Source organism: Tetrao urogallus (assembly GCF_951394365.1).
Source record: "Tetrao urogallus genome assembly, chromosome: 1".
NCBI lineage: Eukaryota > Metazoa > Chordata > Aves > Galliformes > Phasianidae > Tetrao > Tetrao urogallus.
The window spans coordinates 168,320,664-168,464,842 of NC_136813.1; the positions used below are offsets into that span (position 1 = coordinate 168,320,664).

Genomic DNA, 144,179 nt, shown 5'->3' on the forward strand with positions numbered 1-144,179 from the left:
TGACTGGGAAGGACTGGGCGGCCTTCAGAATCTGCTGTGAAAAGATGATGAAAGCCAGCCAAAAAGCTGCAGGATAGATATCCCCAACATAATTACATAGCGTACTCATAAATTAAACTTATCTCAGAGATCATAAAAAGTGTGCTTAGTTCACAATTTTCAAGATAAATTATTTCGGCTGTTTAATTTATTTTTTGTTATTTCAGATTAATTTAAGCAAGGGTTTTCAGCTGAGGAGCATGCACTCTCAAACAAAAGCAAAACATTACCAAGCTGGTTCCAAAGGAGATTTAATGTTTTCCATCTTATAAAGGCACAGCGCTAAAAATGTTTATTTTTTAATACTCTGTTGCCCGTAATGTAACAAACACAACTATGGTATTTCAAAGTTTATTGCTCTGGGTAGGATTGGATAAAAGAACATATGTTTCTAGCAGGGTCTCTTCAGACCTATAAATGTAATGTTGCTTTGCTCATTCAGAGCAGAGAGATTCAACTGTATAACCCTTTCAGTTTACTACAGAAGCTTCACTACAGAAACTTTTACTGCAGAAGCACACCTTTATCCATGGGGGCACTTGTTTTGTTTCTATAATGCTAATAATGTCTTCCTTCTTTCTTGGAATATTTAAATATGATTATTATAGTTGGCTGGCACATCCTTTGAATGCCAAAGTCTTCTCAGCCTTCTTAAAAATTCTGCATTGGGTATTATTCATTTAGTTTTTAATTATTAGCATTTATATCTGTTTTTATATCTTTTGCATATCACTCAGCTTTTCAAAGAGAGCATTCCCATGCTGCTGGTCTGAAGAGCTTCTGTTTGAAGGTATTGGCAGCCCGGGGAATCCTCCCATATGCCGTCTGTAGCCAATCCGAAGGGCTGACAACTGGGTTCTGCCAGTGTATATTACTGATACTATTTTGGAGACATTATCTGTGACCTTAATGAGCTCAAAAAGATACATTTTTTTAGTGTCTTTGTAAATACTTATGCTTGCTTTCATTCCTGAATTTTTTTCCTACTCATAAGCACTTCATTTTCTTATACATATTTATTCATTAAAGCCTGATGCTCTAGTCACCTGTCACCTCTGAATGAACTCAAGGCTGTTGTAATGGACTTGGCTGGGAATCTCCTGTAGAGGCTGCTAGAGAGATAAAAGTGCAATTATCAGTATTATCTGGGTAGTGTACATAAAAAATGTATTTGGTGACATCTAGAACATTTTTCAGATGAATTACTTGGTATTTCCACTAGTCTTTTCCACAGTTTTTAAGTACTTGGATAAGTCATTTAATCTGTAGTTTAAATAGCACGCAAACAATTCTGTGAGTTTCTCCCCATCTTTAGGATCAAAATTAAATTGCATTAAAAAAAGTCTTAATGCTATAAACCTATGAACTGTTAAATTTCCAAAGGTAATATCTCTTATGAATCTTTATGTCCACTCCTCTTGCTTACACTCTCATCTTTTGCTCTCACATTTATCGTCTTTCTAAAGATTCTGATCATATTGTACATGTTCATAGCATGTGTATTTAACATTTAGCAATATTAAAATTTACTGATATATATCTCAATACATAACTATAAATAGCTACCATTTTCGTAGAAATACTTCAGATTGCAGATCTTGATAATTAATCTAGAGATATTTGCAGTGTTGAAGCAAAATTGTATTAGATATCAGAGATAGAGATATTTAAGTTGGGGTAAGTAAGGGAAACTTTTTTTCTAAAACTTAAATCCTTGTATAAAACCAAAGTTTGCACTGTATTACAAATCAAATTATCTGATCTTCAGTTAGGTTTCTCTAAGGTTTCCTGTGCATTTTTTATTTTCTATTGAAATTTTCATCTTGATTTACATTTTTCCTATGATTAGGTCATTATGCTGTTTTCTCTCCTTCGGATTATCTGATAGTTAGGCTTGGCCTACTCTGCAGCCTTAATATAATGAAGAATAAAAAGTGAACCAACACAATTTCTTTCAAAATCAGTCTGCCTGCATTCCACTTTACCCAAAACTTCTGTTTGCTTCACAGTTTCCTCTAGCCCTTATATCCTCTAGCTCTTGGGTATCTTTATATCATGCCATCATCTGCAGAATAGAGAAACCCTTTCTGTTTGCTAGATGTTTTGTTCTAGATTTGCTATTTCACTTGAAAAGTTGGATGAATTGTCTGATGTATAATACAAGGCAAGCCTCTGCATGGGTGTTAGTTCAGAGCATAACGAACTGTGATTTGCCCACCTGTATACCAAATACTCTTGTGAACTGAACATATTTTGCCTTGTCCCACTGATCCTGTCTGCACACTTCCCAGTTCCTCTTCATAACGAGATACATTCAAAACTGAAGAGTGCATGACTTTTAAAAATATTACTGTCTTGTCTGGTGGAAAATTTTTGTCCAGCTACAATTAATGACTGAACTTACAGAATAGCATGCTGCGTTTTGTTTCTTGCTTTCTTATAGCTTTTTTATCTAATGACACAGTGTTCTGTGGGACAGAACAGTACTTTGTGATTTCAGAAATGTTTGTGGGTGTTATTGGCTGCTAGAGTTGCTATGCTTGCATGAGTTGCAAAAGCCCCACGGTGCAGTAGGTGCAGTATGGGGCAGAATGATTAGACTTACATTTGGTGAAGTTTCACCTGTTTCCTGAGCATAAGCTGAACACACTTCAAAAATCACAGCTCTGTTGGCAGCGGGGGTTTTATTTTGGGGATTGTCACTAAGGACAGCTGTAGCAGTAGTATTTTCATGTAGTCTTCCCCTTTTTATTAATTGCTATGTTTTGCTTTTTTTTTTTTTTTTTTTTTTTTTTTTTAATAAAAATTAAACCTGGAAAGACTAAACATCAGCCATAGCCAATCCTTGGTGTATTCCTTTGTACTCATCAGCAATGGAAACATCTTTAGAAATGCCTGTAATATCAAAAGTTAAAAGCTCTGCATTATGTTTCGGGTATCTCAGATGGTTTCACATTGCTTAGAAGCTAATGGGGTGCTGTGAACATATGATCCACTTGCTGGATTGCAATGAAAGCTGGCTAATGAAATGGTACAGAAATTCACTTTCTGCATCTTGGTCCACCAAGTGCGATTTTTTTCTCCACAACAGGTAGTTCTTCTGCTTTTCTTTGTAGGTCATGGAGATAGTTTTTCAAACAAAACGTTTCAAAACTCAGATATTAATATCATTACTTTCATTATTATTTTTACCGCCCTACAACATTTCAATATCAATTTGAAATGTTTAGCCTTGAGACAGGTGGCAATATGTAGAATCTTAAAGGAGACAAAAAATGAAGTCTATGTACTAAGTTTCTAAAAGCTGAAAACAGTTTAGAATAGTTTTGGATACAAGTGGCAATTGTCACTTGGCTGCTTTCAGTGGATGTAATGCTAAAAAGGAGAGAAATGTTGAAGAGTTTTTCACAGATCACAGAATCACAGAATTTAGTCCTTGAAGTTGTAGGATGTGGTGCCAAATGAGATTATACAGCAATAAGTATGAGCATGCACAAGTATTATACCATATATTATCTCTGTTGCACACAGGCATTTGGATATTGTAGGAGACACCAATGTGTACTTCAAATCTGTACAGTGGTTTTCTAAAGGGGAGAAATGGTACCTACAGAAACACATAGTACTTCCAGATTTCCACTCTGATGTTTCCAGTTCCTTGAGGACAATGATAGACAGAAAGATGGGGAGAGAAAAATAGCAGTCAGAAGAGAATTTGAAGGTTATTGGTATATTGAAGTTTTACAGAGCATTGGAGTTCTGGATACTCTAACATGAAAAAGGTTTTAGGAAGAGATTTGGTGCAAAGCTGGTAGAAAAATGAAGGACAGCAACAGGCAGAGTACAGAAAATGCCCCTCTAAAATGAACTATTTCAGAAACACCGTTTACTGTGCCTAGTCAACTTACTAGTGCTTTGAAAATCTGAAGCATGTGATGCACACCATCAAGTAGAGGATTTCTTAAATTACAGTTGTATGCTAATTAATCATTTTAGGCAGTGGTTTGTCTGAAGCAGTAAATGATCCTAGTCTTTTTGTCTTAGTAAGAAAAAAACCTTACCACTAAAATGTTGGGGACTGTTAGTCACTAGTGCAGCTATCACCACTTTTCTAAACCTTGAATAGAAATGAATTCAATAAAAAGAGACATAATGACAGATTTATAAAAGTAACGTTCCTTTACATAATGGATTTTCCATTCTAATGTTTCTGTACTATAATCCTTTAAAATTATGCAAAAAATTTATTATTTAAGTGATAGTAAAGAATTCATTAAAAGATTAATAGTTCTGGTTTACCAATTCGCTTACCAGGTCACTTAATTATTTAGTTCATTAATTCTGTAAATGTCAGACTTACCGTGAACTTTAGTGATTTGCATAACTAAGGTTATAGTTCTGTGAGCAATTGTCATTTAACAACTTCAAACAAGAATTTGGCATTATTCCTCCATTTCAAATGAAATGAAGTTTATTTGTCTACTTTTATATATGGGTAGATAGAAAACCAATCTAGCAAATTGATGTATCAGTTCTAGAAATGACTATTTAAAAGGCTTTGGAGTGGGCAGCTGGAAGAAATATTTTTTTTCCGAAGCATCAGTAAGACTTCAAATTAAAGTGTATGATAGGGACTTCTTTTAGAAGGCACATTTCCCACTGAAGGAAAGAAATCACTAACTGAAAGAAATACAAATCTTCTAAAGTTTCTTTTCTTTCCCCTTTTTTAATTAAAAATTATTGCACATTGAAATAGTGAGATACTCATTCATTGTATTTTTCAAAAAGATCCTAGTGCAGAGCTGACATTTCAGATGAAATGAACATTTACACTAGAATGTGATACCGAAACCAGTTACTTACACACATAGAATTACGTGTATACACATCTATATATTCATGTTCACAAACACACCTTGAGGAATACAATAAATACTTGCAAGAACACTGGAATTAATCCAAGTGGCCATTAGCTGTGATTTAATCTTCGTTAGTAGCCATCAATGCAAGACACTGTACAGTATGGCATGATGAACCTTCCTTTTACATAGGTGAAGTTTGCCATTCACTTGGTAAGCTTGAGTGGAGAACATCAATAGCTGGTCATTATGCACCATGTAAAATAATTTGATGCCCTATGATGCATACAGGCTAAGTAAGGCCATCTTAAATAATTTTTATTATGGAATGATTTCTTCCATTACAGATTCTATGCACTGTAAAATAGTACGGAGCTGTGACAGTCACAAGCCGGTGTGTACCATGTATCTTGCTGCAGAGAACAGTTCAATGTGAAAATGAATCCTTTCTGGTAGGCTAAACTCATGGCTATCTGTGTTAGTGGCATCTGGTCTCACATGTGAATCAGCCTGAGTTCTAGTGAATACACACCAAGCAAGCACAGGTTTCTAGGGGGCAATGCATAGTTTCTTCAGAGCCAGACTTGCAGCCCCTGAGATAAGATCCATTAAATACAGTGACTTGTGTAATTAAGAGTCACGGTATTGGGTCCTTCAAGTTTTACTTTTGTATTTTTGACTGCACAAATCTCGTGACAGCTTCCCTGACATAAACTCTTAGATTTTGGTAAACAAAGTGCAAGGCTTATCTGTAAGATGACGTGAAAGTCAGTAAGGCATGAAGTGCTCTTATACAAATCTGACTCCTCCGGATTTGTGGAGTAAATAGAATAGTGGTGAATTCTAGTGGTAATAGTGGAAGGAGAGTAAATCAGTGTTACATATACAAAAGGATATATGGAGGTATAAAAAAGTAACCTCTATAGACAAGAATCGTTGGGTATTTTCACCTAAAACATTTGCATGTACTAGATATTTCTCCCTGGAATAAATTGTTACTTTTGCATTGTCAGAAACTTGGGGAGAAATGCTGTGAGTTTTTTTATGGTGTTAGGAAACAGCTCAAAAGCTATTCTACAAAGAAACACAGTGGAAGTTTTGTGAATTAATCAGCTACTATGTGATTTCCTGGGATTGTCTCTGTGTGTTTGTGGACAGGGAGGTAGCATCTGTGCTGATATCAGCAGCTCTGAGACACAAATAGACCACAGAAGTCCTATGTCCCTTAAAAAGTATTTTGTGTTAAAACGAGACCTTTAAGGAGAAATGATTGAACAGGAAAACAGAATGAATCAGCAGTGTCATTTGATGAGAACTACCAGAGAGCTGGCTCTGAATAGGACCCAGAGTTTGTAAACATTCAAGAATATTTGCTGACAAAATGGAGTGACCCTCAATAAATGATAGATATCTTACAATCTGATCTCGTTTTACTTACAGCTTTGCTGGTAGCATGCAATAGTTAATAAAATATTTTATGAGATTTTGGGGAGAACACTAACCCAATCATACTAAAAAAATTCAAAAGTTTTTAAGAAGAGTTTAAAAATTCTGTAACCAAATTAGTTTTGAATGAGCTGCCGTATTTTTTAGTGTAATCAGTGCTTTTATTTCTTAATTGAATGTTTGATTAAAAAAAAAAAAAAAAGCAAAACAACAACAAAAATTCCAACTAAACAGATTAATAAAGACAAACATTTGTGCCATTAATTTTTGGAAATGAGAGGGTCACAGCCAACCTTAAGTCAGAGCATAACAAATCTGAAGATCTCATACTAATTGATCACAACAGCAGACTGTAAAAGTCACTATAAAATCTGTGTATGACACCACCAGTGTGGTCTTTCCTTAGTTTCTGATGCTTCAGTTCTTCTGTGTTATACCTGTGTTAGTGAGATTCTTCATGGTTCACACAAATAGTAATGAAACAGGTGAATAGGACAGAGATTACTAATGTCTGAATAACATTAGAACTGCTTCCTTTTCCTGGTTCCTTTACTGTCAGCCAGAAGGCAAAGCAGAAAGACAGACTGATAGCAACCTCCCTGGTTCTGGTGAGAGGCAACAAGTCAGGTGGCCTCACCCTATAAAAATTACTGGCTGATAATCACCAGATAAGCTAATTGCGCCGTAGTGCCTCAATTATGTTTTGTGCTTTGATGTTTTCCTACATGCTTGGACAATGACATGAATGCTGTGAACCAGAGTCAGGATGGCAGAGTACAATACCTAATCCTGCGCAGCTCAAAGTGGGTGTTGTGCCACTCTGTTGTTAACAAACATTACATTTCTGACCTTAAGCACATAAGAACAGCAAAACTGTACTTCTAAAAACCTGTACTGTGTGATATACTGGTTTTGAACATGGATGACTGAAGTGATACTGCACGAATCAAGGACAGAAATAGTTCAGGCAAAGTTTGCAAGGCAGTTCCCTTGTTGCTTGCAGCTGCAGCTGGTTTGGGTTGGAGGCCGCAGCTGGAAATGAAGTGTGGCTGGATGCGGCTTCTAAATATCGGGCCAGAACCCCAGCTGCTGTGTACTGGCACAGCTCCACTGAAGTAGTAATGTTGGTTTATACCAGTTAGGCTCTTGCTCAGTGGCTTTTCTGATGTGCTAACTTGGTGTTATTGGCATTTGTTTTTATTGCTTTTCTGATCTAGATAAGATAATCCTGATTTCATAGAAAGACATTAGCCTTCTCAAAGCAGGAGATATTTGTATGTGTGCCGTTATCAGAATAAAAAGAAAGCTGAAAAAACTAAAATGCTAGTTAAAAATGAGGAAAAAGCTCACAGAATCACTTTATGTTGTAAAATAAAGTAGAGTTTGGAATAAGTGAAATGTCACTTGCAGGGTGTATTTGGAAATACAATGCCTTTTGGAGCTGATGGACATCAGTGTATCATCAGCTTTGTATTACTGAAAAATTTTAGGGCTTCCTAATAACTGTTAATAGCCAATGTGTATGTATTTGTTGCTACCTTCTGGTCAGTAGAGTATTACACAAATGTGCTTCCATCCATCAGATGTATCTCCTCTGTTGCTGTGATGTTAGTTGTATCTACCTGGACATCCTGATTCTAATAGCACTTTGAAATTTGAAGATTTAATAATGCTTGTCAATTGTGCAGCGCATATAAACTTCAAAGTTATAAGTTAAGAACTGAATCCATTTACATCTTTACAAGTGCCTGTACATTAAGTGTTTACCTATATTGTGTGACAGGAGAATGAACTAGATGTAAAATCTCGTGTATTTTATGTTGTTGATGCAAAAACTTTTAAAAGATATATTTTTTTTTAACCACAAAAACTAAATCTTAAAGCAAAAATACTCCTTCTGAAGAACCGGAGAGATCTGACATACTCAGTTATATTTTGAATTATAAAGATTTAGCACTACAAAATAACAATAGGATTAATATTCAACCTGTGAGTGTTCAGACTATTTCTCAGATAAAATGACAAAAACAAATGTGAAAGTTCTACAAAAAAAACCAACATCCAAGGCAGTGAAAGTCTAAGTACAGGGGACATATTCTGCAGTATCTATTCCCCATCCTTCTATGGTTTAATCAAATACCATGTTAAAAACTCTGATTCTGTAAGACCTTTTACTAGCTTGCTCTGATGTTTCTCTTGTCAAGGGCTAACTAATAGTTTTAGCTCTCCAAAGAACAACATAACAAAGATAAGGCAAATGCCAGGAAATGTATTCATTAAATAGTCAAGAGAATGCCAAGGACAAGCTCACTGTATAATGTGTTAGGAGAACATCAATATTTGAGAAAAGGAAGATGCTGCTTTGGTATAACATATTTGTGAAAACTGGAATAAGCATGTTTTAAGCAAGGCTTCTCTTTAATTATTGTCTGAGTTTCACATAAAGTCTGCTTCATCAACTGGATAAATATTTGACTGCTGTTCAGTAAATTGCATTAGTTTACTTTAACTGTATGCTCAGCCTTATTCAGGCATCCTACATTAGGCAATGTAGTGTGTAATGCATCTCTGCAGGTGACCAGAGCTATTCTCTGTATGAGGTAAATTAAAACTCATATTTTAAAAATTAAACATTCTTGCACTTCATGATTTCAATATTTAATTATAACCTGTGTCAGGGCCTAATCTCTGACTGAGTCAGGCATGAAATTAATCAAAAACGAGGCAAAAGCTTAGCAATTCCACTGCACTGTAAAAATAATTCTTTTTTCCTTTCTTTTTTTTCATCAATTGTGATCATTACAGCTGTTTTATGAGAAAGATGGTAGTGATCAGGTAGTTAGGGCAACAGTTAGAAGGCAAGTAAGTTGCTAAAATTGTAATTTTTGTTGGTTGCCTTGAAGAAAACTGACAGAACAGTTTACTCCTGAGATGTGAATGCACAGAGCACACTGTAGCATGACAGACGTGATTGGAAAATAAAATAAATCTTTGACTCTAAATCTATTTCAGGAAGAACATTAAAAAAATTAACAAAGAACAACAAAGCTTCATCGTTCTTATAGAAGTTGCATCAGATTACTAATATGGTAGATTATTTTATGTGCAGTTAAGTATATTGTAGCTATACAGAATGCAACTATATTTTACTTTGCAAATACCTCTGCAAATTAATTTGCTATAATTTAACCATACCTGGTAATATTTTTTTGATGAGTAGAAGGAGCTGGTAAAGAGAAGTGATGAGTTTCTTTTTCATTGTGGAGAATGAAACCTTATAACATGTATTTTTTAAACTTAGGAAAACTGAAAAACTTGAAACTGAAGGAAAAGTTGGGCTTCTGAAAGGGGCTAAAAATTCTTCACAAAGTTCAAGCTTCTTTGTGCAAAGTCACAAGACTGTTCTCTGGTGTTACATGGGGGGGGGGGGGGGGGGGGAAGCAGTTCAGCCAGGTATGGTTTATTTTGATGAATTTGTATAGATTTTGTGGTTTCAGCACTTCCTGAAACATATCATAAAAACAGGATGTGCAGATGCAGCCAACAATAGTGGAAAAATTCCCAAGCAGGCTCCTAAAAGTTGATTTAACTACGTTACACAGGAGGATATAAAGAATATAAATATGTTGAACATACAGTTCAACATATTTATATAGATGGTAACTTTCTCCTAGCTTGGCAAATAACTGACTGTCTTGTGAAGGCACTCAGGTGACAGGACCTACAATTACTTTATTTAGCTCAGCCCTATATTCTGCTCAAGCAGCAGCTGCTGTTGTGGTTTTAGGGTAACCATATGCAACCTCCCATGTTTCACCTATTGGAAAACCATTCATACTGCCAATGAGTTGCTGAAAATCAGGAGGAAAAAAAAAAAGATTTACTGTTCCTGGAAGAAACAGGAAGGCAGTAGCTGCGAACTATCTTAACTACAAACTTGTTTATTTGGGAGAAGAAGTATTTTGAGCAGTTATAAGTCTTTACGTTTTTTTTCTTTCTTTTTCTTTTTTTTTACTCCAACGAGTTTATGCATACAAGCTTCCTGTCCATTATGTTCCTTTGCAGGGGTTGCCTTTCATGACAGTTCCAAAACCATCAACTTAGTTTCACTTTATTTATTTTTCAGGATTATCCCTTGGCTCTGAACTTCATTAGTAGGAATATTTTGTACCTAGTTGCAACAGTCTGAAAATCAGCTATCAAGCCGCCTGTAAGGGAACTATTATGTCATGGCCTGAACTGATGATCGAGCACCTGGTGAAGGGGATGCCTGGCCCAGGGAGCCAGGTAGGAGCAGTTCATTTGTGCTTCACACCTGACCACAATCATAGAATCATAGAATGACCAGGGGTGGAAGGGACCTCAAGGATCATCAAGCTCCAGCTCCCCCTGCCATTTGATACTAGACCAGGCTCCCCAGGGTCCCATCCAATCTGGCCCTGAACACCTCTAGGGATGGGGCATCCACAACCTCTCTGGGCAGCCTGTTCCAGCACCTCACCACTCTCTCTGTGAAGAACTTTGAAAGAGTGGACCCAGGGTTCACCACTCCCTGGGCTCATTTAAGGGCTAGTGGCTGACTGGAGAGTGTCCCTTGGATGAAGGTTACTTTCTGAGTAGGAGTGGTAGTAGCAGGTGACTATTTTTTCCCTATATATGATTATTGACTTTTCTGGTGATACTTTGCCTGGTACTGCACAGAATTTCTCAGAAGCAATTTCCCTGCTTCTAAGGACCAATACTGTGACAGTGCTAAGAAACTAGAAACATACCTAGCTTCAGCTAGCCAGACTGGTGTTTGCAGAAACATGCGGCTTGTGTATGCGGCTCCCTTTCTTATGGTAGGAGAAAGGTTTGGACCCAGATTTCACCAAAGAGAGAAGATATTTCTCCAATATCTTGTATGAACATACCTGTTTAGTACCAGCCTGATGTTTAAGTGAAATCAAATAAGTTATTCTGTGTAAAATAATGAATTTTGCTGTTTGTTTTTAACTTTAGATTTGACTTGATGTATTCAACAGTTGCTGTAAGAATGTTCTCTGGCATTTGCTAAGCCTTACGAGGCTGCATATGTTAAACATTATTTTTATCTATTTTTCTCATTTTAAATGATATAGAATCATTGCATTCCAAATGACAGTTGCTTTGTTTATAGAATATAATTAATGAAAGCTAGGATATTGTTATAAGTATTTATTGTTACACAGTAAAAGAAGATGAAATGTAACCACTTTCCTTTAATGCAATTCAGAAAGGCTTTTCTTAGCAGCCAGAGGATTATTCGGTGTAACACCCTATTTACTGGGAAACTTCAATAATTTCCCAATATTTTCATTTCTAATAATGGCATAAAACAATTACAGTTTTAGGAGTTCTATAGCCCTTACTGCTCTAGAGGTTTTCTAAATATTTTCATTATCTGATAGAAAATGGCTTTATGCTCAGTATACCGTACAAATCTGACCATGAAGTTACTTACTAGGGTAAGTGGAAGGTGTTGGTCTGTGCTTTTATTGCCCTATTTATGGAGTGATTGCTAAACCCAACAGTACCTTATAACCTCATGAATAAATCATGGAATCAGTCACTGTATTTATAAAAACGTCTAATACTTCTTTCCAGTTTCCAGCATTTGAACATCTTTGGGTGACTGAAATATACAATTACTAAATGGCAAGCAAATAAAGTTATTGAAGCTGGCTTTTGTGGCTCAAAATGCTCACAAGGGCTTCACTGAATTAAAGCACTCTTAATTTCAAAGCTAATTCGTCTATATTTACATGTATGCACTTTTTCATATTTTTGTGCTTGCCTGGTTAGGAAGGAGTTTACGCTTCTTTTTGAATGTAGCGATTGCCTTGCACTGAGAGGCAAAAATCTCAGCTTTGGAGAGGTGCCACAGTGCTGTACCTTTACCTAACCCTCCACTCTGTATGGTCGTGAGATCTGGAAGTGTACAAGCAGAGCAGGCAGCTCTTTAGGCAGACTGTTGGAGTATTTTCACAAAGGGGCAATGATAGCACTGCTGACTGCATGCCTGGCCTGCTGCACGCCAGTTCTGCTGTGGCCATAGAGGAGGGGAAAAACAAAAATAAAATGATAGAATATCCTAAGTTGGAGGGGGCCCACAAGTGCTATCAAGTTCAACTCCTGGCTCCACACAGGACTATTTGAGAGTGTTGTTCAAATAAATGCACAACAGGTCACCAGGTTCCATCCTGTGCTGTGGCATTAGGAGATGGGAGCCTGAAGGACAGAAGTATGGATGTTCCAAAGGAATACTGAACAGAGCTCACGTTCCTCTCATTCCATCGGACCTTCAACCTGGCTTTACCAGAAGCTAGAGAGAACAGTCGGATTTTCCTCCTAACATGCAAAGGCAGACTTAAACCCATGACGTACATGTTGAGAAATCTAACGTTGCTGCCAGGGCTTGAAAGCTTTCTCGTGCTTTCCTTGACTCTTAAATTGATATTGCCACCCATTTCCTATTGTGTGGTTGAATACTGAAAGAAAATGACTACAGCAACAAATCTCATTAGCTGTCATACAAATATAATGCTGCATTAATATTCCATAGACCCACGTGCTTGCTTTAAGATGCATTTTGGGGCTTTTATTTAAACATCTGCCATCCCTGCTGATGACTTTGTTAGTGCCTTCTAGACAGCTGTGGAGATGTTGACAGTATCTCAGTTTAAAAAAACAAGGTGGTAATGCTCTCCTAACCTTTTGTGCTATCTCTACCTAAAAGTCAGCCCTTTATTGCTCGGTGGCCCCGGAATTCCACTGAACCTGGAACTGTTAGTCTGCTCTGCAGGTGGTTGGAAGATACTGTAAGTGGTGGTGTTGATATTTGTCCTCAGGCACTCTGGATCCTGAAGTATCACAAAGCTATGACAGAGTTACTCCTCCTATTCACAACTCACCTACTGGGAAAGTGAGAGCCACCATCACTGCTGGCCCTTTGACACCAAAATATGGAGAATATACACAACTGGGCCAAAATCCTATTAAATCTTTGGTATGTAATGGTAAAAAGCTGGTTTAATTTACTGAAAGTAAGTGAAAAATCTTGTAACAGGAATTGTGACTCTGTTGTTTTCACTGCAAAAGATTCTGGCTGGTGAAATTTTTCTTGTATCCATGTGTGGTATCAGTTTGGCTGTAAATACTCCAGTTCTGCAAATAGGGAAATGATAAAGTATTTTTCAGTGCAGTAAAAAGAAAGTTTACATGATTTACCTTGAAGGAAGTGTAAACATTTCCATGCAAATTTGGTCAGCCTGGGACTCTCATGGAAAGGATATGAGAACATTCATTCTTTGAATGCTGAAGATATCTAACCTAACAAAATGTAGATTCAGTGCTTCTGACAGGCATAGCTGCTCCTTAGAGATCTCAGGAACAGTTTTTCTCTATGTTTGACTTGCCAAGTAGAATTCCTTAACCTTCTCCTGCACTTGCTTCGTTGTTTCACACTGGTTCTGATCATATTTTGAATTGTTTTGTCTTCTGTACTATTTTGTTGTACACTTCAGGCGCCTGAGAATAAGTCAGCAAGACCCATCTTTTAATATCTGAAAGGCTGTCCTCACGTATATGTACATATAAAGTGCTAGGATTAGATAGATAGATCACTTAAACTTGGACTTTCATATAACAACAGTTTTTTGTGCACTTCTGATACATTTTCAGTCCTTTTCAGATCTGACCTTCTGTCTTTGGGCACACTAACACAAAGGAAAACAGATAGAAATTCAACCAGGACTTTTTTTTTTTTTTCATTCCTCTCCCCCCCTCCCCTAAACTCTAGCATAGAAACCGCACACTCTAATATTAAGTCTAATGACTCATTAGTTTTGGAAATATTAGTAGCACTCACACTCCATGCTTTGGTGATGCTTCAGTGATATTTTTGGTTTTGTAAGCATTTTTAAATAGCTCCTGATACATAAAAATCAAATGCAATCAAAATGTGGATGGTTTAAAACTTATACAAAGACAGCTCACTTTTTATGCACTATTAACTTATCAAAATATCAAGAAAGTATAAAAAGCTCTTCTCAAGTAACTAGTATGCTGTACATAGGTTGCTCCAAAAGTAATGCTTCCTATTTATTTCCATGGAAAGTACAACAGATACAAAGAGCACAATAATGCTGTTTGATAGAACAAATTCTAGCTGCAAAACACTCTTTTTCAACATAGTCACCAACATTAATTGATTCATGAGATGAGGTGATCAAGGTATTCTTTATTTCATAGTGTGACAGCAATGTGTGGCCATCTGGAATGTGACTTGTCTTTCACGTGGCAGTTGCCTCTGCTGAAACGTACCACCACCACCTCACTGTGTTCACATCCACTGTTTGGTCTCCAGAAAAGTTCAGGAAGTGTTGATGAATGTCACGGGATGCCATTTTTTTCCCCATGGAGGAATTCAGTGACGCACATTTGCTTCGTATGCACTTCCATGCTAAACATCATTTTGCCAGACTGCCCCTCTGCTGCCATCTCCTGCACAGCGACAAAGTGTAATGGAATACTGGTGGGAAAGTTCAGCCATACTATCAACATCTGGCTCTGATGTTATGGGCTGACATAATAGCATAGGAAGCATTACTTTTGGAGCAGCTCTTGTAGAAATATAATTTTCCATATAAATGAGGAAAGCAAACTTATTGGTAGTCTTAAGCATTTTCTCAGTTAACTGGAAATCTATTTCAATTTAGATAATGTCAGTTGCTTTTCAATATTTCGTTACCGTCAGGAGGGCAGAAACAATATGAGGGGTAAATAGATTTTTCTCAGTGCTCTTCAATATTACTGTTTTTCACATTATCTGAAATATCTATCAAGAAAAAGAAAAGATGATTCAGAAATCAAGAATGGTTTACACTGCATTTATCTTGAAAGAACGAACAACTAGGTGACTAAATGAAATAAACATATATCTTTGTTACTAGCTTTTTCCTATGCTAGTGTCCCCATGATGTGGTGAGCCTATTACTATTTTTTTTTTAATCTGATCCCCACTTGTATTGATAATGTTAGTGAAAAGATATTAAAATGATGGAACTTAACAACTAAACAAGTCTCCAGTTCAGATTTAAAGCATGTTGTCAAAATAACACAAGTGAAATCCCAGAGGCAATAAACAGAACACATGAGTTTAGGGACAGTTTTAGTCAGAGAGACATAAGATTGCAATCTTTTAGGGGAAGGGTTGATTTTTTTTTCATGGAGGTATCACCCATAGTCAGGTTATCTTCAGTGAATCTGACTATTCTCCTCTGTATGTTAGTATAGTTCTCTGCAATTGGATTAGGCCATGAGAATTCCTCTCAACTTGTCTGATGTTTCCAAACATCTTGAATCTTTGATGAAGTAGGATGAGTCCTTCCCAAGCAAAAACTTTTAGTGGGAAAAACACCAAGACCAGAGAAATCCAGACATACAGTAGTCTTACTGAAGATTAAGGCTTAAAGTCAAAGAAAATGTTTAGGTAGAATGGCAGGATTCTCTCACATATCTGCATTCCCACTCCAGCATAGATAACCATAAGTAAGAGATGGAAAGGAATAAGGAGAATTTGTGGAAGACCCAGCTGTGATGAAGCTGTGACTTTTGACTTCTATTGATGTAGCATAGAGGAGAAAATAGATAAGTAGTATGATGTTAGATAAAGAAATTGGGCTCTTGCCCTGTAATACCTTGTTGCATCCTGAGAAAGAACTTTGATCCTAAATGTTCATACAATTCGGGTAGTAAAGAAATCCTTAATAGCACAATGATTATCACAACTTTTGCAAGACATTTAGCAGTTTAGCTGAAGCCAAGTTTTAGATTGCTGGCAAAGGATGCATGAACAAAAACACAATTCTTCACCTACCACATCCAGCTTCAATCATTGCTGTTTGTTATCGAATAATATGCAGAAAGGGAAGCAAAATTGCAGAAATTCATGGCCAAATAAAAAGATATCAGTAGTGCCATATTGGAAAATGCCAGTGAACTGCCGGTTTTCGCACCATACAAATTAGATTTCAAGGAGAATGTGCTTACGTATTTTCTGGCTTAAAACCAACCACCAACCCTCTACAGGCAGTTCTCTTGCACTGGAAATTCAGTGGAGAAATATGGAATATTGTAAAAACAATACAGTCATGCAGAGATACAAGAAAATGATAGGAAACACATAACACAAAAATCAAACTCATTTTTATCTTTAACACATCTCAGCAAGTTCTCAGAAGCCAAAATATAGTTACATTTGCCATTTTTAATGAAGAAAATATTGAAGCTATCACATTATTTCTGATCAGATAATCTGGCAAGAAAAAAGATAAGCTGTCATTCTAAATTTGTGGATAATTTGTATTTCAAACTTGTTTTAAAAAGCAAATACCTTTCTGTACAGAGTTAATATATATTGCCTGTATTTAAACTCTTCAACATTAGTCTTTTTTTTTTTTTTTCCTGAGTTTAAAACTTTTTCTCTAATTTGTACTTAATAGAATGCCAAAATTATGGCTATTTTCCTTGTGTCTTGTTACTCCACCTTGTTCCCAAAATTTATAATTCACATTCATGTTGAGCAGAAAAACCTAAAAAAATATGCATATATGTGACTAATATAGAATCATAGAATGATTTGGGTTGGAAGGGACCTTTAAGATCACCTAGTTCCAACCTCCCTGCAATAGGCAGGGACACCTTCCTCTGGACTAGCTTGCTCAACGTCCCATCCAGCCTGGTCTTGAATGCTCCCAGGGAGGGAATATCCACATCCTCACTGGGCAGCCTGTTCCAGTGTCTCACCACCTCACAGTAAAGAATTTCTTCCTAATATCTAATCTAAATCTACTCTCTCATAAAATCATAGTCCGCAGTTTCCTGCTAGCAGAGACAGAAATCTACAAAATAAGGTTACTGTGAGGTGTGAGCATTTTACCTATTGAGAATGCTCAGTATCTTAAAAGAGAACCTCTTTTACATTACTTTAACTATGGTCTCTTCCAATTAATTTTGATTAATAGTTCTGGGGTATCTACACCAGTTTTGAAGCAGTGTGTGTTTTGCAATGTTAACATGGTAGCACTGCAGTAAACAAGAACCATCAGTATCATTGGATCAGTCCAGGCTGAAAAATGTAAGTTGATATGAAACAATATTTATACCATGCCGTGGTCAATCTTGTTTACCTCAGCATAATTCAGCGAGTATTTATTTGACAGTCTGTAAGTTCTGCTGGGGTTAAAGTACTGGTCTCCTCTTGCTGGACCAGGGGCAGAAGCTTCTGGGGGCTGTGTGGAAGGCACAGTTTGTGGGTGCTTCTGTTCCTGCACGCCTCTGCTGTGGTCCCTCCTTCCCTGCCTCTGCCACAGCCCTGGCAAACACTGCCTGCCCTCCCTGTGTCACTGCTGGCACCGTGTTTTCTGCCTTTTCTTTTCCTCCTGCGAGTCAACAAAGGCAGGCTTAAGGACTGGGCAAAATCTGACTCTACACAGAAGGCATGTAAAGCAGAATTAGGCAGTTCAGTCGGTGGCCTCTAATTGGCTCTATTTATAGGCCAAATAGTAAGCAAGTAACGTGCTGCGGGCAACATTTTGCTGTTGGCTTTGCTTTTTGCTTTTTAATATATACTGGCATGAAGCGCACCAGAAGATCATACAGGCTGCCAAACCGGGAATTACTGATCTAATGGTTATAGCAGAGATTTCAGAAACAGGACATCTGGTGCTCCTTCCTACTATTTTCATCAGCTTTCTGTGTGATCTAAAGTAGATCATTTCCCTCCCCTCCATATTAATTAACTCACTACCTATATGATAAAGATACTAATTCTTACCCATCTCGGCCTAGATATTAGTTATTATTATGCTGTTGCTTCACATGAATGTGAATTGTATAAGTAAGGAGTATTTCATAAATAAAATTATTTGAATGTCTTTCTTTTGTTTTGTGCTATGTCAGTTAGATGCTCTCTTCAAATCTGAACATGGTTGATTGTCTCCTATATCTTAAATGATGCTTCTGTCTGAATTAATCAAAAAGAGTTGTTTCAATGATGATTAGAACTCCTTCATTTGTCTCTAATAGGACCATTTTTAAGATTGGAAAAGCTGTTAGTCCCTCTTTCATGCAATCAAACAACCTTTATCTGCCATTTGGCATCACAAGTAGCAGTTTTCTTTATGCCCAGAATTCACCCAACCTCTTTGGTACAAGAAAATAAATTTTATTCCTTTCCTCTATTTTATTTGCTTCATTTTCACTGAATGAATGGATGGGATATTCTCACAGAACGGAATGTTATAATGCCTGAACTTTATCCCTTGTGTTTCCAAGTGACTGGATCATTTCTTCCGATCTAGTAAAATTAGGCAGTGTACTCAGGTTTTCATAATACCATGACACAGGCTGGCAAATAAACCACAGGATGCTTTTTTTTCTATTTCAAAGTGACAAGATCATCAGAAACTCAGTAAAGAGACTTTGCAAGGGGGTTAAGAATGTTTTTCTGCCTGTTTCTTCATGAAGATAAAAGGAACACCCATTTTTTTTTTTTTTTTCATTTGGCTGTGGGTGGCCAATTATGAAGACCTGTCTTTGGATGAAAGAAATAGGGAGAGTCAGGCACCTACCTACTTCAATCCTCTTGATACAGAGATACTTTGCAATATGTGGAATCTCGGGCCCAGCAAGCTGTTTCCTGGCTGTGTAAATGTCTGCGATTTAGCCAGTGAGCGGGGTGGGGGTGCTGATGCTCTTGTGTCCTGCCCAAATGCCAACACCTGCCCCAATGCTTACCACCTGCCCAAATGCCAACAAAACTCTCAGCTTAAGTCCAAGGCACACGTTCAAACCTCAGAAGTGTTTCTGGAACTTGCAAAAATTGGACACTGTAGCAGAAAACAGCTGGAAAGGGATACGGACTTGGTGTATCTTGATATACAGGGCAGGACCTCTTAAGATGCTGCAATTAGTTTAACTTGAAACAGGAATCTAAAGCTACATTCTCTGCATCTGATGTGGGAATGTCCAAATCACCAGGCTTGTCAAAAAGGAGTTAGAACTTCCTCAGCATTTCCTGTTAAGGCTATTAAAGGCTTTCTTAAATAACTACGTGTGAATTAGGAGTAAGGGTAAGTGGGAAGGTGGGGGGGGGGGGGGGAGGGTGAGAAGGAAGGGAGGACACATCCTCCTGGGACACAGGAAACTTATATTTGTGTACATGTTCCAAAGAATGCTTCATTATTTACTCAAAATTCAGGGCATTTGATAGGTGAAACTTAGAGGTCTTTCTAATAACTGTCAGTTAACTGTACTTAAAGTTCAGAATCTGAGCAGAGGACAAATACATTCTTCTTGTCACTTCAGACCTCTTGCTATTACATTCATGTTTTTGATGGATAATTTCTTTCTGATAACATAAGAGATGAAAAATAAAGTATTTTATATTGCCTACTTCAGCTGCAAATGATTCCTCCCCACTCCCTTCAACAAAGTACAGTCATACAGGTATTGCATAGAGGGGCAGCAGGAGCTGGAAGCTGGTAAACTGATTTAATTCTGATTTAGATTTAGTTCCAGCCCCTTATTGTGGAACTGGCACTCCCAGTGAGTAATCAGGGAAAGATGGTTTACCTTTCAGTTTATACCAGTATGGGTTAGGCTGAGTAAATGCTAGGTGTGCAGGGTATCATCTAATTGTCTAGTTTTCCCTACAGGGGTCTATTCCTGTTAGGCAAATGCTGTGCCAGCCCAGCGATGGCTTGAACCTAACCTAGGTAATAAGTGCACATGAAATTTAGTAGCTCAGCAGAACCCTAAGCTTTTGACAATCAAATGGTTAACCCTTTCACAGATCTGTTTCTTGGGAATTGAATAAATGAGGGTATTGTAATGTAAAGAACATTTGTTGGCTGAAGGCCACCATGAGGGAGATTAGTGGGGGGTATTAAAGATGAAATTATAAAGTCTCAGTGAAAGAGATTCAGTTGAATTCAATGATAAATGACAGTGAAAGGAAGAGAGGGATATTTCTGAGATGAGCTGTATTTCCCTAAAGAAAAATACTTGTGAGATCAGATTTTTAAAGAAGGAGTATTCTTTTTTTATTATTGAAAAGGTTAGATTATATCATTTTTGAGAGCTCTGTTCTAGTGAATGTAATAAAAATTGACATGAAGTGTTTTAAGTTTGTTGATAATTCCATACTATTCTGACCCACTTTATCTGAATATCTTAAAATTCAATTTCACTTGTAGAAGGTATTCTCGTATTATCCTGCTATATAGGCTACAAAAGGCTGGTAAATCCATAGATGTTCACGACCACTCATGCAGAAATGAAATATTTAACTACAAGGGTATCTTGTATTTCAGAAGTTATTTGCTGACACTTCACTCTCTGATCCTTGTAGTCCATACAAAATGATTTGCACATAGGAAATATAAGTAAATGCTTTACAAATTGACTTTTTGAATATTTTGTTACTACTGCTAATAGATTTTATTAAGTGCTTTCTGCTCAGAAATGCTTCAAATGTTGTGCTGTTTTTTTTTATTATCTTTTAAAAGCACATTGCATGTATTAATCCTCTTAAAAGATTCATTTTTTCCCCAACAAAAACAATAAGAGGATAGGGGTGTACATTCTCTTAACAAGACATATGAAAGCTGATGTGTATTAATTATGCTTATTAATTTAACTTTTGTCAAAAGAAAGATTAATTATAATGCTTTTATTATGAGGAGAAAATCCTTCCATATTTTACGTAAGTCTAAACAGGTAGAAGTCACTGATTTTTTTGCTCGGTTTTGAGTGGTTATTAATATAGAAATCTAACTAATCTTCTTCCTTTAACATTTAGAACAAATTACAGTGCACATTTCACCGAGTAAAAATGCAGCCTCATGTCATTCTAAATCACATTAAGAATCAGTTGAAGTTGGGGAGGTGGATGTCGAACTGTCAGATTTTAGAAAGAGTGGAAAAACTTGAGATCAGATTTTCAGCCTACAAATTCAGATGGAAGAATTTAATCAGCCACTTTCCGTGTGCTTCACTGACTATCAGAAGTTCTGTCTGTCACATACAGATGTGAATGTGAATGTCTGATGTGTGTTTCCCAGCTCTACCTAATTGGATAACTACAGAACCGGTATTAGGATAGACAGTTAGTAGTCAGACCTGTAAACTGGTCAACAGCCTAATTTGGAACTGGAAGGTGTTTATTTTCAGTGTACCTTCTACGTCAATAGAATGGTAAAAAATACTAGTACTGAATCAGCCTTTCTGCATTGGATTTTAATATGTGATTTCTGTTAAGGAAAATAGGTTTATGTTGTTTGTTCGAAAGCATGACTTTTTAATTTCCATGTATGTTTATGTATATAGTCTTTATTTCTATTATGTGTGCCCTGTAATGGAAGGAGAGAAGAATGACACTTAACCAATGCTAAGATATTTGTCTTTGACCTACCTCACCCCAAAATACTGTTGTTTTGTTTGAGGTTAGATTTTCATACTTAGCCCTCTCAACCCATAGTATTATTAGCCTCTTTCATAGAGGAAAGTGAGAACATCACAAATTTCACCACTGTAAATGACTTTCTGAGCCAGCCTCAAGCACTGTGCAAAGGCTGTTATGCCATCCAACTTAGCAAACAAACTGTCCTTTATTATGTGTGCAATAGCATTAGCATCACAGACAGTGTTCGTTTTCTTGCTGTTCACCAATACAGGACATGCAGAAAAAAGATTCGTGATTGGAGCAGACACTGTTCAGCGGGATTTGAGCATTGACAGAGCAGGTTGAATAGTAACTCTCTTTTCAAACATTATATTGTAAAATTCCTGTAACATGTCTGGTCAGTGCTGTTGCAAGAAGTCATAGCCTGACTCCACTGGGCACACCGTTTTGCCTCAGTTCAGTTGCTTGCATTTAAATACAGCCTAGGCAGAATGGAAAGGCAATGAGATTTTGAATAATTTGCTGGAGGGCTTAAAATATCTTACTAAAACAAGACGACTATCTAAAAAAAAGATTCTCCTGGGTGGCACATTCATGGCTTCATGACTAATTTGAGATGGCATAATTTTAGAGATACTAAGAAATCCTATGACGAGGACAGAGCTGTCGCATCCTAAGACTTCAACCTACTGTCATAATGTGAGGCTATTAGGACTCTAGAAAGGGCACAATACTTGTCAATTAAATTAAAAGTGCCAGGACGGTTGTCCATGTTGTTGAGTTCCTGAAATGGCAACGTGTCTTGTTTTGTTTCAGACATTACTGAAATCCATACTTTCATCAACTCAGCTTTGGAGCACTGCAGAGTCTCTGCATGGAGATGTAGTTTAAATCAAGTTGTGAGGTGAAGCAGGAGAAACATTTTATATGTTTTCTGGTTCCTTTTCAGTTTTGGGTAGAGTTTAACGTTTGGGATTAAGCTTGAAAACTGCTTATTTGTGAGGAATTTATCTGTCTGTGAGATGCAATGCCAAAAATGGCAATTGGAAGTACATTCAAAGTAAGGGCTTTTCATATGATCAAGAGATCTGGTACTTGGTGTTTTCCAAAGAAGTTCTTTAGTTCTTCAGACTGGCATGCTGCCTTGGTCTGAAATATTCCAAACAGATGAGCTTAAAGGAAACATAGGAATACCAGATTTTTATTTAAGATGTGAAGAAAGCAAATTGTCTTGCGAAACGGCTCTTTGTGATATGATAAAGGACTGAGAGGACTTTTTGTGTGGGTGTGTTTTTTCTCCTTCTCTTTTTTCCTTTTTCCTTTTCCATTCTGTTTCCCTTTTTCTCTTCTCCTACAGGAAGAGGACAATCTGTTATATTAAATGAGTTCTTTATAACTTTATACTCTTTATATACATATATATATATATAGTTCTTTATATTTTGAGGGAAGCACTGATATAATTTTCCGTAATTTTCAAAACAACAAAAAAGAAAGTGGTATCTAAGGTAGCTGAGGCCCCCAAGATACTACATTTAAAATGAATTCATTGAGGGTAGAGGAGCAAGGTGATTTTATGCCCTCACTCCACCTTTAGTTCTCTTAGGTAAGACTCTTACAATTGCATGGCTGCTTTGCTGTGATGTCGCAGTGTGTACTCCCCAGTTCGCACACTCCTTTCCAACACATTGTGCCTACATCTTGAACGTATTCACACATTACTAACTGTAAAACTAAATAAACAAAGAATGAAACTTTTTAGGAATTTACTGGAAATTCAGTTTTCCAGAATCTTAAGTATAATATCACTTGAGTAGTTCGTGCCTTAAACTTGTGATTCTACAGAGTCTGAAATTTTGATGCTGCGGCCTTCTAAAATGCAGCTATATTTAGATGGCAGAATAATAATGATTTAAAATAATATTCAGCAACATTAAAATGATCCTTCTCTGGCAAAAAATAATCTGGGTTTCTTTTGGATTATTACTGTTGTGTTAAGAACAAAATGGGTTGAATATATTCTTTTACTCTATTACCAACCAGCAGCACATAGAAATGCCAGATGGTTTGGTTTTATAGCCAGCAGTTTATGTACATTAAAAAATATTTAATGACACTCTAATCATACTCAAGAGTAGGCTGGATTTAGAAATAATGTCTAAGCCACCAATCACCTGCAAACAATGAATAACTTGAGAAAGAGTGCCAGAAAAAACAAGAGATTGTGTATACGTTCCTGGAATTATGAACAGATTTCTGACTTGATGGAAATTCAAGTAATGTTGAAAGTTGTGGAAAAGAAAGGTGTAGAAGGACCATATATATAATAACCCAGAAACACAGCTATATTAGTAGGGCAGAAATGTTTGAGTTTAGCATGACAAGAAGTGTGAAGAAATTGAGTTGAAATGCAGCTAGATATCGAGATATTGTCTCAATGAAATTTTTCACCTCATGTCTGGAAAAGGTCTTTAGAAAGTTTAAGTAAGAAGAAAATGACACAAATATTACAGTACTTGAGTTACGCTGGACTTGAAGATGACACTTTCATGTCTTCTGAAACCGTTAAGGAACTTGAAATTATGAGTAAGGAATTGAGTGCAGTAAAATAAAGACAGTAGTGTAAGGATATGCATTTGGGATGTAAAAAACCTTGTTTTTATAGTTTTTAATGCACAACCTGTTTACACTCTAATAGAGAGAGCTCATCAGTCCTCATAACTGTTTCATGCTTCCCAAACTAAGAACGTTTTCTTTGCTTGTAATTTTGCCAAGCCTGAAACATCTGTTCTGAAATTTCCCTTGCAGACTGAATTTTTTGGAAAATTTTAGTTCCAGTAGATAAGTTTCTTCCAAGAGCAAGATTAGATTGAAAAATTGGATGACTTATCCTTGGTCACAATGGAAAATGAAAGAATTTAGCTTGCACCTTAGAAATTGTAGCATAGCATCTCAGTCACAATGTAGCTCTTCTTGCAAATCAACATGATATGTACTTTTTATAATTCAGTATGATTTAATAAAATTTGTGTCTCTGGGCAGAAGCACTTGTTGTAGTTCTTGCTTTATGTTAACCCTTCCCCCCCCAGACACAAACATCACAAATACTTCTAATGGGATAGTAACATAAAATGGCAGGAGCATAATTAAGTAGATACCTACCAGCTGTAATATGTTTTGGGTTTTTAGGAGGTGGTAATGTGTAGCATGGTAAAGAAGGAATTGATGTTGTAGATTTTTACTTTGTGTATATTTTGTTGTTATTCTTTGTCATAAATAATAATAATGTATCTTAATTGCAAAAAAAAAAAAAAAAAAAAAAAGTGTTCCAAAAATAGAAACTGTCAAAATACGATAGAAGTGCAGAATTGCTCTTGAAGGTTTGATTCTTCTCAAAAGAAAGTTAGTTACTCCAAGAGATTTCAGTTCAGTTCTCAAAAGAGCCATCTAGAGATTATTGTTAATGGAATTGGAGAGGAGCCTTAACTGAGAGCAGAATTTAGCCCCCTCTATTAGGAAGAAACCTGGATCATGAGCCCAGTTTTGCACATTGGGACCATTTCCATAAAATTCAGAGGGGTTTAGTTCAACATCTACTGTTTAAGATGCACGTAATTCAAATAGCTTTCTGCAGAGAATCTTCAGCGCATTCATCCTTCCACAAAGAGGTTCTCCATAAAAGCTCTTTCTTTCAAGCCTGATAGTTCCCGCACATGAATAACTTTCACCATAGGAACTCACTGAGGCAGCAAACCCTGAACTTAGTGTCTTTTCAGAAATAACAGGCTCTTGGAACAATATTCTCTTAGCTCCCTTCAGAAGCAATTAACTGCTTCAAGTACACCTGGACCTTATTAAGTCTGGGAGAGGCCTTAAAGCTACAGTTCACATTTCACTTCAGTCTGGTAAGAAATCAAATAAAAGAGTGAATTTAAGAAGTCAGGTAATGCTTATTCCATATTTCTGGCAAGCAAAATAATCTATAGAAGGTGCTTGCTTCCTTTGGCAAGAGAAACCCTATTTCCAGCCTAGGAAGCCTTATATTGTATGAATATTTCATTTCCCTTTTATCTGGAGAAATGTACAGTAGGATATTTTAAAGGCTTTTCTGAGTTTCCAGCTGTGTGATCTATGCAGCCACGTAAAGATCTATGGCATCTGGTAGAGATGCCTGCTTTCAGAAATGACATAGGTGTAGCAACGGTCACTGCCTTGTTGTGGATCTCAGATGTCTGATTATGGGACCACAGCATCAACCTTTTAAGTAATAATGATACTTGATGACACACATTAATTAAAATCACCAAATTAATGACAGCTGTGTCTCTCTAAAGATTCCCCTTTTGGCTTTTAGTCTAATCTCAGCACAAGGATGATTCGGATAAAATCTAATAAAATTATATCATTACTTTTGTTTGGAAAGTGCATGTGCATTCTCTGCTGAAATTTTTGTCCCTCTGTACATACTAATTCACAAAGGAAGGCATTACCTGGATTTGAATTTTCCTTTCCCTGGGGAAAATAAGAAAAGCAAAGAAAATCTTTTAGAGAAATGGAAGAACATCTAAAGCTCCAGCTTTCTTTTAAAAATCGGATAAGACTTTTGGGTGGTCTAAAGCTCTTATGGTCAAAGAGGATGAGAAATAGTAGGAGTACATACATCTCAGCATCTGAATTGAAGAAACAGATTTTATATGCTAATTACACCAATGACAGCCCTGTTACATTTGGTCATGCTCCAGATGGATAAAATCAGAATTGTGAATGAAATTAAACTTCTTGCCATGGTAAAACTGCAGGGACCCCCAGATGAAATCTAATTGGGATCTAGCAGAAAGAGTAAAATACTTATTTCCAGTATGGAAGAGCCAAGACTTAAATGTAAGCATACCACACTTCAGAATGAATGTGACAAATCTATGTGGTGAGCTTCATTATCTAAAAGAGTCTGTGGAGAACATGTCAACACATTCTGGAAGATTGATGAGAATTGAGCAGCATTCTTGTTCCATAGTTTGCCTTGTAACCGGCAAGCAATTGTTTTGCTAGTCGTCTAAAGGCTCCACATAGACAAGGTGATGTTCTGAGAAAAACAATGCGTGTTCAAGCGGCCAAAGGCATAAAAATATGTATGAAATTTGGGTAGATAGTCTTTCAATTGGTATACCCTAATATGTGAATCCTCTCTGAGACAGTGGCTATTCATCTTTAATGTTCTTGAACATATTTTAAATAGGCATAAAGTAAAGGATATTCCCTTAAATTGGCACTTCTCCTGGGACTTGCATGCCTTAGAGCATTTTTAATAACTTCCATTATATGAATGCAATAGAAAACTGCCTATTGTTCTTCCAGTGGTCCAAGAGGATTTACCTTATTAAGAGTATCAGGGCATGACTCTTTCTCTCCAAAAAGCAGCTCCAGCAGGCCAAAAGTAGAAAGTCTATACTGATCATGGCATTATTTATTTCTAGGTAACCTGTCAGACTGGGCAAAGACAAAAGGAAAGTTTACAATATGCACACAAATAAAAACTACAAGAAAATATCCAATTAGCTCAAAATGAGACTTCTGCATTGTGCTTGTTATCAGTAATCCATCCAAGATTAGAAAGGGATCGCTCTAAGTGGTTTCAGCAGAAAAAACTCAGGATAGAACAGAGTCATCTGGGGAATGTTGGTGAGAACGATGACATGGGTCTCAAAGAAAACAGTAGTAAAGTTAGGAGATTATTCTCAGGTCCTGTCTAATAGCTAGAAGTGTGTAATCAGCCTGGTATTAGATGTGTTCCATCCTCAGCTGTTTATTTGGTGTTTTGATAAGTAGCTGTGCACTGTCATAGTGAAAAGATCCTGGAAATAACTGTACACTGACTCTTCAATTCATATCTTCTCAATATCTACTGCACTCTAAATTTAGGAAAAAAAAAATCCATAAATATATTTTGTTTCTTTTTCTGTAGATGTGGTGGTATGAGGATGTGATTGCTGGCAGGGAGCATAGATTGCATGGATCTCTGTAACAGTTTTTTCTTTTTAGGTAAATAATTTGTGAGTCTTATCATAATTGCCTGTTATAAAGTAATGGGAATACAGCATCATACTTAGAAGTAGGACTAGAAAAGAGAAATAGTGTAGGAAAAAATGTTATGTGAATAGTGCAAAAGAAATACGAGAAATGAGAAGAAAAATATTTTAGGGATCTCTAAGTTCATATTGCTACTGCTTTGTGAAAAGTGTATATTTTTGTGGAGTTCTGTATTTTACAATTAAGACAAAGTGAGAGCCATTATGTATTTGGCAATTAACTTTGTCAGTTGTAAATTAACTGCATTTACAACTTTGATGTGAACTGTCCGTTTGGGAGAATTCAACTGCAGTAATTCTTAGAAAGCAGTTACGTAAAAACTTTGTGTTTGGATATAATAAGAAGTATACATTTTCCATGTAATGAAGTACACATTTTCCATGTAATGCATTTCTTTATATATTTGGTTTGCTGGAATCCTTCCCTCATCCATTTCCCTCAGATTAGTTTATTCCTGTTTTTTAAAAGACTTTAGCAGAAGGAGGGAAAGCAGTTTAGATCCTGTCTCTGTGAAAGCTGTTTCATTCAGCAAGAAGTTATCTTCCTTTAGCTTGCATTTTTGTACTCCTGCCAGGAAGGAAAAGGATGTGGTATTAGGCTTTGAAGATTATTGCTTTCATTTTGTCTCCTTCGTGCAATGTTTTTTAGCTATCTTGAAAAATTATATACAAAATAAAAATGTTTTAGCACTTATTCTGGGTATTGGTTTTATATCTAAGAATGCCTAGATAACACTCTTTCAAAACCAATGGGTTTTTCATCAGTTGAAGTTTTAATCCTTCCAGAAGATGCTCTTCAGATAAATCATTAAGTTCTATTACTGAATTTAGATCCACTTACATGAAATTATGTGAAGGCCCATTCACTTCAAATAACTGGCAGGCACCTAACGTTTGCAGGTCAGAATTCAAGTCTTCAAAGACATCGCTGTCGTGCTGTGGGTGTCCAAGGGGTTACCTATAAAGGATGTGTAATACCTTCCTGTAGGTCACAACTATGGTCCTAGTGGTATCAACAAGCCAACTACTTGAAGACTTTACAAATTCATCTTTTTACCCCTACATCTAACCATGTAGATAACTTCAAATTTCCCTTACCCTCTGTAAAGCTTTTAGAATCAGAAGAGGATTTGCATCTGACAATTTAAACAGGGAAACAATCATCAGTGTCCTGCTGGAGATGGACAGTTGTCTACCTGGGAGTGCTGATAGATATCCTTATTGACATTTTTTATTTTTGTGCCATTTCCCTGGTTCTGTGGGTCCTAGTCTCACGAGCCTATTTATTTGGGGTTTCAAGGCAGCAGGAGGCTGTGCACCTATCATGGAGTTCCAGATTCCACTGAGCAGCAGGGTAATTAAGTTCAACATTGCAGCAATTTAATTTGAAGTTTGTTACATGGATGTAGCCTTGTATATGACTAAAGGATACGGAGTGGAATACAGGGATAATAATCAAGAATGTTATGAAATATAGCCCCAACAAATAGTATCAGGAAAATTAGGAGGTCTCAGAATAAAGGAATTAACTTTGTAGTTTATAAATACCGATGAACAGTGGAAAAAATGTGCTTTTGTTTTCGGAAACGAAACAAAAGAGCTAACAATATTCACAGATAAGTAGAAGCATAGCATCCACAGCAACCCCATCTGTCAGAGGTCATTCTGGAGTCACATTTTACAAGTCTCAGGCTTCAAGCCTTCTTTGGTAAGATTTCAACAAATAAAACAAAATCAAACTTCCAAGATTTCTCAGTAACTGTAGCAGCTCTTCATCATTCTAAATCTCTATCGGCATTTCAGAGCTCTTCTGTCACAGTCACCAGAGTGGCAGGAAATTCCTGTACAGAGCTTGTCTTTTCACCCGGCAGTTCCAATTACTTCGGTCCTTGACTGCTGCTTTGACAGCATCGCTCCTGAGTGATCCCGCAGTGTGATAAAAATTAGAAACAACAAAAACAATGCCTGACTTTCGAATAGGTTACTTCTTAAAAAATGTTTCAGTACGTGTCAGTTAATTACCATACTCCATGGTCATCAGCCAGAGTGCATTTCACCATTTGTGTTTCTTTCATCTGTAGTCAGCTGTTTCTTCTTTGATATCTGTAACAATAACTGATACTGCTTCTCTGTGTCTTCACCGCGAGGCAGAGTTGTTTTCCCTTTAGCTGTTATCGAAATTATCCTCTGCTTTAAAATGAGCATAAATGCATTTTTAAAAATAAATAAGAATAGTCAGAAATTCCTGGACATTTTTACAGATGACACTATTGCATTTTAAACCCAAACAACTTCAACTACGTGTTTACAACTAATTCTAATGTGTCGAAAAATGGAAGTAGAAAATAGCAACGCTCCTTTTGGATGAAAACTGTAGTGTTTCATTGCACTTTTGCAATTTATTAACAGTCTGTGTTTTGAGCATAGTCAAATAGTCTGTGTTATTTGAGCCATTCCTTGGGAACAGATTTTACAATAATAACATTTTAAACTGTATTTGTGTCCACTGCGCTCGTAAAGACCAATTTCTAGAAGAGTGAGTAAAACAATGACAGTCCTACTGAATTTTGTGAAGCCTTAACACTGAGTTTCCCATTGTTAAGAATCAAAATGTGTCAGAAATCTACTGACTCAGAATAAAATTGCAGGTTACAATATCACCCTTGGGCTTAATCAAACATGTGGTGTAATATCAAATTTATTGTGTACTTTTGCTTTGAGCTTTGCTGACATTTCAATGCCATCAGCTATAGAAATGTCGAAAAATGTGATTGTCTTTTTCTGCATTTGGATTTGGTGCCACAGTTCACCATGGCTTTAACAAGTTTCATGATATTGTCCATTTTTTAAGCTGATAGAGGCCATTTTAAAGATCATATTTGTGTATATAAAGAATCTCATATCACTAAGGTTATTATCATGAAAAAACTACCAATCTGCTTTTTCACATTACTATATTGCAGATTTTAATGTCTACATTTGATGATTACTGTATTTATGAATGCAAAGATTATATGATGTAATACAATGAATAATTTACTGGATGTTTTTCTCTTCCAGGCACTCACAATTGTTGTATTTTAAACTCCAGATATATTTTGTATTTTAATCAAATAAATAGATAAATCTGTGAGAAATACAGGTATTTGGTGTCATATTGAAGATATGATTTGTTTTTCAAGCTGATATAAAGCTTTCAGGGTAGCTAGGACGTATGCATTATTCCTACATACATGTAATATATATATATATACTGTTTCAGTATGTATATATTAAAAAATGTATAAAATAAAGTAGGGATTTGAAAGCTTGTTTGCTTTCTATTTTAGTTGCATTATTAGAAAACTGCAATTTATCTATATTTGGAACTAGTCTTGAGGTTTATGCTATTCATGTCTTATTTAGACATCTCAAATTTTTGAGGCAATCTTAACAGTACTCAGAAGAATATAATCTTTTTCTGTGTTTGATATAGAAATTAAAAAACAAGCCTCTTATTCAACAACATCCTTCCTTCAAGGATCACAAGGATCCTTCATGAATGCTGGAAATGAATATTTGCACACACTGGTGAGGATAATATTATATCTGTATTTTAAAAGCACAACAGATGAGACTGTAGAAGAACTGGATCCACAGACCAAGGTCTCCAACTACTCCATTTCGAAAGCTCTCTCAGGCCACAGGCTCACATATGATGGTCATGGCAATGGCAACACTCCTATATGGAACAATCCCTGCATGCCCCCACTGCCACTGCAACAGGTGGTAGCAATGGCTTTTGTTGGTGCTGTCTCTCAAGATTTCTTGTGATGAAACCGTTGCCTCTTCTGCTGTCAAATCAGGTTGGTGTTTCTAGTCTTTTTCATAGGAGTTTGCACCATCAAAATTACCTGGTCACCTATGTCCAGACACACTCAAGTCTCGATACTGCTGATGTAGCAGATACCCATCTCATGCAGTATTGCAACTGAAGAATTTTGTTCAACCACAGTGCTGAAGTAGAACTGATGTAAAATGTACTTTACACACTTGCATAGGATCTTGTGTCATAGCTGAGAAAATGCAGAACTCCTGAAAGCCAGCAGTGAAACTTCAGAACTGTTTTTTCTTCATGTTGTGTTGCTGATGTCTTTCAGGAAATCAAAGGCTTTATTTTCGTTTTGGAACTATGAAGTCCATATGAAATGCTACTTATTCAGTGCTGTGTGAATATCAGTGATTACCTTTTAACATAAGTGCAACTCAAAAGACTATTACACTCTGATTAGCGCTTGTTATTATTGTTTGTTTCTCTGCTCCCATTTTTCTGCAGACCCTCATCTGCTGCCTACAGAGAATGCTGGAAACCATATGAAATAGAAATGAGCTTTAAGTGACATTCACACATCCTAACCTGAGCCATTTGTAATTATTTTATAATCTTACAAGAGAAGCATTAACAGCTGATTGAAACTACAAATGCTGCAGGTAACAGCCACAATGATAAGCCACTGAGAGTTTGCTGCTGCAGGTCTGGCTAGGATCCTTCAAATTCTAAGCCATATGTTAAACACAATCTACATATGACTGACTAAATTCTGGACTGCTCTTTGGAAACTCTCCTAAATAAGAGTGACTTTGCACTGAGTATTGAAAGTTATCACATTATCCCAACTTCTGTGCTCAATCTCTGCCTCCATTAAGCAAATAAAGTACATCACTGTGTTAGCTGCTACTGCATACTGTAGTATCCCTTACTTTTCTTTAACCATTCTGTAAAAAAATCAGTTGTCATCTCTGTCTACTTCAATGCGATTTTTGCCAGTCTTATTCCAATTTTATCTATTTATTGCTTCCTCTTGTATTTGGTTTAATAAACATATGTTTATTCCCAGAAGCCTACTGCTACATTCATGAGGCTCAGAGGCCATGTGCAGAGCATTCTAGGTTGGAGGACACCCTTGACATCTGATCTACATGCTGGCTAGCATCAGGGCTCATGGAAGGCTCAGTAAAACTGTTGTGATCCTAACGTGCTTTTGTGTATCTCTTTTCAGAAACCATCCCTTCTGCACCATGTATGAGCCATCACCTCAGCAAGCAGCCCTATACAAGGGCTTTGTCTGTCACAGAACTTCACCACCACAATGACCTCACTGGGGAAATATACTGGAACAAGAAAAAGTGCATCAGAGGAAGGTTTAAAGAGAAAATGAAGCTCTGGGCAAGAAGTGAACATGCAGTGATGTGAGGTAATACCTCAGTATTTGCTACGAGAGCAATCGCTTTCTGACTGGGTCTGAGGGCTGCAAACTAGTGCTGATGTTGGTCTCCAGCTCAGCAACATGCATGGAACATTATCTATCTGTGCAGGCTGCAGTTGATGTCAAAGTTGCACTGAGCCATAATGGTTTTTGGCTACGGGAAAAAGATTGAGAATAAAAGGTTGATATTGCTATGAAAGATATAATTTATGAAATCAACAACTTTAGAGTAACTCAGATATGAGGAAGCCAGACAATTTACTATATAGTGAAATCTTTTGCTTAAAGTGCTTTGATATTTCAGAACTGGAAGGCAAATATGTGATGCTGATTTAAAAAAAATAATTCAAGGAGGATCAAGGAACCTACATGTTCTGGCATGAACTTGGCAAATATGGACAGAATAGAAAAATGGAATTAGCAAACATGTAAATAAATAATATATGTTTTGTAGGGGAAAGCATTGGTCTTTGTAAAGAGGAATCACACATAAAAAATCAAGAATGAATGAAGAGCCAGTGATCAGTTAGAGAAGAGAAATCCAGCTGCCAGTTTTCTTGCAATCCCAAAAGGCTTTTTACAATGTTATTAAATATCTGTTAAACAGACTATGTTGCCATTGAGTAAGAAACAAAGTTCTGAATGGATGAATAATCACTTAAAATTTAAAGGAAAAAAACGTAAGTTCATATAGTCAATTTTCTCAGTTGAGAAGCAACAAGCAGAGATCTACAAAAGTGTGTGCTAAACCTATGATCTTCAACATTGTCATAAATGAGAATGAAGGGTGGATGAAGAGTGAAACAGCAAAGTTTTTTGGTATTATAAAGTCATTCAAGACAAGAGAGATGAGAACCATATGAGAAAAATTGCAGAATATAATGTTTAGTAACAAAGCAATTTAAATGAAAGGTAAATAAATATGGGGAAAAATAATCTCAACTTTAATTATATATAAATTCTAACTTAACAGACGCAGCCTGTCAACCAGGAACGAGATCTTCAAATTATAAATAGTAGATAATTGTAGAGAAACAGTTATACGAATATGTCAGCTCAAAATGGAAAATATTATTACACCTCTCTGTAATTTCACAGTGTGCTCACATCTTGAGCACTGTAGATATTTTTGGCCCACTTTCCCCTCACTCTTTCTCCAAGTCAAAATGATACAGAGAAACTCACAAGGATAATCAAAAGTATGAAGTAGTTTCAGTACAATGTTTAATTAAATAACTTAAGAATCGTAAGGCTAGAAAAAAAAGACAAGAGAAGAGGGATGTTTATGAAAACATCAAGATTATGGAGGATTTAAACGGGGACTGACGGCACCAAACAAGTGGCTCTCAGATGAAGTTAGTATATGGCAAGATCAAAACTAAAAAGAAATAACTCTTTGTGCAATTATGTTACTACAGGACGTGTGTGGTGCTAAAAGTTGATAGAAGCTTAAAAAAGAATTGGAAGAAAAATCCACAAACTACTCAAAAATGCTGTTGAACAGCAAGAATTGCCCAGTTAGTTCTAAACTGCAAGTATCTATGGCCTAGAAGAGTAGACTCAGGAAATAAATGAAATTATTATTATTACCTGAGATCTTCTGAAGGGAAGTAATCTCTTTCCTTCATTTCTGTGTCCACAGTTGTTGCATTTGAGCAAATTCTGTCTTGCTGCATCCTAGGACCTTGCTATTCTGCTATCATTGTTGTGCTTTCCATTGCATTACACCAGTATAATGTGATATATGACTTACACCTATGTAACCAAGCTGATCAACTTGGTTGCCTGAAGCTCAGTCTTATCTGATGATCCACTTTGCACATTGGTTAAGTTTCAACCTCAGCTGGAAGCACTTTTGGCAGAGGGATGAGTGAAAGGTTTATGGAAATTTCAACACCTGATCTGCAGTAAGGGAAAACTCTGTACCAGCTTTGTTGAGGTCACGGAGCACTTTCCAATCTGGATTCAAAAGATGAAAGAAAAAAGATCCCTATTTTTCTACCCTGATATCTTTTCTGAGGAATGTTGGAGCAAGGAGTTTAAATCTAATCAGGCACTTCTTCCTAGACAGTATTTTAACAGCACTGTAACTGCCCTTTGCACTTCCAGCACTGAGCTCTGTTTCCCAGCACACATCGTATTTCACATGGCATATGAATTTCCCTTAAATAAATAACAATAATAAAAAAGACAACACCCAGCTCATGAGAATGGAGAAGGCTAGCAGTGGCAGGAAGGCTTCTGAACTCAGGCGCTACTAGGGTCAGAATTCAGGAATTCTTCTCATTCCTGGTTTTGCATTGAGGTCATCTTGCTCTTTGATGTAGCTTAGAAAATGAAATGAACTATTAACATCTGGATATGTTTCTCTGTTGAATTAGAAACATTTACAAATCCAACACTACATGTAAAACTTAGGATTTCTCATGATACACTGCAACTAGAGATTGTTTCTAGTATATTCTGGACTGGGTGACCAGCGGCCTCCCTTCCTCCTTTTGGCTTGCATTTTACTTCATTACATAATTGTTACATCTTCTTAAAGGTCAGCCAAAGTATAATTATATTTCATTGGAGGTGAGATGTAAACAAATGCTTGATCTTGCCCTGCTAGTTTTCTTAGGTCTTCTGCAGAGCTGGCCTATAATGTGCCAGTATTCATAAAAGGAGATCATATTTTCAAATCTGTATTGTATTATTCATAAATATTTCAAGGTACCTGCGAACCTAGGTTAATAGCTATCGTGTCTCAGGAAACTAAAAAGGCAGCTCTTTTGCACTCACTGAATTCTGTACAATAAAAACATGCTTCTGTGCAACTGGACACATATGAATATTTATTTACAGTGCCCACTTTATTCAGTGCTTCCCCATCCTAGCTTGAAAATAATTAAACTCAGGAATGCAAACAAGGAATTCTTGCAAACCTTGTTTCACTAGATGTAAACTGTAAAGCCAAAATACAAATTATTGAATACTTTGTTTTAAGAACTTAAGCATTTATTCATTGAATTTTTACTTTAAACAGATGCTGTAGATACAGATGTAGCCTTTTTGCATTCACATAGGGCTGATATTATTAGGAATATCCACATGAGAAAAGGTTACAAAGGTGAATTGGCATATATTGTAATTTAGAGTACTTTTTGCTGTAGCTGACTGACAGACGCATTTAGAAAACCAGGTACTTTGATGAGAAGATCAACTGCACGATATTCTCCCAGCATCTTCTCCAGAGTCTCAATGCAAACGAACATAAGCATGCTACGTATGTGTCAAGAGAAATAAACACACATTAAAACAGACATTCATTTTCCTCAAACTCAACTCTGAAACCACATGCAACAAAATACTGGGAAAAGGTAGAACTGCCAACTTTATAGCAACAGTCGTATTTCAGATAAAGAAATGCTTTTATATGAAGTTGTATCCACAGTGTCTAGCATAAAATATTAATAGTACCAGTGATGTCATTTATAAATGGGAAGGAAATGTTCACAAGAGAGAAGCATTTGATTTAAACATTCTACTGTTCAAAAAATACACAGCATTTGTAATTAAAAATGTTCATCTGTTGGCCATTACCAATAAGAATTCTGGTGCTATATGTTCAATGCTTTTATTCAGGTCTATGACCAGAGCTTAACGTAAAGCAGCTTTATATAAAATTGCAAAGTATTCCTGTTGAGCTTGTATACCAATGCATTAAATGACCTTATTCTTAATACTTAATTAACCTAAAATGATCTTCCTGTTTTGTTTTTTTTTTTTCATGCAAGGCTAGCTCTAGTTAAATGTTGTATTCGTTTGTCCTCTTTTCTTAAAATAGCCTGGGAGGAACTGAGCAGCATTGTACTTCCTCTCTATACATGCTGGAGGTCAGGCGGTTTTGTTTCACACAGGGCACCTCTGCTTTACATCGCATCTTTCCTGCACAAGGTCCAGAAGAGGCGGCAAGCAGCTTTTGACAACGTGAACCTTGCTGTCCTCAGTGTGAAAAGGAACCTGGTTGTGGTCAGATGTAGGCAGCAAGCTAGCATTTAGAAAATAGTTCTCAACTAATGGATAAAGTATTTTTAAGCATGCTGGAATGGCTCCACAGCCAAGCTGTTATAAATGAATAGGCCTTTTGTTGGGAGCCTTGATCTCTTCCCTCCTTCCTCCCTTGCTCCCTCCCCCTTCCCCTTTGTCAGGATGAGTCAATATCTTTCTAATTGGGTGTCCTTTCTGGACTTTTTTTCCAGGTTTTAGGCATTAAGAAAGTTCAAATCCTTAAACACATAGCCTTGGTGCCCAGAAACCATTTTTCCTTTAACGGATTTATTGCTTCAAGAGGTATTCATTTCAGAAGGCTCAACAGTATTGTTATGGGTTTTTTTTTTTTTTTTGCTGTGCACAGAAAATGTAAAAGGTGCTCACTTGTACTTCAGTGAAATGGCATTATCATCCCAAGAATGAACAAACTGATTTGTTATGTCCTTAACAAGAAGTCAGTCAACTTCTAAATAGTGTTGTGGGATTGTTCTGAAACTGTGCCCTGGTATGCTTTCTGAAATAACTATCCTGCTGTCGCAGTGGTAGCTCTTATTTTGTCATCACATTTTCACTAACTCTTTGAGGAAAGAGAAAGGGGGTAAAGCAATCTCTGTCAATAATTCTGCCAGTAAGACAGGCCAAAACTGAGGACCAGAGTCAGAAACAAAACTGAAAATCCAGCAATGGTGCCTCCTAATGGAGCCTCCTGACATCCTCGACAGGATGGCTGCCAGGTACATTTGCTAATTTCCCAGATAGTGGGCTGGAAATTATTAACAAAGAATTACTGCTTGGAGTTCGCTGGTGAGAAGCTAGGCTATAGCTTTCCTAGGAAGTAAATCCTACTATCCTTACTTCATAGGCAACAAAAAGAAGGCACACACAGACTGTTTTGCTTGTTGAAGCTATGAAAGTTTTAGAGGAGAATTGAAGTTTCCTACACTATATTAAACAACTAAACAAATAAAAAAAGATAAAGAAAAAATAAAAGAAACAATGGTAGACAGTGCAAGATTCAGAATAAGCTGTGTATTTATGGAAACATGGCTGGGACTCAGAGTTTAGATGCACTGAGACCATATTCACCCTGAGGCTTGAGCAATTTCTAGAGGTTAAAAAAGAAATTCCTCATCACATTAAAATATGATTTTTATACATTTCTTTGTGCAGACTGGAGTATAATGCTTGAATTGTATGAACAACTTAGGCATACAGATAGTCTCTTAAATGGACGAAGTCTGATGTCAGAGGTAATGGAAGAGCAACTTATTGCAAATTAGTGTAAGATCTCATGATACGTAGCAGTATAGGAATTAGAGCACATTTTGTTACTAAGTTTTTGTATGTTTCCCTGGAATACTTGCTGCTGACTGCTCTGCAGGAGAGCAGATGGCTCTAGGAGAGTTTCTGGAGTGATCCAACATGGCAGTTCCTTCCTCCTTCCCTCTCACTGCAAAAGTGTTATGGAGCACCTCTAAGTGAAGGGGCGTGAAAAACAGGGTCCCCCACAACAGTGTTTCTCTGCTTATTTCCTATCTACTTTCTGAAATTCTTTAGGGAGAAAGAATTAGACATCCAACAGTTGTATATAGAAGTACTTGTGTATTTTACTTTCCAGTAGTAGTCCATCTCCAGTTTTTCTTAGGATGCTGTTGAAAAAAATCTGCTGGGTATGTTCAGCAATTTAGATTTCCTTCCTTTTACCCATGCAGATCATTGCTAGTACATATGAAGAAAACTGAAAGGCAGGAAACTGATGGGGCAAATGAGATCTTTCTTTTTCTACCTACTGCTCAGTAAGAAGTAAAAATATTTTCTATTTCTTTTTGATTAGCATTTATGGAAATGACAGATTACCACCGGAAGCAATGTCACCTGCTTCCAATGTAATCTTTGAGACATGCTCCAAAACAGTCTGTCTGACTCTTTAGCATCTTCCCTTCAATTTTTCCTTTGATTCCACTAAATGAAAAGAGGGTTGAATTTCTTGCTGCTCTAGACTGAAGTATGTGAGCTCAGAATAGAACAAAGGAGTATCCTGAGCAGAAGTACCACGATGAGATTGGTACACATTACAGTGGTTTTAATGGTACAGATACCAATGGTACATTGGTACAGATTCTTGGTTTTAATGATTTAGCTGCAGAAGACATTGTCTGTGGGTTTTGGTTTTTTTTTTTGTTTGTTTTGTTTTGTTTTTTTCTGCAAGAGTACCACTGATGCCTTCTTTAAAAATAAAAAAAAAATTAAAAAAACAACACAACAAGCATGGTTATTTTGTGGATAGCAGACTACCACATGGGTTCTCTGAATGATTTGTATCTCCTGGTATTCACTGTCTAAATAAATATAGAGAAGGCTCTCAGCACTGGTGTTTTTACTCGTGACTCACAGCATTAACTAAAAAAAAAAATATTGAAAATCCCCCAATTCCTCAACTCCTATTTCCTCTCCAAGCTCTCATAAGGGTTTTCCAACAGAGCCTCTGTTCTTCTAATTCCATAGTGGCCTACTTCTACAGTATCATTCCTTACTTACTTTATACTTTTGGAGGTATAAATGAAATGAGCCCTTTCTCAGAAGACAGGAGAATTGCAGCCACTTTGAACCTGATTCCAACATGGGCTAGCAGGCCAGCTTAGTAGATGACAGTTGTTACTCATTTACAGTAGCAAAATGAAAATGAATCAGGAATCTTGACTCAAATCACATATATTCTCACTTGAGTCTCAGCCCTCAATTTCCACACAGGTAACTCCCTCGCACAATGATTTCACTTTAGCTCAGCTCTTAGGGAGATGATCGTGTTCCTGATGAATTCTTCATGTGCTTTACCTATACCTGCCCTTCACATGAAACAAGTGGGAGCTCTCACCTGTATATGCATCACAGCATTTCAAAGTTTCATTTACCCAGCAAAATCTGTCTTTTTAATCTTGTCCATTGAATGTTCTTATATTGCTGGCTGATGAGAAAAGTGTGGCTTAGAATATTCTACCAATAAATAACTCCTGTGATTATCAAATGCCTCAACTCCACTTCAGCATTTAATCACCCTCAAAAGCCATAAATTGCCTCATATACTCCTCCACTATGAACACTGTCTCTTAATCAAACTGGACTAATAAGTTTAAGAGACATTACCCACTTATATGTGGATTTTGGTAGGTCACAAGAATAATGAGCCAGATGCACAGGAGTTGTAAAGAACAATAAAAGTGGCAAGTCCTTAACTTAGAGCTCACACAATATGCACAGAGCAAAAAATACAAGGTATTAATAGAAAAGGCTACTAACTGGTTCATGCTCATTTACACATGATGTATTTATTTATTCCAGCATTTAAGTTTTTACGTTATTTTTCATCTGTGTGTTTAAAAAAACCCAACTAATTTAGACCTGTTAACAAGTCTGATTTTCAATACTGTCTGATAAACTATACACTGATACTGACAGTATTTTTACTTGGGAGAAGTATTATATTCCAAATCAGAGCTAAATCCGTTATGTATTAATTCTACAATACTGTGAAGGAGATTTCGTAAAGTGCTGAATTATGCCCTTTTTGGACACCCTTATTTGTGCATCGATGGCTCTATGTATGTCATTTAATCATATTTTTAATAAAAAGTCTCCTGAATATGTGTTTCTACAAGATGCTGTAAGCATTCTTGCTGATGGCTGTCCATAAAAGTCAAGTGTACAAACGTGATCACTGCTCATAAATTGTATTAAGAAACTAAAGTTTTTAACAGCTTGCCTATCCCTAAGCACTAAAACTCAACAATGTGAACTATCATGAGTTACAAGATAAGCAAACCACAGCTGTATGAGGCAGCACAGTGTGTGAGTGTTTGTGTTTTGAGTCATAAAGTTGCAACGAAATTACATTATGGTAGGATCCTCTCAGTTCCTGTTCAAGTCACAAATTCCGGCTGTAATAATCTAAGTATAATGCTGACTTGGTACAGTATTGTATGTGTTAGCAACTGGAAATAAAAATCCGTGGCTTTCTGTATGCTTGGAGGCATAGCCTATGCTTTGTGAAGAAAAGCGAGATATCATAAACTGAACAGTTTTAAATCTTTTCTGATTTTGCTCAGATGGTGACGATTCTACAATTTTTCTGAACTCAATAGAGCCATATCTCCTTTAATTGAGTTATATTCCCAATTTGCCAAATTGCACATGGCATGCAGAAAGCTGATTCTCTTCCAACAGTGGTATTTCATGAGATTGAATGTAGGTTTATAAACAGCCAGAGTATTTTAAGAGGAGAGCAAAGTCTGAAGACTGAATGGAAAAGTGAAGTAGGAAGAACCTTGTCATAAATTAATGAGCCTAAATGTTCTTCATACATTAAAAAATAAATTGTAGTATTGATTAATGCAGTGAGCAGCCCAATTTAATCCCATATTATTGTCACTTCAACCTGAACTTGCAATTTTCACATGTTTCAGCATTTATCTTTGGAACAGTCACCTGTCATGCTTAATGAAACTAAGTGACAATTGTATTTCTTTTAGTACATTAATATAATTAGGGTTTTTTGAAACCAACTTCAGGGTTAAAATAAATCATAGAACTTCATTAACTACTAAGATAAGAAATACAGCTTTCTGCTTTTTTCTTAAATATTGTAAGGTTTGCCTTACTGTTACTTTGTCTCCTTTAATAAATATTGATTAGGATTAAATACTTTATAATATATCTTTTCCCATTCAAGAGTTCTAGGCCTCCACCTTCACAAATGAGGATAAATGTATAATCTCATGGTCTATTGTGGCATATCCTTTACACATACACAATATGAGTATAGATAACTATGGGTGTCTAAATAGAAACTTACACAAACATTAATGTATATGAACAGAAGTCTGCTGCATATTTCTAAGACATCCACCTTATTTTACCAAACAGCACATTTCTTGGCAGAGCATGTTAATATAGTATTTTGCACATTGCTATATCCATGGACCAAGATTCTCATTTTGTTTTCATCACAGAGAGGCAAGAGTCACGGTAATGTTCTCAAGTTCACTCATTTATGTTGAGTAGGGAAGATCCAATGTGTTCTGCTTTATTTTAAGAAGTCTCTGTTGTCACAGGAGATGGTCGCTGGTATTCACCACTTCACGTTCCAGAACAAATGTTATACCGAAAGAGAATTTGAAGTGTTACAAGACATAAGAAGCAGCAGATGTTATGTGAGAGGGTTTGCTGCTGTTTTTTCTTTTGTATCATAAAGGAAAAAATTATGTATCTATGTGTTTCTCCTACCCTTATGTTTTTGTATGTCTAGCTTCAATTTTATAAATGGAGAAATTGATGACCAACAGCACAGATGCTTCCAAAGATTTAGTTTTTGGATACTAATCCCTGTGCATGTTTTTGCAGTATGATTTGCAATAATTTAAAACTTTTTTTTTTTTTTTAATATTTTATTTGTTAGTATATTTGATTCCATTACTACATCAGGCATAAGGAAGCACATATTGAATAGAAGACACATTCCTACATTGAAAAGACTTTCTTTGCTGCACAGTTTTACCATCACTTTAGTCAATGACTAAACCTGGGCTGTGGGATGAAGAGCATCATGCATACATTTCTGAACTAGTGCTATGTTTTGGATCTCCAAGCTGCTGATGAGTAGGAGAGTTCATACTAGTTTGAGTGCTCTGCAACAGAAATTTTTGATGTAAATCATATTTTTTCCCTTAGGAAAATGACACCGTGGTGATGCTACAGTGTTTTGAGAGAACACTTCAAAAACTCTTCTCTAAATTAGCTACGATTTTTTTCAGAACTATTCACAAATGGTAACATGAGGAGGCAAGACATCATCAGACAGTCAGCAGCATTTACTGTTTTGGAGTGCAGGGTCACCACAGGAGGAAACTCCTACTTACAGCCACAGAACAGACTGATGGTGATGGAAAATGGAGGGGGCTGGAAGTCTCATGTCCTTGCTGCCAGTGACAAATAGCTGAGAAAAAAATGGCAGTACTCTTTGTGTGAAAAAATATTCTGTCTTAATTACATTTATGGTTAAAATAATTAGAAGTATATCTTTGACCCTAGAAACAGGTGTGCAAAACTTAAACTAGTCTGTGTAAAGTATTGGATCAAGTTCAGGATAGGTCCAGTACTACTGAATTAAAAAATCCAACATCTTTTTTTCCATTTTACTAAAACAAAATTGGGCAAAAATTGGAGGAATGGATAGATTTCCAGGACTGGAAAACCAGTGACTCTACTTTGCAGTGAAACCAGCAGTGATACAGTGCTGAGGTTGATTCAATTTTACTTGGCTGTAGGAGATGGTTACCAGAACTTTACTTTTATTATAATAAAACATATTGGATGAAAATACAAACAATTTATTGCAGAGATATAAAAGTCACCTTGGAAAACTACAGAATTTATTTAATTTTTTTTCTGATTCTTGACGATCACAGTAATTTGTGAACTGCTGGCATTTGTATCTTGAAACAATCTGAGACAGAACAGCTAGCACGTTAGAAACCTAAAATAACTGAGTACAAACTATCTTACTTTTATTTACAGTCATAAAAGAAAGAAAAAAACAGCTCAGACCTCAAGATAACTGGTTGTATAAGTTTACTACAGCCTGTTTATAGCTTTTATATGTAAAACAATGTTAAATAAAATTATACTTTAACATTATAACTTTTACAGTATTTTCATTAATACTTTAAAATGGTTAAAACAAACCACAGAAAGAAGAAAAGAGAAATGGAGAAATTTGTACATGGCAATAGCCTTCCTCACTATACTAAAATGTAACCATTTATTTTAAAGGAAATCACTAAAATTCCACTGATTTTATGTACATACACACACACACTCTCTCTCTCTCTGATATGTAACAGACATTACACATTGTACCAGGGAGTATAACCACACCCATCATTCAGTGGGTAGGAACATATCTCCATAAGCATGATCTGAAGGTGCTGCATGCGTGGGACTTTTTGATTCTAATCTGAGTTTTCCAATTTTATTATTATTTTAGATGAGATGTTATAATGTTTATCTGTAAGGGCATAAATATTTAATTCTTACATGGTTTTCAGTTTATACTTGCCATTAATTGCCAAAACGCCTATCTGCACACATTTGGAACTAATATCTGCATTAGTATAAAACCCATGAAATACTTCTCAGTACTGCTTACTAAAGTAATACACTGAAAATATTTAAAAGCTATTACTTGTCACTCTGCACCATGGATGCTATCTAGTTCTTGAAAAATGTAGGTAATTTCCTCTTCACTCTTTCTGGTTATTCCAGTTAGTCTACAGAATGAGGTGGGACAAAGCCAAGTCTTCTCTAGATTTTCTTTTGCTTCCTGCGAAAAACCCCCATCCTGTGGGAACAGACACAGAACTGTAGTAGACCTGGACTCAAGATTCCAAGATCTGTAGTACTTTCATTTAGATAACAAGAAACTGAAGCAGAAGACTTTATTTACTTCCCTGCCTTTTTTTTCCATCTTTATTTGCATAGGATGCCAGGATATTCATTTATTGATGCAGAAAAAAAACAATTGTTGATTCAAAAATCATCATATTTTGTGATGTAGAAGAAAGAGCCTTTTCCAATCCAGACTGCTGACTGGGTTAGGAGAAGAACTGTATGTATACTTAGTATTCAAATAAGCACTTGATGCTAAGACCTTAGTCCAGTCACTTACAAGGATGCCAAAATGAGAAATGGAAAGCACGTATTCAGGCAATTAAAAAAAACAGTATTTTGATTATAATTAGCAGATAGGAGAAAAATAGTGGAGAAAGAGATATCGTGAAATATTTTACTTTAAGAAAGCCATAGTTTGAAGAATTTTTGCAAGTGGATTTATTTATTTATCTATTTGTTTGCTTGTTTGTTTGTTTATTGTGAGTTGTAAAGACCAGGGTGAGAAACTACTGTGCACAGCTTTGAGTGAGAAGCATGAGCAAATAATTTCTGCTTGTAAGTAGAGAAACAATTTTTTCTCAAAGATTCCATTGTGCTTTCAGCATTAAGGACTCAAAATATGCAAGTGCATTCTGTTGTTAACATATAGTAGCAGCATGCATGCTGGAGGTTCCAAAGGAGCTTTTATAAATATGCTCCAAATACGCCATTAGGAATAATATGCAATACATAACTAAGACCATTCTGTATTACAGAGCTGTAACACAGATGCACAATATCTTTAATATCTGATCCATAGCATACTGACATCTCCAAAGCAACAACTGTACTGTACTGTGCATTATGAATTCGTATTGAAGGTGCACAAATTTAGCTAAATGTTTAGAGATCTCTGGATGTGATTCCATGATGTCATACAGCAAAGTAGCATACCGTCTTTTGTTTCACTGCATTATTTACTTATATGTAAAATATGCTTGTTCAAATATTTTTCTTTTTAATATAATTGGGAAGGATTGATTAGGTATTCAGTTTATATGGGATTTTTTTTTTTTTTTTTTTTTTTTAAATTCTAGGAATGGTATTTTTGCAAACCTCATTTGATATTGACAGTTAGTTTGGTAGTGCTGAGAAATGATAATGTAAGTTTTATGAATACTCACAATTGTTAAGAATGTGCATAAAATACTAAGGTAGAATAATGCCAGATGAAGATACTGCCCAGCTCGCAGAAGCCTTGCTAACTCGGTTTTCTTTCACCTGTTATAAACAAAGCTTCTGGGACCAGGTCTAATGTAGTTCTGTGTCTATGCCACAGGATGGGGATTTCCCCCAGGAATTAAAAGAAAAGCTGGGGAAGACTTGGCTTCGTCCCACCTTATCCTGTAGACTAACTGGAATAACCAGAAAGAGTGAGGACGAAATTACCTACATCATTTCAAGACTCGGTGTCCATGCTGTTTAGGTAAATTCAGTAAGCTATTCTAAATTTATTAAATCTCTATGTATTCCATGTTCCTACATTTTGTATTTAGTTAGCCACAATTTTTAATCCATATTCACTTAAACTGCTTAACTATCCTATTAACTCAAGAGATGGTGTTGTCCATCGCTTCTCTTTGCGGAGATGATCTGTAACGTCAAAAGAAATTCCAAATAATCTTGAATGCACTGAAGAGTCTGAATAGCCTCTGAAGTGTTTGAAGCGTTCACTTCTGCTGAATTTCAAGTTTCTTCTGAAGAATTAAATAAGTTTTTTATTAAGGTGCAATATTAACTGCAAAGTGAAAAGCTGAGTAACTGAAAAGAATATATGCAAATAAATTATATGTTGCAATCCAACAGATTTAATTTTAATTGAATATTGAATATTTCTTTGTCACTTATTTGTAGGAATGTAATAAATTATAGTTGCCGTTTTGTTGTGATGAAACATCATTTTGCAGGCCTCAATACATGATCTGCTACTTTTTCATGTGAGATCTATTACTTGCCTGAGTGAGCTACTTGCTTGAGCTTGCTAAGCAATAGCTGAAACTACCATAAACCATATCATGTGATGTGCTTCGCCCTAAGTAGGATAAAGCTTGCTGAGCTGCATTCATCTTTCATAGAACTCCTTTGGCTTCACCAAAGTTACATCAGGAATAATTCTTCTCAATATATTTTGTTTCATTTTACAATTTATCAATTTTAATGAAATCTTTGCTATACTATTTCACAGAAAATAGTTCATTATAAATAGGAAATCAGCACAGTGAAGAAGGATGTATCTTGCCTTGCCTTGCCTTGCCTTGCCTTGCCTTCCCTTCCTTTCCCTTTTTTTTAAAATTCATATTTACTTTAACTGTAATTCTAATTGCCAGCTTGAGTCTGAACAAAGCAACCATTAAGCCTCACATTCTTTTTCTCCCCACTGAGAAGTCCATCCCGTGGCAGAGAAACACTAGGCCTGGGCAAGAATCATTTATGGTAGAAAGACTTCTTCCTCCAAATGGCAGAGTGCAGCATTACTGGAGTTAATTGCTTCTCTGCATTTCTTGACTCTATTTCTGATTGTGGAAGGACTTAAATCTGTATGCCTCCAATTTCATTTTGGCATCCTAGTGTTTATTTTTCTCTCTGTGCTCTATGGAGATGGATTTCCTTGGAATAGAAGGGATTGGTTGCCCTGCTATGACCAGCTGATGTTTGAAGTGCTGTCAATCCCACTGTATTTCAGTGGTTGTGTTTTAGGGAGTACAAAACCTAATCTAAAACAATCTGCAGGCAGAATCCAGCTATTTGTGGCTTCTAAAGACATTTTGGAGAAGGGTAATATACAAACTAGGCCATGAAAACCAAGAACCCAACCAGTTCAGGCATGCTAATATCCTTCAAATTGCCCTTCAGTGTGTTTCTTTTCTGCTGAACTTCTTATATTACATATATTCTTGATTTCAATATAAATTAAAATGAATTTTTAAACTTAATTTGAAATGCTGTTATTTTATAACATAGCTTATCTTTAAAACTAACTCTTTTTTTTTATCCCTCTCAACTATAGCAGTCTTTCCATTTTGGTGTTGCCACACTACAACTACTGGCAGAGAGCCTGCCAGTATCCCACTAGTGAAAATAGTTGTGAAGTTTAAAATAATAAACATATGCTAGAAATGCTTTTTACAAAATTGAGAATTATGCTTTTAAGTATAGGAGAAGGATGATTTGAGCTCACAGGTACTAAAGTACTAGCTATCAGTCATGGATTTACTATTTTTGTTCATCTTTCAGAAACCTGAAAGTTACATGGAATGTTAAGGACATAAAATCTTTGCACTTTCCCCTGCTCTTGTTGACAGAAGAAGGGCAACATCTGTATAAGAGTAATCTTAAGGAAATAAAGGTATGGGGAGCAAATCCAGGCAGCTACACCTGTACCGATCCAACTATTCAACAATCGCTCCTCTTTACCATGTAAGCAGTAATATTTCTTTGAAGCTATACACAAACTTTCTGCAGCATTGCTGAGAAAAGTAACTCTGCTAGCCAGAACTTCCTCTTTAAGAAACTGATATTCAAAAAAATTCAGACTGAAATTTTTACTTGGAAAACTAAAGCTAAAATACAGCTTAAGGTTTTAACAATGTAAGTAAAAATATCCTAAAATTTGGAGCAGTTTATTTTGGGATGTAATGGATTTAGTTTAAATAACAACTTGTGTCTTTCTAAAATACTTTCACTTAGTAATGAGCCTTATTTTGGTTGGAGGTGATATCTATTTTATGTCTTGTGTGGAGGTCAGTTTTGTCCTGAAGACATATGACTGTGTTTTGCATTTTGTGCACTTTTAATAGGATTTTGTTTTCCAGAAATGTTCAATAAGGAAAGAAACACAGAGAAGGCTTTTAGAAAACTTTTACCTGACTACAAACCATACTTACTGCATTAAAAATGTTTTGAGCTTACCTTCACATTCACCTCCCAGATCTGCCATTATGATCTTGAAAAGCATACCTGAATTTTCTAATCTAGCAATGAGGTGGTGGAGTCACCGACCCTGGGGGTGTTCAAGGAAAGACTGGATGTTGTGTTGATGGACATGATTTAGTGGGAGTTATTGGTAATAGGTGAACGGTTGGACTGGATGATCTTTTAGGTCTTTTCCAACCTTGGTGATTGATTCTATGATTCTATGAATGAAAGAGTGTAGAGGAATAGTGCAACAACCTGTACCCTGACTCCTGTAGTAAGATCTGTTGCGTCTCATGTTTGTAATATACTTGAGGGGCTGCTGTTAGGCTGCCCACTCCCTCAGAAGTTTTAATAATAGTTAAACTTTAAAAAACAGTATGAAACAATCAGTTTAGATTAGCAGTGTTAGGCTGCCAGGAGTGTGCCATATTGTTGGCTTCTGCCAATGAACTTTGCCTACCTGCGGTATCTCACTAACAGTGACCACATCTGGATCTATCTTTTCACAATCAGTAAAACAACTGTGGTACAAGCAGCACCACAGCTTTTCAATGTAGTTGAATGTGTTGCACAGTATTTTTAATGTTATTTCAGTGAACTGAACTTTTTGCATATTGAATTATCTGAACTTGTTTTATTTGATTTTACTTGGGCTTATTGTACACTGCATCAATGGCAGTACGGCAACATCATCTGAAGATCCAATTCAGCACATTCATTAGGTTGTTTCAATCTCTATATAGGCAGCTACCTTCAGCAGAACCTTTACACAGTGAGTTCATGCCATCATCTTTTTGAAAAAGATAAACTGAACACCAAGACATTCACCATGTGTGTGTTATAGATAAGGTTAAAAAAAAATCAACCATAAAACCTGCATGGTATCTGCTAGATAGACATGTATTATCCAATGAAACATTTTGAAGGCAGGGTGTGGCCGGCTAAGTTGTTGCTCCTCCCACTGTTCTGTGCTGTTTCCCAGTTTCAGAGGGAAAAACACAGGCTTGGACGTTGAGGATGAGTCATAACCGCTCTTCTGCTACTGACTCACTTGTGAGTTTGAGGTAAGTCCTTCTACCTTATGCCTGAAGTGCTCTGCCTTCAGGGCAGCGAGGAGAGAAGCAGCTGTTGTATACTGGTGCTGTGGAAAGTTATGCAATGTCTTCTTAGATGAGAGGTGCAGATATTGATACCCACATTATTATTAAGCAATGCAATATAAGTTTGTGTACACTAAATGGAATTTTTACTTGGCTTCTTCTGGACATAGTGCACTTTTTTTTCCATTATATCATGAAAAAGCTTAAAGAAATATTACATTGTACCAAAGAACATCTTAGTTTACTGAAATACTTAAAAATGATCGTATTTCTCGGCAGAAAATATATAAACCTGAAATAGCATTTCTTATTAGTTGCATCACACTTACCTCTTGCACCAATAGTGACCAATAATAAAGCTGAACAGTGATGGCTTTTGCAATTAGAACAGGCCCTGAAGTGGGTGGTGTCCCAAAGGAAATGGCTCCTACTCAGGTATTTACGCTGTACAGTCAGTATGTGAGCATTGCAGGGAAATGCTCAGCTTTAAGAAGAAAACTCTTAATATCTGACCACATTACTTAGTACTTATGATATCAGAAGCAATAACCATCAGTTCTCTTTTCCCATGTTAGGATGCAGCCAAATTTATAACTTGGCTATTTTTAATTCCCAGTTCCAACTTCCTAGAAGGTACCTGCTTGTCCACTGTGATGGGAGACAGCAGTAAAGCATCTTCACTAAATCATGCTAGAATTTCTATCTTTTAAAGAAATTACAGACTAAAGATGAACATGTAATAAGAGAGGTGTACAGAGCTGCAGTAGGATGTGCAAGATATCTTAATGTACGGGTACATTGGTGCATAGTGGCAACACTCCACAGTGTGGGCAGCAGCAGAGCATAAGCCAACCAAACCAATTGGTGTAATGGGAAAGAAATGTGTTTAGAGAACCACAGGTAAGGCTGCTAGGCAGGTACTAGCGGAAGGAGTGGTTTGCTTTCTGGGTTTCTGCATCTGAAAAATACTTGTCCAGTCCTTCCTCCTCACATACCCGTGCTGTGGGCAGAGGCACACAGGCCAGGACAGGTGTGAGGGGCGGCAGGCCGGGCAGGCAGCAGAGCCCACAGCCCTGACCAGGCTACCGGGCTGCCAGCTTTCTGAGGCGCGACGGGGTGAAGGCAAACAGTAACCACCGCAACGCACAACTTCTGAGGCAGCGGCTGCACCATGAGAAGTGCCTCAGCCAAACCCTACAGCTGCAAGCACTGTCCAGGCATGAAAGCCTTCCTTTCAGGGTGGCGGTTGGTTTTTTTTTTTTTTTTTTTTTCCCCTTTCTCCCTATTTCTGCCTGACGGGTTTCAGCCTCCCGGGGACTTCCCGTGGCGGGAGGCCCGGCTGGGGGCGGGGGGCGGCCCAGCCCGCGGCCCGGCGCTGGCGGGCGGCGGGACACGCACAGCGGCCGCCCCGAGCCGCGCTCGCCGCCAGCCGGAGTGGGATGTTTCATCGTCCGGAAATGATGGCAAAGCAGTGACTGCGGCGGCGGGGGGCGAGTGCGGGTGCGTGAGTGCACGCGTGTGCCCGGGGGAAGGCCCGTGGGGCGCGCGAGGCGGCGGGCGCCGGGGGAGCGGGGACGCGGAGGGGGGCCGGGCTGCGCGGCGGAGCGGGAGGAAATGCGGAGGTAGGGCGCGCCCCTCCGCACCGCATGGGGCCCCGCGCCCTCCGGCTGCCGGGCCGCCGCCGCCGCCCTCCCCCTCGCCCGCGGCCGCCGCCCCCCGGTCCCGCGGGTGTCGCCGCGGGGGGCGGGCGGCGCGCCTGGCCGCGAAGTTGCCGCCGCTTCGTCGCTGTCCCTCCGCAGTCCCGCGCCCCGAGCCGTGAGTTTTCTGCGTAGAACGCGCTAACGAGTCCTTTCGCGTGCTTGTTCCTGCAGGGTGGCGTGTTAGTTCGGCTGGAGGGAGTGCAGACTCTGCGCTACTCGGTGAGAGCTGGCAGATGTCCCAAGTGAAGGAACCTTTTCCTCCAGGGCCTGAAGGGCCAGAGCGGGCTCCGAGTGACGGCGGCGCTTTGATCTCGCTCCCTCGAGGTGAGTCGCTTTAAAGTTTCTCGGTAATTGTTGCGCCTTTTATTTGAATGATGCGTTTACTGACTCGTTCTGTGGGTTTTAACCCCTCGCTGCTCCCCGCTCCTGGCCCCTCTTGGGTGTACCTCTGTAACACTTTTACTACCCCGCCTTTATTGTTTTAGCCAGAAATATTCTATGTAAAAAACGCAAAATGGGAAGAAGTAAAGGATGCACTGATGTCAGCGCTGCTTCTCACTGCTTGAAAAACTGCAGTCACTGAGAGGCAGATGCTGCTCCTTGAAACCGCCTCCTCATTGCTCAGCTTTGGCGTTTGCTTTTTGGAGCTCCTTGCCAAGCTCTTCTTCTCAGCCCTGCAATGAGTTGAGAAGGGCAGTCTTGGGCCAGCATTGCTGCGCAGGTGGGAGGGCACACTCCTGTTTCTCCTCTTAGTTTATGTTGGTGCTGCGCCTAATGCCTGTTCATAGACTGTTCACATGTTTTGTGTTTACTGCTCAACTGTTCTTCAGAAGCGTGTTCATCATAGCGAGAAATTCTTCAAACTGTGTGCAGTTTGCACTTGCACAGAGTATATTGATGCTCTGATCACCTTCATGTAGAGGAGTTTGACAAGGTGTTCTGTAGGTTGTCCTCAAAGCAGGGCAGTGTGTTTGCCTGCTGAGTTCTGGCCTGTGAAGATGAGACTTATTTCTTTTCTTGCATTTACAGCTACTGCTTTGTTTTTCAGAGTTCTGACAGCAGTTTTTTGCCTCTGAAGAACAGACAAATAAGGTTGTTCAAAGGCTGTGACTTTATACATAAGAGGTTAACTTAGCAGAGCCTGGTAACTCGGTTGTGCAACAGCGGATTAAAGATGCAGCCTCTGCTTTTGTAACGTGGAAAATCAATAGCTGTGTGAAATCAAAGTTGAAGACTCATTTGAGAAACCAGAAAGTATCTGCAGCAAAGTTTTTTCTTTTTTTAAAAAAAAAAAAAAAGTCTGGCAGGGAGACATATTAAATTGGCTTATACTTATCTTATTGTTTTGGTTTTGTTGTTTTTTTTTTTTTGTCCTGGAGAATGACTCATAACTTCTAAACAGTAAAAAAAAATAATGAAAGAAGATCAGATACAGAAGATCAGGCGGAACAGAACTCTCAGAATCACGTTTTGGCCAGAAAAGAACAGTATTTGTGATACATGTTTATTTTCCACACTTTTCTCTGTCATGTGATCCAATGGCCACCCTGGTTAAATGCATTGTGTAGGCCATACATCAGAGTAAGGGGAGTTTCAAGCCAGTGAGCGAAGTAGCCTAGAGAACAGTCTTCTTACAGTACCACTTTGAATTGTGTTTTAACTATGAAATAAAGTTGTATATGGTTCAATTTCCATAAGATTTTCAATACCTGCTCTTTCTTCTTATGGAAAGTAAGGAGAAGAGCAGCGGCCTGCACACAGACAAGTTCTGTTCAGAGCCTGAAAGGCACAGCTTCAGCTCAGAGCTGTCAAAGTGAAAGGTTGTAGAGTGACTTTCAGGGATCACTAAGGTACAAAGTAGTGTAATGTGTTGACTCAGGTTTGCTCACTGGCCACACCTTTCAAGGCACATACTCAGTTTTAAGGGACATGCATAGTTCACAGAAAGATAAAGCCTTTTTCATTTTTTTTTACTCAGTTCAGCGTTGAGATGTGCCTTTTAAAAAAAAAAAATTCTAGTGAACTTAGATTTAAGGATAACTGTGGATATTTGTTGCTTTTTTCAAGTCTAATTCTGTTGGGGAAATGGGGGTGGAAAGAGGAAGAGGTGAGTTCATAACATTTCCAGTCTATATTCCAGCATTTCTGTTGTCAGCTTTGCAGTGTGTGGTTACAGGGTTAGGTAGTTGAGATATTCCAGGACTGAAGATCTCAGATAATATATCTGGAACTTTCAACACCCTGCAGCACTTTCTGTACCATCCCACAGGACACACAAAGTATACTGACTACTGTAGAATTTGGGAATAATTGTAAAAGCTGTGGCTGAAATTTTCATTATTTCTGAAAATGGGCTAGAGTTGTAGTAAGTTGAAATAATTACTAATTTACTTGGAATCATCTCCTAATAGATAGCTGATGACTCCTTATATTTACAATGACATCTTTTTGGTTTCTGTCCACCTAGGAATAAAAATTCTTTAATCAGAAAAAAATAATTTACATATAGCAAAGTTTCAAGCACACCCTAATGACCAAGAATTTCTGTTTGATAGCAGCATACTTTAACATGTGTTCTATATTTGTCTATCTGCTGTAGATATCTTGCATCCTGAGAACAAACTTCTGTTTTCTTCTGAAGTTTGGTGACGTGTCATAAAAAAATCCAAATTTCGAGGTGCTCGTTTTGTTTGCTCTCATAAGTATTCAGATGCTGAAACCTAACTGTTCTTTTTCATAAAAGGAAAAGAAACTAACTGAACTGTAAATACTCAGCAAATAACTATGCTACAATGTGGAGGAAACAAACAAAAGAACTTCACTTTGGGTTGAGATTCAGCTTGGCCTACAGAGGTGGCGTTCTCTGACTTTCTCAACTTGAGAGAACGTTCATGCATTGCCTTAAGCAATAGACTCTCTTGTCTTCTCCACTGCCACTGCTCTTTTTCAGTTCATTTTATGATTTAACGCATACATAAATATTTCTGAGAATCTTTGGACTTTGCCCCTCCATACTGTGAGAGATAGTTGATGAAATAGTGCTCTTTTTTGGCAATATCAATATTCGGTTTCAGTCTTTAAACTATTATTTGTGTGAAAAGTGTGCAGCTGAAAGAGGACGACAGATTTAACCTAATTTCTGCAAACACTGGGTTTGTGTTTTGCCACGTCCTTGCAGAAGTGTAAGTGTAGTTGTGAGCTGTTGTTCAAGATTTTGCTCACGTCATCTCTGCTTTTCTGGGCTCCATAGGCCTTAGAATCATAGAATCAAAATATGACTACGTCTACCTGTGTGCAGTACAACGCAGTCAGAATGCATAGTGTCTATATCAGTTTACTTTGACTGTGATCAAGTATTTTCAGCACTGGCAAATGCCAGAATAGTTCAGCATCCCTAAGCAAGGAATTTGATGATTTGTGACCAGCAGCCTTTCTGCTTTAAGGAGAACATTCTGTATATTAGAGGTCACACCATGGTTATTGCTTGGACTATGGGTAGACTTCTTCCATTAAATCCTCTGCATTTGAATAAACCAGAGAGTACAAGAGAGAACTTTCAACAAACATGGAACTATATTTTGGGAATCAAGCCACATTTTAGAAGATGCAACAGTATCATCTATGAAGTATTTGGAACGCTTCTACTTTTGCCCATTATCAACTGACTGAGTAGAATAACATGTCAATTAATATTTAACTTTCTGAATTTACAAACAATCTAAAGAAATGAAGAAAAAAAATGATAATCCCACAAACTATTAGAAATTTCTAATAGCCATTTATACAATGGAAATCATTAGGTTTCTTTATTAGGTGATGGGTGTGTATGGCTGAGTCTAGTAGAAGTACTAAGAGATTCTGTAAGTGGGTGTTCTCTCCTGTGCAAATCACGTCACTGTTGCTGAGTGGAGATGCAGTTATGGTTTGGTGCCTGAAGAAACCATATACAGCAGTATTAGTTCATTCAGAACCTCCATCCAGAAAATCACAAGAACAGTGTTCTCTTCTTCAGCGATGTGATTCAAACCCCTTAGTATTCTGTGTCTTCAACTGTTTTCATGACCAGGAGCACTACAGCGCTAGGTAAGATGAGGTGACAGAAAACTCACTCTGGGAACGTCTTGAAGCAACACCTATAAGTGTCACTGTGACTGTTGCGCTTTACTAGCAATGCCCCAATGTTGAGAGTAATGGATTTTCGTTTTAATGGCTAAGTTATACACACAAATTGCTCAAATCTAGGAAGGGTTTGCCCTATTTGAGTTTCTACTTAATGTGAAGAGAATTTAGAGAATCTGTGTTAATTAGTTGTATAGTTTTCTGTCAGCAGTAAAGCATTTATTAAACGTTACTGACTAAAGTACCTGAAACTTCCAGAGTTGTCTGACTCTAGCTAGTCAAAATAATACACTTCTGCTTTCAGTTTCATGTGCATGCAGTTCCAGTAAAGTGATTCATGTCTACATGGGTGTGATAGACTTGTATTTCACAGAGCTGACTGTTAAGGTCTTGCATCAAATTTGAAATATTTTTGTTCCATCTCATAGGCAAGCTTTATATTGCAGTCATGTTTCTCAAATTCTATTTCAGACCTTCAGAAGTTAGTCTTCACTTTAAAACACTTGATTTTTCTTCCTGTTAAGTAGTATCCAGCAATGACCATGTCTGTGCTAGTGTTTTCGATCAGTAGTGCTGTTTTGAACTGAACACCCTGTTCACCCCTGCTTTGATTTGCTTTCTTGGGGAGTGACCTGGGCTGGATTCCTTTTAAACTAAACAATCTGGAAGATGTACTGTAGGAATGTGCCTGATGCACCCTAGCCAAGAAATGATCTTGAGACTAGAGTACTAGTCTAGAGTGTGTAGGTTGCTCCAAAAGTAATGCCTCCTATTTATTTCTGTGGATTTACAACGAAGACAAAGAATACAGTGACACTAGTTGATACAGAAAAGTCTCAGCTAAAAAATGATGTTTTTCAACATAGTCACCACCATTAGCTCTTTATTTTCACTTGTGATGAACAAGAGCCTGCATGCTGTGCTCCTAAAAGTCTGCATCAGCAGAGGTGACCCACTGTCAGTGTCACCACTGCTGAACCACCACCCACTGCCTCACTGTGCTCACATCCGCTGTTTGGTCTCCATAAATATTCATCAAGCATCAACGAATCTAAATGGACACAATTTTTTCCACATGCAGGAATTCATTGACACACCTTTTCTTCATACACCCTTCCATGTCAGACGCTGCTAAGGAATGTTGATGGGATGGTTCAATCCTTACTGCCATACCACCAACATTTGCCTCAGACATTGTGGGCTGATATAATAAAATAGGAGGCATTACTTTTGGGTCAGCCTTTATGCATCCCAGCAGTGTCATATCTAGGTGTTTAAATAAGCTTTACCTCATGCTTCCATCATTCTTCTGTCCTTATATAGTGATAGTGTTGAGTTCCTGAATGAGTTTCTGCATTCTTCATGGTGGTCAGCTATGCAAGTCCATTCTGCTTGTTCCTGCATCCTTGATGAGAATGATGCACTCAGGTTTCCAGAAGGCTTTCCCAGCAGCTGCTTTTACTTTATTTGGTGCTGCCTCCCATAGTGTTGGTGAACAGAAAATGAATGCCATAACAACAAAGCCTTTAGTTGTGACAGCTGCAGGATTTTTAACTTTTTTTGTCTACCACACCCCTATATCAGTATGTGAACTTTGAACTAGTTTCTGAAGTCAAGTTTGTCATGTTGCAGTTCTAGCAATTTTCATCATTCAGCTTTTTGAAAGAGAGGGCTATATCAGTTTATGGTATTATGTGTCATATAATGAATAGAAATCAGCTGCCTGTGACAGTATGAGGTTATCTGACACACTCAATATGGGAAGTCAATTTCATTTTTTTGCTTGTGGAGGAGTTGGATAGTACATAGTTTCTATGCATGAAGGTATGTTTCTATGTTTAATATCTCAGTCTTGCTGTAGCTGTGTTTGAACTCATTGGGACACATTTCTGTGTGAGCTCTAGAGAGACGGTAGGTGGTTGGAGACAGCTGGAAGGTAAAGATATGAATCAACAAGCACTTAAAGAAGGAGAGGTGGGTATTTGTCAAAGACTGAGGTGTGTCTTTCAAATGCACATCCTTTACCTGTTTTTATTTTGTGTTTTCTGTCAGTTTGCACGCTAATGAAACCAAAACTGAACTTAAAAATCAATATTGCAGTCATTTGCGACTGCAAATACAAAGATTTATTCCATGAAATATGTATGTATTGCTGTGTAGTTCTAGAAAAAAATATAAAAAGATTGTGGTACAGTGAATTACTGTAGCATAAAAAAAATTTATATATGCTTTAATAATTCCAAATAACTCAGAAGTAAGAGTTCACTTTATTCATTTATTTCATGAAACACATTTTTAGATGTGAATCAAGTTTTTAATTTTTATCTTGTCCATAACATAGATATGATTTAGATTGTTAATTGTCCCTTTGGCCTCCATGTTCCTTCTTTTCCTTATTTAAACCTTACATTTGCATTATTCCCTGCACAAGTAGAGTTTGTGCCCATGCTTATGTTCAGGATAAATCACAGAGTGATCTGTGTGGCTATCAAACCCACAGGGCTCTTGGCTAGGAGCTCAGCTCAGGGACTGCTGCTCGCCTAGAGGAGGCATATAGTCATCGGTTACTGATCAGGGGGCTGAATATGTCAGTAGAACCAAGTATCTGGGTAAGAAGCCTGTGTTGCTTTTGTGACATAACCTAGAGTAACTAGGAGTGGTTTTGAGGAGAGATTGGATTTCCAAGCACAGCCAGATGCAGAACATAATGATTCTTTTCCTTCCATTATTTGAACTGTTAGGAAGAGCATCTGGTTTTCTTCTTGGCTGTCAGTTTTGAAGGTTAGTCACCGGAGAGTGGAAGAGTGTACTAGATGAAGCAGAAGCTAACATACCAAATAAATATTACATAAAATTTCTTAAGGCTAAGCTTAATTAAAGCAGAGAAGTGTTACAAATTTATTTGAAAATACAGCGGAAAAATGACATGCTTGACTGTGGCAATATCCAGCCATTAGTACTGGTGGTTGCTGCAGGTTTTATTAACCCTGTTCTGCCACAAGCATGGCACATCCGAGAAAACTAAGGTTTTTATGTGGATTTTTACTGGTCTCATGAATTCATTACCTTTTATAAAGTATCCGTAACTATTCTTACACACCTAAACCAAAAAATAATGACATCAACAAAATACAGACTCAAGATTGTTCTTGAGGCTGTTTTCATGTGTGATCAGTTGTTGATATGTTGTAGCTGCACTTCAAAAGGGATAAGAATAAAAAAAGAGATACTATGATCCCATCATCAGTTGTTTCTTGTAAGGAAATAATAAAGAAATGCCTTTTTACTAAAATTCAGGCCTGGTGCACTTCAGACAGAAAGAACAGTTGGGACACCAGTATTTGTTTATTTTCAGTGTTCTGCACATCAGTTTTTTAGTAGTGAACTTACAAAAAAATAAACACAACTTAAGGCACCATTCTTCTAAATCCCCACCACACCAAGTCTGGCTAGGATTGAAATAGGTTTCTTCACAGCAGTCAGTGCTGTGTTTTGGATTTCTGACTAAAACAGCATTGATAACACACCAGTGGTTTTGCTGTTGCTGAGCTGTGCTTGCCTCTCACTCGGTGAGAGGCTGGGGGTGGGCAAGAGGCTGCCAGCTGGAATAGCTAGACTGAACTGACCATACCATGTACCCTCATGCTCCTCAGCAAGAACTGAGAGATGGTTTTTTGGGGGGGGTGTATCTGTTGCTTGAAAACCCATGGGAGGTGGTGAGCAATTGCCTTTGTATCACTTGCTTCTGCTTTGTTTCTCCTTATCATCATTTATTACTAGTATATTTTGACCCACAGGTTTCCTCCCTTTTACTCTTTCTGCTATCTCCCCCATACCCCACTGGGAAGGGTAGGAGCAGCTGTGTGGTGCTTAGCTCTGACCTACCACATCCCTATGGAAGCATCTGACAGGAGTCTGGCTTCTCTGCTGGGTGATGAAGAAGTGGGAAGTAAAATATCAAATAAATGCTTAATGTCACTGGTGCAATTTTGAAGTTATTGTTAGGAACATTCATGGGGAAGATTTAATACAAATTCAGTAAATCAAAGAATAGTCACTCAATTCATGTTAATTGGTATTCAGTTGCAGTTGTTGTTTTTGTTTCTTAATAGTGCATTTTCTTTCTTGTTAACTAATAATATTGTTTACAAGGTTTTGACTGGCTGTTTGTCATATCCAGCTAGAACAATGGAAGTAAACATGGAAAACACAAGTAAAACCCATAAAGAAAAATATTTATATATATACTGAGCAGAAAACAAGCAGAGGAATGAAAACTAAATTCCTATGAATAATGATGTTTTCCTTGCATTCTGCACTCCTTCAATTTTTGTAGATAAAAATGTAATCTAGAACATCAGCAGCCCCACAAATGCTGATACTAATCTTTCCTTACAGTTGTTTGTTGTTTACTACATCAAATAGTAAGGCATTACAAACATGTATCCTATAAAAGAAAATTGTATACAGCAACTCTCCTGTTTTGTACTACAGCTGCAGGGTAGATATTGTTCTAATCTTAAGTGTTTTTACTGCAGTAAAGTAGATCAAGAGCAAAATCTCTTAAAATAGCTCATTTAAGCTTACTCTGTATGAAAAGGAGATTGTACTGTGCTTGCAGTTCTTTACGCTAGCTCTCTCCAGGACACTACTTATTTTCATTCAGCCTATTGCAGAGCACTTTTCAAACACTTTTGAGAGACATTTGCACCTAATGCCCAACTGCACAGACAAAATTGTTACACTTTAATACAGTCATATTTGTGTCTGATAGATATCTGGGATAAATAATTTGTGACTGAGGCCTGTGAAAGAGCTTCAAGAAAATCTGTGTTTGATTTTGGTTTTGGTTTGGAGAGGATGAGTGTCTAGAAGAAGTTAGGTTATAAAGGGCAGTATGCAAAACTCGTTGAAGTTGATGAATATCTTTCCAATCAGTGAGGTAACTTTGCACCAATCCTGATGAAACTATTCATCTTAGGATGGACTTGAGGAGATACTGACAAGGTATTGAGGAAATGGTGTTATGAGGGAGCACTAAGAGAGAGGAAACATACAGGTAGCAGGGTCAGAATTTTCAGAGGCAGAAAATAATAGAAGAGGAGCAGCAGTGCTTGAAGGCTCATGCTACTATACATATAATATGGCATATATTATTTTGAATGATGTTCAGTGGCTCAGTTTAATAGGGTGAATAACAAAGGCAGAAAGTTAGGATTTAAAGTCAGACTACTGTTGGCTACATAAAGAAACTAACCATAGCAGCTGTAGAAATCAGTGATTTTTCTGCGTCTCAGAACCAGAACAATTGCTTTACTAGTGGATATGAAATCATTACATTGTGATAAATGTTTTATATAGATATATATACATATATACACATATATATATATATAGTTTATAAACAGGTTGAAAAAAAGAGATCTAACAATTTTCAACAGTTGCTCTTTTACTTTAGTTTTACAGCAGGCATTATATCTCATACATGTCTGAAAAGTAGTTCACATTGAAATGATATAAGCTAATATTCTACATGAATATTAACTATTTCATGAATATGAAAGCTGCCACTCACCTTGGCTTGAGAATATAAAGGCCGTCAAAACAAAAATATCTGCTATCTTTTGAAGTAAGCGTAAGAATTTCTTCTCTGGAAACTTCCCTGCATCTTGTGTGTACTTGGAGAGAGAAAACAATTTTTCTTTTCCTTACAGGCTGTTGAATATAATCACTAATTCAAAATCTAATTTTTTAGTGGCACGCTGTTAAAATAAATTTAACTGTAGTCATCATTTTCGTTTCAAAAATATTGATCTTCAATCGTAAGTTGCATTGTAAATAATGGAAAACAGACTTTTGTGGAATTTCTGTAGCTTTTATATGCCAGAGGCAGAGGCACATGCACATGGGCAAGAAGTAATGTTTTTTTGTGTGTGTGACAGATTGAAATTTTTATCTGAAAATATCATGGAATGTAACTGAACATAATCAAACTCAATTGTTGTTGTTACAAAAGATGCTGACTGTTATTTTGTGTGACTAAACAAATGATGACTGAAAGACTTTTTTTTAAGGAGGGAATATTTTCATCTGGTTAGGAAAACAAAAATTGTCTTTATTAGGAGTTATATCTAAGGAAAATATATGAGATGTTAATGAAAGTTGCACGGTATATTCTCTAGTTTTTAACTTTCAAATATAAGATTTGCTCACCCAGAAGAAAAATACCAAAGAAACTAACAAGCTCACATTTCTTTTGCCTTAGAAAAAACTGACCAACAGAATATTGCAGCAGGAGATAAAGACATAAACCAGTCTTCCAGTAACCAACGTATACAGCCAGAGATACAAGAGCAGTCTGTCTGGGGAAATCGCACTGATGGTGACCTCATCAGAAGTAAGTACTTCCAGAACAAATTGCTGCCATTTAGGCTTGCTTTAGTCGTGTAAAGGGGATACTGCCTGTTGACTCCCTTAAATGTGTGTCAAATGCAATTGTTTTGCAACTGTCATGCATGTCTGAGAATTTATTTCCTGGAATGACTTCTGTCAGCATCTCTAAGAAACAATTTGAAATAACATTGTGATGAGTATGGTATAATATATTATATACCTCTACAGGATCAATATTTTAACTCTTAATTATATATTCTTCTGGTAAAATTTGTATCATTTAGTAGGCATGTGAACTGCAGTATGCAGCTGTGCTCAGTCTCGTCACCTCAGATTTCTCAGGTTATGGAGGTATACCATACTGAAAGCAGTTTCTTCCAGTTACGCTGAATCAGATGTAATTTTATAAAAAATATTTGAATCTTCAGGTAGCTAGTCCTCTCAAAAGTTGAAGAATGTGGCACAACTAGGTTTTAAACCTAAAGTGTTATAGATTGGAGTTTTTAGGTGTTTTAGGGGTTTTTTTTTCAGTTTTTTTTTTTTTGTATAAGCCCACATTCCTAGTTTATGTCTTAGGTGCTTTGAATCATAAAAAGTGTAAGATTATTCCCATTTTTGTCTTTCCAGGATCATGTGTTGTCCAAAAGATCATCTACAATTGTACTCTCCTGGGGAGAAAGTATTTTAGTTACCAGAGCTAATGCGACTTTAAAATTCTGTGAATTCTTGAATCTGGATGTTGAAGGGAGAGGCAGCATGAAAAATTCTTCTTAATTGTAGGGTGTATTCAGGAAGCAAATGGGCTGAAAGCAGAGTGGTGCTCCAGATCCCAGTCTGAGATCGTTGTTTGACCACATGCTTCGCTCTTTCTTTACACTGCTCATACACTCCACTATTCAGTCAGATAAATTCATAGTTTTTGAGCCCATTGTTGCAATTGTTCATTTTCTGTGGAATTACAGAGTTTATTTTTCTCTTTATGTGATTGGCTTCTCATAATTTATAAAATATTTCTTCATGGGCAATAAAAAATTGTTTTATATGATTTTGGAGTTTCCTTAATCCCTAAGGATTATTAATTTAGGCCCAGTACAAGCAATTGGCTGGTGCTTTTGTTGAGGATGTGGGAAGACAGGTATGGAGTTCACTCGTTTTGGAGTGTTCTTATTCTAATTCCCCATTTCTTAGTCCCAGACCTCTGGGAAAGCAAATTTATCTGGTAGTGATTTAACAGCGTGCCTGAACTATGGAAGGAAGGAAGAATCAAGGACAGTAGTATGGCAGTGTTGTGTTTCCTCTGATCTCTTTGATGCAAGGGTGCGTATTGGCTGCACCAAGGAACTGCATACATTTTTCAGTGTATGGTAAAATTTGCAGCAGATTTTGCAAGTCTCTGGTAGTGAAAAAAGTGTGAAGTGGCTTGATGGTTAGGTGCAGCTGTATGACTCTGGGATGGGAATTTAAAAAAAAAAAATAGAAAAGCTAGATACATGGTAAAATTCAGAGGTATTTTTTTGTTCTGTGCATAAATGTGCCCTTCTTGGAGTTCTTCCTGGTTCCTCTTTGTTGAAAGCAAATTTAGGTGAAAGCTGGAAGTTTCTGTAACTCTTTGTCTTGATCATTGTTTAATATACTAGTGGCTTTATTATGAGTTTGAGTAGCTGTTGTGACACACTACTTTCTGTTTCAAGTTTGATTTTTTTTTTTTTAACCCTTTGTTGTTCCTATCAGCAAACAAGGTCTTCTAGAAGGAAGGAAGAATTGAAAATGAAGAAATTAATGCAGCTTTTTTTTTAATTTTTACTTTTTTGTGTGTGTCTATGAGTAGAGAAGTCAAAATTGAGGAACAGTCTAAGACTGAATGACAGATATCTCTTGTAGCATGCAGGAGGTCTACAAAATAAACTGTATGGTAACTAAAATTAGAACAACAGAAGTAGGAGAGAGAGAAGTTGGTTTATCACTTAAACACTTAATTTTAAATAACTGGCAGTGTAGCTCAGAGTCACTTTCATTTGACCAAATCTGTTGTCTCACTGGACTAAATTTTGTGGAATATCACATATTGAAAGAAACTTGAGGTTAGGAATAAACAGTGTTTTGGCATTCAAAACTGTTTTAAAACTGTTCCTTTAAGCTGCTTTAGACAGGACACACTTCAGTTTTCTCAAGGATTAAGCAACTATTTGCTACTATCCTAGGGATTTTCTTTCTTTTTTTTCCCATACACATTGTTTTCCTGCCCCACAGCTGATACTTAATCCATTAGTGTTAGTTAGTTTTCACTTCATAAATGGTTCCAGCATTTATTTTCCAAAGTTCTCCTTGTTTGCAGCTGTTTTATCCTGCTGTTATATGGAAGTAGATTAATCAGTCAGTTTTACTGGCACACCAACAATGAAGTCCAGTGTTAGAGACTCTGTAATGACTTCATTATGTATGATTTCTTATTTGCACTTGTAAACTCAGTTTACCAGGCAACATCAATAAGCTGAAATACTGCACTCATTTTCCACACGAAGATACTTTCAGTTCACCTTTACTTCACAGTCCCTTTCTCAAGCCACTTTTAAAAAAGTTTCTAGATTATGAGACTTCCCCCAAATTACCCCTTCCATAACCTGCTTTGGAGCATCCCTTATCCTCAGAATGAAAACTATCATAATATTCTGGTCAAATGGCTGATCTTGGGAAAGTATTATGTATTTATTTAAGCAAGGAATTAATGGGCTTTGAAAAGAGCTTGAGTTGTGATGGATGAGAATTATCTTCCAGTACAACCCTGTGCTTCAAAAGGCTACTGTATACTGACATGTAAACAGGGAGAGCTAAATAAGATGGAAGTGTTTATATTATCTCTCAGTATTAATTGTTAATGGTTTTCATAACTGTTACTGGAATACTGTGTTCAGTTGGAGAAGGATCAGGGAAGAACCACAAATATCTCAGGAATGGTTGAAAACATGCCTTATTGTGGAAAAACTCCTGGAGTTCAATCTGTTCAGTATTAGCAAGGAATGACTTAGAATCATAGATCCTTAGAGTTAAAAGGGACCTCTGAAGGCCATCTAATCCAAATTCCCTGCAGTGAACAGGGACACCACAGCTAGGACCAGTTGCTCAAGGCCTTATCCAGCCTCACCTTGAAAGTCTCCAGGTCTCTCAGCCTGTCTTCATTGGAGAGGTGTTCCATTTTGTGAATCATTTTTGTGGTTCTTCCCTGGATGCATTCCAACAGGTTTATGTCTCAGACTTGCTTAGTGCCTAAGAAGCATGATGCCACAATGAACAGAAATTCAGTAAGATTGGTAAATCTGGTAAATGCTCTGACTGTAGCAGACAAGAACAGCAAAGGGAGAACTAGATCGAATGTATGGAAGTTCATTTGGGCTGGAAATAAGGTGCATTTACGTAGTTTAAATTAAAGAATATTTGAGAACCATTGGAACTGCCAGATATTCCTTACATGCGTTGAACTTGAGAAGTGACCGTTGCTTTTCAGATCCTTCAGTTTCAAAACTTTTGTGAGAAAGAGTCTCGTTTCCAGTGTAGTTCTCCAGACTGGAATAACTTGATTTTTCATATGTTTTTTTTTTTCATTTATTTGGAGCAGTGCTGTTCCCTACCCTTCATAAATGCATATATAGTTTGCATTTTGTTCAAGACTATGGAGGTCTTGCTTTTAAAAAGAGCTTAGACTTACATAGCTCCATCTGCTTTTTCTTTGTTTTCAGCAATATATTTTAAATATCTGCAAACACCTTCTTCTTATTTTCATTTTATGATCTGGTAGTCTTTACTGGAGACGTTCTGCTTCTGTTATCACTCACCTTTGGCAAGTGAGAAAGAGCAAATGTTAAACCACATAGCAGCATAGCCATCGGCAACAGGAATGAGACGTAGGAGTTTTTGCTGCTCTGCATTACCACAATGACCTGCTTTGTTCTCTAGAAAACATAATTTTGTCCTTTAAGAAAAAAAAAAAAGTGGTAAAGGTGAATTTCAGAATGTTTAGTCAGAAGTTCTATAGAGGGTAGAGGGTAGGTAATTGGCAATGTGTGCTGCCAGTTACGTAGGGGAAGGAATGCTTAGGAGAGAAGAAAATGCCAGTGCCAACACTATTTGCTTGTGAGGATTTAATCTCATTTCTGAGGACCTTAGCTATGTGATATTTAAGAAAACAAAAAACATCTACCATAGATTCAAATTGTCATGAATAATTGATTAATAATAATCCAATTCTCAAGATTAAATACCTAAAATATGCCCATGTTTTACAGATAGAAAGGTCATTGCTATCCATCATTTCCTAGCTTCAATTGCCTCTTTCTCCTCCAGGAAGCAGCCTCCTGATAAGAGTGGTTCTTTAGGGAGGGAGATGCTTCATTCAGCTCTGTGGGAATTAAACAATTTAGCATGTTCCCGTGCTCACTCTTTTATTAGTACTTTCCTGCATTTTGTTTTATTGAAATCTAAAATTAGATCTTTTTATATTTTTGTTTGATATATTTTACATTGATGTTTTTATTTATAACAGCGATTTATTTAATTATAATATTTGGAGATTCCCTTTTCCTGCTGGCTAAGTGGGTGACTTCCATAGTTATGCAAGCTTGGATTCGGGACTGTTTTTGCAATCAAGTAGATAATTTGTTGTTAGAGCTGTTTGTTCCATGTGATAATCATACAAAAGTACCTTTTCTTGTATAGAGCACAGTCATCTTACTATGATTGTGATTATTTCAGATGACTGTGTTCATACTGTCTAAAAAATAGTACCGGTTCTTGAAATAACTTAAATGGCTCTTTTCAAAGTTAGAAAGTATGACACTTACAGACTTCTTTCATTGTAACCAAATGTGTGAGTATAGAAATTGTGTAGAATAGGTTAATGGAAATTATTCAAAATATCTTGCTGAGTCTGAAGGGTATATTCTTTTACTTCAAGAAGTGATTGCATAATGTTCCCTATATATGCAGGTACTTGCTTCATCTGGCTGTGAAGAAATTTGGGGGATAGGGGGGCTGTGGATGAATAGGGCTTCAGTCAATTCAATACTTAAACACTGAAATGCAGGAATGCAGTATTTGATATTGTCTTCTTTAAAAAGGACAAGTCTTTGAGAAATCTGGCTTGTAGAAGTTAATGTAGTGTGAAGCATGTATACAAACTCCCCTCCCAGAAAGATTTTCTAATCCTTTCTCCACAGACAGCTATCCTGTGTCACTCTCCCCCTGACCTGGCAGATCTCTTACTGCTTCTGTTCCAAAATTCCTCAATTATTCTCACTCTTATCAATGAGCCTGATGTTCTATTATTATTTATTATTTATTTATATTATTATTTTTTATTCCAGTATATTGTTGTAAGATGATAAGCAATATATGCATTTTTGAAAAATGTCTTTCAAGGTGATATGCATCATTAAATGCCTCTAGAACACACAGAAGCTATAACACCTGTGCAGGACCTTTGGATTTAATTTGCTTTGAAGATGAACGTGTTTGGCTGAAGAGAAAAATAAGGATTAGCTCTTGAAATGGGCTGAGAAGTGCAAATAGGAAGGCATAAGTAGCTACTATTAGGATGCCAGTAATTTTTAGCAGTTTGTAGGTGGTGCACGCATACCTCAGATTTGATGATTCTGCTGACACTGTTAAGGTTTTTCTGTTGTGGTTTTAATGTGTAATGATAATGATTATGTCCCTCTTCCCAGTCTTACACAACCACAGTGTTTTCATTTAATTTTCATTAAATACCATTCTAATCAGAAAGATGCAATTGCAGTCTTCACAGAATCACAGAATCACCAAGTTTGGAAAAGACCTTCAAGATCATCCAGTCTAACCATCCACCTATCACCCATTTCTAAACCATAGAAATTCTCACTAAACCATATCCCTCAACACAACACCCAAACGTTCGTTGAACATCTCCAGGGTTGGTGACTCCACCACCTTCCTGGGCAGCCCATTGCAGTACTTGATCACTCTTTCAGAAAAGCAGTGTTTCCTAACATCCAGCCTAAGTCTCCCGTGGCGCAGCTTGAAGCCATTCCCTATAGTTCTACCACTAGTTGCATGAGAGAAGAGGCCAAGCCCCAGCTCACTACAGCCTCCCTTCAAGTAGTTTTAGAGAACAATAAAGTCTCCTCTGAGCCTCCTCCGGGCTGAAAAGAATGCAATGTGAGACTGAGTGTTTTTTGAAGCCATTGGTGATCTGAGTGTCACTGCTGCAGTGTTAGTGGGATGCAGAAGGTTTCCATGTAGCCTCTGCCCTTTGACTCTAGGTTGAACGTTTTGAAGCGGTGTAGTTAATGATGGACTGTGACTGGTAAGAAATTTGCACACCCTATGGTGAATCCATACTAAGAAATAAAAGTTTTGCTTTTGCCAATTGGTTTGTAGAACAGTAGTTAAACTTCAGTGAGAACTTTATGCTGCACCAGATGACCATGTGATAAATACAATATTGTGCATATCACAGATAGCCAGAGTTACCTGAAGCCGTTCTTTTTTTTTTACCTTACTTCTGACTCTGAGAACATCATCTGAATATATGGTCTGTGGCTGGAGAGGTTTGGATGGCAGTAATCATCAGTGCCAGACAAAGGGGAAGTTCTTTAAGTAACGTAAAGATGACTGTGCTTACTGTGTTTTGGTCTGAAGTAAGTTGTATCATAATTTCAGAATATTTTCACTGTGTTCTATCGGTGTAGTCTCAGAACCCATGTTCTGTTGTGCCTTAGTGCAGGGTAATGCTTATTCTTTTCCTGATTAGTTCCTCATATAGGGAAAAAAGCACAATATGTTTGTAGTGGTTCCTTAAAAGGAAAAATAGAACTCTTGAGTGGGTTCTGCATGAAATGTGATAATACAAAGCCAATGAGTCAGTGTAGTTTCAGTCTGCTATTTTCAGTAATAATGGTATTCAGTTAGCCAGTTTTAGCAAAAAAACACCAAATTACAAAGTGCATGGGAGTATCGTCATACCAGTTGTACTTTTGGGAACCTGTTTTCTTGTAGAAATGTCTTGAATGTAAACCATGGCAAAACATCTGTTTTTTGTTTTTGTTTTTTTTTTTCCAATGTTTTATTTTTGTTATCATATGTGGATCACTCAGAGTAATTTTATACACCTGGAAAATAGTAGTGCACATTGTGTGTACATCAAAATTCTGAAATTAATTCTTCAAAATTTAGAGAGCCAAACTAGTTTCTAATCTTCTGAATGCTGTATTTACTGATATAAAAAGAAAAGATGAAGAGGGGCTTAAGGTTGCATCAGAAGACTTACCTAAGTAATTATGGTTAAATATTTTTCTTCTTTAAATAGCGATCCAGAGGAAAGTAAGGTCTGAATACTGCTTACTTACTCTGCATTCTGGTAATATCTACAGTGCCCACAAGTGCCGTTTCCCTGAAAGTATTTTTGTAAAGGACGAGCAAAAACAGGGGCCTGTGGCCTATTTGCATGTTGTTGTGCTGGTTTTCTGTTTTCTCCTAAAAATAAAAATATTTTAAAAAATCATGACCCAGACCCAGAAGATCCTTTTGAAAAACATTCAAATGTCAAACAGCTGTTTGGTCACTCACGCTATTTCTAATACTGGTTTTAACTCATTATACTAGTGAGGTATGCTTCCAGAAATATTGAGGTTTGATTTGAGGAAGTGATGAAATACTTGCCACCTGAGTCTTGGCTATTCATAAATGAGCTGTAGTGTTCTGGCATGTAGGAAATACAGTTTTCTGTGGTGACTTCTGTTGAAATTTGTGATCATGAGTACTAAGAGCATTCTAGCAGCATTGTAACACAAGAGTTTTCAAATGCCAAGTTCTATATTGGGGCACATGGAAATAAGAGACAAATTCTACTTGAAAACTTGCCTCTCTCTGAGTCTGTGCAAAATCTTGTTTGTCATGTTTTTACTTAAAGGCTGTAAGTACTGTGACATTTGCTTAGAGAAAATTGTAAGATTGAGCAATGTTAATATTAATTACAGGAGAATTTCAAGTAAGAAACTATTTCCTGATACAGAGATTCCTCAAGTTTAAGTGAGTGTATTGATTTATGGCTCAGACTTAAGGTTGTATAATGTTTGCATAAAGTGTTATGAAGTTTGCTTTTGAGACAAGTCAAGTAGAGCAAACTGTTAGGCAGGCCCATAAAATATGTGTCCTGTGAGTCAGATCTGACCTTCAGGGCAAGTTTTTGCCCCAGGGAGATGGTACATGCTGTTTGCCTGTTCCTTAGCAGAGCAGGAGTAAGCTTGCCTTCATGTCTGGGTGGCTCCAAAATGCATCTTTCTTGAAAACTGAGACCTCTAATCTGGTTAGAAGGCACCCCTCTTTATTAGGAGACATGCATCTTTTGACTGCTATTCTGTAAACTGCAAGTTAAAATAAAATTCGTATTTTAACAGAAAAGCAATGAAAGATTTGTCTGAGGACCACAATTGGCCGTATGAGCAGTTAAACTGGAGAACACTTTTTAGGTCTTCTGTATAGATTAGTGAATAATACTCATTTTGCTTGAATTTCCAACACAAGGAAAATATTGTGTTTTGATAAGGTGATTTGGGATCATCCTGACTGGAAAGATTTGTCTGAGTCATCAAATTGAGTTTTTTGTAGAGGTGACTGAAAAAAAAAAATAATTCAGATGATAAGGCAAAATAAAGAGCTAAGTTGGGATAATGCATATGGAGATTTCATATAAGTAATTCTATTAAACTAAGCCAACTCATTTAACAATTCAGTATTCACTTTGTGAACTTAAAAATAAACAATTTTCCCTCTTAAATAAATGCTAATATTAGTATATTCTCCCTTTGTAGTGACAGTAGTTAATATTGTATTTGTAGTGTAAAATCAGTATTGATAAATATTTTTACATGGAAATAGACCTTTCAGTGGAACTATATACAAACCACTCTAGGAAGTGTTTTGTTGTGTACCTTTTTGTGTCTGAAGTAGTCATAACGTTCTTCCCCATGTTTCATAACCATCCTCATCACAGCTATTCTGTAAACTGTTCTGTTCAGGCTTGAGACTTGGAAACTTCAATCCAGTGTGAGTTTGTATTTAAAACAAAGAAGACAGTGTTTAACTTCAAAAAGATGCGGAGGGGGAGAAGCAGCACAGAAGGAGAAATTTCAAGGGAGGAATTTTGTTAGTGGTTAACTATTTTGTTCTTTGCTCTTCTTATTTCCTTTGTTGTTTAATTTAGCATTGTGTCTGCTTGATTTTCTAATTCCGTATGTATGTTAATGTTCTACCTAAGGAATCTTTGCTCTGTAATTCAAGTGATAAACTCAGTTCTTATTTTAAATAAATTCTTCTGTTTCATTTGTTTGTTTTGACTATTTGTGTATTACATGGTATCTGCTCTGTGACCAAAACGTTCTAATGGGGAGGCCTTATTTACTGGTATGCTCACCTGTTGAACAGCAAATAACCTGGCAAAAACTTTCTATTGTTGACATAGCTGCATCCACACTGGAGATTCTGCTGGAATAGGTGGAATAGAGTGAGAACTATGGCCCACATTATCGATATTTTTTCAGGTATTTGTGGAACAAGTCCTTGTGGAAAGGGAAATATGGCTTGTTTTCTTAGCTCTTGCACATGCAGGGGTCTACTTTGCTCTCAAAACTTAAACTTAGTGTTAAAAATAATCTTCACAGATACTATAAAGGAATGGCAATTGAAAGTTTTAATCATAAAATCTTTCCTTTCGATATGGTAGTTTTGAAGGAAAATGAAGAATATGGATTCTTGACATCGTGGCTATCATGGTAGAGTCAGGGTTGGAGGGATGTTGAAGGTTTGTTCTCATTCTTAATAAACCATGTTCAGAGCCCTCTTTTCCATATTAATTTTATAAATTATGAATAGAAAGAAAAGGATGATCCATTCTTGTTCTGGTTACTGTCTCTGGGGCATTTTTCTCTTCTCTGCATCATTTTCTTTACCACACCCTTACCCCACTTTTTTTTTTTTTTTTTTTTTTTTAAATTATTACCAGTCCTTTTTAGTGTTTCCCTACTTCTTTCTCTATTACAATAACACAACTGTAAGCAGTGACAGGAGGGTCATGTTTAGAGGGTGGCTGGAAAACTCTAAAGCGCTTCAGTATAAAGTCCTGTTCGCTTTGACTTGGTGTGTTAACATCAACATTTTAAACAACTTTGTAAGTAGCAATGAGAACCTTCTTACTAGAACCATTGTTTTTATTACTGGAGAGTGAACAGTAAATTAAAGTTATGAAAAGGTATGGTATGGTGGACTCAGGAAAAAGACCAGATGTTAAATGTAAGAGCGCACTATGAAAATCTCAGCTTCTGAAGTCATGTTATTATGTGGGATTTAAATTTTCATAAAATAAAAACATTGACTTGGTCTTAATCTTTGTAGTTTCTAACAAAAGCTGAAAGTTAAAGACTCAAAATTGAGAATGCCAATAGAAGGGACATATTTAAAGATAAAATGATTGATAGTATTTACATAATCTGAGTTGGCAGTACTGTGCTGGAAATAAACCAGGAATTCTGTCTAAATAAGCAGGACACTAATTAAATATAAGGTAGCCTGGGGGTGTTCCCATTGTATTCTGTTAATCCCAGCAGCCAAAGCAAACAATGTGACACAGTAAAATGTAACTAGTTGTGGTGGAGGGACAATAACAAAAAGGGTGCTGGTGTTAATTCCTAGAGGCAAGGCTGTGGCAGCAGTGTAAATAAAATGGCAGATGGCATGAAACTTCAGTAGAGTTGATAAGGATGTTTCAAAAATGCTGCACTTGTGTCCTTTTGGCGGTTGGTTTGTTGTTTCCTAAAGTTTTTCTTCCTGGGGCCAAGAAATGCAAGGAGAGAGGCTGAGCTGTTCCCTCAGTGCCAAAGAGCTGCAAAGCACATAGGGATGGAGGCATCAGTTTGGCTTGTTGATGGCTAAACTACTTGAGCTGCTGATGCTGCTGAAGGCATGAATGCTTCTGTGGGGCTGAAGGTTTTTGTAAAAAGCAGAGGAACGTTGTCTGCATGTAACGTAGTTGCTGTCTTTGCTGTGGAGTGAGGGTTGCTGCTGGCCTTTTGATCCTTCTGGGAAAGAAAGGGTTCCTGCTTGTGCTGTGACTTACTGAAGCTCTTGAGCTGTGAAAGGAAAAAAAAACACAGGCATAACTTAAACTGTTATGTTTTCATTTAAAATGCTGTTTCGATCTTAGGAGTCCTTCTGCTTATATGCAAAACATATAACATATAACATATAACCGAGAGTTCTTAGACGTAAAAACCAGTACTTTTCAGTATAAAGAATAAAGCTGATGTAGCACAAATTTCAACTGTTCTACCTGCACTCCATTTAAAAGAAGTAATTGTGATTGGTGTGATAATTAATTTTCTTTTTCCCCCAAATAAAAGGAAATGTGTCTTCTAAATAAAAGACAAAGCAGAAGGTTTTATCATAAAAGATCCTGATTCAAAGCATGGACCTCATCCAAATTTAAATGCTATAGGAGTATTTCTAAATAATAGGTGAACTAAATAAAGTTTTATAAGTTGGAAGAAGTATTTTTAATATTTAATAGAGAACAAAAATGATTCCCCATGTATGCTGAGTGCTTTTGAACATGTTGAAATAAGAAAATTCGCTTTCTGTACGTTAGAGATAAAACCCAGTATTCTACTGCTATTCAATCAATTTTGTAGCATAAGGACTTGCAAGTGCTACTGGCCTCTACTATATTGAAATGGCTTGAGCATAATAATTTCACAGAGATTTATATCTTGTTTCATGAACAGAAAGGAGAATCAGAGTTTTAGCTCAGTTGCAGGGTGAAATGAAAAAAAGTTGTATGGATTGTCTTATACAACTGAGATAATTTACCTATTCCTTCATATGATCTGGTACTTTCTCCTTTAAATTAATATGATTGTTTCTCTGAATCTTTGTGCTCGTCACTGGTGATTGTTAATGCGACGCTATATTTTTCTAGCAGTGCAGATTTGCAATTGTGTGACTCTGATATCAGAGCTTTCTTGGGAATTGTTTGAGCAGCTTATGTTTTGCTTCCTTTCAGGAAACTTAGTGCATCGTTTTACAGGAAGTTCAGTCTTCACCAGACACAGTCAGCACTCTGACATTTGCTCTTCTGTAAAGGCTGTGTGCATGAGCAGCAGGCAGAAATGCAGATACTATGCAGATACATCTTGCTTCTCTTTCTCCTCCCTTTTTGTTTTTTTTAGTATTGGGAATTGGACACCTCATACATTCTGCTGTGTTTCCCCTTCTCTTTTTCCCACTGACAGTCACTTTGTTAATCAACCATTCTGTTGCAAAGACAAAATTAAGTATTGTTGTGGACCTCACATCCAGTCGCTGCTGACACGGGATTTCCATTTTCCATCATTCATGTGTTGCTGAATGTGGCTGATTGCTGGCCTAGGCTCCTAGAGCCTCTCTGACCTTTAGCAGAAGGGGAACTGTTGTTTCAGCTCTATCTGAATCACCGTGGAAGTATGATTTTCATTTTATTTCATTGCTTATCAATGAATGGCTTATCATTTAATTATTTCCTTACGTGTAAAGTTTGTAGCAAATGCTTCATCTCTAGTGGATTGTACTTAAAATTTTTCTTCTTTTCTGCCCTCACAGATCAAGAGGGCTCATCTCATCATATATTTTTCCCTTTCCTTTATTCTTCCCCTCCAGTGCTGTCTTCTACTGGGTGTTTACTATCTGCTCCTTTTGATGTTTTTTTTCCCCTGCTATTGGCTTAATAGTGTAAAATCCCAAGTTTTTGCATGTTCCTTTTGGCTACTCCCCATGTGCTTCTCCTCTTCCATTCTCCTCGCAGCTGTGCTTTACTTCTTTCTTCCTTTGGATTTCTGGTATTTGATAGCTGATGCCAAACTTTGCATCAGCTCTAGATTGCTAGAAATAATAGCACAGAGAAAATGAGTGCAGCAGAGGGGTCAGAATCTCAGATATCAATTTATATGTTTTTGTTATGATCTTCACTCACTACCTTTTCGCATTCTCCATTCTTCTTGTTGTCCTGTTTTTAATCCTGTATCTTTGTGCATCTTGTTAATTTTGTTGATAGCAATTCCGTGAGGTGTTTAGAATTACAGAGATGATGCAAGACAAAGCGGTAAGAGCAGGGGCTAGAGATATCTGAGCTGGAGCACTTTTTGGAGTCTTGGGAAATTCTGTATATAGGGTCAGTGGTGAATAAACTTGACCTTTGTGTGTTTGTCTCTCAAAGGTGAGTGCTGAAAGGGCTTGGCTGTGAAGCCAGCTCTGCTCTTTGCCTTACCATTCCTACAGTTCAATGATAACTAGTTTGTCTGTGGTTGTTGACCTTTGGAGGAAGGGAGTAGAAGATGCTGGAGCCAAGAGGACCTGTTTGTGCACTGGTATAGCCTGTGGCTATTAATGACATTCAGGTTATCTCTCCTGTCTGGTACATCCTGTTGTGCCGCTTATGAGGCAATACCCAGCAAGAGATATCCTGTTGTTTGTAGCTTCTCTTTGAAGTTTGTTTGATTTGGGAACAAGTAACACAGTGGTGAGAGGCATCAAAACTCTTCCAAATATTTGATTTAATGTGTTAGTTTCATGGGACTCCAGTGCGCCTTTATGCATTGGTATAACCATATGTTGTAATATGTACTAATTGCATAAGTGCTGTAATTGTCATGCCAACAGCTTGGATTACCTTTTTGCGCCTGGTGGTTAATTAACCTTCCTTTCAAAATTAGAGCTCCAGAAGCAAACAGTGCTGTTCCTCAGTGAGATGGGATTGTATTGGTTTTGCACCCCTTTGTATCCTTCATAGCATTGGGGACTGTCTTCACATTTATTGAATTACCAATTATTTATGGTCAGGGAATAAATCACTTTTGCCACTTTAGAAATTAACAAAAACTAATACTCTGATTCTTATTCTATGTATCATTTTGTTTTTATATCCGGTTTCTGTAAGACACCATTCTTTAAAAAGCAACATTTAACAAGAACGACAAAAAAATAAAGAGAATCATTATGCCTCTAAATAAGTAAGCTATGTGGAAAACATAGGAAGAAATACCTAAGCATTTTACCTAAATAGAAAAAAAATCACCTTCAGAAGTCATCAGTGAATATGTAAACCACCATTAGTATGCACACAGAATGCTGGAATGATGACTGTAAATTAATCCGGCATTGCACATGTCTGTGCCATGTCTGCCACTGCTGTAAGTAGTTGGAATGCCGTGAAACATAAGAGCAAATACACTGCAGTTCTTTTCCAGTTCCCTAGCAGAACATATGAGGTAGAAAATGGGTAGATAATTGTTTTAAGGGGAAAGCTTGGAGTAAAATTTCCCACTTTTGAACACAGCTTTATATAGGAATCTATTTCCCAGAAATCTGAGTGCTTGTTACCTACAATGGCCTGTTTTGTGTTTGGGTTCTTGTGGATTTTTTATGGCAAGCTACAGCTGTTTGTTCTCATGATTCTTCAGAGAGAGCTGCGTCCCACTTTATGTAGATTTAGTATAACAATCACTGCATTATGTGAATCGTTTTTATTTCTATGTTACGTTCTAGAAAGAATTTTTTTATCGTCTGCACAGTTTATCATAAATGCCGATATTTTCAGACTCGCTGAGAAACACTGCGGATGGTGGCAAGGTTTGTGTATGATAAGGAAGCAGAGTTTGCTGATAACCTAATGGTAATTAGAAGACAAAAGGATGTTCAGAGTTTTGAGGTAGCTGTTAGATGACAGGTGATTAAAAAAATGTGAAGGCTTTACTCAATCTAGCAACGATGAAAATTTGATGTTGATGTCATTAAAAAAATCAGCAGGCATTTCTTCATTTTGAGAAAACACTTCAGGGAAGAGGATTTGTAAATACAGGAATTCACTCCACGTGTTCAGTTGCCTATCAACTTTGTAAACCTCTGGCTACTGGCCCTTTTCATGCTTCCCTGTGGTAACTGCTTCTTTTGGAGTATGTCAAAGACGTCTTTAAACAATTTCTGCAACTCTTCAAACAATGTGCGAGATCCTGCGGTGCTTCCAGAGGAAGGCACTGCAGGTGTCTTTGCACAGATTGAAGAGTACTTTGGCACCTTCTTGTGCACATGTGTCACCTTCTCAACCCATAAACACACATGCACACATGGCATTCTCGTTGGCCCTTCTCAGATTGAGAACTGACAGCCTTTTCCCTTTGTCCCCCTCCAGCCCCATTTCTGTTATACCTCGCGCTCCCTGGATGTTCTCAGGCATATTTTAACAAGGTGTTCTCAGTGTGGGCCTTGCAAAACTCATACCAGCAATTTTACTGCAGTATTTTCATTACAAAGGGCATCCTGTTTCATAATAATATATTGTATTCATTTTGAAGATGTCCTCGTGTCTTACAAGAAACAGTTCTAAAAAAGTGGTTGATGCCGTTAGTTGAACTTTGTTTTCCTTGTAAAGTCAGCATGGTATAAAAAATTCAGTGTGAAAAATTGATTTTAAAAGATAGATTGTACCTTGATGGTACCTTGTTATTTAGTTAATGTATGCTTTCTATGATATGGAAGCTGCAGTATATGCCATTTATGTCCTAGAAAATATTCAAAAATAATTGCTGACAAAAGCCACTTCACACATTGACTCAGAGGCACATCTTGTAATCTGAATGTTAATATTCTGGATAGCTAGGCAGAGGAAACTATTGATGTAGTTTGAAGATCCACATAGAGACTAGTCAGGATTTTAGTTAAAATGTGGGGAGGGAGAGAGACTGAGATATTTGAGTTCTCCCAGTTTCACTGAAATTTTATGCTTATTGAGCATATAAATGCATACATATAATTTGTAATAACTTTGAAAAGGTGAGATTTTTCTAGTCAGTTTGAAATGTTGCCTTTTATATTTCAGGAATTTATATCTTTTCCAGAAGCAATGTGGAATTACCTTAATTTTACTCTAGAATACAGGCAGCTCCTGGTTTTACTGTACAATTCATGTCTATCTGTCATGTGCTTTATTTTTCCCCTCAAGCTTGGGTTTGTGTTATGAAGCAGTACTGATAAGGAACAGAGGCCTGATTCTTACCTTCCTCGCATGTGGTCTCTTCAGTGTGATCCATGCAGAGCGAGCAGGAGCAGCTACCACTGAGATCAAACAATTTCCCAAGCTCAAATTAGCATGTAGATCTTGGCTTTCAGCATTAACAGACCAAAGCAGGACCTCTCTGTTTCCTAAAAGAGTTCATCTGCTTATTGCAGATGCAACTGCAACTTTCTGGGGGAGGCAGAGAAATTCGAAGGATATTCTGAACTGAAATCCTATTTTGTATTGTCCCAATATTTGAAAATGCCAAAGGTTATATTTTTTTACACCCAGCAGTTGTACGTTTTTGTTCCACCCTAGTCCACCTGGAAAAATATTGCCTTTCTGACCTGATCTGATGTCGTGAACTGATTTGTCATAAATGAAGAAAATAAGTGCTCTTAACTCTCTGGGTGTGTGTCAGATGACCAGGCTGTAACCGGAGAATGCTTTTTCCATCGGTGGCATTGGCCGGCCTATAAACTCCACGGGCATCTGTATCAGCTGCCTTGGAATTGCTTTTGATGTGATTAGGCTACTAATTAGCTGTCTCAATTTTTCTCTCCCTCCTGATGCTTTCTTTTGATTCGCTTTGACTCTGAGGAGGCTGTATTCTGTGCATGTGTGTTTTTTTGTTTCATCTAAAATCCCTAATGATAGCTTAAACTGTCCTCTTTTTGATGAGCGTTTCCCTGTGTTTACATACATTTTTCTGTTAAATGCATACGTCGGGATTTTTCTTAGATGAGTAGCTGTTATTTTGTAGAGGTATAAGCAACGTACTGTCAGTGGGCATACGTATCCACTTTAGGATTATACAGTCAGAATGTGCATATTTACTTCATCCAAAACCATCAGAATCACAGCAAATGTTTAGTATGTGAATATTCACCAGATAGTAACCACACAATTAAATAAGAGCAGAAGTGACTGTGTTAAGGCCCAGTTTGCAGTGACAGGGAAGCAGTGAAACGCGCTAATAGATTATATGCTATAGCAATATATTGCCTTTTTATTGCTTTTCCACAGGCAGCAGATTCATGTATAGTTATTACTAGCTACATTATCTGCTGGTTTTCTATCAAAAAAGATTCAGTGTATTGAATCATTAATCCAGTATTTATCATTCTTATTGAAAATCCACTAGTGTTAGTACTGTATGAAATATTGATTTAAATGTACTGGTTTTGCTAAAAATTAAAAACATATTAACCTAAAAAGCACAGTATTTTTTAGTACATTTGAAACTATTCATTGTGGATGCTTAAACTGACAGTATTTCTATGTTGTGGAAGGAATTAAAAAAAAGTCTTCAACATATACTAAGTGACCAATGCCATCCTGATTTGAAGATGCTGAACATTCATCCAACTCATATTTGAAATTTCGATGTGTATTGCTGTTACTGACTATCAAGAATAAAATTTTTGCTCATACATAGTGTAAAATGGGATCTTTTGTAGCAGCACACGGCCTGTTTAGAATGATATAACAGGCGCTGAATGTTCACATATCAAACAAAATGCCATCTTTCTGTAGAAAAGAGGTGTCAAAAAGTTTCTTTGTACCTTTAACGCATGTGATTATGTAGTACAAAATGCAGAGTTTGTAAAATTTCTTGAATATACAGGCAAAAAATGAATAATTCAAAACAACTCATAAGTTCTACATTCTATTGTATCTTTTATAACGCAGGCAGAAGATAGCATTGTGTTCCCAGTAGAGCTGAATTTGCACAAGTTACACCTCTGAAAATGCCAGATGGTCTATGGTCTACTTTTGAGAGCTGTCACATATGTAAAGATTTGAAAAAAGAAAGACAGCTGAATGAGAGCAGTGGATCATTAAAGAGAGAGTGAGAGTCCCTGGGTATCACTGTGTTTTAAGAAGCATTGTGTCGTTCCCCATATTACACTTCTTTTTTTTAAGATAGACACAACCTTTAAAAAATAAGGTAAAAATATTTCGGTTTTAAACGGAGTGGTTGTGGCTTAATCGTGAAACTGTCAGTTGCTTTTGTTCTTTATACTAGAATGTGGTCATATGGTTCCTAATTGCTTTCAAGTGTTTTAACCATAAGATTCAGGTCTCCCTAATGCAAAATTATCAATAAAGTTAAAATAAATTTAAATTGAGATAACTAATTCATTTGGGATTTTGTTCCGTTCTGACTTGACCTGCATATCACATGTGAATACTGTAAAGTCAGTCAGCTAAAAAGTTGTGTGGTAATGAAAAAAGACAAAAGTAAGGGTACTTTGGGAACAGGATTATCAAAAAATAAAAAATAAAAAAGCACATCTCCCACCCCCCCCCCAAAAAAAAAACTAACAACAACAAAAAAACACAACCTGCCCTCCTTAGTAAAAGAAATAATGAAAGCAAAGCCAACTAACTTGTTAGATTCCTATTCACCCAAAATTTGATAGAAAATCTCATAATTTTGTAGATTGAATTTGGGGTAGTTTCCTAAGTTATTGCTTTATAATAGAGTACCAGAGGTACACAGACAGTTGCAAACTGCAGCCACCAATTTAGCTGGCTTGGAAAAGGTCATAACTGTCAGTTTTAGAAACTCGCATGTTTGCGTGTCCAGGCATACAGAATTTTTAGTACTGTCTGTTGCTTGAATGTACTGAGGAAGGATAACCCCTCTGTATCATGTTTAGGCTATCACTACCGCTCCACAGCTGAGAATCATAGGAAGTGCAGTATGAAGAAAGTGTCTTTGGATGGAACATGAAAAACGCTTTTCCTTAATAACATTTAAATCTGAATGGGAAAATGAGAATAAAGCTATGAGGAGTTAGGAGCATGAACACTAAACTTTAGAGAGTATTAATTTTGATTCCTGATGCTGCTATTGATTTCATTATTGACTGACGTTAGGTCTGCGTTAAGATTTTTTTTTAATGGAAGGAAAAGGTTTTTTTTGCGCATACATGGAAAATCCTACACAAAGGGTTCCTTGTATTATATTTGTAATGAATCTACTCCTGTTTCACAGTTGTCTTGGAACTCTTACGATAGTTTGGAAGTGTTAACAGAACATGTGTGCAGAGTTGAAAAGTCCCTGGGGTATTCAAGAAATGTGTGGATGTAGTATTTAGGGACATGGTTAGTGGGCATGGTGGTGATGGGTTGGTGATTGGACTAAATGATCTTAGAGGTTTTTCCAACCATGATTCTATGATTGTATGCACTGATGCAAAGATATTTTCAGTGAAAGGAACAGCTGCTTCAATATTGCCATTGAAAGTATTTTGGGACAAGTTAGTTCAAGCGCTCCTTGATAGCTTTGTGCTGCCGCTCTGGAGCAGTTACTGCTGGCAATGGAAGGGAGTCACCTATGTCCCTGCTACATCTTTGGGGAGACTAATAATATACATGTCTACCCCAGCACTTCCTTTCTTTCCTGTAACATACAGTTCTCACTTATGTAAGGTAAGAGTACTGTTAGGGTTGCCTTGTCCTACTCTGAAGTTGTCAGTGTGGATTGTCTTCTTAAAATTGGGCATGTTGTAGCTAGAAATATCCAACCAAAATATCCAATGGAAAGTAAAAAATCAACCAGTTTTTTTTTTCTTCAAAATTTGAACTATTCTAAAAATATCTCTGCCTATGAGTGTGACCAAGACTTAGATTAAGACTTGTCTAAAGTTTAATCTGGTGAGTTGGTAATCATTTGAGGGAGCAATCTGACGATGGTATCGATGTCCTTGATAAAAGTCCTTGAAACTTCGTTAGGCCTGTTTAGAACTCAGAGTTCTTTTAAAGACTTTGTTGCTGTGCGTGTCCTTGTAGTATTTGTCCAAGTTTAGTCATATCAATCTGATCAGTGAAGCTGTTTCTTTTAAAGGAAGTTAACTATAATTATCTACACATTTATATCTTATATGTAATCTACAAACAAAGCTACAATATGAAATCATCAGAAAATTTATGTGAATCATTCGAAAAGAAAACGAACTGCAATTCTGAGCACTGTTTTCCTTTACTAGTGATTCTGTTTAATCTTGCTGCATTCAGAAGAATATGGGCTTTTTCTTCTGCATAAAATCTGAAAATGGTTGAAGATAGGCCTGCTTGAAAACCACTTTATGTCCAAGCATGATAAAGTAGTATTTTGATTAGGAGAGGTGATTGGGCTGATGCTTTTTGATTATGAAATTTTGTTGTGTTACTATCTGTATAGTTTAATTAGTTTCAGAAGCAAATTGGATTTTTTAAATAAAAATCCTTAATTGGAAACCAGTGTTTTTATTACAAAGATTCACATTAAAAACTTATCTTCTCTTTTCTTTAGATATATACACTTTAAATACATGAAGTATTTCCCATATTATTAAGAATAGACTCCTTTATGATACTGTAGCTTAACAAGGAAAGGAACAATCAAGTTTCATGACCTCTCATTAGAATGATTTTATAACACATTCTCTTGGAGTCCTAACCAGGACGTTGCAGATTCCTACCTTGACAGATTTTGTATTTTTTTGTCTGACCATTTCATTTTGCTGTCATTAAAACCCTAATATGTCCATTATGGCCGTTTGTAACTTCATGATTGTGAAATACAGTGGGGGACTCTAGCCTGCCATGGCTTTGTGCTGTGTTCCCCACTTCCTGACAATTTTGAGTGTTTTTGTTCTTTCTGGCAATCCATGAGCTTAGTTTCTAACTAGTATTAATTACTTGAATATTCTTATTCATATCTAATATGCTGGTCTCTTGTGGCTGTCTTTGGGGGTGGCCTTCCCTTGTTGCTCTGGTTATTTTCTAGAGACTGGCAGGTTGCCCAGCCAGAAGTTTCACTTCTGTTACTGCAGACTCTACCTTCTCTTCCATACTTTTTTTTTTTTTTTTTTTTAATTTCTGTTTCCCTAATTCTTCTTTGGGCTCCTTTTAACTCAGTTTTCATTCTTTTTTAATCCCACTCTGGGCTTTTTCCTTCTTCCCGTTGCTTGCCTTGTTCTCTCTGCCTGATTCAAGGAGAACCAAATACAAGTGCAGTGCTGAGCTAGACCTCATCTAGACATGAGTGAGGCACTTCATAAATGTTTAATTATAATTATTGTTAATCTTTCTTGTTTTGTCTGGGGATGTTAATTTTTGCCCAGTCTAGCCTAAAGTATTCAGTGTTCAATTTACAGTTTTAATTAACACTTTCTTTCTCTTTCATTTTAAGCACAACCTCAACGTTTGCCTCAGCCAAATACTTCAGCACTGGAAAGGGGTGAGGAAGAAAGTGGCAAAGTGCAAAATGGCCACGCAGGCTTGAGTAATGGAAGTGGAATGCACAACGGGGTCAAGCATGCATCTGCAGACAACAGAAAACTTTCATCTCCTGTTTCAGAAAAAATGCACAGGAAAATTCAGTCCACCTTGTCTGTCAACAGCAGTGGCAGCAAGAAGAGTAAAATAAGCTCTGCGTTTTCTCAAAAGCCTTCACCTGAAGGTAAGCAGAAATTCTTATTAAAAAAACAAATGGAATGAAGACTAGCCAAACCCTATTCTCACTAATAATTACACAATCAACTGAAAATAATTGAAGAGCATGACTCATGCTCCAGAAGCAAATAGAAATCATTATGATAAAAAGCAAGTTACTTCCCCAAAGGAAACTATTAAGTATTTGAAGGAAATTGAAGCAATGGGAGATTTGTTGCTTTCAAATATTATGCCAACATAGTCTGGTGATGTTTTCTTCTTTGTAGTTAGTATCATGAACTGACAGAAACTCCTGTCAACATCATCACAATTATATCAGGGAAAAGTTAAAGCAGTAGATGAAAACACAGTAAATACTTACTTGCATTAATGGCAGGCTCCGGAAGAGTAGAATTTGCTTTTGAGAATGTTGTGTTAGTAGATATTCTGACTACCTGTGAGGTTTGAACACTATATAAAATTAAGACCTGTATTTGACAATGAATGTGCTTTTTGTTGTAAATTATTTGCATGAAGAAGCTTCATACTCCCAGTACACAGCTTAAATAAGCAAAAGTAAATAATTCTGCTTTACATTTTAGCTCTGGGTGTGTTTTCACTGCTTGCAATTACTCTAATGGTTCTAGTGTTCCTGAGCCTTTCCTCAATCCATTGCTGTCCCATTAGCACTGATATACTCAGAGGGCTTTTCTTCTGCCCATTACAACAAGGATGCAGAAGCTATATACATTTTATTTGTTTGAGACAGGCTTTCAGAGTGCAGGCAGGATGCATAGATGTTACTAGTTAAAAAAAAAAAAAAAGTGAGAGATGAGTAGAGACACAGATTTTCAGAGAAATGGGAGACTGTACTGTTCAGTGGAATGGGGAGGATTCATAGCCGGGATGAAAGCAAAAGGGATCAGAAGGACTGTATGTACTGGCCTGAGTGAATCCCACTGATTTCAGTGGAGTGACTTCTCTTGGCTTCCACTACTTCAATCAAACCTACTGAGTGAATCTATGTAATAATATCAAGTAGAGCAGCTCCAGTTGTACTGTGCCATGGGCTGGTCCTCCTTACTGTAGCCTATTTTCATATATATCTTCAAGAACTTAATGTTATTTTTCAGTTGGGTTTCCAGTCCTTTAAAATTTCTTTCCCAAATCATAACTTTATATATTCCTGTTGTCTCTTTCTATTTTGTGAAAACTGGTTCACCCTCCAGCATGATATTTTTTGTGTACATTGTTCCTTCATGCATTGTACAGAATATATGGAAATGCAGAGTAATCCTTACTATAACATTCAGTTTCTTGGCTTATGTAATAGCTAAGATTGATTATATTCAGAAGTATACATATAATCTTGCAATGTTTTAATTTTCTTTGTTGTAAGGTGGACATGCATTCTGAGTAGCTTGATGCACCTGCAAATGTCTGTTGCTCTAAGTTTTCTGTTCATCAACACAAGTGAAACATTAGTTGTATTGTGCAGTGGTTAAAGTGTATCCGGAGTACACAGATATGCCAAAAAAGGGAATAGTTGTTGGGGAAAAAAAAATTGTATTTTGCTTTTCAGTTCTGTGCAGATGTGTTTTAAATTTGTGTCTACACAGTGCACATATGCAAGCCTTCTGACAGTTTCTTCAGTTTTTCAGTAATTTACCCTGTGAGTCTGTGTGGAGGAACTGTAAGTAAGCTCTGAGTAATAGTCTCGATTAGTGACTCTGGCAATGGTCACTTGATATTTGAAAAATAATGCAAGGAACAAATCATAATGTTAAGAAAAATAATTTATCCATAATATTAAAAAAAATGCTTATGAATTTAAGAAGTGTTAACTCCTTATGAATACTTCTGGAAATCTATACTATAATCTGTATGTACAAAAAGTAGATATAATTAGGTTATTTGTTCAAAATAGCTTTATTGCATTTAAAACAGTAATACATATGCTAGATGAGTGCATATAACTTTACACTACTGGAAGAGTGCATTAACAAGTTCTAAAGATGGGGATTGCAAAGACACTCTTTCAAGATGGTCAGTTAATTGAAACATAACTTCTGCAACTTATTCATTCTGAATCTTTGTGGGTAGCGTTATTTTTGTGAGCAACTCTGCTTTCTGATCCAGTGACATGGATCTGTAGAAACTACTGAAAAGATTTACAGAAAGATTCAAAGGTTAGGAAACAATTTGAAAGCTTCTGTATTTTTCTTATCAGCTTGACTTTTCTTTAACTTGTGCCATACTAACTTCACAAGCCAAGTGAAGTGTTGAAGAGCTGCTGGATTTGCATTTACTTGAAGGTGTATGTGCTTAGGCACATCTGTACAGTATAGCATTATAGCCTTTGTGTGATCTGGTATGCAATCTTATGCACAAATAAATTATGTTAATAATGTCATCAGAAATTAACTTAGCCATATCAACTTACCAGTGTATCCAGACAATTTTGGTAGAAAGAAATACAAGTAAACGTGTATGTTCTAATTCACTTTAATTAAAAAATGCGATTCCTTGTTTGACTTTGGAATGTATAAATTTAATTTATATTTATTCTTCTCTTTGCTTCACATCACTTTGCTCCTCTGTGCTCTGCTTTGCTTCACTTCACTCTACCCATTTTTTCTTTGAAACACATTCCATGTGTTTTTACTTCACCTACCCAGCCCAGAGGATATCTTGAGTCCTCTGCACTATTGCCAATCAGGAAGATAACTGGTTTTGTTAAGTAAATAAAAGTGGCCAGATTAAAATTCAATATGGAGTGCTACTCCCCACAAAATCCCCCTATCATAGTTAACAACTTATTAATTGTTCCATCTGCAAGTTTCACTTGTACTGAACATTACATCTAGTGAGTTGTATTGGAAGTGCTTAAAATGTGAAAGACAACTTGCAATGGTACAGAAGCTTAACTCTGTCTTTTTAAATGAGGACATCATCTATGGAGTCAAGTCATCATACCAGGATATGCTGTTTAGAAATACTTTCACACACAGTGAGGCCTTAGGAGGATGTAAGAGTACTCAATAGCTGACTCTTCCTCTGCATCTATTATTAGTCCATATCATCCCTGAAGAAATAGGGTTGTAGTTATATAGGGTTATATTTATATAGGGTTAGGATGACTTACACTACCAAAAAAAAAAAAAACCAAAACCCCACAACAAAGGAATTATGAAACAGAAGGAGTTTCTTAAAAAAACCCAAAACATTTCTGAACACTTTCAGTTCTAGCAATTTTTTGAAGGAACTGGGTAGATTTCGCTGCATGTTGGGAATGAAAGTTGTTTGTTTGTTTGTTTTTAATTCAAAGAAGTATTAATAATATTTAAAATGATCTGTGTTGGAGGTGTTGCAGTTCTTCCAATGCTGTGTTCTGCAGACCACTGGCAGAGTGCATTGTCACTCTTGCGGCTATTATGCATAGCACAGAGAAACCTTGGAAAACTGAAAAAGAAATTGAAAAGGAGTTTAAAAAAAGTCTAGCTGCTGTATTTAGAAGCCTGTGTTTATCTGTAGAAAAGGGGAGAAGAAACTCTTTTCTGCCCAAAGCAACTTAAAGAGGGAAAGAAGTCTAAAGGAGACAGCAGTGAGGCAGCTGTACGATAAATCTAGGTGTTAGGAAACGAAGAGAGCATTAATAACTAAGTACATACACATGTATCAGAATGATGAAAGGCAAATAATAATGACATACTTAGGGTTGCAGAAGGAAACAGAAGAAGCATGTGGGAGGGGTGGAAGAAGAACTTACTGTGATGGAAAGGAGCAATAAAATGAGTTAGACACAAGTTATTTTGTGAAATAAAAAACAAGCTTTTCTACAAGAAACATGTGAAGCTTCATGATATGTTTTTTTATTTTTATTTTTATTTTTTGAGAAAGCAATTATTGATAAAAAAAGTAAATGATGGACAGAGGGAATACTGGTTTTGAAATTGATCTCTTGCTTGTGGTCAGGTTGCTGTGACCACACAAGTCCACCAGTCACTGCATTTCTTAGGGCAGTTACCACAATTGTAACAGCTTGTCAGAATCTGAGTTTAGGGTGACACTCCATAGTCAGGGTCGAGGTCATACATAGTTACTATGCTCATCTGGAAAGGCAGCTTGTTAAACTAGGATGAGCAGATTGTGAACTTGATTGCTTTATATGCAGTAGATTTTGCTTTCTTTCTTCCCAGGCCATCTAAACCAGGAATGCAGGAAAAGGCATCTTCTTTCCAAGTTCTGTTTTTTTTTATAAATAAAGATAGGTTATAGGAAGTGAGATGAGCCTGGTTGCTGGAGTCAGACGAATAAAGGAAAGTCTTCTGGATTGTATATCCTGTGTATCCTGCATTAGAGATGCAGCAATCTCACCCAACATGTGTTTTTTTTTTTCTTAAAATTAGAAGTTGAAAATTCAACACTTCAGGATGCATTTGAATGTAACAGTTTTTTCTTCAATTTAGTATCAACTTCATCATCTGCTTTAGATTTGGATGTGATGGGCCCTATTTGACTTGTGTTGCTGTCTACATTAATTAGAATATCCAATGTGATACTGATGTCTTAACTGAAAACAAAACAAATCCAACGAACAGTCTTATAGCAGCAGTCTTAAGAACCAATATGTGCATATACAAAGAAAGTAGTGAGTAGTTGTCTTAGCAGGATAACAGACCTCTGTTTGAAGTAGTGGATCTTGTTTTGGTTTGTATAACTTTATATAAACTGGCATAGTTTTCAGTCAACTTCCCTTTCCTTTTGGGCGTATGATTTTGAAGAGGATTTTTTGTCTCTCAAATGCAATAGTTTTTTGGGTTTTTTTTAGAGATACTGTTCTGTCTCTAGATTGGTATCACAGATATCCTAATATTGCAGAAATATCTACTAGCAATTAAAGTCCCTCCTTTCCTCTTTATTTTCCTTCGTCTCTTTCCCTTTCTCTCTTTTCATTTTTCTTTTTCTTATATACACTTCTGAAATCCATACCACCAGCATTTAGGCAGCTACTTAATTAAATATCTTTCTAACCTCTTTACTTGTGCCAAAAGTTCTAATGTTACCTTTTGGAACTTGATTTAATCTGGAGCTCTGCCCGAGTACTTCATTATTTCTAACAGTATTTTTGTTAGACAACGTTGTAGCAGAAGGCAGTTGTCAGTCAGTGTGCAAATAACATCATATGATCAAAACATAATTTTTAAGAAGGCATTTTGAACAGTGATGTATTTTAAGTGTGGTTATATTTTGTTTGCATAGAAATCTTGGCAGGTGATTTACACATTGTGTTAAATGAGCAAGTGGAACACGGGGCCTGTAATGAAGAAAGGTCTTTCCACAGCATCTGTTTTATAAGGTCACAGTCCAGCTGGCATCTGACTAGTCTCAGTATTTGCCATGATGAGCAATGGGAATGAAAGTTGCAGATTCAAAGGAAGCCTTAGGTATTGGAAATTTGCATGTTTCATAGTATGTTTACCAGCTGGATCATTTTTCTTCTGAGGTTATGGCTATATTAAGAGTTTAAAATATAGGCTTTGATGAAAGTTTCCATGTGTGTTGTAAATGTAATTTAACCATTCAAGCAGTATTTTAATTTTCTTGATCAAGAGAGATGATCATTTTATATTTTAAAATGCTGAAATATCACCTATCATAATGTGTAACTTTCTTGTCCCCCATATAAATGTGGCTCTGTTATCTAGGGATAGCTATATTCCACATGACACGTTGGTTTGTTCTCTCTAGATTTCTTATTTTCATGTCACAGTTTTACCAGGTGTACTGAATTTTCTAAAAGGGGATGGGTAGCAGAAGCCGCACAGAATCTGCATACATTATGGCCACAGTGTTGCTCGTGCACACGCACAGCCACTCTAAGCTGACATCCCAGTGTGGGTATCACATACCCCCTGCAAACCTGGGCTGGGGTTGCTTCTCCATGGCTCACTCCTGTTGGTAGGTGAGTGCTGTGCCGCTCTGGTCAGGGCTGTTATCCCTCGCAGTGGGCTATCCCTGTGTGTGGGTTATCCCAGCCTGTGCTGGCAGCAGGAAGCCCTCCGTGCCTGCTGGGGCTTCTGTTCAGGGCGCTGCAGGGGCTTGGCGCGATCCCCCACTGAGGTCCTCTTTGATTGTGGTTTTGCGCTTTTTTGATTCTTGCTGTGAGACAGCAGAGTGCCTGGAGATTTGTTTTGAGTTGTCTGAACTCGGTGGATATAGTTAGTAAAAAGCTCACCAAGGTCACCATTCTGTAAGTGAGCTTATTTACCATTGCAGAGGGGGAGACCTTTTATCGCGTGTGACCTGCCTGCTTGGAATGAAAGTGTATTGGGTCAGTTTGTGAGAGGTTAGTGTCAGACGTTACAAAAGCAGCACAGATCAGCCTGCCTCTGCGTCTCTCTGTACTTTTTTCAGTTTAACTTCTGCAGATCTTATACAGTTTATGCACATCTCTTAAATCTCTTAAAATCTGTTTCTTAACTGGAACTGCACCATTTAATAAAAATGAAGATGAGAGGATAAAAAGGAAGTTGAAATAAAAAAAAAATGTATGTTTCAGTATTTAAAGTAAATTAGAACAACGTGTACACAAATATCTTAGAAATAAATAATGTACATACTTGCACAAATGTTTGAAGACACGTACTTACAAAAATTAAAGTTGTTTTACTGTTAATATTTTCTTTTCCCTAACAGAGCGTGACTTTGTCACTAGAATAAGATACAGTGTTGGGGTCTACGAGCTTTGAGTATCAGTGGATAAATATTTTTCACAGACTCACAGAATCATAGAATAATTGCATTGTTTGCATCAAGAGAATTGTGACCAGCAGGTTGAGGGAGGTGATTCTGCCCTTCTACTCTGCTCTCATGAAACCCCACCTGGAGCACTGCATTCAGTTCTGGGGCCCCTGACTTAAGAAGGACATAGAGCTATTTGAGTGTGTCCAGTGGGAGATCACAAAGATGATCAGAGGGCTGGAGCACCTCCCATGTGGGGTCAGGCTGACGGAGCTGTTCAGCCTGGAGGAAAGAAGGTTCTGGGGGGACCTTATAACCTTATAGCAGCCTTCCAGTACCTGAAGGAGGCATACAGGAAAGCTGGGGAGAGCCTTCTTGTAAGGGCAGGTAGTAACAAAATGAGGGGAAATGGCTTTAAACTGAAAGATTTAGGCTAGATATTAGGAAGAAATTCTTTACTGTGAGGGTGGTGAGAAACTGGAACAGGTTGCCATTAGTGCCCTGAAGGCGTTCAAAGCCAGGCTGGATGAGGTTTTGAGCAGCCTGGTCTAGAGAGAGGTGTCCCTGCCTATAACGGGGTTGGAGCTAGATGATCTTAGGGTCCCTTTCAATCCAAACTATTCTATGATCATAGGAGATCATCCAGACCCACACTCTGCTAAAGCAGGTTCCCTGCAGTGTGTTGCACAGGAAAGTGTCCAGGTGGGTTTTGAATATTTACAGAGAAGTAAATTCCACAGCCGCTCTGAGCAGCGTGTTCCAGTGCTCTGTCATCCTCACAGAAAATAAGTTTTTCCTCACGTTCACATAGAACTTCTTGTGTTCCAGTTTGTCACTGGGTACAACTGAAAAAAGCCTGACTGCCACCCTTCAGATATTTATAAACATTGGTCATATCTCCCCTCAGCCTTCTCTTTTGGAGGATGAACAGTCCCAGATCTCTCAGCCTTTCTTCTCATAAGGAGGTGCTCCAGGCCCCTCAGCATCTTTATGGTCCTTCAGTTGACTCCCTGTAAAAGTTCCTGTCTTTTTTGACCTGGTGAGCCCAGACTTGAACAGTGTTCCAGATGTGATCTTACCAGGGCAGAGTAAAGGGGGAGGATCACCTCCCTTGACCTGCTGTCCACATTTTTTGTAATGCACCCCAAGATACCATTGGTCTTCTTGGCCACAAGGGCACACTGCTGGCTTAAGGTCAGATTTTAATATGCTAGTGTAGCATATCTGAGATATGTGCATCCCGATTAAAGTATTATTTGTAACATAAACGCTCTTGCGCTCCAGCACAAAGTAGCTGGAATTGCATCTGTGATCTAAGCTTGACTGAGTTTGTTGAGATTCTGTTTGCCTTGGCATTGTTTAAAGTTCCCTAACAAATCTGTCACTTTTGGAGATGTGCCAAAGAACTAAGGAAACAGCTTTACTTACATCTGTGTATAAAAATGCCTCATGGAATGACTCTTTTAATTTGGGTCTTACTTTCATCCAATTCAAAATGAAAGGATAACTCTGAATGAACTTGCATATCTGAAAGTGGATCTGCTTTTTTCTCTTTACTTTGGATTGGTCTAGTGAGAGATACTCTCTCAGCTGAGAGACCAAGCCTAACATAATTTATGCCATTCAGCAGAGCCTTTGGAGCTTGAGTGTTAGTCAACAAATGTGATAGTGTTGTGATGAAATCATAAATGCATTTGATAAAAGAGCAAGGGCAGACGTATCCTTTTTCTGTTTTAATGTGCAAAATATACATCTGTGTAGTGTTTAACACCCCACATCCATATTTTTGTGTAGCATTCATCTGTAGTGCAGTACTTCAGTGTTAATTAGAGAAAAGTGTGATAGAAGAATTGAAAAGCAAAGGAAATTTGAGATTGTTACAGTTTAGTTTGTAAGTCATGAGAAAAGTCTTATCTTAATTAATGGATTTATATAACGAGAAATAGGCTAAGTTCTCTCTCTTTGAAAGTATTTAGGTGAAAACTTAAATTTCAAAAAACTTGTAAGTTATCTGTTCAGCAGCTGTGCTATATCATCAACGGCAGGGCACATGGAGTCTGGTCCTTGATAAAAGGGCACCCCTGATTCTTATTTGCATGACTATACCTAATGGAAAAAGAAGAATGGAAACAAGTCTGGTTCCTAAAAATAAAAAATAAAAAAGTTAGCCTTTCAGAGGCTTTCAAAAGCTTTCAAAGGTAGATGTTGCATCATGACTGATATTGCTTTATCATTTCTTGAACAGAAAAAACTAAAATATGTTCAGAGTTTCTGGAAAATGTGTTACTAGTCTTTAAGAGCATCAAATTTACTTTTTTACATTTTATTTCCCAGCTATAATAAATGAAGTTTAATTCCAGTTTGAATGAAGTGTTCCACTTCTCAGTCATCTGCAGAAACTGTTAGGATTTTATGTAGTAAGGTCAAAGAATGGAAGTTAAGTACAGTCTTAATGTGTTAAAATAGTTGGTCATGGAACCAGGGAAGAATTACCAGCTTGTGCAAGCATTGAAGTATATTTTAGCTGTCTCCAAGGTGGTACTGATATCACTGTCATTATCTCTTTGGGAGTGAGTGTGTTATAGTATCTTCTTCATGGCCATGTCTCTTTTGCTGTGGCACACCACTACAGCAACCAAAGAAAGCATTTTAAACCACGTGAGTTCTTAGGAGCTGACAGTTTGGAGTACTGTAGAAGAGGGTACTGTAGAAGGATGTGTGAGTTTTATGTAATATGTTAGGAAACCTTAAGGTCTCATATTACTGCTGCTGCAAAAACCAGCCTGATATCTTTTCATCTTGCTAGTATTATATCAGTAGATGAGAAGCTAAGATGTAGTTTTAATGCATGGAAGAAAGTCTTCCGATCATCTACCCAGAAAGAAAGGTATTGCAGATGTATAGAGTTTCGATTCTGAATTTAGCTGGTTGGTTAGGGTGAGGTAAGAACATGCTTTGTCATGTGCTTAGTAATAGCTAACATAGTTAGCTATTAAAAGCCAATATATGAAGAATATAAAAGCATGATTATTTCAATTTTGTCATTGAAATGTGGATCAAATTTTATTTTCACTGTACAAATGAAGACTGAGGAGATCAACAAAAGGTATCTTCATGTTAATAAATGCTTATGCACTTCAAGGAAAATAGTTAGGTAAAGATGAGTTTTACAGTCCGGGCACTGGGAAATAAAAAAGTAAGAAAATACTCGTAGTGTTTCAGTCAGTAAAGAAAAAATGACTTACAGAGATTGCATTGTGGCACTAAAGACATTTGTGTCTGTTGCTGTCTTGGAATTATCATCATTTAAATCAGCATGGCCTCTCCTTGTCAGTACTGACTTAGTGTGAAGATTTTTTGTATTTCAGGGAAAATATATTTTAGGTCCACCATGTGCTTTTGTTTTAACTTATGGATTGTTTCTCTTGTCCAGTAACAAATACCTGTGTTAGAATTTATGTAAAACTTCATTTCTCACCCTACAATTCTATATAGCCCTATGTGAAGCAGACATGATGACATTATCTATTTGAGCATCCTATTTTCAGTACTGATATTCAGAAAGTTTTATTGAGGAATGTTATTTAAAAATATATTTGCAGTTGAAAATTTGTTATATTAGCTTCTTGCAGCTGTGTTTTAAACACGCAAAACAGAAGATATCTCAGTTCCTCAAATATGAAGGCTTCTTAGATACAACTCTTGGCTTATTTATCTTTCTCCTTCACATTAAAAGAAAATCTGAAAGGAGATTGTACCTGAACAAATTTAACACCATCTCCATGACAACCAGCTAATTAATTGCTATTGGTATGGCTTTGGTCCTCTTCAGTGAACTGATACTCCCCAGCTTTTTTTCACGTATCTTCTGGGTTTTCTGTGAAGGTCATTTATTTAGTGACAGCATATACTTAGAAAAAGCAGCTTTTCAGTACAGGCAACAACTTTCTTTAAAAATAGATCAGTCTTTCCTGTGTTTTCCTCCCAGTTTTACTTCCTGCACAGTAACATGAGTTTTGTGGCAGGGTTCTTCTTGCTTTTCATTTCTTTTGATTGTTTGTGTTCATTACGTATATCGTGACTGTGACAACACTGCAGTACAGGCATTCCCCAGCTTAGTTTATGTAAGACTGTAGTAATAAAGAGAAAATCATCTGCAGCATTGCGGTGGTAGCGTAGGCTAAGAGCTAAGGTAGTTCATTTCATTCTTGGGAAAGATCTTCTAAATGATGTTGAACTTTGAACTGCGTTTCTGTACTTGTGCATGCTAGTGTAAAGATAATTGTTCACTGCCTCTTACAATCTTCATTGATGGTACGTTTCTTATGGGAGGATATTTTATGCTTACTGTTGGTTGAATGGTCTCACTTGAAGTGTTGTGGGCAACAGCTCAATATTCAGGTGGACACCAGTGATGAGTGATGTGCCTCAAGGAACAGTGTTGGGACCAGCACTGCTTAACATCTTTGTTGGTGACATGAACAGTGAGGATTGAGTGTGCCCTCTGCCAGTTTGTGAATCACACCAAGCTGTGTGGTGCTGTCAACACAGCAGAGGGTAAGGGTGCCGTCCGTAGGGACTTTGACAGGCTCAAGAGGTAGGCCCATGTGAACAACATGCCATTTGACAAGGCAAAATACGAAGGTTCTGCAGCTGGGTTTGTATTGGTCATGTCTAATTGATGTATGAATTGTTTGAAGCTGTTCTATAAATTTGTTTGTTGGGTAGGAGATTTTTTGCTGACAGTTTGTGGAATACTTCTGCAGTTATCTCAGGTAACTTACTAATACTTGTGGGAGATGCATTTTGATATTCAGTCATTGTTATGAACTCTCTTGAAACAAAACATTAAAAGGATTGACAAGAGACTTGTGTAGGAAAAGGAAACTTCCACCAAAACTGGTAGTGAATTGGAGATGTAAGGCTGCTTAAGTGACCTTGAAGATAGGGAACATGTTCTTTATGATATTCAATTATGTCTACTCTGAATCATTATCTTTCAGCTACTTATCTGACATTGTGCATTTAAAATGACATATTAATGTTTTTTTTTGTTTTTCCTTTTCTCTTTAATATGTGATGTTCTACTGAACACGTGAAGATTGCTGTGTTCACTGTATCCTGGCTTGCTTGTTCTGTGAATTTCTCACCCTCTGTAACATTGTTCTGGGACAAGCATCCTGTGGCATCTGCACATCGGAATCCTGCTGCTGTTGCTGTGGGGATGAGATGGGGGATGACTGTAACTGCCCGTGTGATGTGGACTGTGGCATCATGGACGCATGTTGTGAATCTTCAGATTGCTTGGAGATCTGCATGGAATGCTGTGGGATCTGCTTCCCATCCTGAAATACTTTCTTTTCCTAGTTTTTGCTCTTAAAAACTGGAGACAGCTTTTCTTTAAATACATTTGAAGAGAGACAAGGTAAGATTTTCACACAACCAACTGGTATTGCACTGCTCATTCCCGATACATAAATATATTTTTTAAGCAATCCTCAAGTCTATATTCTAACACAAATTGTATAGTTTTGTATGTGAATCTCAAGCTACATTCCAGCTTTCTTTTGGCTTTGCAAAGGGAAGATTTTATTGAAACTGAACTATAGGTCTGCTGCTGCAGGTGATACATGAGGGCAAAGTTGCCATTTGAATTTCGTGACTGGTTTTGGTCAGAGAAGAGACTACAGGGCAAAGCCTTAAGTACTTGTCTTTACCTACTTTAATATTTAAATGCTCGAGTGGCTCCATACATAACATTCCTTTACAGGAATTCTTAAGTTCTTTTTTCAGTCTCCTTAGGGGTTGAAAACAACCTATAATTTTAATCTAAGTTAAATTCTTAGCACCAGTAATCTACTGTTGATTTTGCTACCGACATCACATTGACAGTGTTTCTTTTGTTTTGAATATTTCATTGGTTTGAGTGAGATTCTTCGTATTTTCCATTGTTGCTAATACCTGAAGATTTGGCAAACTAAAGTAAATGTAGGTTTTGCCATCTATTAGAATACCAGGATTTGTTGCTGTCAGTCAAGACAGAAAAGAGAAATTATGTTTTACTTCAGTACTAATATTACTTGAAATGCTTCTTTTTAGAAAGAGACTTTGGCAATTTCTGTAGACATTAAATATATCCTTACACTAACAAACTAATAGAATAATAAATCTTTAAAATTTGGCTATACAAAGGAAATTATCAAAAGTTTACTCAAGAGTCAAAACATAAATGATCCTGTCAGTTTTTGTTGTTTCACAGATAGTGTTGCATTATTTAATATTTATTCACTGTGTAGGAAATGTCCGTAGAGGATAGCACCATTGAAACACAGTGTAAAGACTAAATTAATACTGAATCAATCAAGGAATTCTGTTGTCATATGCAAAAAGCAAATACAGTATTCTTATGCATGTTTTAAGTGTTACTTAAAAATAAGCTGTGTAGAAAATTTATACTTTGGAAACATGTATCCTTTTCAAAAAAGAATAACATGATCTGAAATGTTTGATAAGTTGGGATTTGGTTGGCAATTTTTTATCTATTACACCGTTAAGGGCTTCTAGTTAATATCTGTTTTTGTCATTGAAACTGTGAAATGAATTTGGTCCAACACATAAAGAGGTTTACGAGATTCCCAGATTTAGGGAATAAAGGTACCCATTTTCTTTCCCATTTGCTACTTTCTCCCCTCTACATCTGTAAACTGTTAACTTTTCTGCACAAACCACCTGTGCATCTTGATTTCACATAGTGTAACTTTCCTATCTACACTCCAGATTTCCTATTTGTAGATTATTGTATGTAGTAAACTTGTTAAAAGGTCATCAATAGCCAATACCTTACTTCTGTTAAGTGAATTGACCATTAATGTCTCTTTCCACTGTAGTGAATTCAGTTTATGTAAATGTGACAAACTAAATATTGCAGGAATGTGAAGCTAAGTCAACAAATTGTCTAATATTAACCCAAGCTTCTCCCTGTGAACACTGACTAGTAGTGCTTACTACTGCAAGTTATCACTGAAGGTAAAATAGCCAAATCCTCAACTATAACAGGAAGCTGGGAGGTGCCTTAACATCTGCAGTATTGTGGCATATTCTGGTGCAATGCAGTTTTACTCAGAAGGTGTCTTATCTGTTTCTTGACTCATATTTTTTGGTTTTGTTTTATTTCCTCCTATATATTGGGCCAGATTCAGATCAGTGTTGCATTAACTAAGTACATTTCCATTAATGTCAGAATTTTCCATTGGTGTAGCTCCAGTTAGGGAGCACAAAGGTATTATGGTAATAGGCAGGCTAATAAGCAATCATATAGTTAAATTGATAAATTCCCCAAGCTCAGAATCAGGCCCATGGGGCTCAATTATGACTCCTAAAAGTCTGAACCACATTGGGAAGGGGGAAGAGGTGCATTGGTTGAGTGGCAGTGCCTGGAGGCATTTTGCCTTTGTAAGGCATAATGCCTCTGGGGAAACTGGGGGCATCACGGTGAGCACTGGGACTTGATGCACCTTGGAAAAAGTGTAGACAGTGCTTCACCCATCGGAGGCCTGTGGTTGACACAGTGGTGATGGGGACATGTTCTCTGGGGCTAGGTAGCAACACTAGCTGTCCTTCCTTGTGTCTTCATCACACAGAGGGGTGAGTTATGGCTGTTTCTTGTCTGTTTGTGCTTCTGGAGGTGGGAAAAAGGACTTCCTGTCTCCTGTCCTGCTGGGATGTCTCTGCCTGAGCAGTTCCTGCTTCGTGTTTGGAAAACTGCACATTTGCATTTGAAGCTTTCAGTGAATACTGGATGTTAGTAAAAATTACTTTTACCACAGGTTAAGATAGTATGAAAATGTAAATGTCAATCCAGGGAGTCTTTTTTTTCGATGTAAAAATTCACACAGTTTACATAAGCCTTGTTTCTACTTACAGGAGCTCAGATATTTTTTTCCTTCACTGAAATTATGAGATCCTAAGAAATGTATTTACCATTAAGAATTTATTTCCTGTTAAAATACAAATGCTAAATACGAGAGCTCTATTTATACGTACATGCATGTGTACAAACACTCCTACACATCTGTACACATACACACATATACAGATACATCACTTTTTTCCCACTTCTTTTGTGAAATACTAAGAACTGAAAATGCTGTGTTTGTTTACCCTTGTAGTGATTAGAACTATCAAAGTATTACAGACAATTTAAAAAATAAAACGTGAGATTTGTTTGTCATTGAAATGTAATCTGCTACTATTTGTCATAGAGATGTTAGCACTTTTGTAAAATGTATCTTCGTAGCAGAGAATATTAGTGCATAGTTTAAGGACTTTCTTTCTGTATTTATATTATTAAATTCTGTTTTATAATTTTCACTCCATAGGCAATCTTGTAAGCACCTTGTGTAATAAAAATAAGCAGAATTAGAAGGAGACAAATGTGAAAATATAGTTTAAGTAAAATTAAACCATCAGAACTTAACTGTGTGTTTTATAACAGTTCTTGTGAACCTGTACAGTGTTTCAGTATATAGCTCTGAAAACTGCCCCATTTGAAAAAATGGTAACTTGCTTTTTGTATTTTATATTAACTGGATGTGCTATTCTCAAACACTATTTTGAAATAAAGATCTTTATTTTGAAACTTTGGGATATCTTATTCTGTTGAGTTTTTATTGCGAGTAATAATTCAGTGTCTTATTTGTGCTTTTTCTGTTACAGCGCTTATTGAATGCTTTGGCCTTTGGCTGCTTTGCACAAAGTGGTTGAGCCAGTGTAGGTGAGCAGAATTACAGGTGGATCTGTAACAGCTCAGATGCTCCTGGCATGACACTCCATCATACAGAACAGCAGTGGAACAGTTTATCATTAAGGGGCCAAATTCATGTCTTAGTGTAATTAATAAATGGAATTCCAGTCATTAATAAATTTGATCAAAATGAGAATTATTTAAATACAGCTGCTGCAACAGTATTTTGGTTTTCTAAAAACAAGCTGAGTATTTGTTTGGTTCATAACATACTGTAAATAGATAATGATGATGAAATAGCCTCTGTGGGCTATGAAACTAAAGGTTTGTATGCAATACCACTACTTTAAATTGAAAATTTAAATCTTAAAAATTTAAATTTTAAAATCAGTTTGTTTAAACTCAGAGTAGACCATTTCATGTGTGATGTAAGCAGGTATTTCTTCATGTGGCTTAAGCAGATGAGAACAGGTTTATGCTACTTTAAAACTGCAGAAACAGTACTAATTTGCACTAATTTTCATACATCTGTTTTAAAGTTATTGAATGTTCTACTGTGTCAGTGTGCATGTGGGTTTTCAGAATGTCTAAAATAAAAATACACCTCTGGGAGATGTTTTCACAAGTAGCATGAGACAGACATTCTGTGTACCATAAGTTCTTGGTAGTGAGATGATGCTGGAAACTTCTCATAGTAAATAATTGGACAAGTTGCTGCACTTGAGACGCTGCAGTGTTCTAAGCAGTATCTATATAACATAACATTCCCCCCAGCTCCTCCCACAAAAAATAAAAAGGCTTTATGAAAAAGGATTGTGATCAGCAGCATAAGGGACCTTTTGGATTGAATGATTCTATTTCAGCTACTATACTCATGCTGAGAACTTCATGTTGAGTATGGTGAATCCTTTGGTGTAGTCTCTGGATGAAAAGATTTTATCTATGGTTGTGGTTTTTTTTTTTTTTTATCTTAGTGGTTGGAATAAATGATGTATATTCTTTGAAAACATTACCATTTATATTGCTGTATTTCTGCAGAAAAGCTTTTATCAGCAGCCTAGTAACCTTGTGCAAGAAACTTAGGTATCTGAAGTCTTAATCTTAGACCCAGAATTAAATCAAAGATTTGAGAAATATGTCTGTTATCTTCTCTCTCTTGTTCTGTGTGTATACGTGTACACCACATGTTGAAGGACTTAATGTTGATAGTGACAACAAAAGCTTTAGGCATTAATCTTACAGTATTGTTTTTAATCTTCTAAACCTTCTGTCAGTTGTTTTCATTACAAATAGAGCAATTCAACTTTACCTCAATCTTTAGTATCAGTATATTGAAAAAAGATAAATAAAAATAATACCCTGCACCCAGTTCCACGATTAACTTCTTTGCTGTACTCAGTAAACTCAAATGTGGAGTTGATTGCTTCTACAAAATTCAGCCTTCTCATAAGCACACACTTAAGCTATTTACTGATGATTTGATGCTAGTGACATGAAAGAATGGCCTTCCTCTCCTTCACAAACCTCTGATGTGATGGCCTGTTTCTACTGTAGATGGAATATGAGAATTTTCTATTAATTTCCATTCTGCAAAATAGCAGGTGTTGAGTTTGATTAGGTAGTCTTAAGCTCTATATAGGTTTTAGCATATCAGCTCATCTCTCTTGAAAATAATTTAATAAAACACTAGATACAATCCAGGTTGCCTCTTTTGTGTATATGTATTATAGCAACTGTTACACATTACTATTCAGTACTCATAAAGATGTGATGTTAGGTGAAAGATTGTATAGTACCTTTTTATACCTTTAATAGTACCTTAACTAATTTTCATTGATATGCATATGCTGTTTTAACTGACAAAATACTCCATTGTAATTGGAGCTCTTTATATCATCTCAGTGGTATGTAATTGGTGCCCAAGCACTATACAATTCCTCTTCAATCAGTGGCATAGGCTTCTGCAATTTCTCTCATCTCCAGGTTGTTGCAAGAGTGACCACACAGTGAATATGCTGTACTCCAGTTTGTATGCCTCTCACATAACCATCTTTTTTTTCACAGTAACCGTTTCTTTAAATTAATCACACTGTGATTTTTGCTGTTGTGTATTTACTTATTTTTTTAAGTATCTTTGTTATTCAAAGAAGAGCAGACAAAGGACTTTTATGTGATGGCAGGAAAATAATACATTGTAAGTTACTTCTTTCTTTTCTCTGTGTTCACTGCTATATGCAGCTCCTAATCAAAGACTTGTGAAACTGGTGTGTTTGGAAATTTAGAATATATCTAATTTACTGTAGTTCATTTGTTTTACATTTGAATATAAAAACCTCAAACAAACTTGAATTCTGCCTTGATCAATGAAATAAGGAACTGAAAGTGCTGTTAGCTGAGATGTACTCTGCAGTCGTGCAAACCAGCAGTCTTCAAAATAGTTCTCACAAGAGTAAGACCAATACATTATTTTAAAATTAATAGATTTTGCAGTGTCATACAAGATTTTAGATTCTGTGCTACTTCCAGTTACTGAAGACTAATAAGAACATGCTTGGAAAAAGAAATGTACTAAGCACCATGGGTTTGCTTTCCTCCCTAGGAAATCTAGCTCCACTTGTCTGTTTCTTCTCTGATGAGGAGACACCTTGATGACATATTTAATGTAGAGTAACAGCGATGGTTTAGAATCCGTGATAACTCCAAGGTCATTATGAGTAGTGTGTGAAGGATAGAGCGAAACACTGCACAAGTATTTCGCTACTGTTGACAACTGCTGTCTGTGTGTCAGTAATCTGCTTTGCAGCTACCATGCTTTCATAAGGTTAAGTATAAAAAAAATTAAGGTATCCATGACTGAAATGTTAGATTCTGACTTGTTTCTTCTGACAGAATAATTAAACTTATTTACACAGTTACATTTTAGTAAACTATTAGCACCAGCTTAACTGTAACACATATTCTGGTGAAAGTACATTAAACAGCAATCCAAATGCAATTTAGCTGCTGAAGGCATTATTTTCTATCTAATTATTCATAAATTAATGAATAAAATTAAATTCCAATCACTGAAAAAAAAATGAAGCAATGGTGAGAATCAGAACTACAGATTAGTTAAGGCTGTGCAATGCATAACAGAATTAAAGCTTTCTTTTATTCAAATTCAATGCTTAAAAAAGAACAAATCCATCATCTTGAAATTTGACTTGTAGCTTGACATTAAAAATAATATGAGTAGAATTTTCAGTGGGGTAAGCACAAAACTAGTTCAAGTAGTGTCACTCTCAATTAATGTACTCAGGTGGTGTGCCCATTAAAATTCCCACTTGTGGGTTCAGCTTTCTATGCAAATGGGGTCATTACCTGGAGAATTTAATTGGGTATGACACTGGGAGTAGGAATTTTCCTTTCAAAATAAACCTACTTGCACACATTTTCACTAGAAATTTGATTGTTACATAGACTTCATATTGTTTGGCTCTATAAATATTTACCAAAATTGAGAATGTCTTCACTTATTTATTTTTTTACAGGGGATTCATAATGTATCAAAACGATTTTTAAATCATTCCGTGTATTGCGTATGCAAGTCTTGTTATAAAGACCTGTGGTGAAAATGCGTTTTGGGTGTTAAATTGATATTTTTACATGTTTCACATCCTTTTAAAGCTCACATTAATTTTTATAGCATCTGAAACTAGAACTGTAGCATTTTTATAGTATATGTATGTGTTACTGAAAACAGATTGTGTAATACTGAAGTTGTATCTCACACATTATTGTGAACGGACAAAATTATATTGTGTTTCTAAGTAATACCATATTCTAACTTTTGCTGCAAATTACTTTGCAGAATCACTTCTGTAAAGAAGGCTAATACTGCAAGACATTAATTCCGAAATGCACACATAAATATTGAGGAAATGGAAACGTATATGGCTGGAAGGAACTTCTAGAGAACTTGTAGTTCTGCAGTGTAAGCCAAAAGAGTGTCTATGAACATGTTCTTGATTACCTCCAGTGAAGGGAGTTTGGGGCATTGTAGAGATAGTAGGCACTAGCGCTATAATTGTTGGTAGAGAACTAAAGCTTCTTTCTAAGATCCCATTTAATCGTATTTCTCTAATGCTGACGTATCCATGTTCTATTCCCAATGGATATGTAGAACAATCACCATTCTCTTGTCATAACCTTTCCTGTATTAACCTTTCACTAATTTGTGTACTTCTGCCTAATTTACCTAGTCCAAAGAAATCCACTCTAATTTCTTCAACCTTTCTTCTTAAGTACAACATTTCAGTACAACATCCATTTCAAGCATTCTGTACTGCATGATTTTTGCTTCTCGTTTCAAAGTATCACAAGACTGAGAAAACAACTTGAACAGGACTTCTCTGGAAATAAAAAGCTTAGATGTTGCACACAGAATTGAGGTAAGAAATACATTTGTGTCCATAACATTCATAGATTTCTGGGCAAGAAAATTGATGGTACTTCAGTTCCATCTTCTCTGAAGGAAACAGTCAAAAGAATCAAAAATGTGCAATATGGAAAAGATGTTATTGGGATTTGTGGAAAACTTTTTACAGTTTCCAGGGTGATTATTTGGATTGCTGTCTTAACAAATGAAAAGAGAAACTGACTGTAGCACGTCATTAAAGCTTATCCTCATTTCTTGATTCTGTGTTTTTCACCATCTCAGCTTTCAGTGTCTTTTTCCTAACCAACATCCTCCATGTTTTTAGTGAAATGCCCTGTCCAGTTCTATTGATTCTCATTGCTTCTTTGGTGAATAATGCATACTAACCTATACAGAAAAAAAAAAAAAAAAACCAAACCCTTTATAATGAAGAATGTTGTTTTCTTTATTAAATTAGTGGCGATTACCACAATATTTTTCATATTCAAAAATGGGAATTACAAGAATTTAGAGAAATCTTATTTAATTCCTTGGGAAAATCACTGGAAACTTTTTTTCTGGAAATAATGAAAAATTATAGGAAAGGTACTAATACATGTCAACATAGTTTTATGGGAAATAAGTCTTGACTGTTATTAACAAATGTGATTAACAGTTTGGCAGATAAAATAATCATATTACTGTGATATACTTGAGTTCTTATGACATCTGACTTAGGATTCATATGACATCCTGATTTGCAAGATTATGCTGTAATATATACATATGCTATAGACTGAAAATGAGTTAACTGCTAGGTCTCAAGAAGTAGTTGTCAGATGAAATAATTGTTAAACCGGTGATTTTAGAGAGGTTCTGCAAAGATTGGTACTGTGCCTGGCGCTATTCAACATTTTCATCAATGATCCGGAAAATTTTCCAGCAAAATTTGTGGATGAATCAATACGTGATGGAATAGTAAATTAAATATGTACTGTGTTATAAGATGCTCATTTACAGCAATTTGAATCTCATAGGAGGGACGTATTCTGAGAGGTTTTTTTCCACATTAAGAAAGACAAAGGAAGTATTTTCTATTCAAAGAAAGAAGATTTTGAAACTCTTTGAATGAACACTGGTTTTCAGTTGAAATGGTTTGGCCTTTCTTGATGACCTTTACACTTTTAAATGGGTAGTGCAGGGAGATAGAGCAGGGAAGCGTTTCTGTTCAGGAACCCAGTTTCTTTTTGTGTTTGAAAAATATCAGTAGTCTGAAATAGACCCACAGAAATGATTTGGTGTCATGGAATTGCTTTATAAGGAGAGAACTACAGAGCTTAATCTAGTCAGTATCAAACAGAAGACTGAGTTGGGACATCATTATACTGTACCAGCGTCTTCACAGGCAAAAATTACTTTGTTCTAAAGTTTGGGGTTTTTTTTATTCTGTCAGGTGCAGAATGCACTAAAATCAAAAGGCAAAGGAATATTGTCCAATTTCTTATCTGCTTATATCTGTGAATATATAATGGGTAGAACAAACTGTTTAGGCAACATTTGATTACATACCTCCTGATAATCTTAGCTCGAACCTGAGTGCTTTTCTGGAAGATACCCTGGAAAGCCTGTTTGTGTGTATGCATAGATGCTTATGTACACACTTACATATGACTTAAAGAAAAAATGTAATTTATATATATATATATGTATGTATGTATGTATATTAGTGCACATGCACACACACACACATGCCTCTTATATTATTCTGTTGGCCCAAGACATCGGAAGAAGATGTTGGCGGTAGAGCAACCAGTGGTAGAGGCTGAACCTTCCCGCTAATGTTCTGTTACCTTTTAATGCTGTGTGACAGATGGCAGAAGAGGGGCACTCTGACAAAATGGCGCCTGACATGGAAGTGCATACCAAGCAAAGGTGTGTTGTTGAATTCCTCAGTGCAGAAAAAGTGGCACTCATTGACGTTTATTGATGCTTGCTGAACTCTATGGAGAGAAAACACTGGATGTGAGCACAGTGAAGAGGTGGGTGGTGCAGTTTGGCAGTGGACACAGTGACATGTAAGACAAGCCTCATTCCAGACAGCCGTGCACAGCTGTCACACTGCAAAACAAAGAGCATCTCCATAAGCAAATTGTCTAATAGTAGTGACTATGTTGGAAAAATAGTGTTTGTTGCTGAGGGATTCCCTCTATCAAATATTGTTATTTTGTTCTTTGTTGCAGTTTCCACAGAAACAAATAAGAAGCATTACTTTTGGTGTGACCTACATTCGTAATCAGTAAGTGTTGAACTGGCTGGAATTTAATTTCCATTCATACTGGAGAGGTTAGATGATGGGCAGACCTTATAACTCTCTATAACTGCCTGAAAGGAGGTTGCAGTGTATGGCACTAGGGGACAAGGGCAATATTGGTGGTAGGTGGATGGTTTGACTAGGTGATCTTGGAGGTCTTTTCCAAACTTAATGATTCTATGATTCTATGTAGTACTCACATATTTGTTGTCCAGCAGCGCTAATACATTATTTTAAGTATTTGAATGGGTAGAGGATTACTTTCATCAAACAGTAGAAAGAATAGAAAGAAATGTTCTTTCATAAGATTATCACTGGCATATTATCTCTTTATATTCTAGATCTATAATACAACTACCAGAATTCCAGTCTACTTACCACACCTTTATTCAGAGGTAAAATCTAGTGAGGAAGTGGTGTTTATTGCCCCATGCTATGCAAGTATGACATAGCAGGGTCAGGTACTTTGGGTCACCAAGACAGGTTGCTCCTTGACTATCCTTCCAGAACAGTTTCAGCAATGTACCCGTGGGTTGTTTATTTGATTTTTCCTTCTTTATTTCGTTTCACTTTACTGGTGTGGGCATAACAAGTACCAGTGTGTCTCTGTGGATTGTTTGTGTGATTGTGATTTTGTTTGTGTTTGTGGATTCTCCTTAACAGAAAGGTGTATGTCCTCTGCAGTAGCAGTCTGGGATAACATAGCAGTCACAGATGTTTTCAATACCAGCATTCAAATACAGTGAATGAAGGTTATAGTTCCGGGCTAATAATTCAAATAAAGATTAATTTCTATTGCAAAAAAGAAAAAAAAAAAAAGTAAGACATTAAATATTAATTTCAAGGGCAAAGCTAAACTGAAGTCCCAAATAAAATACTTTAGATGAGATGAATTACCTGTAAAACAAACATCATAGATAAAAAGTGAATTTACTTAATATAAAAAAGTTAATAAAAGGGCTGTGAAAGCAAGATGAGCAGCATTGTTAAGATAAATAGTCCACTCTCACTGAAATAAAGAATGAAAGTTCATCTATGATATAGAAGTTCATGGAAAATTTGCAAGACAAAATGCAATCCACTGTCCAATGGGATTGATGTGTTGTGAGCTGTCAGTGGGCTGATCATAACCATTACAAATCTGCTGAGAAATGTTAAAATAGCAAAAATGCAGAGCTAGAAGGTCTGATTCCCCTGGGCTGATGAAAAGAATTGGGTGCTGGCTTTTTTTTTTTTTTTTTTTTTTTTGGTGTGTGTTAACATGACACATTGCAATGCAGAAAATTACAGAGCAGGTGGAAGGTCAGGAGTGTGTAGAGACTTTGAGCATGTTTCACTTCCCTGCTCCTTAGTTAGAGGTTAATGCAACACTGTGCTAAGTTGATTCAGCAAGATTTTTCTATTCCCCTACTTCATGAGAAATGTAACTCACAAACTCTACCTTATTTGTTTGCTTTTTAGTTTGCTTTCCTTATGCTGCTTCTTCACTTATATGTTGCTCTTGAGTTACTCAAATAATATTGATTGGAATATTGATCCCTATGGAAATTATTAGTTTGTTACACTATTAGATTGTTACACTATGTTTTGAAGGTTATGGAAATTTTCCCAAATAGAAAAATCGTTTTCTTGCTATTCTTCGCGTGAAAGTGTCCTAATATTCCATTGTGATATATACGCTTGCATTTTTTTTGTCTCCTTCCTTACTTCTTAGTAACATAATATAAGCATGTTGGTCCCAGGTAAACCAAATGAAAAATGGGAGCAGTTAAAAAAACATAATGAAGAAAACTGCATATAGAACAGTGAGACATATTATTACCCCACTGATGAGGAACTTGCAAAATTTGCTCAGCTCTTTTAGAGCTGTTAGAGAGACCACACAAGGATTGTAAAAATGTGTAATTGTGCAAAAAAACTGCTGCTGAAACTCACATTGTATTAAACATAAGGGAATTAGGCTGACAGATGTGAATCGTACAACTGGAAAGAAGCAAGTTTTCTTTAATTCTACTACTCATGGAACAAACTATTTTCTGTTACTTAAGCCCAATCCTCATAAATGGGAATAGTTTAAGTTGCTTTCAAAATAAATCCTACTTCTTTGTCTCCTATTCTGCAATGCTTGCTTGATGGTATTCCCTGCTAATCCAGCTTTTTTCCCCACCAAATAGTTTTTAAAATCCATTGTTCCAGGACAGCCTTCAGGTAGCAAGCTAGAAAGACCTGAGAAGGTAATTTGATAAAAGGCTAAGAGAAAAACTTCTGTAGGTTTAAAAAAGAAACTGTATTTCTATTAGGATACGTTTTTACTTATTTTCTTTTTTACTAATACCAGTTTTTGACTTCAGGCTAAATTTTAAAAATTAGTCCCATATGTAGTACTGAAGCAACTTTTTGCAACAAAAAAATTCTAATGAAAGAATAAATAATGTACTGGATAATTCTGTACCTGGTTAGCATTAATAAAGCATGTGTGCAATTTTTAGAACTAAAAGTAGTACTGTGGTTGTCACGTATTACTGTACACATAGTTTGATTGTCGCAGAGTAGACATCTGCCAGAAACATTTCAGTTTAGCATGATGAGCATACTGTAACCCTGTCAAAAATCACATAACAATGCTGAAGTATTGCTTTGAATATGGATTGAAAAACAGAAATAAGTGTATTGAAGAAGGTTTTCAAATTCTCTCCAAATCCAGTCATTATTGGTGCAATGGCCAGGCATGTAGAAATGCTGCTGTTCCATGGGGGATTCCTGGGAAGTGAACATTACTTAGTTAATCAGGGTAGTGAAAGAAAAGACGCTGTTAGAGGCGGTAGGTGCTCCAAGTAGGCTCTCAGCCCTGCAGCGAGGATGTGAGCACACTAAGGGCATGCAATTTACACAACAGTGTAAAGATTTTTGAAGTATCATTGTTGAAGATGTCTATTAAAAGTAAAATAGTGGGGGTACAATTTGTTTGTTTGTGATGTCCATATGGAACACTGTGTGCAGTGCTGCTTGACTTAATATACTTGAATCCTTTTTATTTATTTATTTATTTTTTTCTGAGCTATTTGGGCCCAGTTCTGAACTCAGATAAACAGTAGAAGGCACAGTCTGGGAAAGCACATGCTGTCCAGAGGCTTAATGGTAATTCTCTAGGATCCTGACATTTCAAGAAATAGTGTATCAAGAACAGTAAGTCCCCTTACGTCTTTGAAAAAAGACTCTTCAGTATGGTATGTAGCTTAAATAAATGTAGGCTATCTCACTTTTTTCTCAGGTTACATCTTTTTGTAATTTCAGCAGAGGCCAAAGGAGTTCCTGCACATTTCAAACAGAAGATAATACATTATCCTGGGATGTAACTCAAACGCCACATTTGTATACATAATAAATCTTTTACTTCTGAAAGGGAATTACAGATGTCCAACCACATCTTCATAGGCCCACTGTCTGCCCATCTGTATGAGTATTTTTATAGTCTTCGGGTAAACACTGGAATCAAAGGTAGTTTATCAATGTGTACTCCTATTTAATAGAATTTTAAACTGTAAGCATCCAAACTGCTTGCTCATATGTAGGTACAATTACTGTAAATGATTTTGTCCTGATATTAAATGCTGGATAATAAACACGCATTGTTTGTTCTGTTATAATTTTCTATACTTAAGGAATTGAAAAAACTCTGTGAGTCCAACAGCAGAGTGGCTGTGCTTTATGCTACATGAACTTCTACCTTTGGTTATTTGAGTAAAAAGCTTGAAATATTGAAATCAATACTGAAGATAGGAACCTGCATATCTCTCTTCCTTTCCCTTCTCAGAAAGAGAATCTGAGAAGTGATAGCTTGCAAATCCAGAAAATATGTTCCAACACAGACAAATGGAGAATTTCCCAAGTCACACTTGGGCAAAGTTCCCTAAGAGAACTTTGGTGAGATAGCTGGAAAAGGCCCGCTTCTGTAAAATTTCCTTTCAACATCTACAATCACTAAATTTACTTCAATAAAAGTTATTACTATTTGATGGCAAATATTAACATTTAAACACAGAGCTGGATTTCTGTAGATGTGTGTTGTAACTCTAAATAACTATTCTTATTTGGATTTGTCACAGAGTGCTCCCCCTTCCTCAGACTCCTCATTTCACCTGGCTGTTATGCATAAAGCCTTGTTCAAGACTGGTGACACTGTCCTGCTAAATACCATGACTAGGAGTCAATCATCTTAACCCATAAACAGTGAGCACCCTGGCAGACCCTTCGGCTCTAATACTAACAAGGCTGCATGTGACCTCCCCAGTTCTTTCTAAATACTGTGAAGCTTGACTGACTGTAGTCTCAAGGTGATTTATGTAGAGTATTTACCAGAGGTGACTTATGTTTAAACATCTACCTCTTGAGAGAAGATAAAACCTCCAGGGTGGAATGTGCTGGATAATACATTCAGTGATAGTTCCCTAAGCAATGTGACCTGAGACTTTAGCTGTTAGTAAATACTGTAGCAAACGTCAGAGGAGCTCAGTGTATTAGAAAGAACAATATGGAGTGTGGAGCAGAGTAGAGGTCCCAGGGCTAAAATCCATGATTATCCTGCAAGAATGAGACTTGATATTATTGGAACTAATAAACTATTCTGTTTTCCTGAGCCAACCCTGAGCCAGCAGTTTTCCACTTTTCTGTCAAAAACATTTTTTGAGTAAACATTGCGAGACAAAAGTATGTTTGACTACAGTCACTCAAGCTCCATCTGAAGGTAAGAAAGTTGTATAAAGTGGCTTAAGAGAGAAGGAATTTTGGGGAGTGGAATCAACTCCTCCTTGGTTGTGGCCAAATTCCTTAAGGCTGGTTGTGAATTGTTTCTCTCAGAGAGTGGTCAGGCACTGGAATGGCTGCCCAGGGAGGTGGTGGAGTCGCCGTCCCTGGCAGTGTTCAAGAGGTGTCTGGATGACGTGCTGCGTGATATGGTTTAGTGCTAGTGGTGGCAGTGGTGATGAGGAGACGGTTGGACTAGATGATCTTGTAGGTCGTTTCCAACCTTGTGATTCTATGATTCTATGATTCTATGAGAGCCCATTCAATTATAATAGATGAATTGGGCAGTGCACTGTTCGTGAATCCATAATCTTGATCATTTATTGAACACAACCACACTAATAGTGCTGAGTTGGGTATCAGTATTGATGCTCAGCTCACACAGACCCTCTGATATCTGAGGACAAGCTGGAAAACAAGCTGGGTTTATTTTCTACCAAACTTCTCTGCCCTTTTCATGCAATGGGAGTGCTTATGGTTCACATCTTCCTCTGTTGTGCTCTTGTGAATAGCTCAATGTACCAAATGACTGACAAGACACCCTACTCTGCTACAGCTGAATTAGGGCTGATACACATGTTACACACAGCGCTGCCTGACAAATTGAATCAGCTGCTCTAAGTGATTTTGCCTGTTTCAGAGTGCTGGAAACTCAAAGGGCATCAAGTCAAATTACACATTGATCGCAGTTTGCCCTGTAGCTTTTGCACACAGAAGGAATCACATGCTACACTTAGAAGATTAGTGGAAGAGACTGCAACAGGGGAATATCACATATGAGGATGTAGAAGTTGAACTTCTCCGGATGGTAGTAACATCAGAAGCCTAGCCAGCCAGGAAAGAGCAAAATGTGTGTTGATGTGAGCTTCGTAAATGATGCAGTTAAGACATAGAATTCATCATCCCTCCCCTAGACCTTGTAATTCCAATTTAGTCATAGCATAATTCCTGTTTGGTTTGGGGTTATTCTTCCTTCTTCAAACAAAACAAGACCAGTTATCCTCAGGATACCCCTCTCTCTGACCTGGTAATCTCGGCCGGGGAGCACACTAACCCCCCTGCGATTCTGAAAGAAACAGTCAGAGACCTACTGCTCCAGCTGGACTGTCACAAGTCGATGGGGCCAGATGAGATCCACCCAAGAGTGCTGAGGGAACTGGCGGAGGTGATAGCCGAGCCGCTTTCCATCATCTGTCAGCGCTCCTTGTTGACTGGTGAGGTCCCAGATGACTGGAGGCTTGCCAATGTGACTCCCATTTATAAGAAAGGTCGTAAGGAGGATCCGGGGAACTACAGGCCTGTCAGCCTGACCTCGGTGCCAGGGAAGCTTATGGAGCAGATCGTCTTGAGGGAGATCATGCGGCATGTGCAGGGTGACCGGGGGATCAGGCCTAGCCAGCATGGGTTCATGAAGGGCAGGTCCTGTTTGACCAACCTGATCTCCTTCTATTATCTAGTGACCCATCTGGTGGATGAAGGAAAGGCTGTTGATGTGGTCTACCTAGACTTCAGCAAAGCCTTTGACACTGTCTCCCACAGCATTCTCCTGCAGAAGCTGGCAGTCAGAGGCTTGGATGGGTACACTCTTGGCTGGGTAAGGAGCTGGCTGGAGGGCCGAGCGCAGAGAGTGGTGGTGAATGGAGTCAAATCCAGCTGGCGACCGGTCGTGAGTGGTGTTCCGCAGGGGTCGGTGCTGGGGCCTGTCCTCTTCAATATCTTTATAGATGACCTCGATGAGGGCATCGAGTGCACCCTCAGTAAATTCGCAGATGACACCAAATTGGCTGGAAGCGTGGATCTGCCTGGGGGTAGCAACGCCCTACAGAGGGATCTGGACAGGCTGGAGAGCTGGGCTGGAGCCAATGGGATGAGTTTCAACAAGGCCAAATGCCGGGTCCTGCACTTCGGCCACAACAACCCCAGGCGACGCTACAGGCTTGGGGCGGTGTGGCTGGAGGACTGCGTAGAGGAAATGGACCTGGGGGTATTGATTGATGCTCGGCTGAACATGAGCCGACAGTGTGCCCAGGTGGCCAAGAAGGCCAATGGCATCCTGGCTTGCATCAGAAACAGTGTTGCAAGCAGGAGCAGAGAGGTGATTGTTCCCCTATATTCAGCACTCGTCAGGCCGCACCTCGAGTACTGTGTCCAGTTTTGGGCCCCTCACTGCAAGAAAGATATTGAGGCCCTGGAACGTGTTCAAAGAAGGGCAACGAAGCTGGTGAGGGGTCTGGAACACAGGCCATAGGAGGAGAGGCTGAAGGAGCTGGGAATGTTCAGCCTGGAGAAGAGGAGGCTCAGGGGAGACCTTATTGCTCTCTATAACTTCCTGAAGGGAGGTTGTAGTGAGCTGGGGGTCGGCCTCTTCTCTCGTGTCATTAGTGATAGGACCAGGGGGAATGGTTTCAAGCTACGCCAGGGGAAATTCAGGCTGGACATGAGGAAGTATTACTTTTCAGAAGGGGTGGTCAGGCACTGGAATGGACTGCCCAGGGAGGTGGTGGAATCACCGAGCCTGGGGGTGTTCAAGGAAAGACTGGATGTTGCGTTGAGGGACATGGTTTAGTATGAGCTATTGGGAATAGGTGAACGGTTGGACTGGGTGATCTTTTAGGTCTTTTCCAACCTTAGTGATTCTATGATTCTATGATTCTATAAAACAAAACGAAAACAGAAACAATTAAAAAACCCCATAACATCAGAGTGCTACAAATTAGAGCAATGTCTAAATTTGTTTCATACAGAGATACAACTGCGTATGTACTTATATTTACGAATTTCTATTTGTTGGAATATTATCTATGGAGACCACTGATCTTACGGAGATCGCTGATCTACCACTGTATGATCACCAAATATCCAGAGTTTGGATGACATACTGGTATTTTGGTACCTGAAAACACAATTTTTTGTTTTCAGGCTTTTCTTTGGAATCATAAAGGCTAAATGCTTATTTGAATGGTGGTAACAAAACAACTTTTTAAAAAGTCATGCAAATGATTTCTATACAAACCATTTATCCCAATGGATGACATTTAAGAGACAATACATGATACTGTATGATTTGCAAAGATGTGCCAACCATCAGCACAAAGGCTCATCTTTTTTTTTATTTCCAGTGCTTGCACTAGCTAAGGCCTGCTCTTTTTCCTTGGTACAATAATGAGCAAATTTTGCACCAGCTGGCTGCACGCTACTCGGAGGAACATCATCATGAAGTATTGCTAAAATAAATTCAATAAACCTGTGTGTAGTGGATGTTAAGTTACTGGTCAGTAATACACAAAAAGTTGAACCAGGTACAGTGGAGATGGCTGTGGTTCTACTTTTCTGAATGGTATTCTGAACCATTTAGTCCATTAAATAATCTTGAAGATTTCTAATTCTTTCTATTTCCAGTTAATTTTTTGTTTCTTCTATGTTTTCTTGCTGTTCATAATTAAAAGCATGATTTTATTTTATTTTATCTTTTCAATTTGGCTTTTATTTCTGAGAGACTAGTCTATTCTTGTTGTCTCTTACAATTGTGGACCTAGTAATCATTGTGCATGTACAAACATGAAGGTTTGTTTCCTGTGACATTCTCTTTTGAACACATTTAATTCTTGCCTATAATGTTTTCTACTCAGTGACAATAAACACTTAGTGAAGAATACACTGATTCAAAATTGCTTACATAATTTATGATCTTTTTCTGTTTGTTTGTGTGTTTGATAGATGTTTATTTCAGTGAATTTCTTCTAAGATGTAAATGAAAAATGTAGGTTTAGTAGCTTTCATCACCAGATATAGAGATGGTCTCTAAGTATTGGATTCAAGAACAAATTCTTTTGACTGGACTTAAAAATCTACTTCGTTGTTCATTGCCTTTTGCCTTTTTTTCCCCCCCCCAGATTTCATGATTTCAAATTAACCATGATGGTATTTGAGTTTTCTGGGGAATTTCTGCACTGTGATGCATGTTGCAAACAGAGGTTTTTCTAGTTCTGCTTCTGGGCTGCCTCTGATCTTTGTAATGTACAGAGCAGTGTTCTCTTCCCTAGGCACTTCTCATATCATTTCTTAACTTGTTCTGTTCCTAGTAGCTTGTGGAGCTTTGCAAAGGAATCATTCACAATGATTTCTAAACTTTTCTGCTAAACTGCAGAAAAACATTTCCTAAGTATCTACAAAAATGAAGAATTTTAAAAGCTCAAAATGAGGAAAAAATGAAGAAGATCTCATAGTAATCCAAAAATCCTTTTCCCTTGACCTGCAAAACCCAACAAATAAAAACAATTTTTACCTATTACAAATGCAACATCCTTCTCTAGGAACTACTTTGCTTGGGATTGTATTAAAATCAGAATGAGTAAATGAAGACTGTTGAACCAAAGCCAAACTTGTCCATAGATTTAATGTTTCAAAACCTGAACATCTTTTTTTTTTTCTTCCCTCTCCCTGCCAGACACCATCCTTCATACAAAGCAAATGTACATCAGAAGTAATTATTGTTCTCTCTGAAACAAAAATTGTTTATTTTTTTTTCTTAATGAATTCCCTGTTACTTCTTTTCTCTAATTTCACCTGTTAGTACTATATGAAGTGCTGAAATTGATCCTCTCTAAATTTATTTGGGACTGTGCTCTCTGCCACTAATCTCAGCTGTGAATGCTGGAATGGCTGTGGTCCAGGCAACTGGCCACCTCGCATAGCTTACAGCATGTCCTACCAGCTGGCACTGGGAGAAAACCTTCTAAATCTTATCTACTCCTTCTTCAGCTTCATCAGTACAAGTGCTTATAAATATTTGCTTTTTATGTTCATATAATTACATATTGTAGCTGATTTGGACTTGAGCAAAACAAGAAAGAGATACACAAAAAGTTCATCAGAGAGAGCATATTTGATTTTAAACAGTACCTTACTAGCCAACTTGAAATATTATAATCATGTACTTAAGGACACAAAAGACCATCCATGTACAGAAGCTTATGCACTTATGTCTGTCTACACTAGCTTGATCATCAAATAGTTGTTCACTTGTTTTTCTGTTTTGTTTTTACTAACAATGAAATAAGTAGATCATAATACCAAACTTGCAACTTTCTTTGCTATGTTGTACAGGGTTGTGCTTACCTACTAGACTGTCCTAGCTTTGTAGGGTCAAGTTGGCCGATGCTTCTAGAAGCATTTTTATCTTGCTGCTTTTTACTTCTGACTTCCCAGGATGAATATTTATATATTAATGTACTGTAAGAGATGGCCAATATGAGAATCAATCTAAATCTGGGAAATTGCCCCAGCTTTCCCTTGATTTTGCTGGTGATTTTAACAGGAAGTTTGGTGCTATAACCAAACTGTTTCCTGTTTGATAACAGGAAAATTTCAGGACTTATGAGGCTATCATGTATGATTTTCACCATTAAAAAAATAAAAATCGCTTTACCCACAGAAGGCTTAACATTGATTTTGATGTTGCTTTTTCCAGTGTAGCTTGGCTATGCCTCTTTATCTTATTTGTCCTTATTTATTTATTTATTTTTCATCTCCCTTTCTCATACTGTGAGGTCCTCTGGACTGTCTTTTTCATTGGCTGTTCATGACGGTATCTTGTCTGTTTGTACAGAGCTTCTACCTTTGTCCTTTCATCACAGCATGGCTGGTCAGTCAGTCTCTCCAGCAGGAGTTAACTAGAACTTGGGGTACATTTCCAGTTGAAGGACAAAACTGTTTTTCCTGCAACCTGTATTTCAACAATGAACAAGAGAAGTTTTGTAGTCAACATTAAATAAAAACACATGGTTTCCTGCAGCTGGAGTCTTAATCTTGCAGTCGGTTTCCCACAGTCAGTGCTGCCAGTGGCAGCTTTTAAAGCTGGTGGTATTGCAACCGTTGGCTTTGCAACCACAAAACTCTCTTTTCAGGTAAACTTGAGTTAATGGCTGCAAAAAGTACAAGGCTGCAAAAAGAGTAGGAACTTTTTCATCTTCTTACTTTTGAAAGAGCTGCTGGGAAATCAGTGTTGTTTCATAGGAGTCCAAAGTTTATGTACTGAGGCAGAAAAGCACCCTAAGCTTTATTTAGCAGCATTGTTCGTTCTCCATTTAATTAGATCTTACATCCCTCCCTCCTTGGACATCTTCTTTTCTGGAATTAGCAATTCTCTAATAGTGGAGTTAAAAAGTCTGCAAAAATTATGCTAATCTTATTGTTTTAAAAGCTGCTGTTTTGGTGTTCCCTGCCTACACTGCTCTTGTGGAAGGTGCCAAAATCTTAAATCCTCATCTGAAAATGTTATTAGTCTGTCACTTTTTTTTTTCTCTTGACTCACATTTCAAAGAGATCTGCTTCTTTTTATCAACCTGTCTGCCTTCCCATTACAATTTTACATTATGATATTGAAGCAGTCTTTGATCGTTTTGTAGTTTGCGTAGGTCCTTGTGTAATATGTTCACTTGCTTGTCTCATAGCATGTTCACTTGCTTGTCTAGAACACTGCATGTCAGCAAGACAACCTGCACGAGCCTAATCTCATCTGCCTCATTTTTTTTGAATAGCTGGCATATTTTGTCTGATGTGCTATATAAGTTGTCTGAGTGTTTGGCTGAGCCTTTTTTGATAATTAATATATTATTCACCAGGGATTTTCATGAACGCATTTCCTCCAACTTTCTGTTCTTTCTTTTTCTGAATAACGAGAATTGCATCTGAGCAGGGAACTGTCACTACATCTTTCTAGTTGTGCTCCACTCCCTTCACCAACTTGATTTTATTACGTTTGTGGGTCGTTTGATGTTCACTATGCTAATGAAAGTTACCACATAGTAGTGAAAATTATTTTCCTGTTGACAACAATTTTTTTCCCCATTGTCATAAAATCGGTCAACAACGACTGTTATGCTGTAGATCTTTTGAAACCGAAAATGTGTTTGTTGTTTTGGCAGAGGTAAATTACATTTTCATTGTGAAATGAAAAAGGTAAAAGAGAGAGGCACAATTGTGAGTGTGGGTAACAGATGTTTCTCCCTGTTTTGGGGTGACAACAAAGGATTATCTCCTCATAGCACCCACTAAACTGAACTTTAGTGGTTGAAGCCTGTGTATTCCCGATCATGCAGAATGATGATCAGGGACTTGATTTTTATCAGGAATGCTTATAAAATAAACACATGAATCTGTGTTAGCATTCAGGAGAAATAGGGTAATAGAAATGTAGACAACAGGAAAAACATTACAAATTCCCACAAGAAAAAAAAAAAGGAATGATTGCTTTACTTTTAGGTCTCCCCCCTTCTTTTTATTTTTGACTTGCGAAAAGGAAGGACAGGATTTTTTGTTACTGCTGTAATACTTGAGCTACTAATGGGAAACGGGGAACAGCCAGCAAAGTTCCTGTAGGGAGAGGAAAGGGGAAGGAAAGGGACCTGAACTTTCATTTTGGCTGCATTCTGCATAGCCTGAAAACCTCAGGGAAGCTTCCAAGCGTTACGGTAGGTAGGCTGCAATGCACTGATCCAGTCTGAAGATAACCAAAGCGCAGCTCAGGGTGGGGAGGCTTGAAACTGATTAAAAGTAATCACAGCCCTGTGGCCTGAGGCATGCAGAAAACAGAACCATTAATGCTATCCGGGAATCCATATAATGCCCTACATAGCAATTGCCAGTAAAGAGACGAATAAATTTTGCAAGCACTTCTTCAAGTCAGGGAATTTCTTCTTTCTACCAGTGTGGTGAATAGGGGCATTATCCCAAAATGTCTCGAGTGTCACCACTTTGTTGGTGGGAAGTGAGGTCTTTCACACAGAGCAAGCTTTCCATATCCATGGGGTACCTCGACTTTTTGTGCTTCTTAATTTACAATCCAATTTATAGCCATCTTAATTTATAATCCAATAGGAGCTATATTGAGAGTTACCAACATCTTATTTCGTGCTCGATGTATTAGAATACATAGAATAGCAGTGGGAAGAAATTGCTGAAAAATAATTGCAATGAGATATTTCAGTGATGGCTTATGGAGAACCTGCTGGGAATACCTCATATGCTGTTGATTTCCATTAGAATATTTACAGTAATAAACACAACAGAGCTCTATTTTTGATTTAATATAAAGGTTTGTATAAAAAGAAGATGAATTATGTTACTCAGTTCTATGTTGTGAATTATCTTAACCATGTGGGGTTATTTTTAAAATTAAGCATTTTATTATTTTCTAAAGAGCAGCTAGGGAACTATTTAATATATAATACTGAAAGCAATGTAATTACAAACAGAGGGGCAGAAGTAATATGTAGTCACAGTTTAGAAAATGACGCTTGAGTATATTAATACATGCCTGCATGAATGATTACTATTAGCTTTGTTCAGCACTTATCTGAACTCAAAGATTTTGTCTCAGCATGTTTATTCCACCTGTTGGTAAAACAGTAAACCACTCCATCCAGTTCTGTTAATTTTTTTTCTGTCTTATTTGTAGTGGTTTCAGCTTGTTTGAAATAAATTCCTTATTTTCATGCATGCATAAAAGTAGATCAAGTCACCAAGAAAGCTGAGAGCATTTCTAAAGGAGTTTAAGAAATTTAATTTAATTGCATTTTCTGCAATTTAAAAAGGACGTGCTTACATGTGTATTTAAAATGACAATGTTCAGATAGTCTTTCTGAAAGATATTTCAGCATCAAAAGATGCATATGTGCTTTGTCTACATAATCTGCAACTTTCTGGATTTTGTTCTTGGATGAAAAAGAATTCTGTGCATTCTGGGTAATGACATAACCATTATCACTGGGTCTAACTGGATTCTGTTCACATACTTGTAAGGGTTAAAATTATAGAGAATGATGTCTTTTTAACCTAGGTGACCACTGTTTTTGAAAATAATGGTCAGAGTTTTAGAAATCAGGGTTCATTTACATGTCTTAGCAGACGTAATTCTGTGCAAGTGTCATAAATTGTTATTCTTCTGCATTATTTAGGATAGCTCAAATAGCATTCTTTGAACTAAAGGACCTTTTTCTTACTTTATTAAAAATACTGAATTTTCCTTATTTTTTCAATGTTGAACGTTTTATAGGGCTTCCTTATTAAGCCTTTGTTTTAAAAATGGGGCAGAGAGACTCCTGATCTCAGCAAATATCTCAGTGAGTACACTTTTGCTTTGGGGCAAGCACAACTTAATATTCATAAATCTTGGAATGCAGAGGAGGAACGTGAAGAGAATCAATGTAGATTCTCAAGCATTAGGTATTGGGGCTAAATGTCTGATGTGAAGAACTTATCAGAGGATTGGCAACATTATTAAAGTATCATGTAAGAGCCAAGCTATTTCTGAGTTGCAAAAACCTATGGAAAGATCCCTAGTACTAGTTGACATTTCAATAAAATGTGGCTAAGAAGAAAATATCTCGTATAAAGTGATCTCAACAGACTAACATAAAATGAAACAATAAAGTAGAATCCAGTGCAATAAAAAAATGTCCTTTATAGATGGTGTTTGAAATCTGAAAATCAATTAAATCTATTTTTTAAAGCAAGTAGATTCGGTTGTAAAAGATACAGCAAATCATGTTTTGCATGGAGTGCATGTGTGGTTTAAACAATATTTATTTCTGATTAAAGAAAGTCTCAGTAGGTGCCCATTCCAGGCACTGCTTGCTTCATAGTCACATTAACAATCATCTTAATTTATGAAATGGATAAAAATTCAATGTCAAGTATAATAAAAACCAGTTCCTAACAAATACAGACTCCTATAACTGAAGCTCCAAGTTGTGCTAAAAATGACTCAAGTGGAAAACAAGCTTTGTTACACATTGAAGGTCAGCAAACTTTGGCTGATGGCGGATCAACAGCAAAAAGCTTTTCCTGCATCAAAAACATTCCCCAGGAAAAGCCTTCTGCCAGCAGTTCTCTTTCTCTGGAAATAAGGGGAGTCTGTGTTCAGCATTGCAGTTGATAGACTTAGAAATTGGTACAGGGATGATTACGAGCAGCTGTGACACCAAAGCCTGGCCTAGAGTTAGGCACAGGTGCTGTGATTATGGGGTTGCCTCAGGTGCTTCAGAGCCATTGGTTTCTGGACTGGCATCAGAGTATGCTTAAATGATTTGGAGGAGATGAGCTATTTTTCACAGCTCATGTCAGTTCCCTTCTATATTTGATTCACAGAAGAAATACATTGGTTCCAAGTCACTGCCCTATATAAGGCAAAGAATCCTACTTCTTTACCACAGTTGCCAGTGAACTGCTATGTTTAAAGACCAATGACAACTGGATTGTTCAAAATTTTTTTATTATTATTAATATTTTAAATAATTAGATTGGAAACAAACAAGAAGGAAAAAAAACCATCTTTCTCAGCTTTGCTGGTTTTGCAACAACAAAAAACATTACAAATTTTTTAATGATGTCAGCATCAGAATCTCAGATAGCTCAGAAGAGCTGGCTCTGTGGAGTAAGACTGTGCAATTATTACTCTGCTTTACCTATGGCTTATCAATGTTAGTTAATATATAGCTTGTCAATGCCTATTCTTTTTGTCCCCATTAGTGACTTTTTCTATAATATCTGCCTTTAATTGCTTTTATTTGTGTAGATTTTTTTGGCTGCTTTAAAAAAGAATATTTGAATGCATTGATATCTTGTTTTTGTATATTTTTGTTTTAAAAATGTTTACCACTACAGTGATTCCTGTGAAATTTGTGAAGGAAGTTATGCATGAGAGAGAGGTTCAACACTTCTGCTTTAAACAACTTAATCACAAGGTGAGATTTTCGTACTGTGTCTTTATCAATGTGCAACTTTTAAAGCAGAGTGTGGAGTTGAAGAAGTCTTTATACCACCATTGTGTTCTACTTTAGGAATAAGAACACAGACATCAAAAGCCCTGGAGTTGTTGTAGTATAGCAAATTATTGTGTCTCAGCAGTGGTCATGGGCCATATGTGTGATCCTTAAGCCACCCTACTTTCAGCTAAAAAACAGTTAGCATAATTCTATTACTTTTGAACATATTCTGCTTTGTAGGGATGTTTGAAGAGCAACTACGACCTTCAAAGACTGTCCTCACTTTCCTTTGAGCCATGATTATAGCCAGTATCCATTTTCTTTCCAGGATTTTGTTCCAGCCCCTTTGTTACAGCCCTCTCTGCTTTTACCTTTGGGTCCTGAACCAGCATTTGTACGCAATAGCAGAAGTTGTCCTGCACAGATTGCATAACAGGCCTTCCCTTACAGACCTATCCAAAGCTATAATGCTCTTTCATACTGTCAGAACAGCATAAAAAATTTGAGAATAGCCTTTATATGCTGAAGATTCCACAGATGTATTTTAAACAGGGAATAAAAGATAAAAATGTGAGTAAACTTGTCCTCAGTCTATGATTTTTAGACATCAGTTGAGCAATTTTTCTGGTGGACAAGAGGTTGGCCATGAATCAGCACTGTTCCCTTGTGGCCAAGAAGACCAGGGGTATCCTGGAGCTTTAAAAGGAGTGTGGCCAGCAGGTCGAGGGAGGTAATCCTCCCCCTATGTTCTGCTTTGGTGAGGCCACATCTCAAGTACTGTGTCCACTTCTGGGCTTCCCAATTCAAAGAAGACAGATATCTCTTAGAAGGAGTCCGGAGGAGGGCCACAAAGATGATTAAGGGACTGGAGCATCTCCAGGCTATGTAACCTGGGTTGGTTCAGCCTGGGGAAAAGAAGACTGAGGAAAGATCTGATAAAAGTCTATAAATATCTAAAGGGAGGTGGGAGGAAATGGATGAGTCCAGGCTCTTCTAGGTGTTGAGAAGACATAGGACAAGGAGCAATGGTCTTAAACTTTACCGTAGGAAGTTCCCTGCTAACATGCAGAACTTTAAGGTAAGAGTAACAGAGCAATGGAACAGGTTGTCCAGAGAGGTTGTGGAGTCTCCTTCTAGGGAGATATTCAGGACCCACCTGGATGTCTACCTGTGTGGCCAATTGTACCAAACTTTCTTTAGCAGGGGGGTTGGACTTGATGATTTCCTGAGGTTCTTTCCAAACCCTGCAATTTTGTGATTCTATAACCATGTGAGAGTGGAAGGAGTTGTTTATCTGTAGCACAGATTATGTGAAATTTCTATTAATGTGTTTAGTGTGAACACTTCAATTAGAATCTCATAAGAATTATTATATGAGATATCACAGATATTAAAATTATGTGGAGGAGAACTTAAAAGAGCATATCAGGAACATGGGCTAAAAATCCTCATATATCCAGAGCATCAAAATGAATATATGTATGAGGGCTGCTCTGAAAGCAATCCCTCTTATTTTACTGTGGTGGCCCACGATGTTAGAGGTAGATGTTGATGGTATGGCAGTATAGGCTGAACTTCCTGACAATATTCCATTTTGTTGCCATGTGACAGATGGCAACAGAGGAGCAGTCTGACAAAATGGTGTCTGAGATGAAAGTGCCTATGAAGTGAAATTGTATCACTGAATTCCTCCATGTAGAAAAAATGACATCCACTGACCTTTTTGGACAATGAGATTTCTGAAGAAACTATTATTTGTGAAAATAGTCTTTGTATAAGAGAAATTTGCTGGCATTTCAGCATGAGAAAGGTGATATGGATAAGTTTCTGAAAAAAACTCATGAATCTAATTTTCCATGAAAAGAATTTTTATCCTAAATTGTCCATAAAAATTTATGTTATTTAGCAGATTGAAAAGTGTAAGAGCTTTTCAGAATCAGGCTGGTTAGAAAATAGTGTCACAAGGAGAGATTTCTGACTGGAAATTCCTGAAGAACTGGGAAGAACAGGAGAGAATAGGATCTGGGTGTGTTGGCTGACAGCAAATTTAGCATAAAGCAGAAGTATAGCCTGGCAGCCAAGAGGGTGAACAACATCTTGAGGTACATTAAACATCACCTAGATAGCAAGTCAAAAGAATTGATTCTTCTATTTTCACCACTATATTTAGCAAGGCTTCATTTTGAATATTGTGCGGAGTTCTGGTCACCGGACATAACAATGTAGAATGGATATTAAGAACATTGAAAGTGTCCAAAGGAGGGCAACAAAGCTGGTAACAGGGCTGGAAAGCATGTCTTGGGAGGAGAAACTGAGGACACTTGGATTATCCAGCATAGAGAAAAGAAAGCTGTGGAGGCAACGTCATTGTTCTCTGCAGTTCCATGGGGAGGAGAAGTACAGAGACAAGTGCTGGGCTCTTCTCCCTTGCCACTGATGACAGGATGTGTGGGCACATCACAAAGCTTTGCCAGAGGAGGTTCAGATTTGACATTAGGATAGATTTCCTCACTGTGAGTGAGGTCAAAAAATAGAACAGGCCTCCTAACAAAGTGATTGATGCCCCATGCCTGTCCGTTTTCAAGAGTCATGAGACAGTTGCCCTCAATAACATACTGTAACTTTTGGTTGGACATTAAGAGTTTGGCAGTTGAACTAGATGAACTTAGGTCACTTAAAATTGGACTATTCACCTCACTTCCATTCCATTCCATTCCATTCCATTCCATTCCATTCAAATGAAGACCTATCAGTTAACTCTGGACTGCCACCTGGTGCTCACAGGAATAGAAGCTGCTTGCCCAAGCTCTTACTACCCCTATTTTCTAAATTAATTGCAGTACACAAGAGAACTTGTCAATTTATTTTGTTACTCATAACTTTAAGTCTGTGCAGCAGAAATTATTATATTTCTTAGCAATGCAGTAATGTAAAATGACAGTTGCTTTTTTTTTAAGATTAAATTTTATCTTTAAATAATTTAGAGGTCATAACTGTTCTTTAAAATCATCTCCATAAAACATGTTATTGTGTTTTTACAGAAGAAAATATGTATATTCTGGTGGTGGCAACACTTTATAAGTTAAGCTAATTAACTGTTTCTGAACATTTATTTTGATGAAATGTGTGGACACTTTAGCATTAGTTGTCTTAAACTGTTTTCTACAAAAATGATAATCTAATAGAATAAATCTGGTGTGCACTCCGGATACCTCTCAAAATCCCATTAATCCAATGGATAAATAAAATCTTACTCCTTTCACATAAACTAGGCCACATTTTCTTTAACTTCTACCACACTGGGCGTATAGCTGAACTCCTCCAACAGTCAGTAGAAGATGAGAGGCATTTCCAGACTGCAATGCATCCTATGCCACTATGGTCTCCCCAGACAGAGAAAAGATTAAATTAACTCTAAGAAAGCCCATTGCTCCCCATTGACTTTAGCCCTAGAAGTCAGTATAGATAAGTAAAGTTAATAAGAAGAATTTTGCTCACAGTTTCTTACTCTACTTTTTTTTACATAAAGAGCATATCTTAGCTATGTACTGTGATTCGTTGATGCTGCTCATTAATTTTCAGTATGTTTCCCTCCATGCTGTGAAATAATAATTTAATAAAGCTTTCAGGGCCAATGTGAGCCTTAATAATATAGCTTTAATAGATCTATTGCCTGAGAACTTGAATCAAGACTTAGGCCCAATGCCAGCATTAACATAAAGACCCCCAGAGGTGGCCTTGTCCCTTGTGTAGGTCTTAGACATTCTGAACTAGTTTTGGTAGTATTTTTTTCTAAATGGAAAAGTTGACAATTGTGCTCAGTGAAGACCAATGTCAGAGAGAAATCAACATCCCAGTATGGCAGAAGCACAAAAAAAGGTCAAATAGTATTATTTTTCATTGTTGAAATCCATCTTGTATTACCTGGTCCCAAACCTTACAGAAATTATGGAAAAATAATGTATTGATTACTTTGAGTCTTTATTAATTTTTATATTTTCAAGTACTATCACTATTATAGTATGAGCATTCCTTCTGATCTACATATTCACAGAATCACAGAATCAGAGAATTACAGAATGGCTGAGGTTGGCAGAAAACTTGGGTCTATCTGGTCTAAACCCTGCCCAAACAGCGACACCCAGATTACATTACCCAGGATGGTGTCGAAAAATACACAGTAACATGTATCCAAAACCAGCTCACAATGATTGAGACTCAATAGAAAGGTTTGGTAACCATAAACTGGATGGAAGGAGTGATTAGTCCAACCTCTCCTGACAAAACAGGGTTGTGTATTTGACTTTCATGTAGTTTTCTAGCTCTGTTCCTGTTACAGCTTAATCATTTTGAAAATAGTGTACATGTATGTGGCAAGTTTTAATCTAGAAAATATCTGAGTTCTTCTTTAATTTATTCCTTTCGTAGATATTTTTAGCCAAGGGAATAGCCCACTCTTCCAGTAAGGGCTGGTAACAGATGCTTCTCTCTTGGAGCTCTAGAGAATATAATTTGGAAATAGCTGTATCCCCATATTTGGAGTTGTATAGAGTGTTTTCTTACTCTGTGCTTATGTAGAGCTAAGACATGTTGGAGAGACAAGAAAAACAATTAGATCTTCGGACAGCATGAGTACCAGCAGTCCCCCTGTGATGAGATTTGTATTGTAGCTGCAAACAGGACTGATAAAATAACAGAATTATTGTTTTCTTTCCAGCATTTCTGCAGTGGAAAGTGGTAGTCCAGAGGACCACTACAAGTTCTTGATGAAATAAGTTCCCTTATAATGGGGCTTTGAATCAATGACCGGGTCGACATCTACTCAACACAGTATTTTGTACAGCAAGGACGTCATTTTTGTAGTCCTTTGGTATTAAATAATTTAGTCATTATATATCTTATAATATAAAATATATAGTAAAAATTCTATGTGTAATTTTAAACGGGTTAAATTCTCATTAGGTGAATATCACAAAACATGTATGAAAAGGTTTCATGGAAGAAATATTCGCCCTTGTTATTTTTAGAAGCATATTTAAAAATATTTGGATAAAACATTTTGTAGCCATATGTCATATTGTATACAGCATTATATGTCTGTGTATTTATGTGTACATATGTATGTGTACATATATATATGCAAATTCATATGATTATTTATTTGAGCAGCATTCAAATAAATGAAAGATTAGCTGTGAGTTAAGAATGTCCAGCCTTAAAGTAATACATTACTAACATAATATTTTATTGTTCTTGTAGCAAAGCAGTAGCAGTTGTTGGACAAGTGTAAAATGTGGAAGCAGTTTCCACCAAGACAAATTTAAGATCTGATGATGACATCCTGGAAGACAGTATAATTAGAGGTATACTTCAAGGCTGTCCCATAGTTGACAAGCCATCAATTAGCAAATACTTTAAGGACACTTTAATCAATGAAAAATCAACTAAAAAAAAATCCCCATGACCTTAATGATCTTTCAAATCTTAAACAAACAAACAAACAAAAAACAAAAAAAACAAACAAAAAAAAACCAAAAACCAAAAACAAAAAAAAAAAAGCACTCTAATCTCAATCCTTGATTTCCCTTTTGGCAGCTTCTGCAAGTGAGCAGTGTCTGTTAAAAAGAAATAGCTCAACTGAAACAAATTCCTCTTTCTTTTGTCTCCAAGTGAACTGCACTGTGAAAGGACATGAAATGTGAATGCACTGCCTAAGTAAAAGATAAGGTACAGTCTGAGGGTAACTATTAACATCTCCATTGTACAGCAAATAATCAGAATGGTAAAAGGTTGTTGGTCAAGAAACAAGTGAAACAAAGCTTTCGTGTTTTTCAAAGGTTCTCTAGTTATCTAAATTTTTCATGTGAGCTGTCCTTGCAACTTTGTTAAGAGCTGTTATTAGAGCTGCATGAAGAAACAGCTAGTTATTCAGGTGTGCGAAATTATATACAACAAAAAGTGTTTGAGAGAAGTGGGCAAAACATCCTTGCATTCACCAACATATTAGATTATATATTTATATATATGTGTATATATATATATATATGTTTACTCTTAAAAATGATGCTTTGATTTATCTTCTTATTATTCGTATAACATTTATGCTGATTTGTGTTCATTTATGGATCAGATCAAATAAATGAGCTTCATGTAGTTAAATATGTATAAATTATTCTATTTTGTATCCCAACTCCAAGGGAAAAGAAGGTACATGTTGCCATCAAGTTCTAAGTAACCACTGAATGAAAATTCAAGCCTACTGCATACATTTAAAAATGCAGGCAACATAAATGATTTTATCATTTAAACATTGATTGTTTGGTACAAGAAAAACAACACACAAATACAGCCAAGCATACTTGTTCAGAACTCTTTTAATGGAAAAAAGCAATGCATTAATAAAATAGCTTTATTTTCAAACTGTATGCTTATTAGACAGCGTTTTGACAATTCATTGGAAAAAAAAAATTTAAAAATCAATATTTTTCCCCACAAGGGTGGGAAATACTTCTCATTTGTATGTAATTCTTAATTTTCTAAATTAAAATAATTGCTGTTGAGCAATTCATAAGTGCAAAACAAATTCCTTCTTTTGTAACTCCCTGTATATTTCACTTCTACAAAAGTAGTTAGGTTGAGTTAATTTAGATCAATCAGATTATTTTACAGTTGAACATATAGCTGATCTTAATTTCCCTCACTGATTATCATAAAATTAAGATAAATTTGTCATTTTTATTTCACTCGGAAAGTTTTTCTCCTAGTCTTTTGATATCAGAAGATCATCACGATGCGAATGCTATATACACAAACACTCTTGACTTCAGTTGATGATTCTGGTTTATGTTGCCTCCCTCTTACTGACTGCTCTCATCTACATTCTTCCAGGCAAATTAGGCCATATTTTACTTTAAATGATTCTCAGGCTTTAAGGGCTTTTACAGTCCCTATGCCATTCAAATCAGTGAGTCTCTTCAGCAGAAGCTGCACTGTCTATTCGTCATCACAGTACCTACCATACTTTGGCACTAAACAATCAAGTTTCACATAAAACCACAAATTTCCTTCCACTGAGGAAGGAAAAAAGGCTAATCTGCAATATAAGAGTAAAGGACACACTGGAAATTAACAAATGACGCAGTCCAAGATGATGAGTGAAAAGATAATCATTAATTACGATTTGTTTTCAAACTGATTGAGGCAGGAAGAGATAATGCTATCTAGTGAATGCTATATTTTGGTTATCATTAATATAACACGTAAGCATAAAAGTGTATTTTACTTTCTTTCTTTTTTTTCTGCTTTGTGTTGACTACAGTATTGGTCTCTTCCTTTAAAATAAGATGTTTTGTAACCATATATGCATTTTAGGCAAAACTGAAGTGCATACCTAATCCAGTTATACATAGAAGTTAATAAACCTGTGTAATGCTTTGACTATAAGAGTAAGGCTAGTGGGAAGTTTCTATTGTCAAAGAAGTGTGCAAGCAAACACAATTGTTCAAAAAAGGCTTTAAATAAAAAATGCTATATATAATGCTTTAAATTTTTAAATAGTTTGGTTTTTTATTCTGTGATAGATCTATTCTTTTTGATGTTAGTGATAACATACATTCTATCGATCTATCTCCCCAATGACTTCCTGAAGTTTGGTGGTATATCTATTAAAGTGTTACTTAAAGTTCATCCACCTTGTTTTTCCTATACTAAGATATCCCTTCACAAATTATCCCTTGTTGAGAAGTAGGGAAAAAAAAAAAACAACTGAAACAACCACTGTGTGCATGAAGAATATTTTCCACTGGTTTTGAAAAAGCAATTAAGGAAAGTTCTATTTATTCTTCCAAAGCCAATGTTTACCTTTTTGAATACTTTTGATTATTTTTCCTTCTCAACTCATCGTATATTTTTAAATTTTGCTTATTGCTTTTAAAGCAACACTATGCCTGTTGGTGTTAGGTTTGCATCCTTACAGTGAATAATTGAGTATGCTTGAGATTGAAACAAATGAGTGGAAAACAGAAAGGAAAAATCAGTCTTTTAAATTTCTTCACGTTTGAACACTTTGCTGTCTAGTTTCTTGAAGAAATACTTGCTGGAAAAATATACCTGTGAATCTATACTATTGTTTTAAAGGTTAGTGTGATATGAACCATTTTTTACTAAAATCAGCAATCATATAATCTTGAATAAAATTTATAATCACTAATGGAAAATGAGTTTAATGTTTGTTGTATTTCTGTACACCACAAATGTCCAAATCTCTTACAGTAAAAATGTTCTAAAATTCAAACTACACTCAAATTATTTCATTTTGCCTTGGTTACTCTGAACAAAAAGACTTACTCTCACTATGTAACACACAGATGGATTTTTGCATGTTATACTCAGACTTATGCAAGATGATTGTATTTATTGTACCGCAAAAGAAAAAGTCCCTTTGAAGATTAAACATCACTGCACATATTTTAAAGATTCATTGCATGAAAAAATGAATTTTCACTGTAATTTAGGCAATGAAAGTTTGAGTTTTAAAGGATACTTATATAGGTGTGAACAACTGTTCTAAAATCCTTTTGTACGGCTATTTTGCAAAGAAAATACTATAAAGCTTGTAGAGATGGTCTGTGTATGGTGGTTATTTCTTAGAAATTATGATTATTAAGGAAAAAATCCCCAACATAAAATTCATACGTAAGAAACCTTTAGCATTATAAGCATTCTAATAACTAAATTCTGGAAATTCAAGTCTCAAAGAGTTCTATAACTCATCCTATTCAAATCTAATAGAGTACAATGCAATTTTTACAGTGCCCTTTGTGCTAGTATCCTGGAGCACTTTAGCATGAATAAAGTTAAAATTAGCAACGTAGCACTCAATTTCCTAAAGGAGTTACTTTAGAAAAAGTAAAAATCAATGCCTTAAATGTTTGGATTTAAAACCATGCCAATTGAAGCTCTTTTTATTTCAAGTAGCAACGTATTCCAAATCTCTGAACAAAATGTCTGAAGGCTCTATAGGTTTAGAATATCAGAAAGTATTTAAGAATTATAAAACCATCATCTATCAATCTCTGAGTGCCTACTGATAGGCATGGAAAGTAAATGTAATGGCTAGGTAGAGCTATACAGCAGCCTTTGCATCAAATAATAAGGTAGTAGTTTATTTGCATTTCTGTAATACAATTCTGCTGAAGATCTAAAAGCTGAAAGAAATCTGTGTTAATTCCAGCAGAACTATATAAAACACTTACAACATAGAAGAGTGAACTGTCATATCATGCTGAAAAAAGGAGTTTTGTATGAGCAGCAAGTGAGGTGTGACCCTCAGATAGACTGCTAGGTCAATTATACGTCAAGAGGGATCACTTGCATAGTAGGACTATTCGTAAATGATTTTATTGAACTGTAGTTCTGTGCTTGATTACTTTAGATTCTGTATTTACAAATTCAAATGTAATTTGCAAGTCTTGTAGGCTATCAGCAACTGCAGATATGACAGGGAACAATATTTAAGCATTTGCTGTGTTCTTTCTTCTGTCCCTTGCAAAAGCATTTAAGCGTGATCCAGAATCCCTATATGGAAGAATTTAAAAAAAAGAGAAGAAGAAGAAGAAATGCACAAAAAAAGTCGAGATACTGATAAGAAAGCACAACTGTTGTTACTCTTGCTATTTCTACCAACCATCTTGATAATATCAAAAGCAACAAGTCTCCTAGTTTTCAAATTGGAAAGTCAAGTTTCTGATTTCAGAAAAATAGTTATAATATACTTTATTGTTCCAGAGAAGAGAAGGAGCAAGAGAAATACAAGAATCACGTGTAAATGTGAGGAACTTATAACCTGCTAAGAAAGAGGAAAGATGTCACAAGGGACAGTAAAAGGCAACTCATGTTTCCAGATACCAAATGCAAAGTACAAGCTTATATTGGACCCAGGTTCTTTTTGGGGCAATAGTACAAAAGGCAACAAGATACAAGTGGGAGCACAGAAAATTCTGTAAATCTCTGTAAGCTGTAAGAACTTTTTTTCTTTCCTCTGAGAGAGGAAGGATACTGCTAATGAGGCTGTTTTGCTAAATTGTACCCTACTCCACTATCACTTTCTCAATTTTTTATTTATTTTTTTATGATCCAACAAAGAAGGCTTTTTGGCGTAACAGGATAGATTTTGCATGACATGAAACAATGTGCAAGCAATGATTACGCAAATTACTTATATTCTGAATGCGATCTTAAATACTTATTGTATTTTCATAAAGAGCCTTTCTACATTTGCTAGGTAATGAAAGGCCACTAAAACCTCACCAGCCCAAAAAGACTTATGCAAAACCCTTTGCTGGCTTTCCTTTGCCAGGAGCGCTGATGAGGGTGTGTGAAAGGAAAGAAATGAGACAAAGTTGTTCCAGGTGTGGAGAAAGAAGCTGCCTTTGGAAGCTGGAAAGAACAGACGTGTTACAACGCGTCAGGCAGAGTGACAAAATACATTGATGTTGGGAAACTTATAGTTCCAAAAACTATTGTCCATGGGTGTTTAGTGTTATGAGAGATTGTGGATTTAATCCTGGGTTGTTGAGGTTCATAGCAGCCTTGCTGCTTGCTGATGTGTGATCCAAGATTTCCATACATCTCTGTAATGGAAGGAGGTGTTAGAAATTTGATTTCTTGTGTCATACATCTGAGAAGAAACCAGTGACATAAGTAGCAGAAAAGGAGCTGCCTCCATGGAAAGAAGAGGATTTTAAACTCATGCATTTATTAGCTGGCAGAAAGAGAAAGAAACAAAGGAAAAATACAGCACCCTTCATCGCTACCTTTATTGTACAACTAAGCTCTACAGAAGAGTGACCTGGAGATTAAAAGAGAAAACATACTTGCGACTATTGCAAATGTAGACTCTCATGAATATCTCACTCTTCATAGCCAGCCTTTTGTCTCCAAGGATTTTTTTAAAGTTTCTATATTAGGTAAAAGTAACACAAAAGTCAGTTTATAAGTTTCTGCTACATCTAGCAGAAGCAAACATCTTAGCTTAACAAGAGAGTAAACATGGGCACTTTAAAACATTTGTACCAACAAGGGATTCCAAATCTTGTTCTAACATTTTAGGCATTTTCCTATTCTGTGTATCTGTAGTGTGACATCTTTACAATGCAAGCCGTCTGTCACTTGCTATATATGATTAGTGTCTTAGACAATTTTCAGTGTCAGTTTGAGCAGATATTGGCTCACGAGTTAAGGTCATTTAAACTTCTCCATATAGGCAATGATGCAGAGCACTGACTGGAAGAGAAGTATTGAGAGATGGAGACAAAAATCGGTATTGTCTGGAAAGCGGTCTTCCAAAACTCTTGTATTAGCTGCCAGGAAGAATTTTCTGACATTGTCATACATTCTTTTCTTCCTTATTCTTGGGTTTTCTTTGTTGATTTTTACTTTTCTTCACAGCTGTGTCTTTTCCCAAACCATTTATAAAACCACCATTGTGTTTGCATGATACGGTTGGTCACAAATACTCTTGACCTGAGAAGGGCTGCCCATATTCCCTATCCTTGTTCAGAAATTCCAAGTCATTCGGTTTGGAAATAAAGCTCCTAGTTCAGGAAAACATTCAATTCCTACTCTGTTGACTTCAATGGGATTTAAGACTTGCATAGTATTAAGTATAGGCTTTATATTTTATGGAGTGGAGAAGCCAAGGTGGAAACTGAAGAAAACTTCAAAATGCCATAAACAGTTAAAGAACTGTTTTCCAAGAAACAAGGAGTGGATAATTAGTCCTTTGTCAAACTTTTGTGCACTTCCTAGGAATGAAGATATTGAAAAAGGATGGTAGAAAACTATGAAGTACTTGACAGACGCATTTTGAGAGATAATAATAGCTACAGTAAGCGTAAGATGGTATACTGCTCAGACACGATTACTGAACTACCAGGTATTCATTTGGCTATAGGCAAACACAGATCAATGGCAACTGACTGAAAAGGAGTAGGGGTAATAATTTTTTTTTCTCACAAGTTCTAAAATAAATCTCTTTAAATTTGTGACACAGTCGGTCATGTGCATCATATTATGGCAGGTTACATCACATGATTTTATGTAGCCTGCTGGTAACGTCACTTTGCATTATACATTTAAAGAAATATCACTTCTTTTCACATAGGGTGGAAGACAGTAATCAACTGACAAGAATTCTTCCGCTACCCATGAGAAAAAGCAGAATATCAGATCTAATACTTTCCACCTCCAACAAATAATTTTCTGTAAACGTTGGTGCATGACAGAATGCTAGCAGACAGTGGGTATTTCACAGCTGGTGACTCTCTTATTGTTTAACTGTGATGTCTGCATCTTATCACTGTGCAAATTATTTAGCAACTGCCATATTATTTATAGGTATGAATTGCACAAATTAATCTCATAAATAATTCATTTTTTTTTTTTCTGTGAATTAACATTCTGCCACAGTTAAAAATCTATTTCTGTAAAATGCTATGGGCGTGTTGTTCTTGATTTTTTCAAACCACTGGATTTTAAAAACATAGATTTCAGTGAAAACAATTAGAAGTTGTTATCTTTGACTTTATGCACCCCACAGAAGATTTCAGGTGGTGAGAAGTACCACTGTGGTCTTCAATAAGAAATATGTCATGTTCAGGCATTTACAGGAAGAGGAAAAACACTGGATCTCATCCTAACAGCAGCAGTCTGTCACTATGTGACACCAGTTCGTAAACAAAATCTAACTTACATTAATAATGATCCATTTTATAACTTAAAACAGGAAATAATAACATTCTTTTTCTTTCTACAGTAAGACATAAGAATGTCATTGTGGACCTAGCAGAAAGACAGTCACAAGTTTGTTTGCTAGTAGACTCCTAGGGAGCTGAACACAAAAATCCAATAAATAATTAGCTCTCCTGTGACAGGCTTCTGAATTACTGTGATACATTAATTGGACAAAATTAGCATGAATTAAGGCAAATAAGTATAACATGTAATTTATTACTTACTAAGCATGGTGCTGCAGTGGAAGCCTCAGATTTCCCTTAAGATTGCTTTAACAGCTATAATGCATTCCTTAATTTACTCTGTGGAAAATCAATTTTTTCAGAGTTCATTAAGCACCAATATGTTACAATGCAACTCCCTAGAGCACAGAACCACAATACGTTATGCAAATTCATACCAGCATGTTACCAATATGTAAATAGCAATAATACTATTGTCAGCTTCCTATTGATAGCCATGCTGAAAAAGATAATGCTTAAAACTTCTTTAACTCTTCAGATTTGTTTGTGATATTAATCAGTACTCTTTTTAAATGTCATTTCTTAGGAGAGTTGAAAGTTATTTTCAAAAGTCATTTTTTCTTTACAGTTCAGCAGTGAGAGGGTACTGAAGTGTCTTTTTACAAAGAAAGGGCACGTAAAGCCTTCTCACATGTTTGGAAGTGTCCTCCTTTTCAAAGTAGAAGCTCAGTTTTTCCAGAAGGCCCACGGCTGGACCTTGCTGTCTGTTACTTATGCACATACCACTCAGTACCTGAAGAAGAAGTTTTTTTGTGACCTGCAACTCCTACACATAAAGTTGTTTAAGCCTTTTCCTTCTCTTTTTAGCACATGTAATAAATATGAAAATAAAATGGTACATTGAGTTAACTCCAGCCAATCACATATAAGCTGGAAGAACTAACATTGAGAGAATGAAGTCTCAGACTGTTCAGTATTCTCCTAATCATATGCCAGACTCCAAAACTATCACAATAGCTGCTTATAGAGCTCTTTGGGGAGACAGATGTCACCAGGGGAAGGATGATTTCCACATCTTGCACTCTGCGATTCTCAAGGGAGAGAGAAAGAGAGGAGGGCTCCACTAGTGAGGAAGATTCTTTTGTGGAATGAAGAGGAGACACATATCTCTCCTGTTATTCCCCTATTTCACAGATTTGTTTTAAATGAAACCTTTTCTGGATAATTCATGCAGGGAAAAGCAAAGAATGGCATTGCCCTAAACTGTAAGTTTTTGCACTTAAGTTCCAGTTTGGCCCTGATCTGTACATGTTGCTGAAGTCAGTAGGTCAGAGGATTTGGCTTGAAAGTCTTGGGCCTGTGAAGGAAGGTAGGATTTTTTTGTTGTCTTTTTTTTTTTTTTAATGTACGTAGGTCACTCCTACACTTTATCTCCTATTTATTTCCATGGAAACTACAACAAAGAGAACAATACAAATATTTCATAGAGCAAATTCTCAAATTCTCTCTACAGAACACTGTTTCTCAACACAATCACTACCATAAGCCAATTTGTTTAGATGAGCTGATCGAGATGCTCTTCATTTCATGATATGATGGCTGTGCATGGCCATCTGGAAGGTGGCTTTTCTTTCATATGGTTGAAATACACCACCTCACTGTGCTCACATCCACTGGTTGGTCTCCATAGACATCCAGCAAGTGTCAATGAATGCCGGAGGATGCCATTTTTCCACACAGAGGAACTGGATGACAGACTTCTACTTTACACGTGCTTCCATTTAAGACACCATTTTGTCTGCTGCCATCTGTCACAGAACAACAGAATTTAATGGAATACTGGTGGGAAGGCACAATCTCTACTGGCATAGCACCAAAATCCACTTCTGACATCGTGGGCCAACATAACAAAATAGGAGGTATTATTTTCAAAGCAGCCCTTATATATATAACTGGGATTTATTGTCACTTTGAGATATAGCTATAGTGACACTGGCAGAAAAGCAAAACCCTCAGTCATTACATTTTCAGCCTCAGATGGAACAGAAACTGGTAAACCTGTTGGGTCCTTAACTGTTGATAGAAATTTAGAACAAAAAATGACCATTTGTTTGAAGAATATTTTTATATTTAGGTTTAATGAAATGTAAAAATGTATTTTGTTAGGGCATCCTTGTTTATGAAAACAGCAAAGTCCATCTAAAGTGAGACTGATCTGTCATTTTGTTTACCAACGTATTTATAGTGTTTGCTACTATAAATAAAGGAAATATTGCAGTAGAGATGAGTAATATTGTGTAATAAATTAATGCTCAGTGATAAAGTATATTTAGGACTTTCCTCAGTCCACCACTTCCTAGCCAGCAATTATGGCACTCCACATCTTAAAACTATAAAGAAAATGGTGACCGATGCTCTGCAAGCTTCTAACTGTTGAAGAGCCTATCCTTCTGAAGACAGCTAAGGAGAGCCACTAAAAGCTATCAGTGTATACAGAGGGTATGATACACTTATGATACACTGGAACGATATTTGCAATAAGTACATATTCAAAATTGACAGCATGTTAGCGATGATCCCAATTGGCAAATTCAGATTCACTGCAGACTTAAATCTCACCCTTCAACTTCAACATATTGTAGTGGCTGTATTTAATGCTATTGTTGCGTCCTAGTGGAGACTTCATCCCCCTGGAATTGAATCAGGTGGTTGCAGACTCTGATTCTTAAAGGATAAAAGGGATATGGAATCAGTTGAAAATATTGACCTTTTTTTTTGTGTGTGTGAATGGCAGCCTTAAGTACTTCCAGGGAGTAATATCTGGCTCCATCTATTCAGGGGATGTTTGCAACAGACATTTTGAATTTGTATTTTCAAATTCCCTGTGATCATTTGCAATCATAACATATATCTTTCAGGTAAATAATACTTTTCAAATAACTATGAACCAAAATGATTGGCCATTTTCTTTAAATCAGATAAGTGGATTTGTGTTTTGTAGGGACCGTTAAATAGAATGCTTAAAATCAGTCCCTCAGAGACCCTTAGTGAATCTGCAATAGGTATGAAATGTGAAAAGACTGTGGCAACTGTATTATCCTTATTTCCCATGTAAACTGAGCAGCAGTGAACACACACAGGAATTTTGCAGTCCATATATTCCATATATATATATATATATATATATGCATATATATATATATATATATATATATGCATATATATATATATATATATATATATATATAAAATTCACTTTCTTTTCACCCCGGGTGGTGTCCAATATTGTTGAGTGAAAAAAGAAACTTATGGTTAACCTGTGTTTAAAAGAGAATGCAAGAAGTAGATGATTTTTGCTAACCTGCAAAAAACTTGTACTTCTTTATTTCTTTTGAAAAGGAACTGCTAAATGCACCATGCTAATTTGTTACAGCCGCTGTAAGAAAGAGCAGTAACTACAGTGTTTGCTGGCTTCGAGTCAGACCAGCTTACATTGACAGAAGCAGAAGAGTCTGAAGCTTAGAGGGCTCCTTTGCCTTGGTTCTGTGCTCCACCACTTGCTTAAAGTCTCCCTGAGGCCTGCCCTGATTCACTGCTCTGTGTTACGGAGTGGAGTGGTAATGTTTGTGACATCTTCTGATTGCTTTTGGAAGTTCGTTGTCGTAACACATTGCATAGGGGCAGCAGTAGTTCAAAAATAATGCATGTCAAGAATTATTACTGCTGCACTGACTGTGAGTCCATGTAAAGTCTTCTGCATTTTATTTATAATACTACTGCTGGTGCTAGAAATCTTTCTGTCAAAACCATCTTTCAGATGTCTTAGTGTTTCCCATCCCAGTTGTTCTCCTTGACTGTTTCTCAGTTCTTGTACGCGGTTTAGACTGAAAGCATTATTGTTGCCTTCCAGTTATTTATCATTTGAAGATAATAATAATGAAATAGTGTAGAGATAGCATGCTGTAGTTTAATATAACTTGACACAATTTAAAATTTTTTTAGTTACAGAGTACTTTGAACTTATAAGGGAATTAAATTAATATTTTAGAAAAATTTGTCCAAAAAAACTGTTATTAACATGTAAATTATTCTTTCTATCATAATTTCTGACTCAAAATATATTAAAAAAGTTAATTTGTCTAATTTTCTAATTATTATGGTAAATATATAAAAAGAAGACCTACAATTGCGTGGAGTGGATTCCATCTCTCCACAAACCTGGAAACTTCTGTGCTGTTTTTTTTTATTTCAAGTTTTTGTCTTTTTAACCACACAGAGGCCCAACTTGGAATTAAAGGTTAGAGAGAATCATCTTACTCTCCTCTTTCTTACTCTCACAGTTATCTCTCACAGTGTGATGGTATGGCAGTTTTGAGACAAAATCTCCATAGGCTGAGGAGAAACTGAAAGACAGGTCTCTAATCTACGGGTACTCCTATTACTAGGACATTTTGCAAAAGACCCATGCTTCTGGTCTTCATGCATTAGTTATGTATCTAGGCTTGGAAGAATGCTATAGGGCTGTGGCCTGAAGGGAAAGCATTACTTTTTAGAGGGACCAAAGTTCAAATCCAGCCCTGTTCCTTGCCAGCTATAGGAAGCCTTGGGCCTTTTTGAAATCTCTCCAAAGTAACCTCATTCTGTTTGTATACTATATAAAGCACATTGGTGCCAGAGTAACATACATTGGATCTGTCAGCTGGGATCAGGTGCCTCCTTTTTGTAGCTGTTTAAGTAACCTGTGCATTCTTACTTTCGGTCATTGCCATCTGGCTGAATCCAGCTCCTATTTATAGCATCTGCATCAAGAAGCTACATAAATACCAAATACTTGTTTTTCATATAATGCTCATCTGTTACTTCCCTTGTTAAACTTAATACTTAACAATGGGCTACAGTGACAAGAAACTTGTCGAAGCTGTGCCAGGAATTCATTCAGTGTATGGCTTCATGTGGAAATCAAAAGAGGAGTATGGGGTGAAACACCCCTGTTGTCTGCAGAAGGTCTGATTCTTTGCTCCCTGTTGGAATTACAGGTCATTATTTTCCTTCTTTCTTTTAGCATTGAGAGAATAGTGACACATACCTAAATTTGTCCTTTAACTTTCAACTACATTATCTCCAAATGTAACAGTTCCTTTCTGGTCTTTGTTGTCACTAAAATTGTTGTAATATTTCTAACCATAGGTGTGTCCTACAGTTTCTTGCTTAACCTGCATCTCTAAAAATGTTTTACTAATATGCTTGTGTTGAGATAAATGTCACCTCCGTTCTCAGCAAAGTCAAAACCAGTGAGAGATAAGGCAAGCAATTCGAATGCTGCTGAACAGTGGGTGAAGTTGGCTACCCACAGGTATGACAAGGTAATTATCCATCTGCCCACAATCTGCCCACAGCTGGAAATTGAGTTAATTTTATTTACTCTTCCGAAGAGAAATGGAAACCCCAAGAACAGAAGAATCTCATAAAATTCTCCAAATAACTAAAAATCCTTCTTCAGAGTCCTCTGCCTTTATTATGCAAGTATGCTGTTCTGCATCTAATTCGTTAGATCATGGCCACTTAGATTGTGAGAAAAATAACCCTTGTCCGAAGGCACAAGCACAGTAGCACAGTAGCACTGTAAAAACCCGTCTTTCTCTTTAAGAACTCCACCTAAAGAGATTTTGGTAGAGTTAATAAGTGGGATAAAAAGATTAAAAGAATTATATGTTGGTGGTAATGTTTAAGGGAGTTAGCCTGATGCCTTTGGAGAGAGATTTTTCTGACTCTTTGTAAATGTTTCAGGTGCCTTACTGTAGGTGTCATTTGATATGTCCTATGGCATTGTGCCTGGCTTTACAGAGTTGTGAGTCTCCCGTGGGTCCGGTGTCCCATCTATGCCCTAAGCATACGGCTCTCATATTCTAAAGCATTGTCAGTATTTAGGGTACTGAAGTTGCCTCTAGAATTTTTGCTTTAGTTATCTGTTTAAATTTACCTTTTGAAAAAAAAACAGATTACAAGAGTTAAGCAAAATGAAATTACCTTCCTTGTATAACCTTGTAATTCCAGTACATAGACTTGCCATATTAGAATATCCTCTAAGCAATGTTTGGTTCCATCCTCTAGTATTTTCATATTTTCCATAGGCCTAAATAATTCTGCTTATATTCAGTTATTGTCATTAACACATATCTGGTCAATCTTGCCTTTTCTACTGATTGATTCAGCCTCATATCACACTTGACCACTGCTATAAACATTTTTGACTTGACAGACTATTAACATCTATCCAAATTAGAGATACCTAAGAAATATCAATATGAGGAGGCATTTGGAAGTTGTTTCTCCACAACTTTAACATTCTTTGTCTATTTTTATCTCTGCAAAAATTGCCACCTTTTTGATTTACAGATAATTTCCAATTTTAAGGAAGGAAACAAAATGCAAAATTGCATAATTGGATGTAAACATATTTTAAATCACACATCTGTTTTAATGGTGTTGTTAAACACTTCTAACCACTGCAAAGACTTTGTTTTTGAACAAGTTTCACTCTGTCACTTGTTCTTTGATCAATCTCATTTTGACACATCTTGTTTGTAATCAGTGTTCTCCTTTGCCTGCCTTTCCATTCCAGTAGGCAGATGGTGGTAAGCTCTAAGCAGGGAACAGAAAAAGTTATCTACTCAACACTACTAATTCATACCACTTTATCTTTCAGATTGTGTTCCCCTGGACTCTAATCATCATATCTGTGTCTTTCTGATAGCTACTTTTTCTTATTCTCTTTCTTTCAGTTTCAAAATACTCTGAGTAAGAATTTGGAGTTCTGGTGTTCTGTATTTTCTCCCCTTTTTTTCTGATACCATTGTAACATAGATAAAATCTTTAAGCCTACTAATAAGGTTTATGCATTCTGAATATTAGTTGCTTTCATAATCTTTATTCTCTTTTTATTATTTTTTTAAATATGGGACATTTCTATTCTAATAGATTATCGTTGTAGAAATTAACATGTCATAAAGTTAAGATTATATTTGCCTTCTCTGTGTGTTGTCCAGATCAAATACCTCCTTTCTTGTTTTTTTCCATCCCCAAAAGGTCTTCAAAAATGAGATCTCTGTGAATCCCACATGAACATCTTTTTGAAGGATTATTAACCAGAAATAATAATCTAATAATAAGTTAATAATCTATTTATGTCTTTATTTTGTGTATTTGCTCCCATGTATTCTATATATTGACAGGAACCTCAGTATAAAGCATGCTGTTTGGTTTTCACTCCCAGAAAGGAGCACATCAAAACAGACACAGATCAATAATACTTCCACTTCCTGTCTGTGAATGGTTTTGCAGATTTCAGTTCAACAGCCATGAGAAAATGCCAACAAAAATCCAGGTAGCGATCCACTAAGCAGCAAATGTAGAATCAAACAGCCAGGCACACTACCTGAAGTGTCACTTGAAGTGCAAGTTGTTGGTTCTTAGTAAAAGAAACTTGTTGTGTGGATACTTAAGAACTTTTTTTTTTTATATATACACTCTCATTCCTTGCCTTTTACTTTGGCTCATTCACATGGTTCTATTCTCTCTTTTTACACTATAGCTGTGATACTGAATGCTTCCAGTCCCAGCTAGTCATCACAGGACGCAAAAATTAAATGAAAAAAATTTCAATTAAATTCTAAGTTGGTTGATCCCAGAAGTGGGTAATATTTAGGTGAAAGTGAGTGGAGGCAATTAGTGCCTACTTCCAATACCCTGAGGCAGGAACTCAAATATTTCACCTGTGGAGGAGGGGGTCACGGCTTTTTCATCCATTCTTTTCTTTTCCTTTTAATTCCCTAACTCCCATAATCTGGTAAAGTATTATGCAGCACAGACCAGGAAGGTGGGCTGCAGTAAATGCTGCTTTATGGATCAAGCAGTAGGAAGTGCTATACTCTTCCCCCCAGAGACTGAAAGCTTTACATCAATCAGCATACTGACAATGACTGCTTTTGAACTTACCTGTAGTATAGCAGTGTGGCAAATCATTATCTAGCATTCAATTTTTTAAAGAACATATATAATTTGAACACTGAAGCACCATACGGCCATTTTGTCTGACTCTGAGCACCTTTTTGATTGATCGCCCCTCTCTGTGCTATGGGGAGGAGACAAGGATATATTCTGTGCCTTATTAGCATAGTGCCCAAGTAATCTCAGATGCTACAATGAAGTGTGCTAAATTCTGTGCTAACACTTGAGTAAATTTATATGCAACATAGGACATTTGTGTTCTCCTTAAGCAAAAAACAGTGAAGTTAGGTACTTAGGGGCAAACAAAGTAAACAGGTGGCAAACAAAAAAATAATGTCATGATATGAATTCAGATACTTTTGCCTGTATGGATGATGAGATGACATTCGGCCTGTTTATAATTCATCTGGGAAATAACGTAAGGGAACAGAAATTAATCTACTACTTACTAATCAGGAGCTTCCATACCAGTGATTTAGCTGTAGATCCAAGAAGGTTTTCCACTTGTGTCTTAATTCATTTCACTGTAGGATCAAGACTGCCATAAATAGGATGAATGACATAGAGAGCATTGCTTGGCTTCAGTTTCTTAATGTGACATAACTACTGCATGGACTGAAAACAGCAGCAAGAGTCCAAAGGCAGTTAATTACACGGTTTTCTTGTTGGGAAAAATCTAGCTTCAAATTTCATTAGCGAGTAGGCAGTTTCATGATATTTGAAAGACAGATTATTTCACATCAACTGCTTCTTGCTTGTCACCTGGATCTGCTTTCTGGAAAATAGGAGTGATGGTGGCAATTGCCCTTGGCCTTCCTCTTGATTTCAGACACAAAAAAAAAAGGCTCCTAATTGCATCTTCCTTACAGGGATAGCAATTGCCTTTTCTCTTCTATTTATTTCTGAAAACATATGTTTATTAGCTCTAAAATGTTGAATTTGTCTATATTTTTCTACTTAAAATCTACTTATTTCTCTACTTAGTTCCTGCTAAGCATGACTCTTTTCATGAACTCACTGGTAAACTTACATTTTAAGAGAGGAGATGTGCTGGGATGTAGAAAATAAAAGGTATTCTGGTAGCACATTTTCTTTATGCATTTATCTTATTTGAGTGATTAGTGTTAATGGATTTTTCAAAGCATCTGTGTCCTTAGTTCAGTATTATGCCTTCCTTTTAGTATTTTGTGTATGTCTGTTCTAAAATTGTCACTGAAATGAACCATTGTTTCAGAGACAAATCTTCTAGTGAAAAATCTAGTGACGAATCTTCTAGTGACATACATTGTTCTTCAAACTTCACACAGGAACAATTCAGATCAAACTTCACAGCTTACCTTATTGCTGAGAATTGCCCCAATTCTTTCTTGTTTTTGTTAAAAACAGGAAGGCCAAGAGAAAAAAAAAATGAAAGAAAAAAAAAATGAAATACTACAGTGCAGTGACCCATTCATGTCTTAGAAGATGCTTTCTTTAAGTGTTTGCATTGCACAGTTTAATACAATAATTGATAGAAAGCTTCACAGCCTAACATTTCCCAATATTAGACAAGACAGCTTAAGAAAACAGTTCCACATAGTTCTACAAACATCCTCGAAAGTCATCTCAGTGGCCATCATTTTGACCTAGAAGAAATGCAGAGACCTAGAAGAAATACAACTTTGCAGTTGTATGTCAACATTATTCCATATTTCATCCAGAAGTGATCATCTCAGATAGACAATAGGCATTGCCTATTTGAAGATTCCTTCTATTATCTTCTTTGAAATCAGCTGTAGCATCCCCTGCCTGAGGAATACAAGATTTTGCATTCCCAAGGTCTGTGAATGTTAGCGTTTCAACCATTTTTATCACAATAAATCAAATACCTAATTAAATGCAAAAGTGCTTGAAAATGTCAGATATGCTTTCTACATGTGATGAGAGACTGTTGGTTGACATGTAGAAGTGAGGTCTTACCTCTTTCTGTTCTCACATTTAGGCTTTTTACCCTAAAGTTAGATGAATGTGCGCACAGCTGACATTAACATGTAGCCTCATCTATCCTTACATAGCAGAGCAATGTCAGTGGTTTTATTTAGTGCTTTTGCGTATATTGATGCTGAGAAACTAAAATATCAGACATTTATTAATAAATGCCTCTCTGTAAAATGACAGAGATGACTCTTCTTGCCCCGTTTTGCCAGATAGAAATAATAGCAACTTTTTACAAGGC

General features: G+C 36.8%; 1 protein-coding gene across 1 annotated transcript; it reads left to right on the forward strand.

Moving 5' to 3' along the window:
- Window positions 1-50,866: 50,866 nt before the first annotated feature.
- Window positions 50,867-95,532, forward strand: MDFIC (MyoD family inhibitor domain containing; the record flags this gene model as incomplete). Its single annotated transcript, XM_079541067.1, has 5 exons — window positions 50,867-51,199; window positions 51,542-51,719; window positions 61,780-61,911; window positions 83,198-83,467; window positions 95,285-95,532. The coding sequence occupies 5 exons, from the start codon at window positions 50,867-50,869 to the stop codon at window positions 95,530-95,532; spliced, it is 1,161 nt and encodes a 386-aa protein (XP_079397193.1).
- Window positions 95,533-144,179: the final 48,647 nt, after the last annotated feature.